The sequence below is a fragment of the Manduca sexta genome, chromosome 23 (assembly GCF_014839805.1).
Source record: "Manduca sexta isolate Smith_Timp_Sample1 chromosome 23, JHU_Msex_v1.0, whole genome shotgun sequence".
Taxonomy (NCBI): domain Eukaryota; kingdom Metazoa; phylum Arthropoda; class Insecta; order Lepidoptera; family Sphingidae; genus Manduca; species Manduca sexta.
The window spans coordinates 5,018,516-5,162,694 of NC_051137.1; the positions used below are offsets into that span (position 1 = coordinate 5,018,516).

The 144,179-nt window shown below is 33.4% G+C and overlaps 3 protein-coding genes, 2 non-coding genes and 1 pseudogene across 5 annotated transcripts; 4 read left to right on the forward strand and 2 right to left on the reverse strand.

Moving 5' to 3' along the window:
- Window positions 1–22,392: 22,392 nt before the first annotated feature.
- On the forward strand, window positions 22,393–27,255 carry LOC115452318 (microvitellogenin-like). Its single transcript, XM_037442108.1, has 3 exons — window positions 22,393–22,427; window positions 22,758–24,096; window positions 24,372–27,255. The coding sequence occupies exon 2, from the start codon at window positions 22,804–22,806 to the stop codon at window positions 24,073–24,075; it is 1,272 nt and encodes a 423-aa protein (XP_037298005.1). The 5' UTR covers window positions 22,393–22,427; window positions 22,758–22,803; the 3' UTR covers window positions 24,076–24,096; window positions 24,372–27,255.
- Window positions 27,256–38,182: 10,927 nt separating this feature from the next.
- On the forward strand, window positions 38,183–38,254 carry Trnap-ugg. The gene has a single exon. It is a non-coding gene; the product is annotated as a tRNA-Pro (tRNA).
- A 660-nt stretch (window positions 38,255–38,914) lies between these two features.
- Trnap-agg lies at window positions 38,915–38,986 on the forward strand. Its single transcript has one exon. It is a non-coding gene; the product is annotated as a tRNA-Pro (tRNA).
- A 30,025-nt stretch (window positions 38,987–69,011) lies between these two features.
- Window positions 69,012–115,103, reverse strand: LOC115452152. Its single transcript, XM_030180612.2, has 6 exons — window positions 114,962–115,103; window positions 111,567–111,696; window positions 72,959–73,073; window positions 72,431–72,588; window positions 71,772–71,920; window positions 69,012–71,703 (listed from the first exon to the last, which is right to left on the reverse strand). The coding sequence occupies exons 1-6, from the start codon at window positions 115,013–115,015 to the stop codon at window positions 69,883–69,885; spliced, it is 2,427 nt and encodes an 808-aa protein (XP_030036472.2). The 5' UTR covers window positions 115,016–115,103; the 3' UTR covers window positions 69,012–69,882.
- Window positions 115,104–122,752: 7,649 nt separating this feature from the next.
- LOC115452150 (vitellin-degrading protease) lies at window positions 122,753–128,418 on the forward strand. Its single transcript, XM_030180608.2, has 7 exons — window positions 122,753–122,931; window positions 124,455–124,721; window positions 125,856–125,946; window positions 126,312–126,416; window positions 126,647–126,772; window positions 126,931–127,061; window positions 128,285–128,418. The coding sequence occupies exons 1-7, from the start codon at window positions 122,924–122,926 to the stop codon at window positions 128,391–128,393; spliced, it is 837 nt and encodes a 278-aa protein (XP_030036468.2). The 5' UTR covers window positions 122,753–122,923; the 3' UTR covers window positions 128,394–128,418.
- On the reverse strand, window positions 128,415–135,180 carry LOC119190250 (annotated as a pseudogene).
- Window positions 135,181–144,179: the final 8,999 nt, after the last annotated feature.

Sequence of the window (144,179 nt, forward strand, 5' to 3'; positions counted from 1 at the left end):
CTGGTTTGTAATTAACATCTTCAGTACGCATTTTGTCATGATAGAAAAAACTATGTTACGCTAACTTTAATGAAGCATTACCTAAAAATGAAACTATTCTGACGAATGTGCACAAAATAACATCAACTACTCCCTGTCAAGCAAGAAACTTACGGAAGCCAGAGGCAGCACTGGGCAAAATGGATATTTGTCGAGTCAGAAAGCCGCTGAATCTTCAGCGAGGACGCTCGAGACGTGACCGCACTGTTAACTTATGGCGCTTCACGTCTTTACAGCAAAATTAAAACTTTCAGAAAAAAGGTTTATAACAACTTTACGCATTATTTCCTTTATTTATTGTGGATTTCGAAGGGCGCATATACATTTACTGAATTGGAATCCCAAGTATATATATTTAAATTTTTAATTAATTCCATTTATATTCAATAGTTAAACTTATTTGATTATCCGAGTTTATCAGATACCAAAGGCCGAATTCTAGGTAAACCTTAGAATTTCTCTCTAAATTTCAAACAGACTCGGTTACCGTCCCACGAGGCACTCAGACATTCACTAAACGCTACTGGCATCAAAGTGTCAGTTCAACCGAACAGCCACAAGCTCGTTTAGTGAGAGCCAAGTTAGTGCCGACCAGACATGCGTTACTGCTAGTTTTAGAACTTGATCATCTGCCAGGTTCGATGCGCATTTCTAGCATTGTTTGTTGAACTAAAGAGCCAGTTCGCCGTGAGCAGGCGATGAATATCGAACAATAGTTTTTGTCTAGACAATAGGAATATTGAACTTCAAGTGCCGACCGCGCACGTCAGCTGACGCTGCAATGCTTCTGCCAACAACAGTATGCCGCTGCAAACTTAGGCGATTTTCGTCAGTGATTTATTTTCGAAACTCAATATAAGTAAAATATTTGGTAATGGTCTGTCATTACTTTTGGAATGTAACATGCATGAAATATAAAATTGACTAAATATTAATGATATTTATAATTTATCATTATAATGATTGTAATAATATAAAGGTACTTAATTTAAACTAACTTCATTGTTGAATTCAATCAGACAGTCACTCACAACTAAAGTGCGTTGCTATGAATCCAACCGTTTGACAAGCTTATTATTCTTGCTTATTTACAATTTATTTACGATACAGATCTTTTCAAATACTCAGATGTAATATTTTCAATCCAAAGGTGTCAAAAGTGCAAACATAAAGAAAGAGATTGGTCAAAGGTGAAAGGAATTTGGAATAAGCGGCACCTTATACGAAAGATCAAAGAACTAGAGCACAAAGGGATCGAAGGACACGCGCCGACGATCGGGATATTTTCGTCATTCCAACTCGTATTTACTTCGAAAACCCAACATTGCAGGCGCTAGTATAATTCAACATTTATTTTATTGTTAATTACACACAGTAATATCGTGTGCATAAAAACCATTTTTTCTAACACAAAAAACGCAAAATTGCGTCGAAAAAAGTTGGATGACATAACAGCTTTTGTTTTTCGCGTGACATTGCGACGCGAAAATTTGGCAAGCATCAGAAGGGTCGAATAGGCCATCAATCATATTTTGGCGTTCGATTTTTCGTCCGCTCCTTGTTGCCAGCTAGATAATGGGAGCAAAGTTTAAAGTAAGAACGACGCTTTGATTTTCAAGGCGGGTTGTTTCCAAACCTTTAATTGACGCGGTCTTTATAAAATTACACTAATTTAGTTACTTATATTTGTGGCGCAAAATGAATTAATAAAGCCTTCGAGTATTTTGGGTTATAGACAAATAAGTAAAGTTATTCTTGAAATAATTGCAACATATATTTAAAATAAAATTCAAGTTTATCGTACGCATGTGAAATTCATTTAAGACTTGAGAGAACCTTTTGACTGCAAAAAAAGGTTATAGGTAGCTTTATTTTACTTATTGTTAGACTATATCGACTGTCGGATACATCATAGACGAGATAGTACCGAATAAGTTACCTCTGATCTAAAATGTATGCGCCATGTGCTTATTGGCGCGAACAACGATTTTTACACTTTTACTGTAAATACTGCATAGAAAGTGCAACACACTTACCTACTATACCGTTTGTTATGAACACAAATATAAAGAAATCTTAAACACTTGTCTGTTATACGCATACTACAACAGTTTTGCTCTTATACTTTGGTAGAATGAAAGATCATACGAGGCAATTGTCAAGAGATTGCTCAATTAAAGGTCATAAAAACCATGTCATTTTTTTAGTAAAATGAATACATATTTATACTTATATCTTATTATAATATGTTACGAGTATGTACGACGCACGAAGTAGATTGATAATTCGAAAATTATTATACCATTTCATTATAGTGTAAATACAAATCTAACAGGGAATTCTAAATACATAGATCGAAGCAAAGGTTCCCACTTAATTAACAAACGAATTTGTAATTCCGAAACACGAATACACAAGATTGTGGAAGGGTAATGTGGTCGGGGCGGCGCGGCGCTCGGCGGACAGCGCGAAATCCCGAACCGACTCGACGCGCCATGAATCACGCTGCGAGGACCAAATTTATCGTTCGGCTACGCATTCACGCATATACTGTTTTTATATCACACTTCACAGATATTTATGCTTTGTGATATTTGCAGAGGATGCAACCCGACAGTAGTTTAATTCAGGCCTTACATAAAAATTGCTGTTATCTATACTATTATATTTATAAAGCTTAAGAGTTTGTTTGTTTGAACGCGCTCATATCGGGAACTTCTGTTCGAATGACAAAATTCTTTTTGAATTGCATAGCCCATTTATCGAGGAAGGCTATAGGCTATATCACATCGCGCTATGACCATCAGGAGTGAAGCACAAATGAAATATGTTGTCAAAACGGGGAAAATGTAGTCCTTTTGAGCGCTTCCGTTGCGTATGCTGCGTAGTCAGATTTACGCAACAATAATGTATGACAGAATTGTTCTACTTAAAAAGTTCTAAAAATATACTAGAAAAACCAAACACCTTCGTCGCATCTGTCTGTCTTTCTGAATGCTATAACCTCAAAAACCACCTAACGGATAACGGATTTCAATGTAATTTTGTATGAAGATCATTTGAGACCCTGGCAAGGACATAAGGTTTCTATTCATATCTATCTATCTTTTATCTCGGAAAACTTTTTCACGCGGGCAAAGCCGCGAGCAAAAGCTAGTTTTGATAAATATCTATACTTGTTTTTATTTTGAAGCAGTTCCCTTATATGACATAGAATTTATAAGAATTTCTGTCGTATTTATTATTCGAAATAGAATCGAACGAGAACGTGGGTTTAGAATTACGAGTATTGAGCGCAATCGAGTTTAGGTTTTATTTCTAGCCAGCTCTGAATTATTTCAGCTCGGTTTGGAAGACAACTTTAAGTTACCACTAGATTATTTATTTTATGACGATAGGATTGTCGAATCTATCCAATGTGTTGCTTTTCTTCAACATAAATAAAAAACTACAAAAAGAGTTCGTAAACAAAAATGTAAATGTTAAGGTTATATGCGAAACGTCATAGTCATCATCGAAATAAAGTATTTTACACGTTTTATACCTGTTTCCTATATATTAATTAGGAAGAAAATTATAACATATAAAAACGCGATATAAACCGTAAAATAGTTTTATTTCAATGCCTAACGTTCGCGTAAACATAAGAAATCGTCATACTCATCAATTTATTCACAATTCATTAAGTACACACTCTCCGAAGAAAATAATTTAGTGAATATCAAAAAGAAGAGAGAAAGATAATTAACATCAGACATAAAATACACATCATATACACGCGCTACAAAAAGTTATGATTACGATTGCATGGCGAATGTTTTTATTTTATTACTACAGTGCTGGAATTTTTCTTCGCGTTGGATTTACACATTTTATGAGAAATATCCGGATGTATTTCAACGTTGCTATATTTGAAATGAAATAACGGCCTTTGGCTTTACGAACAAAAATAATAAGTAATTTAAATGTGTCGGAATTTATTTCTTAATTTTCGGAAGGAATATTTATATTATTAGATTGTTTTTAGACATATTTAGAACACAGTAGGATACGTGCGATACCTTTACTATAAGTACTTAAAGGGATTCTTATTGATAAACGTACCAGCAACGTACATATTCGAATAATCAAATGATGCGTATAACCGAATTACGAATCGTATCCTAAGATGATTTTTACATAAGTACATTTTTGGTCTCAACGGGTCGCAGTATGCATAAACAAATACCTAAAGTAGAATTTACGAGCAGAACTGCCCGTGGGATTTGTCATGCGCTGAGTTAGTAACCGGCTTCCGGCGTTTCACACATTTCTCTAATCGAATGATATGTGTTTGCTGAACATTTGTAATGGCCGTTTTAAGTTAACAACTTTATAGTATCAAAGTTTGGTGTCACGATTTAACTCTAATAACAGAGTAATGACGTTGATGAAAAGTTACTTTTAACACTACATTATACTCGGTGAGTGGTTTAATTTGACCTAACACGCAATACTGTTTAACTCAGCATCTACACATTAGTGCTAACTAATCTGTGAACAAATTATTTAGTCCATTGAAAAGTTACATTTGGGGTTGCGTTTTTTAGAGGACGCAATTTTATTTTTTAGAAGTGTAGGGGGGGTCAGTGTAAAGCTAAAACCAAGTTTGTGGGGTCGCCACCCTTGTCCCACGGCCGCCATCTTGAAAATAGGGGTTGAAATGGTTTTTACGATGTATCTCTTAAACTATTTATCTGACAAAAAAAAATTTAAAACATTTTTTGTTGCAAATTAAATTCTCTACAACTTTGGTCCAGTAACTTTTGTCGTAGAACTATAAATAAAAAGTTATAAGCGAAAATGTTAAGAAATTCAATGTTAAGCAATGTCCATTGCAACGTCATTCGAACGTGTGTTTATAAGGTTCATAATACTTTTTTTTTTACTCTCATTACGTACAACACAAATCCGCGGTTGTCGGCTTGTACGCGAATTACTGGTGATCCTGAATCGCTTTGGCACAGATGAAGCAATAGTTCACAAAATCAAAGTCTGGCTCTGGAGCTTCTGAAACTGACGATAAACTACTGGAGCTGCTGCTGCGATGACGAACAACATTATCGGTTCGATTGTCCACGTAATAATAATAACACGCAATATGTACAGTAACTTCCGAAACATTTCGTAAAAATTTGTTTTTGTTTTTTATTTATAGTTTTACGACAAAAAGTTACTGGACCAAAGTTGTAGAGAATTTAAATTGCAACAAAAAATGTTTATAATTTTTTTTTGTCTGATAAATAGTTTAAGAGATACATCGTAAAAACTATTTCAACCCAAGATGGCGGCCGTGGGACAAGGGTGGCGACCCCACAAACTTGGTTTTAGCTTTACACTGACCCCCCTACACTTCAAAAAAATAAAATTGCGTCCTCTAAAAAACGCAAGGTAAGGCCTAAAAAATGTTACATTTCAATGGACTAATTGTAATGGTGTTGTAACATAGAAAAATTATGTATACTTACCCTATAATTTACTAACAAAGTAGTTATGTACAATATACAATATATAATACATACCTTCATGAGAGCCTATGCACGACAAATTGTATATGAGCTAACAAAGCGTTTCTAAACCTCCTAAAACGTGGATTAAACGCGATTCTGTCGCAAAAATGCGTTTTGCGGCAATATATGAATGAATCCCTCCCAACCAAATTTCATCCACGGCGGCCAATCTCAACGGAGATCAGCCAGGTACGCAAGGGGTATTATAATGTACAAGTGTGTACGCAATACACAGGTGCACTTGCTGTTCCTTCTCACTCATAGTCCGGTGAAACAGCAATCCTGAGAGAAATCCAACTGCTTTACGTGCCTTCCGAGGCACGGTATCCCACCGCAAACATTTTTTTTTGCTTTTAATGACGAGACGACCTTGTCATTCGCCTGATGGTAAGCGATACGACCGCTAATAAACAGTAGAGACACCATCCGACACCTTGAATTACAAAGTATTGTTTGGTATTCCACTGCACTCGCCATCCTGAGACGTGAGATGTTAAGTCTTATTATATGACCAGTACTTACACTGGCTACAATGTCCTTCAAACCGGAACACAACAGTGACTACATACTGCTGCTTGGTGGCAGAAATAGACATTGCGGTAGTACCTACCCGGGCGGATTGTCACATATGAGAGCCCTACCACCAGTAAAACTTAACTTCCGACCCCCAGTTGCGACGGAGTAATTTTGAAAATCTAAAAACCCAGGCTCAATTAAATTTTGTACAAAATATATCGTGTGTATAGACCCTAACGTAGGTGCACACGACTCATTGTTTCTTTTAGTGTATACCGTCACGTCCTTCATCTCGGGTAATGGAAGAAAAAGGTGGCCCGAATAAAAGTCATCTGCGAAGAGCGCACTTTTCGCAGTGATATTGTTGGACACAACAGGGTTATACAAAGACGAGCAGAAAATATATTAAAACATATGTTTTGTGACTATCTTAGCATTTGTATTTTAAGTACTCTATATTTTTAAGATATTTTAAATTTTAAGTTGTTAGGCATTTTGTTCCGTCTCTTTTAGGATCTAAAACCAGTGTCGACAAAAACTTTTAGGTTTCAAAGGCTTTCGTGTAATCAACAATTGTGTTTCTCCTGTATCGAAAGGATCTTTTAAGTTACTAAAGTTTGAACGTATTTTGCTTCTCATGATATTTCCTTCTCTCGAAATATGTTCTCATATGAAGTTTGCATGGTTTTATAGAGGTTTTAAATAAAAGTCTCGCAACAATAATACACCTATTTCTATGTCAGTTCCATTAATTTTAATTACCTTTATAACACGTCAGGATGAAGAATGGCGCAGTGTATAAGTGGTTTTTGTTGCATGTGGTTGCACTAATGTGTGTTGACAGCGCATAATGAACGAGCGACTCTAAGTTTACCGAAGTTGGTATGCGATAGTGCACCCCGGACTTGAATTATGAATACCGCAGTTATATGTTATGGTTTTGTGTATAGCAGGTGTAATGGCTTTGTACAAGTATACTGTAATGGGATATTAGATATGATATATTCAAGTAATTATAAACAAGCTCTAATGTTATTTCCGAACCATCACAATTAAATTTTTGTTGTAGGTACATAATGTACCTATACAATATTTTTTAGATGGAATTATTAAAATATTATTTTATCATAACAGCACAGGTGCAAATGTTTCAGTAAAAACCCTTGATTTTAACATTTCATTTGCAATTCCACGTTATTCACCTTCGCGAGTTCGCCAATTTCATATAACTTCCATCAGATTCCAAATGTCTACCATTTCGGGAATCTTATTACAGATTCCTTTATAAGTTATCAATGCTATTTGTGGTTAAGACGCGACTTCATTTTCCTTCGTTCGATAGAAGCGTGGGAAACTTTTTATAGACTTCATGACGGTGCCATTTCTTTTTATTGTTCCATCGAATACAATCTAATGTTATAGAGAAAAATATAGTCAGAAATAGGAGGGCTAGTAGGTTTAGCCTTTTAAAACACTAACGTTGAATACTTGTAGTTAGGTATAGGCGGGTCTAACAAGTTGTTTGAACAAGCTGAAGCGACTGAAGCGCGGCCGTTCTCATTCAAAATTTTGTAATTGCTCACCGTGCCGGAAACAAAAAGTGGGCCAACTCAAGCACTCCGAATGAATGTCGCGAAAAAATATTTTAATTTATGTACATCTTAGACGCGACCCTTATTACAATATTCTTTTTCCTCTTTATTGTATTCTTAATTTTATTCGCGCCAACTTCATCCGAAGTGAAAGCGAATAATGAAAATATAAAACGTATAAAAAGTTATTACATAATTAAAGAAGAGATACTTATTTATTAATATGATAGAATTTGTAAAATATTGGCAGACATGTAGAATATTGAACCGTTCACGCAACTGTGGGTGTATTCCTTATTTTTTATTTATGTAAATACATAATCGTTTTTAATCACTGCTTTTTTATTGCATGTAATGACGAGCATGTTTTTCGCCTGATGGTAAACCGTATTAATAAGTACATCATTCGAATTTCATAATAATGCATTGCGCTCCACTGCGCTCGTCACTCTGAGACATAAGATATTTAATCTCATAATGACCAGTAATTACCCGAGCAACAACGGTCTTTAAACCAGAACGGTGCATGCCCACTTCTGCTTTATGGTAGAAATAGACATGGCGGTAGTACCTAGCCAGACGGCCCTTCGCAACGTGAGGCATACCACCAGTAAAATACTACATAATATTAGAAATGGATAGAAAACAGTCGCAGAAAGTTCAACATTCTGGAAGTATGGAAATTAGTTTAAAAAGTTAGTTATTAAAAAAGTGAAACGTTTTCTTTCTTAACTTTAAACAAAGAAGATATTTTAAAGTTTAATATTCAAGATACAGTGATAATAATTTTTTTTGACAATAATCATATTTTTTTATAACATTTGTTATGTAATTGTAGAGATAATATTTGATTAACAAAAAGCATCTAAAGTATTGGAACGAAGTTTAGACCATTAGCAAACTATCGTCAGATACCAGCCAAACTTCTTACACGGTCGAAGATCGATGTCTAGAGTCTAACGTAACTTAAGAAGTTAAGTAAAAACTTAAACGACAGAAAACGAGTCGTAATAGACTACTTTATAGTTAAGTAAACTTCTCATCACGTCATAGTAAAATTAAAAGAAGTTATATAATTTTATGCATTAATTAGCAACTACTTACTTACTTACTTACTAATGTTACAAATGCGAATGTGTGTAAAATGTTTGGGTGTTTAGATGTTTGTATGTTTGTTAGAAATAAACACGGCAAACGCTGAACGGATTTGGACGAAATTTGGCAAACGGACAGACCATGTTCTAGATTAACATATAGGCTACTTTAAAGTTTTAACTTTTTATTCCGGCGATCTGCTCTCGTAAAAAATATTTTTATTTTTAATTTACATAGATGGCAGTGGCATCGTATAGATGACGCCACTTGCTGTTGCAGTGATTTTGTAGCGGGAAAGCGTTTTCAAACGTGCGAAGCCGCTAGTAATTATTATTTACTAGTTTCATAAACAAAAGCATCGCGGGTCCTTCTCCGAAATCATATTATTTTTTAAATTCCTTTTTCAACTTATGAATTTAAGCACCTTTTATTTAAAAGTTAGAAGCAATAAATGATGAATGATGAATGATGAGAATGCATAACACAAGATATGTCTTCCTACTGTGTTATAGTGTATTATTCAGTTGGCTAATCTTCTTAATATTACATTACAAGTTGATTAATACCATCCAATTCTCCTCAATAAAGATAAAATTGTAAATTGATTTAAAACGTAAAGCACTTCCTCCAGGCTTCAACTTACTTCAATGCTGGTTCAGAGAAACACTTTATGCAAGTTGCATAAACAATTGCTTGAAACAGGCTGCATCATGTCGATCGATTTTGGAATGTCGTTTCCAGGGTAATTTGTTACAGATAAACCCACAAAAAGTGTTGTTCGGTCTAGGGAGTATCGAATCTAGAACCTCGCAGTTCACAGCAGTCTTTGTTAGATAAGACCCGAGGAAACGACAAAGACATAAACAAAAAAAAAACATTCTTATATTAAATAAATTTTGAAGAAAACATTATAGGTATTATTACATTATATCAATGGGAATTCAAGTGGGGTTCTTCTTATGTCTTGTTGAATATTATAAATATAAGTAATGTTTTTATTAGAAAGCAATGGTACCAATGTTGATAGATGTAAAAAAAATATTGATGAACGACACACGAATCTGACAAAACTAACATTTGCTCTGCTCTTGAATTGCATGCAGTGTGACGAAATATTTTCGATACCGCATGATACGTTATGTAGTTCCATGATTTTTTTTGTTAGGACAACCCCATGAAGTACATTCAGATTTGAGGGGCAACAGGATGACATGATTGATTTTTTTTGTGTAAGTATGTTACAATAAGTATGAAATTTCCTTTTAAAGTTATCTTTATCAATGAACGAATGAGCCACTGTCCTGGCCATTACACGTTTTCCGATACTCTAACCCAACAAAGATTCAGAAGTATAGTTTAAAAGTATATCACATATTATTTAAATACGTATATATTATAATTGGTTGTTAATGCAAACAATGTCAACCATATACAGCAGAAAGCGATTGGAAATAAAAGTATAAAGACTAAACTTTAATTACGGCTGATAAAATACCTACTATCTTTATAAAGGAAAAAATCATTCTAAAACTTTCTCTCGGATGCATAATTACGCGGTTCAAATAGGGGAAATCAGAATGTCATTTATGTTTTAATTGCAGCAGAGAAAATTTATTTGCTCCAATTTAAATGTGTGTTTGCCGCTGCTGCAGTATTTTTATAAATAGGAATGAAATATACCAGCCTTTTAAACATTGCGCGGGCTGTCGGGCTCCACGGAATGATTACACCAAACTGCACTTTAGTTAACGCTACCCACAGAAGAAAATTTAAATTTAAACTGTTTGGTTTAATGTCATTCAGAAAATGAAGAGTTTGTTTGTTTGCACGCGCTAATCACAGGAACAACTAAACGAGTTTGAAATTTTTTCACTATTAAAAAGCTACATTACGCCTAAGTGCTATGGGATATTTTTATCCCGGGAAATTATAAAGCGGGAATATTATCCTGGAAAAACTTTATTCACGGGGGCAGAGCCGCGAGCGACGTTACATAAAAATGCAAGTTTTAGTTTCATAGCACTGTTTATTTATAAGCTTAGTTCTACCTATATATTGCAGGATATTTGCTCGATCTCAAACACACAATTAGACGTTACACAGTTAGATCATACTGACTGCTGATACTGTCACATATTGTAATACAACTTGAGTAAAATGAGACACTTCAGTTCCGATTTTTTAATCTACGAAAACAAAAAGAATAAAGGTGAATTAAATTAGGAATGTTGAACGTTCGTAGGAAAGTTCCAATACTTATAAATGTTGGAATTAATGGATTTAAATTTAAATCCATTTAAATTTAATGTCCTATACCCTATGTCTTATCAAATTGAAATAAATTATAATATGTATTTGTGTACGTCTAATTTCGTATTAATTTGATTTGAACAGACTAGGCCAGACTAATGAGAGAGTTTGATTGGGAATGTCATTGTTTCAAACAGATGTGGTGTAATTAGTGTTACGGGCTTGTTAGTTTCAACTATTTTCGTGACCTCGGAATACCAAATCAGATCTGGTAATTGAATTTATTATTCTGGTATCTAGTAAACTAGTCGTTTTTGGTGGTTAATTTTATATTAAAATACAGATTTATTTTATAATTTTTGATTGGTAATTAGGAATATTAGAAACAAGAACTGCTTACATCAATATTTTTCAGTTTAGAATTGTGTGGAAAAATAGCAATTACTTTGCCATCCTTTTAAGTGACATAAATATCTAGCGAAAAGTAGATAATACTTTACACTTCTAAAAAGGGAAAATGAGATGACGTTTATATGTATTACAACATAAATACCTATATTTAATCTCTGTCTGTTTGTCAGTTCCCGTAATAGGAAACCAGCTTATGGCTCAGACGCTCATCTAATTCGACGATTCGAATTTGGAATGTCACATAGCGGATTGCCGGAATTCGTAATGGAATCTAGACTTATATAGTACTCAGAAGTTGTACCTTTCCATTAGTTTAAGAAGATTGAAGATGGAAACAATACACATGTATATTAGAATAAATATTTGAACAAATATCTATTTCTCGACAAATGATTAATATTAATTTACTGAATCATAGTCATACTAAAGTACAGTACCCCTTGAAAGCCCACTTAATTTAAAAACTTCATAATCTCATCTTGAAACAATCAAAAGAAAACCAACATCAAATCGCAACATATCACTATATAATATTATAAATTTTAATGATAAAAAACAAAAAAATAATAGTATGTTGTTGTACTAAAACGCAAAAATATATCAATGCCATGAAAGGTGGGCCTTGTTAGGTTCCAGGCTTTCTTGGGTGACACTACTATACAAACGAGAAAAGTGTTCTGTTTTTTTCACGTAAACCGATTACCATGATTTATTGCGCAGAGATAGTTTACGAGTTGCAGGGTGACTTTAGTTTTCTAGTACTATGCTATAAAACATAGTTTTGCAGAATTATTATTCTATCAAAAATAAATCACGAGGACAGAATCGCGAGCAAGAGTTAGTAAGTAATAAACGCACTAATCTCTGGAATCCGCTGTGGTTTTTAAATCCTCGCCGACCACTTTCATTAGTATTTAAATCCGTTTATCTCATTATGTTTATTTGGATCGTTTAATATGCATTTCGGTTTATTGTGCCGATTTAGAATCTGTTTGAATTCTAATTTGTACAAACTAAGTATAATATTATGTGTACCATTTCACAAAGATAAAATTCGTAACAATCAAGGTAACATAACAATAGGTCTATGAATTTGTTATAAGTAAATTATGTCTGTGACTACCTTGGTGGCGTGGGTAGGTGGTGTGGTACGACTGCTCTCTGAGGTCCTGGGTTTGAATTGGGACGGGCAAAGTGATATTGGGTTTTTTGCTCAGTATCAGCCTGGAGTTTGGAGTGCTCGATATGGCGATAGGCTCGTCCCCTATCATCATGGGGTGGAACACAATTGGCACAAAATGGGTGCCTTAGTTGCACCTCTAAATAACAACCCTTAGGGTATAAAAACATGATGTGTGTGTTTTTACGTCTGTAAAAAACAGTTCGAGATTGGACTTTGATTACTAATAGTCAAAGTCCAAAAATCACAGTTTACGTCTCCTCCCATTGGAAACATGTTTCATTTACATTATTCAGTAAATGAGCAGATAAGCCACTCGAAGATAAGTGTTTTGCGTCACCTAAAACACTAACAATTGCAAAAAAATTATGCATGCCTGCCAAAATGACACCTTGCATACCCTAAATAAATGGAGTAGGGATTACAGAGAAAGTTATTGGGGCTTTGAGATATCAAAATATAATCGCATTGTTCAATGCTCATAAACACTGGTAGAAAAAAAACCTCACCTCAAGGGGCAGCAAATTGTGCTGTGTAGTTTCCCTATTGGCGAGAAAAACAACTTATTGTGTTACTTCCCAAACAGATTTACTAGTCTACAATAAAAACCGACCAAAAGAGATTATGTGGTTAATTGCGGCAATTTGTCTTCGTGAAAGTTCAAAGAGTAAACACTAGCGGATAGTATGAAGGTAATTTATATGCATAATAGGACTGTGCCATAAAAAAGGAAATCATTTCAAATTATTCATATGAGAAGTGGCTAATTGTATTCCTCTTTGGTAAACATCGAGGTTTGATAGGATTTATGCAGCTAAGATAAGCCGCTTACCTGAATTTCAATAGCGCATCAATAATAAACAATTAGGTGTACTTGGTTTGGGATCTACCATTATTTTGTCTCTAAAATACATACATACATACATAACATCACGCATTTTATCCCCGAAGGGGTATGCAGAGGCGCAACTAGGGCACCCACTTTTCGCCAAGTATGTTCCGTCCCATGATGTGATAGGGGGCGAGCCTATCGCCATATCGGGCACAAATTCCAGACTCCGGGCTGATACTGAGCAGAAAAACCCAAATATCACTTTGCCCGACCCGGGATTCGAACCCAGGACCTCAGAGCGCTATTGTACCGGACATGCAATACAACTACGCCACCGAGGCAGTCTCTAAAATGAATACAAGATTTGTGAATAGGGCATTAAAAAACCAAAAACAATATATTGAAATAATTAATTTTTGATGATATAAAATTGTCACTCTGATTCATAGTTGTTTATTAATGTTACATATAGAAATATTTTAATCTCTATGAAAATAGATTATGCCAAAGCACATTTTAGCGTAGATAGATATTTTTCTTTGTAGTTTTATAAGTGTTGAATTGTTTTGTTTGTTTTATTACTATATCCTAAATACATAATAATACTTCAAGCCCTTTACTACGTATAGGTAAATTATAATCTTTTTCATAAACTCCATGATAATATCGTGGAAAGAGGTTACCTTAAATAGGTACTCTATAAAGGGAAATGCGTAACCTCAATCTAGATTCACCCTCATCTTACTTCACATATAAAGGTGAAAAAGCATCTTACGCTTTTAGGTCACATAACCTTCGCCAAGTTTATTTTTTACAAGAACGACTATGTATACATCTGATGCACATCTAATTGATAGGTTTGTAATTTTACATGAAATAAGTTGGGTATTTCAACTAAATTCTAAGTTTGCTTCATTTTCACATATTCTTCTATTGTTGGTAGAAATGAGATCAGGTAGTCAGCGTAAGTAGAGGTTTGGCTTTCAAAACAAATTATGTGAGGAAGAAAGTGACACAAAAAGAAACAGCGAATAATTATCATATCATTTGTTGAACTCGGTCGTAAATTACTACAAGTTATTTTAGGTATCCTATATATCCTCAACTTCAAGTGCAGTTTTCTTTAGATTTAATATACTTACATCATTTTTAAAAAACATAGTCTGAACCGACAGGCTGGCTAGAATATGGACTATATTTCAAACTATTCAGCTGTAAAACATTACAAATACAAGTACATATGTATATCCAAAACTACTTTGGTCCTAATAACCTAATACACTAAGTACTGATGACCCCATAATGTAAACCATCTGTACTCCAGAGTAGAATTTGAGTAGCAGGTAAGCTTGGAGACATTGTTGCAGTAATTCCTCACTCTAATTCCTTCATAACCCAGCAGAATCTATAACTGGTACAAAGCCTAGAGGGAATATCAATGAACGCTCTAATAATATTTTGCGTTCGGTTTGTGGGCTGATGAGCGATGAACCGGCGATTCATACGCTCGGATTCATTTCACGCTCTGTGTACCTGCACGCTTATACCTTATTATAACCATGGTAAAATGTCGAGCAATATCGAAGGGTTGTGAGGGGAATGCGAGCAATAATCATAATTAAGGCAACCCATTTGATAGGTTATTATTAAATATAACCAAACTTATTTTCTGCTAAGTAAAAAATATATTTCCGCCTATTATATTTTTTGTAGCAAATAGCTGGCAAAATGACTTTGATTATAAGTGACTATTAATCATAAATCACTACTAAATTGTGGCTATGTTCCTGATTATTAAAGGTCGGAATATTTGTAATAAGGGATTAGTGTCTCCTAAAATTCTAGTTTAGGTCACGAATGTAGCAATAAACCAGTAATGTAGTGAAGTTATCGGTATATTCGTGTTCTAGAGGCAAAATTGAATACAGCAAGGCTCTGTCGACGATACGTTATTATTTACCAATTTGTGTTAAGTAGGTTTGTAAAGTATGCATGTTGGCAAAAGAAAAACGCAGATAATTTCTAAAATTTTGTATTTAAAATAAAGAACTGAAATGGCAATAACATTCCTTTTAATTGTTCTGTACAGAAAACTTAAACCTCTACAGCGTAGTCAGCAACGTTGAACATTAATTTTTACGTTCATTAACAAATTAAAAATGGAACACTATTTAATAGCCGTCCCCAATTAAACACGTAATTACTTTTTCCATACAAATTCAAGTTTTAAAAGTGCAGTTTTTTTTTACAAAAAATCAAATGTACCACTTGGCATTAAAGCGGCAATTGCATCTCTTTACTCCCTTGGCAAGAAAATGTGGAACAGCTGTTAAATGAGGTCAATAGTGTCTTGAAAAATATATTGCTAACTCGTTATAGCCACGAAAGTACATATAATTTTCGACATGTAATTTTGCACAAGGCCAGTAAATCAGCAGGTGGGTCTTGATGCTACGAAATTATTTTCAATGATCATGTAGAATGCCACAGAAATAATGGGACGAGCTTTCTGAAAATATTTTTCGAGTATGAAAGGAGATTTTGTAGACATCTGGAATCTCAGTAATAACTGATCGGTAAAAGTCAAAGTTGTCTTCTAAGGTTTTCTATTAAACCATAATACCACTACGGTCGATCAGGTCTACTCATGCTTCAACAAACTTCGATGTTAATTTCACTAGATTTAAAAACCAATACTGTTACGCTTAATGTGACCCTCATGGATTGTAAAAAATACAGTGTCTATTACAGAAAAAACAGATTGATTCCGAGCTTGGTTTACTTGGGCCATGGATAATGATCGCTACTCGGACGGATTCCACAATGATACAAAGAAAATTAAGTCTAAAAACTCTCATTAGCTCTGGTAACTACTTTGACATAAATAATTCTGCTAAAACGTTGAAGTTGATTTTATTTTAAGAACTTTATTTTTTAAGTAAGTATTGAATAATGTCCCCTGAAGTATTAAAATGATTTCCGAGTAAAAGCGAAGGACTACAGCAAAAAAAGATAATATAATGTAGCTTTCAATTAAGAGCCCGGACAGGAAAAATTATGTAACTGAAATTGTTTTTAAGTATCAGCTATGGCCTGCGACTGTCGATTTTGTGATATTACTTTATCAATTTTGAATCGCCGATAAAATTTTCATATGTGAAGTGAATAACCTTCATCTAAGCATTCCTTAATGGATTTTAATAAAGTTCGAACCAATTCCAAATACCTTTCAGTGTTTTTGAATCTCGAACTGCAGGTCATATGAATTCTTCAATTAGAAACATTGGATCGAACATCACAATTTAATAAATGACGTCAACCGACGAATGTTTCCAACCACATCCAATTAACAACATTTAACACTATTTAATCCATGAAAAACAACATGGATAGTTAGATAAGTAAAACGGCACGGGTCGCGGGGTCCGCATTAATCTGTTTAAATTCCGTTCCTACTCAAATAAATCCTGTTTAAACAACCGTAAAACTGTTCGTGTGCGAATCCCCTTAATCCGCCTGATGTGGATCGACTTTCACTTATTTGCTTTTGACGTCATTACACTTATATCGAGTACAAATTTGGATATTGGTGCGAATTATAATTGCATTTTATACTCATGAGTATTTTCATAATTATAAAAGTGAAGGTAAATAGCTTCATTCATTATTTTATCTCTCTATAAAAATGCTTGTTACATTAAAATTTAAAGACACAAAAACCAAAAGGCCAAATCGTCTTAGCGCTAGCAGGCATAAAACGGAGTAGGTCTCGATTTCGATATCCAGGTATATTAACCAAAGTTAGAACAAGTTATTCAATTGGAAAATGGGCATGAGTCGAGTTTCTTGTTTTGTTAGTATCAGAAACTAGGCGCCCCCATGAGTTGGCACTTGCGTTGTTAGTATTAGTTGCCTTCCCTTACCATTCAGTCCCAAAACCAATATACGCGTATCGCGCAAATATTTGTCTCTGTGCGGTCTCTAGTTTCACGGAAGCAGTAACTAGCTTAAATGTATGAGATATCATTCTGTTTGGTATGAAAACAATTCCCGGAATTTGAATAATTTACAAGCAGGATAGCTTCTTGAATATGTCTATGTAAGGAAAACGTCTTAAGACGGCTTAGGTTCTAATTTAGAATTTACTCGCTTTTGCTCGCGACTTCGCCGTGTTTTTCCGTGAAAGAAGCTATATATACCCGGAATTAAAAGTAGCATTTATCTTATCCAGGGTCTCAAACTATTACTACGTCAAATTTGATCTAAATCCGTTTGGTATATTTTGAGTTTGTTACGTACAGACACACCGGCGAGGCGGGGAACTTTGATAATATGTAGTGAAGGATAATTGTTTTGAAGAATAATAATTTTCATTATTTATGTTTCGTCGTGTGCGTAACGTCCCGTTATTATTATAGTGATAATAATGACGGGACGTTACGTTAGTGAAAATATTTCAGAGCTAGAATTAAACAATTCGTGAATTAATTACCTTATTATTAGTTTTGGATTTAACCTAGCCTCAAATTATTAGTACGTGGAAAATTATGAACGAGGGCACTCTTAAAAGATGTAACGGAAACGTAAAATAAACCCGTGTAATTTGTGAATAGATGAGATAGAATGACAGATCCTAAAGCTAAAATAAAATTCGAAAGCATCATATTGTGCCCAAATTTGCTAACCTTTGAACAAAATATACAATTTACTTATAGGTTCAAAATCTTATCAAAAGGATATGGATATTGTATTTACCACGTGCGTATAATGCGATAACAAAATGTTCATAGTAGGTACCATAAAATATTATTATAAAATGTTTAGAAAAGAAAAAACTACTTTATTAAACGTTGCCATTCGTGCAAATAACTAAAATGTCAATTTATTTCTGCAAACAGGTAATTTTTTTTTTTTTAAATCTTTATTTAAGGAGCTTGGTCGTTATTTCACGACTATGTCGCTCCGTACGTCCAGGTAATTGTGATATCCCAAAATTGTTAATAAAAGTCGAGTTCATAACTGCCCAAATTAAAAATTAATTTCCAAGGCAATATTGCGCAATGCAGAGGTTTAAAACATTTTGGACGCTGGTGACCTACGGCATACTTCCAAAACATTTTTCGCAAATACCCAAAAACATTTGATGGGCAGATACAAAGGGGTTTTATTATAAACATCGGTCTACGTTGACATGAGTTTGCGTCGGGAATATCTCTCGTATTTTGTCAACGCGAGATGCCTAACAGTGTATTTGAATTTCCTAAGAAAATAAACCCACATGTGCGAGAGTGGTGTCGAATAACAAAATTACCCTTATTTTGTTTTGCGTCCCCATTCTTTATCAGCTTTTTTCTGCTGAATGTTCCATTTTATGTTTTTCAACATAAACTAGTATTTTATGTTCTCTTAACGTAGCGCTGGCCGTAGCGAACCTGATACTGTAAAAATAAATTATTAAGGAAAAGGAAAAATGTTTAATATTTTTTCAACATTCGTATTTTTCAGTTACGAATCGGTTCGTAGTGCCGTTTTTATTGAATCGTAGGCAATTAAATTAATGAGATTCGCGTTTCCATGTTTTGGTTTCATTATGCAATATCGATTGCGGTTTCTGCGACAGGGTACAGAGGAATTCCTGCAGGATTTTTTATTTTTCCATAAAAAAGACTCATACAAAGTATGTTTGATTATTCTAAGCGACTGTTTCACAAGTTTTAAGCAATTTTATTTGTCAGTAATCGCATTAAATAGCTAATGTTGATAGATAGCAATAAAGTTTATGATTTGTTAAAGAAAATTGATTATTTAATTTGGACCACAGGGTAAAAAGTGGTTGTAGAGCAAACATAAAAAAAAACAACGAATAGTTAAGTTAACCTTTCATCTCTGGCATAGTTTTTACATGATATATTTTTTCATTTCCCTCAATTTCGTAACAATATGTGAAGACGTGTTTTATTGTCAGTGAGCTCACGAGTTAGGAACATTCGAATAAATTGTACAAAATTATATTTTGTAATTGTATATTATTACAACTTTAGTCTGACGTCTTTGTTGACGATTTATTTTTACTATTATTATACAATGATGAGTTGTTATTTACGAAAATATTTATATTATGCGAGAGTCTGTATGTCGTCAGTATGCAAAAATTGTGTTCAAGATTAGATTAGCTACCGAAATTACTAAGCTTATCCATGTAGCCGTTAATTATTTTATTCGAAATTCTAAGCGACGTTTAGAAATTCTCTTGTCATTTACTTTTATAAAAACAGTCTGTCTTTTAGTGCAAACAGTACTAAATTCGACGATACGATGTTCTAAAATAAACTCTACTATGATAAGTTTTATTTTTATATGACGCGTATAAAATTCTTATGGTTGTGTTATACGACCCAAATTAGATAAGAGTTCATATCGGTGGGGTTTCATATCGCTGCGGGTCAAACTGACAACGAATTTAATAGTCTACATAGTTGTTAAAAAACGTAAAAAGTGCAGTACAGTTTCATTGCCACGTAATGAAAAAAAATATAGAAATAATATGCAAACTAAATGTTGTATAAAATTAAATTAATTAAGTTTAAAAAGAACTCTTCACTGTTTCATTTACTATGGTCAACCCCTAACGATACTACGGGAGTGAGTATGTGTCTTGGCTACATACATACTAAATATGCCTGAACTATTGCATGCACTAGATTTTTTAGAATCATAAACATAGGAAGGAGCGATGACTGGTGTGACAACCTGTGCTAATAGAATTAGTAGGGAATAAGATTATACTACAAATAAAATGCCTCGGTGACGTAGTTGTTTTACGGTACGACTGCAGTGCTGAGATCGAGGGTTCGATCCCTCGATCGGACAAAATGATATTGAGTTTTTCTACATAGTATCAGTCCGGAGTGTAGACGTTATGCCCGATATGGCGATAGACTCGCCTCCTATCACATTATGGGACTGAACACGAAAAAAATGGGTTCACTAGTTGCCTCTGCCTACACCTCTGGTGGCAAAAGGCGTGTGCAGCCACGTGCGCGTGTGTTTGTGCGTAAACAAAGTGTAGTAATGTTTGGCGTTATCAAATCAAATTATGTTGAAATTAAAAGTTAATATCGAGTTTTGTTTCTATAACAAAGTTGTTAAAGGATTTAAAGATAATTCTAGTCGGTTCAAGAACTTAGTGAGGGATTCTGGTTATATTAGTACGACAAATTAAATCAATTTCAATTCAATTCAAAAATAAACGAATAACTATAAACAAATATTACTTAGTTTTCTCTGTTGTTACTATTGACATTAGTTAACTTCCTAGAATCAATAGGTAAGGTTAGCGAGCCCGATTCCATTTTTGCAATCACGATGTTTCTAATCGAAGGACAGCTTTGGTAGCTGTATAGATAAATAGGATTTTTTACTTACTCTTTTACCTATACGACTGTGAAAAAATAGGGTCCCCTGATTTTACGCAAATTGTGTAATTCAACGATGGAAAGTCCATAACTTTTTGTGAATAAATATGCACATAGATACACTTTAAAGTTACCAGCACCAATATTGACACCCAGTAGCAGGAGCTACTGCCCAGAACTTTAGCACTTATTATGCAAAACAAGACAATGCGGGCGACCGCATTAATACTAACTAATGAATACTCAGATTATTTATTGTGCTATATTTAAACTTAAGTATCATTTCAATAGCGCAATATGTCCTCGCAATAACTAAAATCCGATTCTAACACTCAACCAAAACTCTTTGAATTCAAAGCAATAAAACGAATGTGGCGTCAACCGTCACAGTAATAACTGGTGACTGAGTCAGCAAAGCTGGTTTAAGTACATGGTGGCGCGAAAGTGTTCGTCATCGGAAAAATTGCGGGCGAGTATTGCTGACTCGGTGGCGGCTGGCGCTATGATGAAGCGAACACGTGTTGCTGTCTCAGCACCCGTTGTTCATTAGACGCGGAATCGCGGTGTCAAATGCGAATCATTTACGAGCCGTTCTTACCAACTTTTTAAATTGAGAATTTGGTTTAAATGAGACTGGAGGTGTTTTCAAATATGTTTGGTGATTACAAGTGTATACGGTCGTATGTGTACGGTCATAACGCGGTTTTACGAATAAGGGCTATGGAAGAATATTTAAGGTAAGTAAATGCGTGCTCAGAGCGATATCCTAGCTTTTATGACGGACTTTTAACTTACCTCTTTCTGCCTCAGTATCTTAGTTGTAGTTAGCGTAGTTATATTGCGTGCACAGTACGCCTATTGCTCTGAAGTCCCAGGCTCGAATCCCAAGTCGGGCAATTTTTTTTTCTGCTTAGTAATCGATAACGGCTTTTTCTTGTAGCCCTGTGGCTATGGCTCGCTATTGAGCGAATTTTAAATCGTAAAACGCTTGCGCCCTGAACAACTCACTCTACTAACATATATTTAAACTATTTTATGTCAATCAACAAGTAAAGTATTTGTTTGTTTAAATATTATTTATTTTAATAGTTTGCATACCGGAATTAAAAATGGAAAGCCGGTAAGAATAAGTTTATATGGAATTTTTGCCACTGATCGCTATAGAGATTTAGTGACTTATTTATTATTTTTTATAAAAATAAAAAAATAATAAATAAAAATAAAAAAATAATAAATAAGTTATATATGTTTTCTTTTTTTTATTTCGGGAAAGTACGCAATAGAACTATTATATCGGTAAAGATATTTCAAGCGCGCGAAGCAAAACCTAGTTAACAAATAGGTACATTTTAGTTTTTACGTTGCGGTAGTTGTTTTTAGTTGATATCATTTTATCTATTTTTATTTATTGTCTTTGTTAAAGTGGTTTTGTCTAAAACCACATTCAAATGATAATTGATAACAGTATGTATATTATAAAACATTTGCATTTATATATAATGAGAACATAGCACACTGAATATTTGGTTGATTGACATTGGGTGCTTGGTATGTGTGCTATACAATTTTAATTGCTTTTGAAAAGGAATTTGATGAAGATTCGTACCATTGTACATTAGACATCTTCATTTTTTTTTCCAAAGTATTATTAGACATCTTCATTTTTTTTCCAAAGTAATGAATGATTGATTGCTTCATTTATTTATGATGTATTTCATTGACCTGACTCCCAAAATTTGCGTTTATTATGGTATTAATTTTAATTGATAATTTTTGTATTATAGCGAGGTCAAAATATTTTCAAGCTTTTTAAGATAGGTATTAAATTAAAATTTGAAAAAATGTGTTATGCAAACTAATTTACTGTTTTTATTACAGACACGTCAAGGTTTACTATACGACGAAATTTATACAAATTAAGGCAATGGAATCTGCAAAGTGGAGAATCGCTGTACGTCCAAACTATGACGTCAATACAGATTTAAATTATCCATATTCAGAACTGCCATACGTCGGCGAATACCACCTTGTGAGAATACCTACCGATAACCAGCTCGTGGAGCACGTGGACTACTGGGGAGAGGGCAGGATCGAGACTAGTTCAGGAAACAGCGGCTTTCGCAACTGTTACAATGTCAACCGCCAGTACCAACTAGTCAGTAACGGGACTGACAGAAATAAGAAGATTCCCAACCGAATACCGGTGTTTGACGAGAATATGTGCGACACTTCCAGCTATATCAAAAGCAACTCCGTCAAGTTAGTAACTCTGATGGGAGCACCCATCATCGAGCGCTGCGCTAGAGATATAGCTCGTATTGTAAACTCTGAAGTGGGAATCGTTGTCGTCTTCGGATTTGACAATGACTCCGCAGACATTCGACGGCTAAGTACAGCTTTGAGTGATTTAAATATGTACTACTGTCCAGGATATGAATTATCGGATCATTTACTAGGCTTGACGTTATTCGATAAATATAGAGCATACGTGAATGCAAAAGAAATGGAGAACCAGCTCTATGAGGCAGTCACCGGTTGGAGCTTCGATACCGCGGTAAAGATTAGTCAATCTTTGAAGGAGAGTGGTGGCGGCTCAACAATAGTTGATGTAGTTAACAAGCTCCTTCAGCAAGGTATACGAGCCACAACGCCATTTGCTTACAAACTTTGGAACTCTGGCGAGAAAGAGATAGTCAACAACTACTTCCCCGATGCTTTTAAATTGATCTTTAATGGAGATAATATAAAAATTGTAAGTAATTATTACAACATGGCGTTGAAATTGGATGCTAATGTTGACTACTACAATGATAGATTAGGATGGGGTGATAAAAGCGACCATTCAAGTAATAGAGTCAGTTGGACACTGCTCCCAATTTGGGAAAACAATAACGTAATCTTCAAAATAAGAAACAACGAACACAGTATGTTTCTAAAACTGGACGTTAATGTTGACTCTTATGGAGATAGGAAATGCTGGGGCTCCAACTCCTCGAACGAACTCAGGCACACCTGGAAACTGGAGCCGGTGAAGCTGCAGGGTAATGTAGTGTTCTTTATAGTGAACTGTGAATATGACCAGGCTCTGAAACTGGATGCTAATGTAGACTCGTATGGAGATCGGCTGCTGTGGGGCAATAATGGAAACGTTGTTAATAACCCTCGGTACTTCGGGTGGCTTGTGCAGAGTTGGTAGATATATCATACACAAATTAAGGTGGTAGCTCCATTTTACATTGTTTCGCAGTTGAAAGAAAATGTAAAAATAATTAATAATCATGGATATTTCTGCCTTTAAAATTTCGTCATATTAAATTTTAAAGGCCGAAATATCCATGATTATTAATTATTTTTACATTTTTCTTTCAACTGCGAGAACTAATCACTAACTAGACGTGAATTTAAATTCTTTACTTGCCAATACTTGTTTAGTTACCCAGATTAAAGCCGAAACAAAATGTATGAAAATGGACCTTGAGCTACCACCTTAAGAAGAATATTTTACTACGTTCACAAAAAATGATAATTTTTGTCTGAAGTTGTCTGGTAAAGGTCGCAAATATTCGATTAGTCAATATTAATAGAAGTAAAAAGTTAATATTTTATAATTAAAGAATAAAAATAGCATTAATTCCTAGGTTAATACCAATTTCACATACACAAACAATAAAGTAGATATTAAATAAATATTTGAATTATTTGATTGAGTGGTTTTCATTCATGATTAGTTTTTGTTATGTTTCTGTGAGAATATCTTTTCTAGTAGGAGTTAGTCCATGACAGAATAGCATTTTATGATTGAAATGATGTTTAACTAGCGATCCACTTCGTCGTCGTCGGCTTCGTACTAGTAGCAAAATGTATATTATGTTTAAATTTTTTGACATTTTCTTTGTCTCCGCGCACTTCATCTATAGGCTTATATTGGCTTATAGTTCCACGATCAGGTAGGAATTTGCACCCAATATAGTGAAAACCTCGCCGTCTATTACATCAGAAGATGAAATATACAAAGCGAAATGTGGGCGCTTTGGTTGAGGTAAAAGGTGTCTGGCTCCACTTTCGGAGAAAAGGCGTAATATATGGTTTTGTTTTTTCTTATATCATTAAACTTGAACAAATGTAATAAAACGAGCTAATGCGATAAATAATTATCGCTTATTCTTCAATGCACAATTTCCTAAATATAAGAGACTAAAACGTTAGCTAATACAGTAGTATTAGCATACCGGTACGCTTCACCTAAATAACGTCGTTAATCCAAAAAGTACCGGCGACTGCGAGTTTTACCAGTACAAACGACGTAATCATTCTGTTTTATGATATGGACACAATTTTAGTTTGTTCTTTCCTTATCTCCATAAAGTTCCAGAACATAAAGTTTACGGAAGTCTCAATTGATTCTATCTACATCACTCTTTACTGCGTCGCTTTGATGAACTTCATTTGTGTCGTTGTCATGAAACTGCTAAATAAACTGTATTTAATATAAACGAATTCGACAAATGTACATAAATCTCAGTCTCTACTAAGATTGGAGTTTCTATTGTACATATTAAGAGGAGAGGAGAGAGGAGACTTTACGTCGAACAAAATCCAAACCCGAAAATATGATTTTCGGATTATAAAAGCTTTTGTTAAAGAATCCATAATTAAGTTCCTTTGTTTTTTAATGAAAGTTTAAGTCAGACAAGTTACATGTAACTATAGCGAAGTACTTTAACCTCAAAATAGAGTTTCGACTAAATATTAAAATATTCATTATGATAATACTTTAGATTGCTTTTAAAAATATTTGTAAGGCACCGCTTAATGTTAATTGTATAAAAAACTCGTCTTTTTAAAACGAACACTCTTATCTTAAATGTGTGGCCTTTAAAAATAAAGGGCCGTTTTACGGGAGTTAATGCGTGTACTATCAAAATGTTTGTAAAGCGCGAACAAGGCGAGGAAAGTCCTCACAAAAATTGGAATAACCAGAGCGGATTTCGCGGCAATTATCTGTGTCTACGGTCGTAATTAGCGGCGACTCGCGCGGGATACGCTTTGATAAGAAGCCTAAGAATATAATAATGGCTTGAGACTACACCATTCGCATAATTAGCGCGAGAATACGCTCGAGATATCTCTTTGTGTCGCCAAGAATTCTCTAGAAATTCTTGATATATCCAAGTATAATTAATGGTAGAGCAACATTATGTTGCAGACACTGTAGATCCACCTATATTATCTTTTATATTAAAATATCTGTGGCACTCAAATAGTAGACCGTTTGAATTAATGAGGACCTTTTGTCATTTCTATCTTTAAGTGGATCGAAATTTATTAGGCGCTTATTGGATTTCAGTTCAGAATAAAATAACGTAAAGATTGGAACATATTTTTTGTAGTTTTGAAGTACAATTTATGGATTCGATTATAAGTTATGATTATATTATTATGTTGTTGTATGAGATTACGATTACAATGATTGGTAATTCAGAAAATATAAATTCAATTGACATTAACACAACAGTAACAAAAAAAAAATGCTTTTCCATTTTAGAAAACACATGTGAGTTAACAATTTGTGACCATCTTATCATGGGACAGATACAAAAACCAGTACAATAAATTTCTCACATATATATATGTTCTATTGTTTAATATCCGAGTTATTCATAACAAAATTGTAATATTAGAAATATCAATACAGATTGTAAAGGACCATAACCATTTGAAGATATATCCAGTGTATTTATCCACTTACCACAATAACTAATTGAATTACAGAATATACAACTCGAAGACATCAAATTTACTTTGGCTCATGATTTCAATCCATTAAATAATTACATTAAGGACTGCTGAAGAGTTTATTTGTGTTGGAAATGTCAGTGAAACTGAGTAAAAAGTTTATACTCAACAAACAGTAACATCGGCACATGGATCGCTAGTAGGAGTTTTGCGGGGAATGATGAGACGACCCTTCCTTGTTTCTGCAAATACTATTTCCACCTGCTTCAACCGCAATGGGACGTAGACACAATTTATTTCATTGAAATCCGAAAAACAATTTCGAGTACAAAGTTTAAAACAAAAATACAATGCAGTATTTTATTTTATTTTGCGTTCGTATATTTCGGGTTCGTTTAGAAATATGTTGTTTTATTTTCTAAATGAGCCTAGTAGTCGGTTGGATATGTGTTCGATGTAAAATGGAGAATCCTCTAAACAGATTTTGAAGAAATTTGTCCTACATGTAGACCATGTCCTTAAATGATAAAGTAGTTTTATTCTGAGAAAGAAGATACGGAGAGGAACTTTTGTTTCATAAAATGATTTTCAGCCAGAAAAATCCCGGAGCAATCTAGTGTTATTATAAATTTCTTGGAGAGTTAAACATGGGTTCATATTCACTAACTTCACTTAGTTAAGTACGGAGCAATGTCGTGACAATAAGCCTGTTTCTCAGTGCTTTCGGCATGACAGCCTTTGTAGTTGCTCCGATATTATCGAAACTAGGCCTCCTGTGACCTCATAGTGTTGTTTGTGAATGTTAGTGTAAGTTTATATATAGCTTACTTTAATACGCATTTGTCAACATTTCCAAGAAACTGAGTTACTTGCAACCGCAACAGACTTAATCAGTAAGAAAAATAGCGCAATATTTTCTAGCTTCCTTTTCCATCGCTGCGGTGGGAGGTAAAAACTAAGCCGGATTATTCCAGATCCGTGTCGGCTACAATTAGGTAAAGCTTTAGTGCAAATTGAGGAAATGTGATGTTTCTCAAACGCTAAATTTATTCACAGAAATGTATAAATGCTTCTCGAAATCGTTGTGAGTGTTTTGATAAATTCAAGAAAAACTCAGCCTACTTAAGTCAGTTCTTTTTGAGATTTAATTTAATTTGGCTAATGAAGTCGGCATCCTTCATTATTCTTTATTTTTATCGACATTTACAAAGATACTTTTACAAATAACGTCGTTACGTTTTCTTAAATGACTAAACTGGAAGTAGAAAAGATTCTCTAATGCGAGTAATATTCTCTAATTGGCTACGCGCCCAATCTTATTAAAATTAAACTTAAACCTGAATACAATAAAATTCGTGCTCTAAAGTTTTCCTTGGAGAACAAACGACGTGATTAGCGACTACCTGATGAGCATTCTCTTGGGAATATGAAATGAAATCAAGTATTTCATGCAAATATTACTTTATTTTTATTTTACGCAAGATAAAAATAAAGCTATATTTTAGAAATCTAATAAAGAGTCATTTTGACATTGCGTTACTTAATGAAACCACATACTTATCTTCTTGAAATATGTATTGAATAAGTTACTCGAACAGTAGACGTAAAAAAATATAGAGTTTCGAAAAAATAAACATCAATAAGAAGTATTTTTAACTTTAAACACATTATTGCCACTACTACTACTCTAAGAGAATTCGGTGCAGTAACAACATTACACTTTCAGTCACAACTATACTTACACAAACGCTATTCGTGTACTTAACTACAAAATCAAAGAATCAGAAGAATAAAACTTGGAACTTTGGTGAAATCTTTCGGTACTCATTGATTATTATTAGCATAATATAAACAGAGGTCAAGACGAGCAGTTTCATTTATTAACGCAATCCTAAAATAACTCTATATAAACGAGTTTTAAAATGCCACTAAGTAAGAATAAAGAGCGAAATAAAAATATTGTTTAATTACATAAACACATTCATATACATCGTATATAGCATAATTATCATTCCTGTCGTCGTGTAACGAGCACCATAATGCTGGTACCAATTCTTCAAAAACCTATCGAACGTAAATACGTCGAATCAAAAAACTCACTTATAGATGATTCGATCTGACTCGAACTATTAAGAACATACCATAGACGAAAGGAAAGATATTATAATATGCTGAATTGATAAGGGAAGGTTGGTATCGCGTAAAATCTCATCGGCATTGACGTATAGGGGTGTAGTGTGCTCAATGTTCGTCTCGAGTCGCGACCCACTTCCTAACCCCGACAGGCGGGTCCGTTTTTCTCCGACCGGAAATGAGATTTCCCGACAGATATAATGGCTTTTCGCGGATAACGTCATGCGAGCTTTGAGTTTTTAGAAATATCGTTTGAATAATTCAATCCCTAAAGTTTTGGGTTACCTTGAAAATTTGGTTTCGTGTCGCCTTGGGCTTACACGTTTTTAAATTAGTTTGTAAAGTGTGTTTTAATTTTGTTGATTGCTTGCCCTGGATGCAAAGATGTACAATAAGAATTAATATTACTAAAATAAAACATTTATCACCTTAAATGGGAACATTATTCAATCTCTATTTGGTTTGTTTTTCTATAGCCAAATAAAGTCCATTCCTGACATAGGTCTATAATGATGTCGTAAGCGAAATATAATTAACGATGCATAACATTATGACAGTGGTGGTAGGTATATGTGAGAGTTTGTGTAGATACCACAGTTATGTCTATTTCTGCCACCAAGCAGGAGTGTGTAGTCACTGTTGTGTTCCGGTTTGAAGGACATTGTAGCCAATGTAACTACTGGGCATAATAAGACTTAACATCTCATGTTTTAGGATGGTGCGCGCAGTGGAATACTAAACAATATTTTGTAATTCAAGGTGTTGGATGGTGTTTCTAATGTTCATGGGCGGTCGTATCGCTTACCATCAGGCGAACGGCAAGCTTGTCTTGTTATTCAAGCAGCAATAAAAAAAAAATTGGCCATTGCGACACCGTCAAGTTAAAAAGTTTATCGGTTATCCTTTGGGGCTGAAATTTTTCCGGGATCAATACTATCCTATTTCCTTCCCCAGGTTTCAACTTATAGAAACAACAAAGTTGGCATGGCTTGCAATATTAGTATGAATAATGCTTATATATTGTTGTTCTTAGGGTTCACTTTTGAACTTAACGGTAGTGATCGCAAAGTATAAATCGGTATTACCGGCACGTGCATTTAGTGGGTTTGTGGGTTTATTTCATTTGCGAGCCGTGAAGAGCTCCCAAAGCGCAAGGCACTCGACAATTTACAGCTGAAAATTATTCTAGATAAATGCAAGGGTTATTAAATTTCGCTCTACTCATGTACTTATTTCTCGACGGATTAATGTGCGTTAATAATATTTATGGTATTTCGCAGCGGATCCAATGTTGGTGTAGTTTTAATGAATGGAAAGGAATAATATTATTCAACGTTCGTGAAATGAATAAGCGATGTACAGCAGAGGCAGAAGTGCTCTCGTTTCAAGTGTTTGTTCGTATGAATTTTCTATAGCAGGCTAAATGCGTAGGTATTAGTCAATGGATAGCTATAGCGATTGTTGGACTTTGTTTTAATTTATTTCATTAATTTTGCTGTTCAGATAACAAATGTTAGACGCGCGTAAATAATACACCTGTTTGTATGTATTTTGATTGGGATATCAACATGCTAACGTGCGCTAGTGCATGTAGTTGTTAATGCGTTTTGCTAGCGGGTCTCACGCTTGTTACCTGAACGGCCTTTTATAATAATATCAGCTTTGTATGAGGCTTTGTCCCACTGGTAGGCACAGGCTTCCTCTACCAAGGTTTAGGTCTAAGAATAATACGTTTAATAATAGATTGAATTCATTATGCTTCTTACTATATGAAAGACGTATTAATAGCTAAGTAAAAATAATCTAGCAAGTATTTTACATGATACGTAAATCTAAAGTGCCAATTCTTTAAACATGAAATTGTGAAGGCTCCTGCTAAAGAAGTTGAGACACACTTTAATTTATTTGCTACTAAATACTATTTATACATTATATTTCGTGTCTATTTAATTCGCTGAATGAAAATGTTTTAGTTAATCTTGTCTTTTAGCTGTATCAAGCGCGCAGTCCTATCCCTAGTGTCACCAGATAAAGCAAGATTTACAGTTATTCTAGAAAATTCGTACACAAACACTAAACAGTCTCTTGGGTTATTTTCATATAATTGTGTTTTTGAATTATTGTCTGTAAAATCTATAGTTTAAAATTAAATAGCAACAAATTCAAAGAACTAATAAGGAGTCTATTTAATTCAAATTAATTAAAATTGCACAATTTTAGAAGCAAATACCTTCGCGAGTATTTTTTTAATATAAGCGTAGCGAATATGGACTTGATTCATTTGATAATATGGTTTAAATATTTTTCATGAACACACACAATAACAGAAGGCAAAGAAAAGGGATTCCATATTGGAATTGGGACGGAGGAAAGGGTTATACAATATTTTTGGGGCTTTGATAATTCCTAGGCGTTAACTTTATGTCAATTTATGTTTCTAACAAATTTATCTCTTAACTTATAAGTGATGTTTTTCCGAGGACAGTCTTAAACGGTAAAAACCAGGAGCAAAACCTAGGACTTTATAAAATTATAACTTTCAGGTAAGGGTAAGTACTGGTGCGTTTCATTTACATAAGTATATTACGCAGATGAGCACTGCGAACTACATTCTATATTTTTACAATCCTTTGTTTCGCGTGGGAAGGTAAACATGTCCCAACGCGATGCATTACAATTGTTGGCTACATAGACTCAGAGCAAGTCATATTTTATTCTAATACCTACCTGTACGTCATAATGTGAAAAAACTAAGGTTTATTTTGTACTTGACTGTATATTCAATATAGAAATTTTCCTATATTTCGTGTCCAGACATAATACATGTGTTAAGTCGTAGGGGATATTGTTAACGCTTAATTATTCTGTCCAAATTATATATTAACTTCGTTATTAACCTCAGCAGGTCACTATCTGACACTCTTCTCAATCTATTCGATATAATAATGAGAACAATAACAATTTGACATTTGATAAATTCTCCACCCATGAAATATTACACACATACCAACGTATGCATGTCCTGGCAGTAACTATGTACAACACAAATTGAGAGTATATGTATTGTTTTGTGATCAAAATAACCATTGTCAAGTTAAAAGTTCGTAACATGAAATGAAAAACATTTCATATTCATGATGAAATGAATATGCATACATTACTAGAAGCAATAAATACCGCTCAATCTAAACACATTTTAAATCTTTTATCATTCATTGGCAAGCTCGAAAGGGGATAGGAAGAAATAAAATTAGCCCTCTACAGGGAAGTAAAGTGAGTTGTCAAGAGCTGGGTCATTAGACGCGGTGACTCTGCGACAAATGGGTTGAATAATGACCATTGCCGTTTTAAACGTTTGACTAAGTGCCGTCTGCGGTTTCAACATAATATTATAAATGTTCTTCTAATTGCCTGAATCCTTAAAACAACTCAATTCGAATGAATTCTGTTAAATTTAAAACGTTGCCATGTTTTCGTACATTTGAGTTTTGTGTCAGTTTAAGCGCTTTAATATTTGTTAGTTAATATGAAAGCAAAGCGTGATGGCGATAAAATAATTGAAATTCCGAATAAATAATTATTGAAACTATGAATAATACTACCTCTATAATATGACACCACAAATTTGGCCAAAAATCTGAGCCCAAAAACGACGTCAATATCATTTCAGTTATCCTAACAGACACAGTGCAGAGTTTAGCAGCATAATGGTTCCGGACTTCCAAATATATAGCTTTATTAGCATCATGGGCCTTACCCGAGATGCATTTGTGCGATCGTTAATGCTTTTGCTAGTAGTTAAGATATATTCTATATCCGCCCGGATAGCGACTACCGTACATAATAGGTGTTAAAACCCGCCATAGTGGCCCATGTGAGTGTATCACGTTCCGGGATCAGCCTGCATATGTCCGGGTCCAACAGGCCGGCATAGTTATTTTAAGTGTCGAGAAGTAATCATATCTCGTCAGTCGACATTTTATTGGGCGACTTTAGCGTGTATGTATAAAAAAAATGACTTATTTTTCGGTAAGAAAAATAAGTCATTGTATTGGAGTGCAATATCCGAATTATCTCTCTCTAGGATATGTCAATATTATACAATACTATATATGATGGTAAACAAAAAAAGAATATAGGAATTTCATATCCTAGCAATAAGTCACTTAAAAAAATCTAAAGCATAGATAATAAACAGAAAAACGTAGAAAGAGAGTAGAATACTAAAGTTTTTGCATCATGTCCTTGGCCTCTGTAAGTTTAATGATGCGAGCAAGATGATATTCGACGAGTTTTAATTTGTGCGTGGTAGTTACGACTTCAAAAACATATTATACCTTCTATATTGATCAAAATAAGTTAACTGCTCTAAACAACAATAAAAAAAAAACAATTTGCTTTTTTCTTCTTCTCTGTATCATGTACTGTAGTAGTTTATACCTTAAACTGATTTTAAAAAGAGCATCACCAGAGTTTCTTGCCCGTTCTTCTCTGGTGAGAACTGTTTCCGAACTGGTGGCAAAGTTAATATTGACGGAATCTTAGTAATATATCGTCGTTGTAGGTGGAGAACTAAACAACTCGGATTTTGGCCATTTTGGACTTTCATCACTTTTGTGTTGCCCAAAACATGGCGCATATTTTGGCGTAACAAGCATTTCATTATCTTATCCCGTTTCGAAATTATAGCGTTTTTTATGTTAAAAGTGGAGAAATAAATATATTCAAATATATATATTTTGTTGTAGAAAAAGTAAATAATTAAATAATAAAATCAATAAACTGCGACTTATAATCTGTTCAATGGTAAAGAAATTAAATAAAATGAGTTGTTTAATTCTTTCTCGAGTCTATTGTTTGTAAACAAAATTAATCAAGTGTGTAGAAGAACTAAACAACTTGATTTGTTTAATTTAGACATTGAAAATCCTAATGGTATTCACTTTAATAAACTCTATAATTGTAATTATTTAACCTTATAATTACTTTACCATATGGTTTCTAGTGTGGCAAAACTAAATAACTATACGAGTTATTTAGTTTATTTCAGCAAACTTACAAAGTTTTTATTTTTTTATATTTTTATTCTGCAGGTCGGAGTTTTTTTTGTTAATGCATAATATAATAGATAATAATACCTAAGATATATAAAAATACCGACATTAAAATTATTTATAGTTTTTTAGTAATGCTTAAAAATAACGAAAAAAAACAGTTAATCGCGTTTATCTCGAAACTAGAAATTTTGAGTTATTTAGTTCTCCACCTACAACGACGATATAATATTTTGCGGATTCAAATAAATCATTTCATTTAAAAACGACGTGTATTATAAGCGCCCTCCCTGGAATTTCTGTCTTGTAGTGGATACAGAAAAATAAACAAATAGATTGTGATATTTTTTTTTATCTATTATAACAAGTTGCCATTTGAACACTTGATTCTCAAAGGATATTTTTTATTTTCAAAGAACCTTTGTCTGCTAATGGGAATATTTTTTCTTTGTAGAGTAGTAGGACTGGAGTGACAACCTTTGAACTTAACGCCTCAGACGACCAACTAGGATGGCCTCATTTGGATGTCTGTATATAAAAATAACATTGTTCGAACGTGATATCTATTTTGACTGTTATTTTTACCAACCAGAAGTACTTAATGGTTTACAATTTTAAGTTCTACACGATATCTGTTTTATTTTAGACAGAGATTACAACTTTTCACCAACCTTCCACCACCATGAATGCTGTTAAGCATCATCTTATTGCTGCGATATAATGTAATGAAAAATAAGTTTTTTAGGTTTTTATTGCCTTTGTATCTAGGTAGTTAGGAGTTTTGTTTCTGAATTCCAATGCACGTTTAAAATAAACATAAAAGATATAATATGAAATTATAATAAAATACAAAATCAAATTCAAAACCATAAATAAACTATCAAGTTAGAAACCAAAATGCTTATCTAAACTCAAGAGTCAGCAAATAAGCTTTGTTTCGAACTAATTCAACATTCTGTATGTAATTTAACCCCTCGGAGGAGTTATCTTGAACGCCAATACAAAGCAAGAGGGATTCTGCCTCCAGAGTGCGTTCCGAATACCAACCTATTACACAAATCCTTCTCAGCACGAAGTCGTACAAGTGCACACCTAACAAAGTTTGAAGCGCTTCATATCAGAAATATCTCACGTAATTTACATAGCAGGTTTCGAATATTCCAGCTTTACTTTCTTAATCGGACTCTTGCTACACCAAGATTGTTTCTTGGCTTTTGTATCACGTAGTAAAGTATGAACTTTGAATTAAAGTCGTAATTCAGTTTTAAAAATATTTTTATGATATCGTAGCGTTCGTTTACTTGGAAACGTGCTTTTTATGTCAGACTCTTTAGTTGAATAGCTCTTTTTAAGTCATAATTATGATTTTGCAGGAGCAATTTTTAATGGTTCTTTTATGTCTCGACGTAGTTGAAGATGGGTCAGCTTGTGACGAACAAAAATATAAACTTTATGAGGCGAATCGTAATAAGACAGTGCAATAAATAATGAACATGAAAATGAATTTAAATCGACCTGTTTAATTTTCTTTACATTTTTGTGATTTTTTATACTAATTAATGACCAAAAGAACAAGTCACTCACTTCTGTCAATATCAGGACTGCCCATAAGCAGTAGCAATACCACACGAAGATGAACACTGTATTACACGAAAAAATATTAATTAAATTGAATGCTACTATAAAAACGAGCATGAGGCTGGTTTGATATTCAAAAATATACACTTGTAGAAAGGCCCATTAGACTCTGCAATCTAGATTCGATCTCACTGCGTTCGGTTACTAGACAACATAAATACCGCGGTAGAGGCGGGCGTGGTGCAGTCAAAGCATACAAACTTTACGGGCCATTACTAAAAGCGTTCGATATAAGACGGATATTAGTTAAGTGATATTTTATTTGAAAATAGCCGTCATAGAGTTGTAACTAATTGAGTTCTACTTTGATATAATATTATGTGAAGGAAATTTGACAAAAATAAAACTACGTAAGATGCTAAAGGATCATAATTGAGATTTCCAAGAAAGTGTCAGACGTTAACCATTATTATAATTTAAATAACTTTAATGGTCTGTCCAGATTTGCTGAGTAGGTTTAGATTTTGAAATGCTTCTTTTCGTATTGAACTGGTGAAAATAATACATTTTGTTTGTTTATGACATGAATCGAGAATGTTATAGATGAAACATACATACGTGTTGTGTACGTTGGATGATTTATGTTAAATTGTAATTCATAATATACTCGTTGTTCAATGCAATGTCAAAGTAAAATTAAACCCGATATCAATATGTACATATTGAAAAATTCCAATTCAAAATGCAGGCGACTTTTAATTCTCGTCACGTTGTGACAGGAATTTAAAATAACGCATGAGCAGATAATAAGAGCGCGCCAGCCGATTTTTATGGTGCTCGTTGTTTGACGTACAATATTGAAGAGTGCACCAAATTTGGTATTCCATGCATGTCTGCGATTTAGAGATTGCACGATGATTGATGCATGAGAACTTGAAAATTATTACGTTCCAACAGGTGCAAAGCTGTACGTAGTAAGAATGCAAAGGGGATTCTGATAACTAGGGACAGAGTTCCGTAGCCATGCTAATAGTATAAAGGAATTAATATATCCCTTCTAGCCGACTTGAAACTACGGCGGTCAATCTCAACGGAGATCAACCAGATACGCAGATATTGTAATACAAAAGTGTGTACGCAATACACAGGTTCATTCTCTTCCTTCACTCTCATAGTCCGGTGTGATGGTAATCGGACATGACTGGAGAGAGAACAGGCGCAAGACCAACGCTTTCACATGCTTTCTGAAGCAGTCAATAGTATAAGTACTTACCTATTGAGTACAAAATTTAGCTGGTCCATAATATACTAGAGAACTCTCACTCACGTACGTCATTCATGTGAGTTTTTCGCGTTCCGGGACCAGCCCGGGTTATCATAATATCCGGTTTAAACAGGCCGATATTATCTCTGGTCAGACGACAGTCTATCTGGAGTTCATACTCTACTTATCATCAGGTGCAGTAGGACCTGTTCGACGAGCCCGTATTGAAAAATACGTACTTATTTTAAACAGATCCAATCATACACATACAATACGTAAATATCACGCAAAGATGAAATGTGAAATTTTCGACTGCCTGTTGAAAACTCAGATTAATGCGAACAATGCGTTAAAATATGTACGTTCCGTATACCTATATATTTTGTTATAGCTGTGTCTATGAGTATACAATCCTTAGGTATATATTTAATTACCTCTAATTAGGATGGTATTGATATCGAATGTAGGCGATTGTATATTAGTATATAGTAGGTACGTAATATCGACAAATTATATTAGTAGACATACATAGCAAATCGTGTAGATTTCCTTACATACTCCTCAATAGTTGTTACGTTTAGAGCCGTACGTAATACGTAACCCTGAAACCGCCTTTGGCAGATGACATCTGGAGAAGAATATTTCACAATATATTGTACAGATATATTTCGTCTGCAGACAGTTTAAAATGTCGACTGAGCTCTCATAAAGTATATTTGATATTCAAAACATGAAACTCTGTAAAAAGTGAATTTTACCTTTTATGTTCACATGAGTTGATAAATAAACATCACCAATGCTATTATTTGGATTGAAAAAATAATGTATTATTACGTTTTCTGTTATGTGTCATGAATGCCCGTTTAAATGTTTGACCACATTTTTTCGGCATCTTCTGAGTGTAAGAATGAAATTATATCATATTTCAAATTCCCAATACTTTTGAACAGGTTGAAGGTAATACGATTGGCGTTACAACTATTGTTTTTAGTAAAGAGTATCCGTAGAGAACGGGTGAAGTAACTGACATTAGTCCAGCCAAAAGTATTGAGGACTGTCAGCAACTACCAGTTCTTGTTTGCAAGAGTTCTTTTGTAATGCAGACTTGTGGGTGGTTAGCTATCGTTTATGGGGAAGTGCGTTGTTCAGGCCTTAAGTCGAGCGATTACCACCAATGCTCATTCGTAAAGGTAATAAAAAAAAAATTTGAAGGCATACAGATTTCTTTTGGTTTGAAGTATATTATTTTTTACAGTAAGCGCCTGTTGTAGAACATTTAGCTTACATTAATTTTAAAATACTTAAATGAAATGATTAATCTATGAGATATACATCTATTATTATAATGGTTATCAATATCATACTTGATAATTTCTAGGCAGCGATTTTTATAGTCAAAACATTTGTATACATAACATTATAATCAATTTTAACCATAAAAGATCTTGACGTAATTTAATGACACATAAACGTATAATTTAAAAATGTTATAGAACATTCTTCGATTATAAATCGATATTTTATCATATTGGCCAAGCGGCTCGTTGGTCTAGGGGTATGATTCTCGCTTTGGGTGCGAGAGGTCCCGGGTTCAAATCCCGGACGAGCCCAAGGTTTCTTTTTATATTTTATGCCTATAACTTATAAATTGCGTATATATTATTATTAACTGTAACATGGAGATAACTCAAGATAAATATTAAATTTGGTTTTTGTCACAGTAACGCACCATTTTAGTACTTCAAATATTCATATCAATATCATTAAGGGCGGAATTATGTTATAACCATTCTTATTGACATATTATCTTATTAAAAAAATAATTGACCGGGATTTCAATTGGAAAATTTAATAAAAAAATGTAATAGAAATCTCAACGGACTTGGTGTCCGTAATTCATAACTTTTTGCGTTGGATACAAAAACAAGTTTGCCGAGTACATAGGACAAGTTAGTTGCGATAATGAATTTAGGGAAATTGATGCTTTTTAGTCTCCTTGATTTAATAATATTCTACAAAATTAAATAAATAATTCAATCATATTGAAATATATAAATTGACGTAACTAATATATTCGTTATAAAGGTACTTATATTATTTTTATTAGAACGCTAGTGTTAGAAGTGTATGTGTTCTTTCTAACGGTAATATCACAGTTTAGAATATTTATATGGAAGTGGTCGTTCAACATTCACTTTAGATACTGTTATGTTATACAATATAGTGTGTGTATAGCTAACTTATCGAATATTTTGAGAAGTTTAACAACCGGCTCGTTGGTCTAGGGGTATGATTTTCGCTTAGGGTGCGAGAGGTCCCGGGTTCAAATCCCGGACGAGCCCAATCCCTTTTTTGAGTTAACTGATATTGCGCTGATGTAACGATCATTAACGAAACTGAAATTTATATATTTATAAAATTTTATTGCACATATTTTTTAATGGATTTATTTTTATCTTTCTTTTATATGCATCGACGTTAATAGATTCCACAGTGACCTAATTCAGAATGTTGAATGTTTCTCATATACATGTAAGTATAGTAAGTAAGTAGTAATTTAAGCGTAGGTTAAAATTTCATAAATATTTTATATTATTGTGAATTTTAAACGATGTTATTTACGGCGCAGCGTACCAACATTTTTATTAGCATCATATATTATAGGTATATGTATAGACACGTTTCGATAACACTTTACATCACCAGTTCGTGTGACTGATTAGCGACAGATGAGTTTATTTTGTCTCTTTATGCTGAAAACCTGTTGTATTTTTTTTTCGTACACATGGTGTACTTGATGACCAATAATTATCTACTCAAGTCTATTTAAACTAATCCTAGTCTCTGCGGATAATAGTTATACTTTGCATGCTTGTATACATTTTAGTTAACATCAAATACAATACATTTATTAACTAGGTTATAAAGGTACTACAGGACAAGATCTATACATGATAATATTTCTGTATTTAAAATTATAATTTTGATACTATAATCATATCACACACCTACCGAAATTCTACGGTTTCTATAAGTACCTTTTATTGTTACTGTTTGATAATAATTCAATCAACATACATAAGTCTTCCCAACATGACAAAATATTTTGACTCTTTAAAATGTATTTACAACAAAATATGATATCCGTTCCGGACGCACTTTTCCCGAAATCTCAATTTTCTACCGCGATGGCTTATTCCATCAAAATACAATAATATCTGTGTCCCTACTCAGAATATAGATGGGCGACGTCGGGTGACGTCGTGGGTGTCAGACATTGATTTATTACATAAAATAAAGGTTCAGTGGCGGGCTTGTGCTTAGGCTTTGGGTAATTAAGTTCCAAGATTCTTTGGCAGTATTCGTTTTGATTATTTTCTAATATTATACCTAGATTCTCAATGTATCTTATTGTATGGAACCTAAAGGCAACATGTACTTTAGTCGAGTTTATTTTTGTGACCTTCCTTATCTCGGTTGTGGAGTTAATCCTCCATCTAAGATAGGTCAAGCTAATCTAAGATAAGAATTTTAAGTTGTAGACTGAAATCTGACGCTATATTTTATAAATCCAGAACGACGAATACAAAAACACCTGCAAACCTGACGTGAAACAACGTCAAAACAAACCCATATTTTCTAGTAAATTAATAACGCACCTGTTATGTAGTTGACGTGGTTCCGATATTTGAGTAAGGCCGTGAAAGGCACATGTCAATTTGTCCGTGTCAGGTCAGTCAAGGGCCGGGACGGATGATAGTGTCACTCGCCGCGAGGACACAATCCTGCAAACAAACCTAATAACAGAGAAACTGACGGACTTTCCGACATATTTGTTTTTATTGATGTATTTGCAAGAGCTGTTGTTAACATACTGAATACGTTTATCATTATTGAAACTAAAGGGTAATTTTCAGGCAATATAAATTTCCAGAACGAGCTCGTTATATAGGGTGATTTTGATATTTCGTTACTAAATGAAACTACATACTTATTTATCTTCATGAAAATAACACTTTACATAAACTTACTTGAACCGTAGATGTAAGATAATAAGGTTTAAATTCCGAACAAAATAAATATCAATATAAAATAATTTTAATTTTACATAATGTAATTATATCTACTCTAAGAGAATTCGTTGCAGCGGTAAAATCACAGTTTCAGAGAGATATATAGTCATGTACACGCCATATTCGCACTAAACTACAAAAATATACAAAATAATAAAAGTAAAACCGGGTGATTTGTTGAAATTATATTCATTATTCAAGGATGATTTTTGGTACAATTTTAGTAGAGGTAAATACCAGTATGTGGTTTCACTTATTAATTCAATGTCAAAATGAGTCTGTATAATTATTATAGTAATATGTTAGATTATATAGAGATATATATGAAGTAGTAGTAGTAGTCTATATATGAAGTAGATAATATAGAGATAGATAGAAATTAAATATTTGGGAGCTAAATATAGATACCATTGGGCTGTTTAAAATAAGTTGTCAGAAAACTCTTCCCTGGAGAAGAGAAGACTGTGGAGTAAGTATTTAATTATGTATAAAATGTCTGTAGTTTGACATGTCAGACAAGTTAGAGGGCGCATGATTTGCTAAAGAGGCTAAAATATATTAGTTGCAACTCGTTATGCTCTTAGTTATTTGTGTTATCTACATAATTTCTCTTGAAAAGTATTGATGAACAATTTTAATTTCTAACACAAAGACTCTTTGAAGTGATTATTTAATAACCCAAGAATTTGTTAAGAATTCTGTTATCTTCCGATATTACAATAATTATAGCCAAAACATACTTTGGGAAATACTTAAATAAATATTTTCTAAACTCTATACAACTATAAAATATAATGAATTAGAAACTAGGTACAGATCCACCTAAAATGAATACTGCCTTCCTCTATGAGAAAAAGGAAGCTTAAATTCTAAGAAGATAACATCATTACTATCCTTTGAAGCTATAAGATTAAGAAGATAGATCGGGGAATATCATGATGCCATGCGTGAAAGGTGCTGTTATATGAATTAATTATATTTGTTTTAAATATTGAATGAGATTGCAATAGATATTTTATTCGCAATTTAATGCACACGCCTTTCATTCCCGAAGAATTGGGCAAAGGTGCGACTGTTGCGCCCACTTTCCACCGTGCGTATTCAGTCCCATGATAGGAGGAAATCTATCGCTACATTGGGCACAAATTGTAGACTCCGGGTTGATATTATGTAGAAAAACCAATATCGCTTTGCCCGGCCCGGGAATTGAATGTGAGACCTCATCATTTCAGCCGTACTAATACAACTACGCCAAATAATAACTGAGCGACATTATGTTTCCCTAGTAAATTATATAGCTGGGCCAAAATAAGCAAACATAGTACGCCTATCAAACCTGACTCTATTTAATAATTTATATCTTTATTTAATATATTAAATAATAAATCTATTTAATAGTTCACAGGCACGAAATTCTTTATTGAAACGATGGAAGTAATGCGTATTCCGGGACATGTTCGAAATCCCAAATGCGCGTGTGTTTTCCAAGCAAACATTCAGGAAGTGTTATTTTTCCACAGTGCATTCCGATAGTTTACTTACCAAAAAAATACGTCCAGTTTTGTTAACACAATCTTTTGCAAACAATTGTGAAACACAGTGGTCGGCAAATTGCATTTCTTAAATTAAATCGGAATTCGTTCCGAACACAATCTAGTGTTTTTTCCAGAGGTTCCGATTTTTCAGAGGTTAAAACCAATGTAAAACTGCAATGCACACGTATTTTAAATCCATTTAGTAATCTAACCGCCCAAGGGTTTCACACTTAAAAGTAAAAAGCTGAAAATTATAACAAGTTATACATAAATTATTTATAATATGGTTCATAGTTTTTTTTAGAATATTCGCATTTTATTCCATCATCTAACTTCATTCATTTATTCTGGGAAGAAAAATAATCTACAGCTAAATAGAAAGTCGTATGTAAATACCGTGCGTTCGTAGCACGCATCCGTAAATTACACCTTTTGTTCCATAACACAGTTGCCTCACGAATAACAATGCATCGACATGAACACACTGGTACTAGTGTTTTTAATTTCAACTAAAGGAATAGATAGAACAACTTGTATATTCTTATTAAATATATTTTTACGGTTACTTTGTAATATTAATAAATAATTACTAAATGGATTCAGGATAATTATTTTCTTTATGCTTGTGTAATTTTGTTGTCTCTAATATATAATTCAAAAAACTACAATGTAGAAAGCAGAAATATTAATTTTGATTGAAGTTCACAACAATATCAAATAACGTCTAAAGAATAAATTGACTTAAATAAAAATGTAAGTGGCGATAGCCTAGTTGGGTGTGGAACGGACAGCCAAGACGAATGTCCTCAGGTTCAAATCCGAAGGGCACACACCTCTGATTTTTCTAAAAAATCATGTGTGTATTCTTTGTGAATTTATCGTTCGCTTTAACGGTGAAGGAAAACATCGTGAGGAAACCTGCACATCTGAGAAGTTCTCTATAGGAATTTCGAAGGTGTGTGAAGTCTACCAATCCGCACTAGGCCAGCGTGGTGGACTAAGGCCTAATCCCTCTCAGCAGTAGAAGAGGCCCGTGCTTGGCAGTGGGCAAGTATCTAATACAGGGCTGATATTATTATTATTAATATTATTAAAAATGGAAATATTAAGGAAAGGAAATTTGAAAATTAAAATGATGTTTCCCCTTTAACTTAATGAGAAACCACCTACCGTAGGCGGAAGCTGTATAGGTACGATATCATTTTAATTTATGCTCGTTTCGCCTCGGCGCAGCCAAATCGAATGCGGCCTTACGTCCCGTCGAATTACTTCGAAATATTCGTTTGCTTTTAATCGAAACGCAACATCATTTAAGAAACAAAATATTTAAAGTTTCATAACAAACTAAAATTATTCGAAATATTTGTTATATGTATGAAAAATATAACTTTTCCTTAGTTTTAATTTTAAATTTTGTGTTTTCCTGTATCCCAGGTGTTGTGTGTTTTACCGACAAACTTCAAATGTGACCTACATAAACGTGTTCAAAAATGAGATAAAAGTTTGCAAAAGTCACCCCTAGTTAGTTAATCCGAGGTTTTGTAAAACATTTTGAATATATTGTACGTTGGAAGTACATTTTAGTTGTTATTATAAAAAGAAGATTTAATATTTAACTTATACCAATTATTAAACTTAAAAAATATCGAATCCATTATTGCAATTAATGAAATAAATTGTAGTATACATAATAAGAATTTAATATGGTAATAATTACGAGAATTCTCCATAGAGAAATTCTAGTTAAACACAAGACAAAATTATTTAACATTACTATAGTCCATGAAGAACAACGGCTTTTATTCTAATTTATTCATAACTATGTCTGACTGAGGCCACACCTCGTCTCACAACTTGACCGATTTTTAGTAAGATTTATTGAAGAGTCAGGCAGAAATAAATGCGTTCGGGGGCTTTTGGTAATTTCTCACGTAAAGCCCCGACGAGCTCGACTAAGTAATAAATGAGGTCACATAATTTTATAGGTTTGAAGCGGCTGATAGACGCGAAGGTGGCACCGACCTTCTTTCATTTGCGATTAAATGTTTCTTGAATCGAGTAATAAACATTGTACTTAAATTATGAGTTCAAAAACAATTAAGACTATATAAAATCTGGTCCTAATTGGAATACGTTACGTAGGGAAGAAATAAGTTAAATGCCAATATTTTGTGTTCTTCCATGCTTCTATATCAACAATTATACGAACATCAAATAAAATCCATTTGATATTGTTATTCAATGATTTGGGGAAACTATAATTATAATTAATTAATGATATTTTATGTTTACGCGGATGTTAGACATCGAAATTAAATTACAATAGTTTTCGGATTTGATCGGGGTTCTTGTATTTTAACTTTCTACCGAATAGTTTCGATATCTTTTACTTCGAAGACCCAGTGACTATGAAGGATGCAAAGTTTCCTAAACGTCGGGAAAAAACAATATACAGCAATAAAATCCCAAATCTAGTTTTATTTCGATTAATAAATATAATAATATGTTTAAGCAGTTCTTGTATTTCTATTTTTGCCTTTACTGATTTTTAAATAAACACTACTTTGTTACATAAAGTATTAATCATTTATAATATATCTGGAATAAATATCCAGAAAAATAATACCGCATAAATATGAAACAAATCATTTCATTATTCAGCAGTCAATCTACGCGGAGCTGACGTTTCAATTTGTTGCTGTCAAGTCCTGACGGCCGCCGGAGAGGCGACACAGCGGGGCAAAGAGGTAATGATAAAGAGCAAAGACAATGGAAGGGCCTTTAATTGAAGACATTCATAATTGGATTAAATCTCAGACTGTAATTCAATTAAAATGATGTAAGGAAATATTGCGGATGATCAAATTCTCCACGTTCATTCACATCCTTCAATCGTAGGTGTTCATTGGCGGTAGATAATTTTGTCTTTACGGGCACTGCAAAGTGACTTCACTGTACCTAATAGAGTAGCGTCCTTAAAGACTGAAAGATGATTATCCCTCACCAGTCAACACAGGTTTCAAAACATTATTAACATTACCTTCTTACTTGATTACGAGTTTTCCCTAAAAAAATTACGGTCGCTTTAAAACAAACTACTGAAAGCATTCGGTAACTTTACTTATAGTGCGGTAATGAATTATGATTAATTTAATTAGGTCATAAAACTTAGGCAGTCGCGTTATGTTAATAATATTACGTCGGTATCAGTATTACTCGTACAATATATGAACCAGAAAGCTTACAAGCTTAAAACTTTGTGACCGTGGTGCAAAGAGAAGTTTGCGCTAAGTCTGCGAACTTGGAACTCTAACCATACAATTTAAAATTTATTTAACATAATATCTACAATCTACATATATTATTTATTCGGTTCCGTTGTAAGTATTCGAAACAGTATTTAAAATTTTGGTGAAATTTAAATCAATTTTATAGGTTTTAGATTGAGTTTATTCAAACTGATTGTTTCTGCTTTTTTACTTATATGATAAAATTGTATTAAGTGTATATCGTACAAAATCAGCTTAAACACGAAGTTGCTTTAGCATTGTTATTTAAATTACTAGAGGCCCAGCCATCCTTAGTCGCTGCACTTAACACCTATTGCTGCTACAGTTTCACGTATCTTGCAGTCAATTACGAAGTTACTAAAAAGTTACTCATGTCTTGTTACAAACAGTGTCCTTTGAGTACGTAGTCAACCCACATTTCTTATACAATACGTACATACATAAACTTCTAGTTAGTGTCATTCTGTGTCATTAGCGCCGAGTCGGCTGACGTCGGCGATGTGAGACTTCTATTTATGGCAGGCGGGTCGAGCGCATAAAGAATGCCTTATAACAATGCTCAAGCTGTTATAGAAGCAAAGCTCAATTGTCTTTCTGTACTATTATGTTAAGATTTTAGTCTTAATGGTTGTCGGATTTCTAGTTTAGGTCTAATGTTTTGTTTTCGTTTTGGTTTATGACCTGTGCAAATTTTAAGAAATGGTTTGCATTTCTAAAAGATTAGTGTCCTTGTCCTTTGGACTAAATTTATTTAGGATTTTAGTTTTGATTAACCGGTAACGTGTTAATCTAAACTTAATCAGATATTAAATACTAGAGTTGAATGGATAGATTGTATTGTGTGTGTCACACATTTTATTAACATATTAAGTACAGGTATGTAAATTGGTCTTATAATAATATAACATAGCTGCGTAATTTTAAAAGTGCCTATATATATTATTCTATATAAACTAAAAGGCACTTATATAAAATAGTTATAGTTGGTACAAAACCATCGCAATAAGAAGTGTTATTGTAAGTCGAAACAAAAAGACCTAATTGCTATTTACACAGCTGTTACATCGCATAACGATTCTACTACACAAATATTATCGAAAGAAACATTATTATTGGCAATTGCGTGCAAGGTGGTACTAATGTGGATAGTTTATATTTGTCCATTGAACATATTATTATATGATCGCAATAAATATTTTATTTTTAATTTAAAGTTACAATGAACACTCACACCTTTTATTCCCGTAGAGATAGGGAGAGGTGCAACTGGAGTACCCATTTTCCGCTGTGTACATGCCGCCCCATAATGTAATATGGGGCTAGCTAATCGTTATATGGGGTGTAAATTCTGGACACCGGGCTGATACTGAGTAGAAAAACCCAGTATCACATAGCCCGACCCGGGAATCGAATCCAAGACCTTGCCACTGCGGTCGTACCGTAATAGAACTATGCCACCGAGCCTGTCACTACGCCACCGAGGCAATCATTTAGAGTTAAACATGTTTAAAAAAGCGATTTGCGGTACTGCATTTGTTGAATTGTATACAATTCTAAAAATAGTTTCAAGAATAATATTTCCCTCGTACGTAAAGCACATTTACGCGAAACGTAAGTTTTCCAAAGCAGACATCTTGGAGACAGATTGTTTTAAAACTTGGGAGCTACCCGCCGATTTACATGCTGAGGGAAATGCGGGCGTTTTACAATTTTATAGTAAACAAGCTTTTGCCTGAGGCTCTGCTTGCATAAAAAAAAATCTGGGATAAATATTTTACCAGATTAAAAAGTAGCCTAAAGCATTCAAGAACATTAGTAAAAAAAAACAAATCTGTAAATCAAATGTGTAAATTCTGTTTATTTTTTTATGTAGGTAGTTAAATGTTGAGACGGGCAGATCGTTCGCATCATGATCAGTCCTTAAATCTCCTATAACTATTATCAATTTCATTTAGAGCATAATATCGTTTGAACTATTTACGACACTGCACTGTATTCACTGCAATTTAGCAAGACACCAAGAGTTTCATTTTCAATGTCACATAAAAAATTTATCCGTTACAAAACTAAAAAAAATACCTGCATTAACGATAACAATCAACTAATACAAATTAATAAACCACATAAAACATATAAAATATACAAAAAATAAAAATAATGCGTATTTATTAAAATCAAGAATACTTGAACCGTACGGTATTCCGCATAAAATCGCGTCGAGGATTTATGATCACAATAATGATTTTATTGTGGTGTGACAAAGTGGGCCGCCATTGTAATTTTCCAGGAAAATTTTGTAGCCAAATGATCGCCATTGTTACGAGACCATTTGTATTATGTTTTAGATGTTCGTTATTGAATTTTATTCATTCATACATTTTATAATGTTTTTATGTGTATCGTGTTAACACTGGTTACTAGTTGGCGACAAATACTACAATGTTACAATTTATACTGTCACATGCGGTCACATCGTCTGCGCATCGCCTCATTAATATAGTTGTTATTACGTTCGTACTCATCATCATCATCATAATTTCAGCCGGGAACCGTCCACTGCTGGACACGGGCTTTTCCCATTGAGCGCCATAGGGACCAGTTCTGGGCCGCTCTAATCCATCGGACTCCAGCGACCCTCACCAGGTCGTCGGTCTATCTTGTGGAGAGCCTGCCTACGCTGCGTCTTCCGGTTCGTGGTCGCCACTCCAGAACTTTTCCGCCCCAACGGCCATCAGTTCTACGAGCTATGTGTCCTCGTCCTGTTCGATCGCGTATAAAAATATAGACGTTTCTTTCATAACCTATACTTTGGATATTTATTACTTTCTTCACTTAGTTTGATGAGTCGTTACTGGTGGCGTGAAAATAAAGGTAATAAGTCCTTTTTATGATTTTTTTGTAGAAAGCATAAACAAGCATTTGGGTCAGATAATATCGAGGGCTTTATTACGAATAAGCGAATTGACAAAAGTACAGTTTTACAGAAAGAACAAAAATACGAAGAAAACAAAACTGATTGTATTATGTCAACCCGCCTGCTTGTTATTTAACTCACGATATTAAGTAATTATTCCGTCCAAGGACCACCTATAAAACCATAAGAATCATTGATAGGCTGCAAGATATAATCTAAACAGAAGCAAGGGCTTTGCCGCGCGTTGGGTCTTCCACCAATCTAATTCACTTCATGAAACGCAATAGCAAACTCTTACTTTACGTTAGCTTTATGCAAGAGAGTGGTGGTCGATCGGTATATTAATTCTGTTGATAAATTTAAACACGTTTACGGCGCCGCTATTCCACTTAAAATCTTTAAGGACTCCTCTATGTTTTGAGCCGTGATAGGTAGGTTAAAATGTTTGCATAATTTAAGGCGGATATACGGCATTCCAATCTTAGGGAAGAGGAAATATTGGTAGATTATTTAAAGCGGATAAGTTCTATTTTATTACAAATATAGAACCCTGAAAATATTTTTTTTTTTTACTCTATTTAAGAAAAGCTTACAAAATATTAACGAATAACAAAGTGACTAACATTTATAAGTAAAATTAAGTTTCTAATTACAAGCTTCCAGAAATAAATAAACAGTGAAAATATGCATTACAATAATTGAGAACATTCACAATCACAATTTACACAAACCCTCGAAAATGATGATGCCAATTATATACACTAATGAGTAAGGATAATAAAAGCAAAGTCACGAAAAAATCTAGCGCACAGTGTTATTAAAGTATTCCTCATTTAGGTTTTTTTTAATGTCCTTTGTACTTGTACAGAACAGGTCAATGTGCAAATTTTACATTCACTTGTTCTGTACAAATTATACTGCCTAATCTACCGCACATCTAATGACGTGATGAATTTAAATCTGGATCTACCATAGTCTTATATGTATAGTTTCGTAAGGCGTGTAATCAAATTTTGATCTCATTAAGGGATGATAATGGAAACTAGAGACCAGCCTTCGCGCTTGTGCTAGGCGTGTGAGTATTTTCATAAATATTTAATACATTGGAGAATATCTGGTAGATAAAAACTACCTTTAATACATTTAAACTAAACGAAATCAAATCAAAGAGGCTTATTTAAAAGGCCAGAGTGTTACGCCGAATGGTCACGTACAAAGCGAAAAAATATCGCTTTGCAAAGAAGGAAAAATTTTTTCATTCGTTTTACAGATGAGAAAATAGAATGCATTTAGAGCGTGTGAAAAGGCGAGAATTTTTCCGTGTTACTGCTCGCCGTGCCGTCCTGAGACCTAACACTCGTGTCCGTGCAGAATGAACTAAATATGTATTTTAAACGCGTTCATTACGAAATCTTGAGGATTCAAAATCTTTCAACTTTGAATCCTCAAGATTATCTTGATCAAGAAACTTGTTTATCTGTGGGTGAGCTAAGCTTGCGAATGGAAAACTATAAATTATTGTAGAAAGTAGGAAGTCCTAAAAACAAATCTAAAATATAAATATGTAAAATCAGTATCAATACAACGCATAACTCTAAAAAAATATTACCTCTTAATAAACTGTCTGTAATTCACTTGGCAATATCTATAAATTATGAATTAAAAAAGAGCAAATTATTTTTATTTTCATTCAAATTTCTGATAATTAATTACACCGACTTAAAAAGAGCTAATAAAGCCGAATTTGGAACGTTCGGCATCATTAGCAAAATTTGAATAATGAGAGTGATTTTCGAGTTTTTTACATTATTTTCTTAAAAAGAAAATGCGCCTTAGCGCGGACGTAAGTTTTTGTAACAAAGTCTGTTCAGAGTGCAAGCACACGTGCACCCGAGGCGGTGGAACTGTGTTTACACTGTGAAATGGCTGAACTTGAGCTGCAAACACCACGTACGTGCATACTTCGCTCTGCAAATATATAAAAAACTAATGGGCACCAGGAAAACGTGCTCTGATAATTAAAATTCACTTTTAGACTGCATTAATTGTTTTCGAGCAGAATTTCCTTTTATGAAACCAACAGTTAGTTGAAAATATATGTAAAATATGAATTGAGCGATAACGTTTGAAATAAATGTTAAGCAATACGTATTTTTTATTCTAAAATATGTTTTTTTTATACGTATAATAAAATCGTAACGGTCCGATATCTGTAAATATGGTAGATATTGAAAAAAAACTAATAAACGAAACTAACGGGGTCTTTATTAGAGAAAAAGGAAGCTAAAACAGTTTTACAATTTTTGCCTGTCTGTCTGTATGTTTGTACACGCATCACGCAAAAACTAGTAGTTTTTGCCTGATGCGTGCTGTACGATGTATAGGTAAAGGTCGACCTAAAAATATAGGCCTCACCGGGAAAATATAAAGCGGGACTTTTATCCCGGAGAAACTCTTTCACGCGGGCAGAGTCGAAACCAAAAGCTATCTTTAATAAATTACATGGCTACGTCATGCACCAGTGTTTGCAACTGAAGTTGGATGAGGTCACTATGAATATTAGTTTCTTTTTCCGATATATAAATAACATTTCTATTGTTTTTTTGTACCTTTTGTATTTCATTGCGTAAAATATATATATATATATATATATTTTACGCAATGAAATACAAAATACTACATATATATATATATATTCATCCCTTTTAAGCAATTTATACTATAAATGCCTGGAAACTTGTGACGAACAGCCATTACGAACTAAAAACAAGTTTCGTAAACGATTAGAAAAAAAAACTTACGATTGGATAATCGAATTTATCGTTCTCTTAAATAAACGTTTATCTAAAAAAAGTCCAGTTATTCTCTTTTTGAAGTAATTTGAATTTAATTCTAATTTTGCGTTCATAGCCTCTGGATCTATAAAAAAATACAGTATCATTCCACTAGCGGCAATTATTGTAATATTGATAAACTTATTTGATGTTTTTAACTTTTCACTTCATAATATAAACTGTTTAGCCTCATGGTAACACGTCAGTGCTAAATCCGTAAAAGTCAGTACTTAATTGCATTTTTACCCGTCAACATTCCTGACCCGTCAAAATTGAAAAAGCTACGACATTTGACGTGAAGTAAACAAGTAATAATAAATTTAATTCGCGCGGCAAATCGATGGGGACGCAAGTGGGTGTTTGCGTAAATATTTGTGGCTACGAGGCAAACACGCGGGCCCGGCCGGCAAACACGCTCCTAACGCCCGGCTTATGGATTGACTCAATTACGTAATGCGTGACACGTCACGACACTCCGCCTAATACATCCTTATTATGTCATAATTCATAAAGGTTCATTATTTTGATTAAAAATATGTATTCAATTGTAATCGGTATAGTCTAGTTCCAAAGATTAATTTGATTTAAGGTTTTAAATGTGATGTAGAATACTATGAGATAAACAAATAATAAAGGAAACTTTTTTACATTAATTAAAACGCTGATCATATTTTTTATCGTAATATCAACTTAGTATTTCTGCTACTTTACCAAAATATAATAGAAACTCAAGAATCGCGCATAAGTATCGACTCTAATTCACTATTCTCATCAGAGTATCTATTATGCAGGAAGAAGATAATAAATATAGCATACAAAAAGACATAAAAACGAAGTATCAGTTTACGCTCGACTGTGGGTGATATACGAAATACATAAATACGATAATAACTGAGGCACCAAGTTTTTACATTACATTGTGAAATAAAAACAGATAACTTACAATATATTTTACCGCAACTGCTTCCGGAACTCGCAACTAAGTTGACGGTTCGGTAAATGTATATATGACCCTTCTGTCTTACATTATTTAATATTACTATTCTTATCAGCTTATTACTTATTGTTCATTAAGAAACGACGGAGACACTGTCAACTTGTGGACGAGAATCACTACTCAAAAGAAACTAACCTAACTAACTAACTAGCCTAAGATATTTAGAATGTAACGCCATTGATAGTTTCTGAAGTCGGTGGGCCAACACTCAATTGGCTGACAATGTCTACTCAACATCTAATAGCCATCTTACCTATTCGCAATTCAGATAATAATAATTATTGTAGAATTTAATTAAAGACCCCAAAATGGCGATCTGATTTTATAGTTTCTTTTTGTTTTGAATCTGCTATTATTACTCGACATTGGCAAAATCACCGACAAATAAACGGTGGCAAGTATAATATTAAATAAGAAGAAGATAATTATTGGAGAGCGATAAATTGTTATAGACTTCTACGCTCTAGATCGATACGACGTCAATGGAAACTTGCTCAATTTTCAATGAACCAAAGCAATGTGATATGGATGGATAATAATAGCCATGTCTGTATAGGAGAATAGATTTGATATTCACGTTCACGGTAGACAGGGCATCAGGCGGCGCAAACGCGGCGTGACGTAGTAGCACGGGCTAAGTGCTCCGCTAAATTGCTCGCGACGACTAAACACGTCTGAAGCTGTCGAGGCTCTGTGGCCGCGAGACTAGCGGTCTGGATGTACGTTACATACCTACTTTTTATTAAAAACGTTAAAGAGAAAATTGGTCAGTTATTATGACAGTTTCTTTTATACAGTTAATGTCTTTCCATTACTTTTGACGTAATGGAAAGGAATGTTGGATCGAGATTATAGTAGACTGACAATGTTTATCCCACGCCATTCGATACAATTATGCCGGTCTGTTTGAAATCTGTTTGAAATTTTGCATTAGATGTACCAATGGAATATAGTTAAAAATTTATCTCTGTAGTTAGTTTTACTCTGGTGAATTTTGGCAGTTTTGTATTAAAAATCAGTGCTTGAACAAAAAAATTAAGATAAAAGTAACAATTTAGTAGGAATCTTCCACTTCGATGACATGGTCTGTTTATCTTAAACTTAAAACGCGTCTCAGTTAACCATCGTTATTAAATGCGAAGTTATAAAATCCCTACCAAATTATTCTATATTCAGATTGAAAGCTACTTTAGTGGCCCTAATTGTCCGACGTCTAAAAAGCAGATGAAGTTTAATTCATATACTGCCTACACATATCAATTTGAAAAGGCTCATTCAGCGCTATAGAGAGGGGATTATTAGGGATCTGAGTTTCTCCGCTGAATACAGTATTTCATTTAATAAAGATAATGAAAGCTTTTGTAGGGGCTTTTTGGAATTAACACGTTTTCTTAGTTGTGCCGAAATGGATCACATCAATGTATTTTTGGTTCCTATACATTTATTTAGATATTAATGAAAAACATTTCTGGTGCATATTTATTTATAAGACTAAAATGTACCAGACGGCAACTGCCAGAGGAACTTTTTGCTTCAGGCAAAGCTCGCTTAACTAGGAACTTAATTATGAGATGGACGAGCTCGTCCCAGTAATTATGGCTTGATATGTAAGCATGATGCTTCTAGTCCTCAATTAAGCACGAAAATTACTGTCACAGCTAAAATACTACCATATAATATCTAAATTATTCTACGGCCCATTTTGACATTGCATTATTAAGTGAAACCACATAGTTATTTTACAAAATTGCATTTTACAATGAGTTACTGGAACTGTATATGTAAAATAAAAAAGTGTATGTATCGAACAATATTATCAATAAAATTTATTATATTTTTACACGCTCTAAAGCCATTACCAACTCAGAGCAGACGTCGCAGCGGTAATGTCACACTTCAATCAAAAATACACTCACGCACACACCATATTCGGACCAAATTAAAAAATGATCAAAAAATCAGAAAGTAAAACTAAAGATTTTTTGGTGAAAATATTCGTTATTTACGGAAGATTTTTGGCACATGTTAGCAGAGATAATAACGAGTCAGTGGTTTCATTTATCTAACTGTCAAAAAAATCTCGAATAAATCATGTCTTTAGTTAATTTGTTTTTTTTTAATCCAGAGGTCGTCTATAAAGATGTTCATGTATTGTCTTTTTCTGCTACTAAGCTTCAAAAGAAAATTTGTTTTTTGGAAAAATAAAATAATTGGAATGTAAAACTGTTCTTTAAATAGTAATTGATGAGAAACAAGGGTCACAATGAATAAACGTTTAATATGTTACTGCTGAAATTCTACTTCCTTGCCTACCAGTAAAAAGAATTTTAAAAGGAATAAAATACGAGAGCGAGGTTCAACAATTCTTGCACTAGACTAGTAAATAATATATATTTATCAAGTTTTATTATAAAACAAATCCCACCTATTATAGAAGTTAAATCCGGATATATCTTTCTCAATCTCAAAGACATTGCGCGACATTATGCAAATCAATGACTTGTTTGACTATGCACATACATATTCAATTAGTGTGTAAGTCAAATTAATTATCCACGTAATTCAATCAAGTTGTTAGAGGATTTCAGAGAGGTGCGCGTCAGAACCGAAGCACCGGTAACGAAGACGAATGCCTATTTATTTAAGTAGATCTCAAAATCATTAGTCTTCGCACACACTTTCTGCGGAAGCCCCTAATCAAGTTTTTTATGTTTACAAAGAGATGTATTTTCAAAATTTGTGAAATGAAAAGAGCCGTCTATTTGGAGGGAAAATAAATTTTCCTCCTATTGCGGGTGGGTAGGCGCGAAAGGTAAAATGGTGCCGCTTTGAACTTTAATAAGACATCAAATATTTATTATTGTGTCCTTGAAATTATTGTATATTAGTGCTCATTTACATTTCATTCGTGTGATTTATATATATATTCATTTATTTCTTTTATTTTTGAAAAACAGATACAATTATATTTATTATATTAATCGCAGTACGATTAATACATAGACCAGTTAACTTTCACTGGTAAATATTAATAATACCCTAGCTAATGCTAATATCTTAAATCTGAATTTAATAATTGAGATAGTATTAAGATTAAGATTTATATAGTTAATCTATATAGATAATATATAAAGTAGAAGACTTTGTATATTTGGACGCGGTAGTCTTAGGAACTATAAAATCGATTTTATTTTATAATAAAAAACTACATTACTCATGAGTGCTTTACGCTACTTATTATCTCGGACAAACTTATTCAGGCGGCCGGAGCCGCGGGAAAAACTAGTAACGTTGTAATCTATATTGGACTGAAATTTGATGAGATCGACATAGCTGGTTGATTGGTGGTTGATGTATGTATGTATGTACATTGTACGTGCTATAGAAGAGACGGTCTAGTGTTCTAAAGAACTTAAGAAAACTCAATATTAAGATGTTGGTTTGATGTAACATTAACTAAGGTGAACAGTCAGTCACAAAAGTAGCTGAATAAATTCAAAACATAAAATCACCTATGCATGTAAAGTTAATTTAAAACATCTTTTTTTCTATAAAAAATAAAGTAAATGGCTAATATTCTTTTATTATGAAGAAAAATAAGTGTATAGGGTAGTTTTGTATTTATTCAGCTACTTATGTGGGTACCGATACATAATTCAAAATACAACACATAGATCGATCGAACATTAGAATATCCTTTATTTTCCAACGGATACTACAACTCTCGTTTCGAAACAGTGACTCATATTTATATATAAACCAAGTACTGTATATTGTGATAACTTTATCTACAAATATTAATTCAAAGAAATCTTGTTAGCACCACCGGTATCCGAGCTAATGGTAATATAACAGTATTCCAGCAATATTGGAAATTTAACGAATCAATCAATTTAGGAACAAATTGTCAAACTTTAACTTTGTATTGATTTTAATTGTATGAAGAGTTAGTGAAATTATTTTATTCGGTAGGATAATATTTTCTCGGCTTTGTAAATAGTGCGTTTTATTCAATTTATATAAAATATAGTAAAAAACATTTTATATTTTGATCGCTAATTATGGCGAGATTAATATTTTCCCGGGACATCATCATTATCATTTCAGCCGGGAATCGTCCACTGCTGGACGTAGGCCTTCCCCATTGAACGCCATAGGGACCGGTTATGGGCCGTCCTCATCCTTCATCAGACTCCGGCGACCCTCACCAGGTCATCGGTTCATCTCGTAGGGGGCCTGCCTACGCTGCGTCTTCCGTTTCGTGGTCGCCACTCCAGAATTTGTAAGCATGACATATATAGTAATAATATTCTTTGACACTCAGAAGTAAAGTAGCTTCCTGCTAGTGAAAGAATGTCCAAAATCCATTCAGTAGTTCCAGAGATCCGCCTCTACAAACCTACAAACAAACCTACTCACAAATTTTCTGTATATTAGTATAGATTATATACCCATAGTCTAATGACTACCTAGTCAGACTTAAGTTTATGTTAATGTTGTTGATAAAATTAGATACAAGTCCGAGAAGATCGTCGTTTATCTTAAAGCAAAGTTGGTAATTTCATGCATCAGTTAATCGTTTGGCTGGTTAGCCTGTGTCTAGATAGTCCGGTTTCGGAGCGACCGCTTATCATGTTAAACAGGAATAATTACATTCCCGACGCTGCTGAACTATGTGAATTTACCGATTTCATACTTTGCTGCTACATTTTATGAGTAACTGCTGCAGTAACTGCAACATACGTGTCTGCATGCATGATGCATATTGCTTGAGTTAACCTAAGGTTAATATAAGGTATTTTTATGTTAATTTTAAGGGTAATAAACATCAAATAAAGAGAAATACATAATATTTGAATAAAAGTTGAATCTTTAATTTCGGCATATGTCCTTACGTGGTGTAAGTCTGTAGGATGAGGTCGATTTTCAGTATTAATAAATAATATTATGTTATTTAAAATGAATGAATCGGAATTTCGGCTATGGCGGCCAATCTCAATGGAGATCAGGCAGGTACGCAGGGAATATTATAATGCATAAGTATGTACGCAATACACTCTCCGTTCCCCCACCCTCAGTCCGTGAGACGGCAATTCGACATGGCCGAAGAGAGATCAGGCGCAGAAAGTAATTACTGAATTACTCTCCCTGTAATGAATTACGTACTTTCGGATATGAGAAATAATTGTTATCTCCGTGAAATTAAAGATCTTGACCTTGTGTATCCCCTTCTATAGACGCGTATAGCGATGACTAATTACAGGCAAAATTCTTTTTTCTACCGAGCACCAAGCCCCGTTAATAAGTTTATCAGGAAACAACACGCAGATGTCTTCTATAATCTTCTATAAGTATGAAACAACGATTACTCTATTTTTTTTTTATTTTGATTCCTAAATGACTGGTTTTGGGTACTCGTTAACTCTTTTGCAATATTGTATTAACTTAAAGGTGAAAACTTGATGGCTTTGGTATACATTTATAATACTTTAGACTGTATATATTAGACTGTAAATTTTCCAAGTATTAATAAATAAATATGTTAGACGTTTTCTCACTATTACACTAACTCGATGCAACATAAACCTGCAACCATGTTTCAACTAGTTTTTCCTAAGGGTCTCATTATGCACAAACGGTTCGTGAATTTATGTACAACTTTTCAGACAGACTTGGTTTAGCTCATTAAACCATCTTTAGATGCAGGACTTGTGTACCAAGTCTCTGAGGTATTATGGATTTATTAGACCGCGTAAATGTTATGTTAATAAGTATTATTTTTATAATTTCTGTATGGCAAAGAGCATCATATACTATTGAGAAAAAAAGCCATTGACTAGGATATTCTTTTATATTGTATATTAGCTTATAAATTAGGTGTGAGGATAAATCAATAAATATACGTTGTACATAAATATTAGATACTTGTTAGTATAATGTAGGTATTTGCAAAAGAGTACTAAAACATTCCTATAAATACGTTAACCACCACTGCGGCCGTCAAGTCGTCAAGAGTTCCAGTGCAAAGTATAAGTTATAGTAGGTACAACAGTAATAAAGAATGCAAGATGTCTCGCAGTATTTTATTGACTTGAGATTTTATAGGTGTTCATTTCGTTTATTCCCTTTCTGTAGTACAGTGATGATTAACATTAATATACTCTACAAGGCCATAATTCCCCAAGGTAAAAGTAACGACATTTGTAGACAATTTTAAAAGGAATTTGATCTAGTTATATTTATGTTAAAACTGACCGTGCCCGAACCCCCGACTTGGGGAACCAGCCAGAAGGACATGAAAGGTGGTTGGCAGTAATTGGATGATACGAACCGAAAATCCGATTCAATGGCCCGACCAACGAACAGCCTTTGCCCTGCACTGAAATGGGTAATTCGCACAATAAATATATACCAAAATTACAGAATGTAAATTTACGAGTTCAAAAAAACTAGATCAGGGATGGCGAATCAGTGGCACGCATGCACGTGACAAAATAATTCGGGCACGTTAGTAATATGCTAAACATTGTATATCTTTGGCTTCACCTCGATTTACATCAGGTGCCGGGAAATCACTTTGCCCGAGACCCAAAAAAAACTATAGTTGGCATTCGGATGGATAACACCGATGGATGGCACGTTACAGGTCATATTTTTTAATAAATTATGACACGTTAATCATTAGCTAAAGGTTCGTCATCCCTGAACTAAATGGTAGATTTTGATTGCAAAAATGTATGTAAATGTATTACAAATAAATGAGACAAGTAGGCAGTTCGATAATAAGCTCCCAGAACTACCCTAAAACAATTAGTAGTTTTAGATAGTCCACTCTCAGCAGAATAACTTAATATTATTAACAAATAGTACGCCCTTTCTGGTTATGAACCATATTAATAAATTGATGTGGGCTCATCATAATATCAAATAATATAATGCGTGCGTTTGGTCCATCACGCTCCATCGAACAAAATGTAATTGGAAATTTTCAGGTGTTCTGAAATTAGCAAGTTAATATGATTTTGCAGTTACACGGAGCAGTTCATTTGCGTAACAGCTTGTAAAATCGTGGTCACATTTGTACTAAAAGGTAATAACATTTGCATACTATTAAACGAATGCAAATACGTTACGTGTGGCTTAATTTTACGTGCTCTCGATAATGTTTGGAGCATTCGTGACTTTGTAATTAAAATGTTGGCATTGTGGACGTAAGTCTACAAAGCTTAAGTGTTTGGATTTTTCTTCTGCAAAAGCAACACGTTTTGTCTAGTTACACGTTTTGTGTAGGTACACGTTATATCTGTAGAATATATCTGTTAATGGATTATAAGCTAATAATTTTATGCCGCGAAACGATAATATTGATACCAAAACTTTGACTCCTTCAAGAAAACTATGTGCTTCGAATATACTTGAAATGACGTAAAAATATTGTTGTTCCATAAAACACCTAATCCATCTATAAATTAGATAGCATTAACGAATATTAATCTTGATTTAATGAAATGTGATTTACTTGAACTTAAGTTTCCCAGGAACCAAATAGTCTATTAATTCTTATTTTCTCTCTTTGGAAACTTTAGTCTCATTTACTGAATCCAAACCTGTCGGCTGTAATTAAGTTACAGATAAAACTGCTCCCTACCCAAAATTAAGTCTGAGCAACTTAATTTGAAAATCCATTCCTCTTTAGAATTTAAAAACTAGAGAAAATAAATTGAAAGCATCATACTTAGGACCTGTAATCACTCTACAAGTATGTAAGTTTCAAGATATGCAAACATAAAATGCATATTGCTTGTAGAAGTAGAGTGCAATGACCTGAAGAACTGTAAGAATTCCAGGGAACAATGACATGTGCTTTCGTCTTGGTCTTCAACAATTCAGATAAATTAGGGTTTATTAAGACATACATTGTAGTTACATTAACTATGAATATTAAATTAAACAGTGAGTTGTGTGAACGTTAAAGGAAAAATCAATATAATTGTGTAAATTTGCATGCCGGAAAGTCCTTAATAAGCATTTCGAAAACTTTGAAATCTTAACGAAAATCCAACTCCATATGATTTATACAGTGATAGGGAATTTAATAATACTTTCCAAGGTTCATTTCATTATTTATAATTCTACATATAACTGTATCAATCTATTCACTGTGTTGTAATGTAGTATTATTATAGAGCAATTAATGTTTTAGTCTGTTCAGTTTTATGAAGAAATAAATAAGTTTGAGTTTATCATTCTATGCTAGTTTTAATATGTTGCAAATATTTGATTATTGTGTTTTAAGATCTAACAGAACCTAAAATCCAGTATTTAAAGTTGTGCATCTAAGATCTAAATTCCATGTCAGGTTAAAAGACATCAAAGTTACATTTTTGCCAAATAATACACTACTAAAATAACCTTTCAAGCGAGTATTCTCGAAAGGGAGATTTATTATTTCTGCCGATATACCTAATTCGATATTTTAACATCAGAATTTCTATATATTTTCAAGGTAACAATTCAATCAATATTAAATCTTAAACGTTTTATCATCTTATGAAGTTTAGAAGTAAATCCTCTTCTGCTGACGGAATATTGATTCAGTAATGGGTTGTTATTATTCATGAATCGTTCCAAATGCCAACAAAGTTCATGGAATCGTAAATAATTATCTAAATCTTACAGTTCGTGGACCAACCTCGCCTGTATACCTGTGTCCTTGCAACGGACAAAGGTCCTGGTGAGGGTTTTATGAAGGTTGATTTTAATCTTTAATTACGTCGATGAATTTAATTTTGTTGAATTTTATTCGTAAAGAAATTTAATGAAATATAGCATTATGTAGTACTTTTTTAATATCTTTCTTTAGTATCAAAGTTGGAAGTACGATTTTGCAATCATATGAAGTGGCAATCGGAAATATTTTATAACGAAAACGAAGTTGTTAAACAAATAATGGATTTTTATTAACACCTATTAGTACTTATTTTATTTAAAGCCTTAATCGAATCAGGGCACATTATATTTCGTACAATATCCATAATAATTTACTATTTAAATCCCCATTATCACATTCCGACCCGCAAATGTTTATGATAACTATATCGGGGTATATTTTGGAAATGATCCAATATTACATTTTTATTTTTGGTCATTAGTCCGAAATATGTAGCATCATTAATAACTAGGTTTAGTTATCGGCGCCGACGGCAAAACGGAATAAAAAGAATAAAAACAGGTTATGTTTTAGTAATTTCAAAGCATTTGTGAAAATAAAAATAGTTTATGAATTATTCATTTCAATGCATTTGTAAAGCATAACTTTAAACCGAAGCAAGGCGTTATGTTATAAACTAAACGAGCTGATTTGAAAATTTGAATCCTAGAAACCGTTTGAGGTGGATGCCCTCCACCAGACGATCCGCAGACACTATAGACAATACGTATGAGAATATTCGATAGAATATTACCGTTTTGTTATTGTCCTAGATTATAAATCTTCGTTGCTCGTACGTATCATCTGAAGTCATAATATATGAACAAAATAAGTCTAAATATAATGTATCTATAAAACAGTATAAACTGATTCTTAATATGACGATGAATGTTCGTAGTTGGATATCTATTCTATTTAGAGCTCTTTCATAACAAGTAGAAATATACATTCACAAAATACTTTATGAGAATCATCTCATAAGGTCCTTACTAAATATTCATGTTCATTTTTATCAAAAAATGAACATGAATATTTAGTAAGGACCAATTACAAAAGATGTAAATTGTAATGTAATACGAAGCATTTGCGTAAATTCATAACTCAGGCGGCGAGATGTAAATATTATTTACATTCATGCAAAGAAAACTGAGGACACGAGTCTGCGAAGCGGAAATAATATCATTACTTCTTTTTATTTGGAATATCAATAATGGTTTTTGTGCTTTCCATTTTGTATATTACAATGTAAATATGTAATGTAAGTACAGGATTGTTGATTTTAGATAAGGATATTAAGTAAACAATTTAGATGAAAAATCAACGATTTTAAATGAAGTAGTATTTTTTACTGTCATTTCAGACCGCTACACTTATATGCAAATAGTTCCAATTTATGGACTAATTTGCCATTCGTTTCTTCAAAGCAAAAAATATATTCCCGATCGCGCCTTTGCGGGACTGAAAAATAAAATATTTTCCTCCGTATACGAGCATCTTTTCAATAGTTCCGTTAAATGCATTTAGACGCCATTTCCTCCCAACGATTGACATCCGCTTTGCAGATATTTCCCAAATGCTTATTTGCGGAAATATCGTGATGCTTATTGATGGAATGGTTTCAATCTGTATACTTATTGGTTTATATTGAACTTTATCTCACTGACTCCAACACTATATACACTATATCTTTAGTTTTTTTATTATCTTTTTGTATACTTTATGATTTGTATGCTTATTAACCTTCGTGCTGTAATTAGAGAGGGAACGATCATTTACCGATCAACTTAACTGATCGACATTTGCAATAATTATGCAAATTAGTATAATTATCAATCGAGAAATAGCCCATTATTTTCATATCATCACTTCAGAACTATCAACATTTACTATAACTTTTGGCTTGTTATTAGCTCATGAAATCTCTCTAATGATATTTTTGCAATAGAAGTTTCAGAGCTCGCGTCTAATTAAATCTCTGTTTGAGTATTTTTTGTTTTTAATTTTCATTCCAAGATTTATTAGAATTCCAGCATTGGAATGCAGGATAACTTAAAGAAAAGAGAATGTAGCTTATTTTAATTAAGAACGAACACTGGCAATATAATCTATTCCAACGTGATTTTTATTTTATCACGGGATACTAAGGCATTTAATAGTTTTAATCCATCAATAAACTAAATGTGCTATGTCTACTACAACTGAATTTTTGTATTTGTTTGTTCCGTTCTTTAACTCATTATTCCTATTATTGAAAAATACAGACTATTAAAATATATAAACATTAAATTTTGTCAAAAAAGTCTTTTAAATACATTTTTGCGTACTATATAACTACAACAGCCAGTTCCTAAAGCTGCGTTTGAGTTAGTTGCTTCCATTTTATAGCGAGCAGAGCGCCTTAAGCACTCGTCCATCTGTGCGGCATTCAAAAGCGTCTAAGGAATTTTTTGCTTCGTACAGACAGACAACAGTCCCACATTATCGCTTTGGTACATTATCTTTTTGTATACGTTATGATTTGTATGCTTACTAACCTCCATGCTATAATTAGACAGAGAGAACCATCATTTACCGATCAACTTAACAGGTCGACAGTTGCAATAATTATGCAAATACGTATAATTATTGTAATAATCGAGAAGTAACCCAATATTTAAATAACATCACTTCTATCAGATGCAATCAAAATAACTTATCTTAGTGGATTGAAGAACATCTCTTAAGTAATACAAGAGCCTTCAGAATTTTTCTAGAGATTAATTTCACTACTATGCGACGGGCTTTATTACTTCATATTAGTCTGTGATGCACAACAAATAGAGATTAATTTGTCATGTAAACCTACTAAGCAACCACTTTACTACATCAAATATAGACTTAGGCTTCTTTAAGATTACACTATGTCTTTGATACTTGATGTCTTTATAAAGGAAAAAGTCTCGCAGTATCTAGATAGACCTGTAATACCGTCTTGGGATCCTCAATCTTATTCGAGGCACTCAGCCGTTGTCTAACCCTGTCGGTATCGATGTCGATATACGGCGAGGCACGAACGAAGCGCCAACCCAATTATTGGCCCACTTACTCTGCATTCCACAACTCGATAAATTCTCGAGTGTGGCTCACTGCGGCATTCGTGTTCAATCTGATTCTACCTCTCTATTTCGAATATTAACGGATGTCTCTAATAAACTTTATTTGTTTATTATAATAGCTGATGATTGCAGCGTTACCGTGTGATAGAAATGAATAATAAAAGTAGATTGTATTATTTCGGAATATAGGTACCTCAACTTATTACAAAGTACAAAATTTAATTGTAATTTTTTTGACGATATTTTTACTATCCCACTGAAGCGAAGGGTTCGTATAACTCGATTCCCGCCGGCTTCCCTTTATATAGAATTTATTTAGAATCGTTTTTGTACCTATGTGTTGTGTCGGGTTCCCCGCCGCCACTGCTATCCAATCCAATCAAACAAAATATCTAAACATATTCACAAATTTTCGAAAATTTATAATAGTAAGATTCGCAATAGTATCGCATTTACATGAGCACTACAACAATACGACAACAATTTGATTACCATTTATAAATGGTCGCATATTTGATAGCGTCGTTGCACTATTAGATCGTCTTATGATTATTGGGCATTTATTTGGAAGACATAAAATAGTTGCTAAACGTAATTCGTTCAACAATCGTATGTTTAAATTTTGGAAGGTTACAAGATTATTGTAATAAGAAATTAAGATTTAATTGTCTAAATTATTAGGATGTTAAAATATTCGGCATGTAGTTATAATATTTATAAACAAAACAAACTAAAATTCAACAAAACAGTCTGTTTAAAATATGAGAGAGTTTTTGTGTATTCACTATATTAATGCTGGCAGTCCATCTGTTTTCATTAAAACATTTTATTAAAGCTTTTAGAATTCCACTTCGTTTGTAAAACTTGGATTAATAATACGTAGTACAAAACCCGACTGCAGAGTGAGATTCCGAGAACTTTATTCATAGAATTTTGATATAGAACACAGACAACTTTGCAGCGGGGTGAAATTCCCGGAAATTAAATTAAATTTGAATTCTGCGATGTTATCCTTTGATCGGACTGTTTGCCTTAACAATTCGTCTCTGGTATTTAGATATTTGAGTTTGGATTATTCCGGTAACAAGGTTGCCTGTAGGTAATCCCGAGAGGTAACGCAAAGTGATTTGTGCTTAACACGACCGGGCTTGGCAAAGGTAGGCCGGCATCAGGTAATCGCAGCAATTTACATAATGCGCGCTCCGAACGCGGCTTCCAGCCGTGACTCTATCAACCTGGAATATCATCACACTATATTGTAATCACAATTTGTACAGATTCGTACGGTTACTGCAAATTGCGATATAACTGTTATTTGTTCCGTGTCGATGTTGAGATGCAAATGGTGTTCGTTGCGTTATCAACCAACGCTCAGTGAAGTAACATTTTACGATCTCGCCCCAATGAGAATTGTATACGCTATTCCATTAAATATAATAATTATAAGTTTAGTGTCAGACATAATGTTTTTTATGCATAAAGTTATGATTCTCTTTCAAGAGAATTTTGACAACTTTGCCCTTGTTGCTTCTGGCATAAGAAACATAATTCTGTAGATACATAAAAGCTATCTCTTTTAATAGATCGGTCAACATAACTGGTTTTCTACCCGAATTACAGGCCTTCGTATAGTAGGTACTAAAAAATATATTTAGAATATTACAGCAGTCATGGAATTTCATTATAAATATTTTTTAGATACTTTGTGTTGTACAGAGCTTTCAAAATAAAAATAAATCCTGCAACGCTGCTTTGAGACATACTTTATGAATTAAGAGCCTTGTAAAATATAATTTCAAATGGTCAACCAGAACCAGATTTATATACAAAGAGAAAACTTAGATGTGGGTAACGTATTATGCGTAACAACATTGTCCTTTGAACAGAACATGAGAACAATAGACATGTCTCTTTTTACAAAATCTTTAAACCAAGATTTATGTTATCGTAGCTGCTTTTAATAATTTATTTTTCAACAATTTTTTCATGATTAATCCCCTAATATTTACTTAGATCATTAGAAACAATTATATAAACATAATCTTGGAACAATATTTCTTGTATCGTGAATACAAAGAAAAATCGACTGTAAAAACATTGCAAAAGTTGAGGAAGCACCAAATGTCAATAAACACTTAATCTCCATTAAGAAAATCGAGTTACACACCAATGGTTCCACGAGCAATAAGTCTGAATAATGGATGAGACGGGCCCGAGACGTGTGCGCTCATCTCCAATATTTTGGAAGTCAACCGAGTGTCCACTGCCAACAAAATAAATATGGGAATGCTCGGAAAAATTGCTTCTGTAAAATATCGTGCATATTTTTGGATAACTCGTTTTGGTTGTAATATTTTTCGATATTAGAGCTGTGGGATTTGAAGTTATTATATAGAAGCAATATTTTGTAAATGATAATAATAAAGTACCTATCGTTAGTACCTAAGAAAAGGTTAACAAAAAATCCACACCTGGAAGAAAGATACGTAAATAAATTAAAAAAAACATAGAAAGCTGATTTAGAAGAAATACTTTTTTCATATCATAGGGGTGGCAAGCATGTAATTGTATCTTCTTATGCTACGTACTCAGTCCGACCCATAAATCCACAATTTTCTAGATACTATGCCTGCGGTAGGTACCGTGTTTCAAGAAAATCAGGTTAATAAGTAACGAAAGTTCGAAGACAAGTCTAAAGCGATCTTACCAGCCATCAGAGTGGTTGCTATTTCGTTTCGGTTTTATGTTAGATAGTGGTTACTACGATAAAACGTACTCTAGATAAAACCGGATAGCTTTGTCTTTGAGATTGTGTTGGTCAGTAACAACCTGGCGACCAGGGCCTGAGGTAAGGACAATAGTGAATAATATTACTATGACAGAATACAACCATTAGTTATACGGGGAAGAGGTCGGTTATTCTCTTTGAGGCAGCACTCTATTTTTATAGAGCGCTGGCCGCTTTGAAAACATAATTAAGTAATCAAAATAATTTTTCAAAGTGAATCCTTTAGCGAATCGAAAATTGTTATTGTTTTAAGCATTATTTTAACATTCATATTTTTATTCATTATATTTTGTGCAATTGTGTACAACGTTTTGTTTAATGTAGGGAATATATCCTCACAATTATGATAATTATTTAATTATCAGAATACAAACGATATAGAAACCATGTTAGAAATTACTGTGTTAAATTTACTAGAAAATGTGTCAGAAAGAGACAGGCCCTTATACGTTTTTAGTTTGAGTTGTTGATCAATGAAAATATTCGTAGATCAGAATGAAATCTTGAGACATCCGTTATATAGGATATGATCACCTAAATGATTTGTGTTATAACAAATCATCACCTTTATCATACGGTAAAACGTAGTATTTGTTACATTACTAATCTAAAAGTCAATCCCGAAATGTCAGATTACTATCAACTCCCAAATAAATACTGGCGTTGACACAAAGCCGAGCAATATCCGTACTCATTTGCCGCCCTTCAGTTTGGTTGGCGGGCATGGAATTTTATCCGGGACCATCCGCGCCATTAACCTTATGGGTTTTCCATGTAAAAGCACATTTAATCAGGTTCACACATATCCCCTTTTACGAGTATTGATATATATGGTTGTCAATAATTATTTAGCTTTCATTGTTGCCTCGTAGCTTTTTTATATTTAGCATATTAAGGCATGTTAATGAAATAGTTTCTTTATTTGAGTAATTATAATTGCATTGAATTATGGATAATAAAATGTTATTTTTTATGGCGACAAATGATTCCCTTTATCAACTCTAGAAACTATTACATATTTTGGAAGTTTGAAAGATTTAAAAATCAGTTCCTAACCTGTTACACGCTTGGTGTTATTTTTAAATTAACAGTATAATCATTAAAGTTACAAAGTAGTCTGCATCATGTTATGTTTCGAAATAAAAAAAACTTTTTAGTCGTAACAACCAACAGTTTATTTTGCTGGAGCTCTAAGAAAGTGCAAATTTCACGAAAGTTGATATAAGTAATGATAAGCGGTGTTGCGGCGAAAATTGAGTTGGGGTTAGCACCGTGCGAGCAAGTTGAGTGAGGTGGCTAGGAAGTGCTTCACAAATATTGGCTGCGGTTGAGTGTCTTCAAACTTACGAATTTTCCTTCGCCTTAAAAGCAGGGCTGTAGCAAGCGGGGACTAAGGGGCCCATGCTCCAACGCTTGGAACCACACGCTAGTTCAAAGTCCAGTTCAAATTAGATTTAATTGAGACACAATGACTCCTAAATCAAAAGGGTGGTTACAGGGTTTTTTGTGTAACTTCTGCCCAGAGACGTAGCCCTGCTACATCGATTCATTACTTTCATATGAATGGCAAAGAAAATAACAACTTTTATTTGACTAGCCCTTAGCCACATGGTTTTCCGAACTTAACGTGGTCTTTTAACTCTCTGGACGATTCGGAACTTACAAACTTGGAACTCAAAGGTCAGCGTATATAATAAATAAATTATTAGCTACACTCACTCTAGGATTGGGTTGAATATTTATGCTCTATGGGTTGGATAACGCAAATCGGTATATATATATATATATATATATATATATATATATATATATATATATATATATATATACACACAAATAGGATTTCTATGATAAAGTATGAATAAATATAATTTGCATTATATTCTTGTTATAGAACACCACCTTCCGACTGACAATGTTGAATAATAGCAATAATTTGGCATTTTTGATTTAGATACATGTGAAAATAATGTATTTTTCGGTAGCACTAATAAAACCTTTTGGTTTTGTTATAAATAAAAAACAGTAAAATGATTTTTATTATTATTATTTTTTAAAAATCTTACATAAGTATGCTAAGATAACTAGATATCTACATAAGTATATTATGTATTCACTATAATGTTAATAATTCTGGCAAAAAATTTAACTTAAATACGTCTTCAATTTTTCATCTATAGTTGATTAGCTGTCGTAGATTTAGTACTAGAACTTAACATATAAATAAAAGATATATGATATTATATTGTGACAATTTTGTTGTGCATAACGAACTTATAATTCAAATGTAATATACCATAAAATACATTAGACTAAATGTTATTTCTTATCCTAAAATGATATGGTTTGATAATTTCGTTAAACGCACACACTTGTATATTATATTCTCAATCAGTTTTAATGTGTTTTGATTTAAACGAAAACTGTTTTCCTGGATTTCATTAACGAAGAAATAATATTTTTAAGGGATATCAAACCAAAACCCGTACAATTTTGGCCGAATACAATAGTGTCTTGGCGAATTACCAAAGATTTAAGTTATTTCAGGTGGCACACTATGTACTCATAGGAATAAACTTAAAATAAATTTATTCTAAGTATTGTGAAATATATTATATATTAATAATTATTTTCCGGTAAAATGTTTTGGCGAATGTGACTAAACAATCTAGATTTCATGGTAGCTTACCACTAAGGATATAGCTATGCTATTAGAAATACGTGAATTGACTAGGTCACCACTATTCTATGATACGTGAAGCTCAATAAAAATGAAGCATAAAAATTGCGTTGATAAAATTATTGTTCATGAAGCAGCTGTCTAAAATTCCTAACACGTATGCTAACAATGATAACGTAATTATTAAATGTCAACTAAGTGCACCGTGCCATCACATAGTAATGTGATCGTGTTCACTAGAACTAATAGAAGTTGTAGATATTCTTCAGTCGTCACTAAAATTCATAATGTGGCAGTCGAATCAATACGCTCATTGTTATATTTAGCCTAATATACGAAACGGGTTAAATTTATTCCGATTGGGTGTCTGCGGTCTTCTCGACCTAGTTGGTCGGGCAATGGGTTCATTAGCTCCGGATAGTAGAGGTGATTGAAAGTCGTCTATACCGTCGGTATCTGTTGTGTTGTTCTTGAAATCGTGGTCGTCCGCGACATTAATTTCATACACCGCATCTTTGGTTGAATATATAACATCCGGTATAATACCATCATGAGAGACATTAGCTATTTCATTTACATTGTATACTGCTGTAGTAGAAATAAGTGGAGGAATAGTGGGAGATGTTAATTCACTCTGGTTAGATGTGGATTGTTTCAGCTCGGGAACAACATGATAGCTGCTATAGTTTGCATTTACTGTGGTACTTGACAAGTCCGTAGATTGCGCTGTATCGAAAATATCTTTGTGCAATTCAGAGTCTACAATAGTTGATATTTTTTGTAGTGGTTTGTCTATTTCATCGCCTGTATTATTGACTTTAAGTGTACTACGGTCTACAGCGGTGACCATATTATTGGTATCATTATGGAATATCGGAACCATGGTTGCGATTTCAAACACCGTTGGCGTAACTGTAGATTTTTCGTCTGTAATTATGGTTATTTTTACTGTTTCATGATTCAATGTTATATTTTGGATATCTGTCGTATTCACCGGCAAAGATTCTGTCACAGCAGATTGTGTTGGATTTGGTTTTTCTGATGTTGTACTGTCCTTATCATTGCTGTATATTAATGTGTTGTTCCGAAAGTTTTCTAGTTTAGGAACGTCTCCAGTAAAGTTCGCATAAAATGTTTTTTCATCTTCTTTTTCTTCATCATCCTTAATTATTACAGTAAGATCGATGGAAGGTCTTTCATCGGCTTGCTTCTCTTTATCTTCTTGCAGAGTACTAACAATGGTAGTGGATGTTTCGTGTGCTTTGATTGTACTTTGAGTTTGGGTGGATGTTTCAGTAATTTTATGACTTGTTGCCAATTTCAAATCCATAGCTTTAAGTGACTTTGTTTTTAGTTCATTATATTTATCGTGATATTTTTTAGGTACTGTATGTTTATTTATGTCCTTCTTTTCATTATCTTTAAATATAGCTGAAGCTGTAGACGTTGTAAGCAATTCAAGAGAAAATTCTCGGTTGAGACCATTTGTAGTTAACTTTAAGAAATCAGCGTTTTCTAAACCTGATTCTTTCTGGCTACTATGTTTTATAAACTGTTGCTCAGCAAGTTGTTGAGCATGTTTTTCTGCAAGCGATAACACAGTCATGTCGTCACTTATTTTTGCTTTTGCCATTACGAGGGGCGGTACGAAATGGTCCGTAGGCTGCGTAAATATATTGTCTAAGTTCCCAAGTCGTGCAATCTCTTCATGTAACATTTTATGTTGCATGTGTTTTTCGTCTTCTAGTTTGTCCAACTCACTGCTACTAAGCATATTGTCTTCACTGGCTATTTTGGGAATATAATTACTTTGTGAATTATTTGGGTTTATATTTAGATTAATATTTTTCTCTAAAATAACCCTATTAAATTTGTTACGGTCTGCTAATTTCATTGGTAAGTTATAGAATGTCGCAATTTCTGGTGATGTAGAAGTTTTTGTCATCACGTTTGGTTGATTGATATCATCTTCGTGTTCAGTTGTGATGGTCTCTTCAGTACTACCTTCTTTATTGGAATCTTCGTCGGTAAATATAGCATCTGTGGTCACAGGCCAGTTGGTACTAGTGGACAACAAGTTCGGAGTCGTAGAAGAGTCTTCATCTTGGGAACATGATAAATCACGTAGCAGTTCTTCGCGTTTCTGAAAATAAAACTTCAAATTAGAAACCGTATTTGGCTCATAGTTTGGAAGATTAAATAATTACATACCACGTTTCCGGTGCATTGAACTCGTTTGACGCCAGCCAGTCCGCAATCCGCCGTAAGTTGCACAGCAGCGCTTTCGGGCAGGTACAAGATAGTCAGGGCCGGCAGAGCTCGCACCATACATCCTTCATTGCCTAACGCCCATTGCGGTACTAAGAGTAAGATAAAAATGAGTATGTAAAATATTCTATTACGAAAATGTATGAAAGGTAAATCATGTTCTTGAGTATAAAGTAGCCACTAGGTGTCGCTAACGGCTCCGCCCGCGTTGAAAGCATTTTTCAGGACAAGAGACTCATTGTGTACTCTTCAGGGATAGAAGCTTATTGTGCATCCAAGACATGGTCTGTCTGTGTGTCAGTATTTAAAATTGTTAAGCGGTTTTTATTAAGAAAGGTCCAAACATTGTCATAAACTTTCGCATCTATAATAAACTAACTTTGGGTAGCGGCTACGCTTGCGTAAAAGAGATTTCCTGGTGAAAATTCCCAACATATATTTTCCTGGGACAAGAACTAGCCTATATCCATTTCCAAGGTGTCAAATTATGTCCAAAACCAAATTCATCGAAATCCATTTTGTACTTTTTGAGTTTATCGCATTCTGACAAACAGACGGACGCAGCGAAGCAATTTTGTTTTATAATAAGTAAAGCTATTTACCAGGTAGTTCACATATAAACGAAGCCACGGTGGGCCCACCACAGGCCCTGGCCTCCCAGCGGTAGTCGGCGGCAGGGTCGGCAGCAGCACACAAAGGAGCCGCGCCTCCGTCCGGTGCTGAACTCCAATATCCGTCGCCGCTCAGTCCACGATAATCACTGAAAATAAAATACTTATTAAAGTTCATTTTAATTGCCTGTTAAAATATAAAGGAATTTGGTGTGTTTTTTATTGTCATACGGTCACGGCAACGTGATTCCACTTTATCCAATGGTGAGTGGATAGCATGTTTGAACACGATATACAAAGGTTGATCGGAACGCGACACACTTAAAAGCCGTTATAGTGGCCCACGTAATACCTTGTGTACGGTGGTGGCTATCTCGGCGGTAACAAAATAATATATCCTAGCACCAGAAATTTATATAATCGTCTTTTGATAGATTTGATTTTAAATTGATTTCCTGATAATAATTTAACGGTTATTTCATTTTAATCTCCCTAAAGAAAAGATTTATAAATACTCACGTCCAAGTGAAGTCTCCGTCGGGATTGCTGCGAATGAGGCCGACCCAAACAGCGCTCGAGATGTCCAATTCTTTCAGATAGGCTCGTACTGCGTCATACTGTGCCGTAGTATCCACTAAAACAACAATTTTATGCATATAAAAACAGATAGGTGCTATAAAATTATAGAAACCTATAGTACCAAAAGGATAGTAAATAAAAAGACTATATTTTGTTCCAATTAAACCTCATCTACTTCGCATTATTACGGAAAACGAAACTGCTAATCTAACACGCCTGTCACATTAACGAACAAAACAATTACCATAATGTAGTGTTATTAAATTTGGAACGACCTCCGCTTCATACTAATCTCATAAATTGAGCGATCTACCCAAGCAACAGTAAATTGGTATGCACTCTACTGATCTTAGTAATATGGCCGCATAAATTACGACATCGTCCATAATGTTCCATTTAAACGACATCATAAATTAATGCCTGGGAAGACGCAGTAAGAAGACGTGCTCTGGTTCATAAGAGAAGCATTTACACAATAAATTTTGATCTCACTGATACGGCAAGGAACTTGTTAAGATGCGAACTTGAACGTCCGCGAATGGAGACGTTATGGGATCCTAAATATATTGTCCTGAAAAAGATGAAGTCGTTTTCGTTGTATTAGACGAAGGATTGTGTAACTTACTACAATTTATTAAAATAATAATTAGTATACTAACTATAAAAATCGTCGTAAAAATTTAATTTAAAAATGGTGTTAAGTACCGAAATATGTGTTAAAATCCTTTTGGTCACCATTAAATTCTATAAAAATAATACATAAATAAAACTGAGATACGCCTGTAGTGAATTATATAAATTCCAATATAAATTTCCTCTTAATATAACATTTAACCTCGCAACTTTGCCATAAAAGTTGTAGCTAGATTTATAGCATATCGCACGCGGTTGAACGAAAATTGTTGGACGTTTCTTGGCAATTTCCTCAAACAGCAAGAAAGAAATTCCATAAAGAGCAAATGGAAAAACGTAATTCATGTCCAGCGAATGCTCACGTAGTTGCTACCTGCAGGTATGATACGATTATATTGCTTTGTGCCGTTCCGTTGGAAGCGACTGCTTTATTTCCACAAATCCTTAGATTCATTCGTTTTTGTTGTTTATACTAACCTAAACAAGGCATTGAAAAATCTAGTTATAAAAGTCAAATTTATGTTCTTGTAAAATAAGATATTAAAATGTTTTAAAATTGAATTTCTAATAAAAGGGACAAAAAGTTTCGGGTTTGAAAATTTCAATTAAACAGAAGTTTTTAATTCAACAATATTATCTTGGGATATAGGCCTCTGAAGATAAATAAGTTTCCAACTTTTTCTAATTGTTTAATGTTCAGGGATGTATTTTTAAAAGTTTGAAGCAGTTATAATTTCGCAAGAAATTAGGGTGTGTTGACGCAATTGCGAGTTTATTTTGTTAGTGCATATTCTTAAAGAATTGCACATACATAATCAGTGCTCAAAGTCTGTTTGATAAATGTATAAAAAATTACATAAAACACTTATTTCTACGACAAAATGAAAGTCTATTTGTACATACATACATACAACAACCAAATCATTAGTCCATTTATAGTATTTCATTAAACAAAGTTGAGTCATTGAAATGTGCAACGTTCGATGTCGCTTCGCTCATAAAACCACAACCGCTATTGACATTCGCACACCTAATCGCTAAATTACTCATTCGCCGTTCGATACAATCGGTACTGATTGACAGCCTGTTTCAAGTGTCAAATAACATTGAGGAACTATGCCGTTAGTGCTGGCACAAGCGGGAAATTTACATTACCGTGGAGAGGCGTGAAACCGACAAGTCGGTCGTATTCAAATTGACATCATTAAGTCAGGCACACGACGCTAACGCTTTCATAAATAAAATTTACTTAACTGAACCTTAGTAAGGAAATCTTGCGAACTCTAAGAACGTCGGTTTGCTATCTTGTTAGTTCTAATTAGTGATTAATTACGGCTTTACGAGAAGGTAAGGTATTTTTGACATAGAAATAAAATGTAAAATAATAAAAGGTAGTTCTGAGTATCGAGAATAATAGACTTATAATAGGTCAAATAATTAGTGGTTACTGGATAGATTGCACGAGAGACTCAAATTGAAATGACCGCAGTAATAAACCGAAACCCAGACACCCTTCACAAAGAAGTGAAGAGCACCATAAACTGAGGAGACTGCATGATGAGGAGAAGTGGATGCGGAACGAGTTATGTCAGGATTGTGTTAAGTAGAAATCAATAGTCATCTTTCCCCTATGGATAACAAATGTATCATTAACTATTATTATATATTACACCTTTTTGCCATAAGGGGTAGCCAGACGCGTTATGGTATCCACATTTTGCAAGAAATGTTAGGACTCATATTATAGAAACCGAATTGCCAATTTTTTTTATTCCTTTGAAAGACGAGACGAGCTTGCCCTTCGCCTGAGGGTAAGCGATACGACCAACCATCAACAATAGAAACACCATCCAACATCTTGAATTACAAAGTATTTTTTGGTATTTCACTGCGCTCACTATCCTGAGACATGAGATCTTAAATCTTATTATGTCCAGTAGTTACACTTGCTACAATGTTGTTCAAACCGGAACACAACAGTGACTACACATTGCTGCTTGGCGGCAAAAATAGACATTGCGGTGATACGTCACATATGAGAGACCACCAGTGCATAATTCCAGATTACGAGATACTCAACACTAAAACCCAATTATAATATTTATTAATCTATGAAGCTCTTGATAAATCAATATAAGTATGACGTAACGTCAGCTCCGTGTAACATAAATCTCAGTTCTGAACAGATTTATATAATCTTTAGTCATTGTCAGATTGATTGGCTGCCGGTAATAACGCTATTGAGACGACGTATGAAAGAAAAGAAATAAAACCCGATAAATCCTTTCAAAACTCATAACAAAAGCGGATTAACTCTGTCTGTAATAACACATTGTGGCATTATAGGTTGCGGAACCTCTTTTTGCTTAGAAGTAATTTCTCATGGCGTATATCAAACGCAACTTTTAATTAATGGTTATTCTTGTCATATTCACCGTCTTGGAACTGTTTCTACATAATGGAACGCTAGCGTTTTGAGTGATGTTTATATATTAATCAATTTAGGTTAGACGATAAAATCCACCTAAATTATACCACACCATAACAAAATTATCATACATATTATAAAACAAAGTCCCCCTTTATGCCTGTCTGTTATCGATTACATCTCAAAATCTACTGAACGGATTTGCATGAAATTTGGTATGGTGATAGTTTAAGACTTGGGGGAAATTATAGACATTCTACCCCGGGAAAATATATAACGGGACTTTGTTCCCGGAACACTCTGTTACACGGGAGAAGCCGCCAGCAAAAGCCTGTTGGGAATAAACGTAACAAATTAAACCCAATACGTCTTTTGTTCAGTTTTAACAAAATAAGATTTTCTACACAGTAAAACGCCTTGTTTAAAGTTTCACCATTTTCTTTTTCATTGACATGTAATTAGAGTTAAGGGAAACTTGTTAACTCGAAGCCAGATGCAATTGCTTAGAAACAATAAAATCTCAGCTGTTATCTGACTGCGCGAAAGCAAAGATAGGTTTCTGCCATTCGCACATTTATATCTTTGCGGATAGTCGTTTTATTCGTTTAGAACGTTCGAAATAAGATATTCGAAGTTATCTGTAACGTAAACAATTCAAGCTCACAACACGAGGAGCTTGTATTGGTAGAAAACAAACAAAACAATTTGAACAATTTGACCGCAACTCGGAAGGCAAACATTGAAACAAGTGTCATTTACGTTGTCGAAACTTAAGTTTGAAAACGTATCTATATCAGTGTTGGTTTAAAAAATCCATAACACGTAAGTGTTGTGTCGGTACACGGCGAGGCTGGCGCGGCGCCAGGCGGGCGTCGCGAGCCGCGCCGGGAAAGCTCCGGGGAACCGCCAAGTCAATATTTGTGATGCCATTTAACTGTTCCACCGCCCGCTACTTACTATATTTTATTGCCTGCTTATCTCATAAGTTTAGAATCGATTAAACTTCAATCAAATTAGGAAATTGTAACAGTTTATATGCTCCAACTTTGCGCGATTGCGGCGTCGATAAGTGTAGCATGGGAGTTGAGAAGTTCGGGGTTAGAATGTAATTTTATGCCATAACTTACTTGAATAAATATTAAAATGCGGGCGCTAACATTGTTTACAAAATCATTTTATTATAATCCCTGTGCCTAATATACAAGATTCCTTCATGTAATCGTATTTTAAAGCTAATATTTATGTTGTAATGTCACATAATATCTACTCATCCTAAAAACTGATTGCTTAATGCCTAGCATAATATAGACACCATACTGAAACATTAACGTTTAAAATAAATCCGATATGAAAACGCAAAATCAGGAAATTTATAGTAAATAGTAAAATAGTAAAATCCTTTATTTGCAAAAAAGTTGGTACAGTATAGAATCTTAACTAGTCATTTCTGATCAATCAACTTTTGTCAAATTTATTGACATGCAAATTTTTTTATATTAAACTGTGAAGCACCGCCAGGCGCAATTTAGCCCGCGGGATCTCAATAACTACGTTTGACGCCATTTGTAGGTTACTCATATCTGGCTGGATATGCGTATGTCGGATTCACGAACAGGGTTACTACCAATAACTTCTATTTTAGCGAACGTGATTCGGAAACGTGACTCGCGCGAATTCTCGACATCCATCTACGCAGGCAACGTGAAAATTTTATCGCCACGCCTGATGTAAGCGGATATGTAAATAGCCTTTATCTAAATCCAGTTGGGCCTCGGGTAACAAATCGACGTATGCTATATCTGTTTTGGGTATTCCTGGGAGGGAATTGAAGTCATATTTAGGGTTCCGTACCTCAAAAAGAGACCCTGATAGGATTAACTGTTGTTTGTCTGTCAAGATCCCTTTTATCAGGAACTCGTAGCACGTTGAAATTTACATCAAATACTGGGGTGTGCAGTCTCTTTCAGCAGTGAAATCAAATTTTGTAAGTCAACGCGTTCAAAAGATGCCCGTTTATGTCGCATACTTTCGCATATCTTACGAATTCACACGGGAATCGAAATCTAAAGGGTACTTCCCGTGGGTATAGGATCATGAAATTTGGCACGAATCAAAGTAAAAATCTCAAAACCGTAAATGTGCATTGCTATTACAAACTTATTATTTGCTGTTGGTGCAATAGCCGTGTCTAAGAATCGAACGGCAAAGTGAAGCTTGTCAAGTTTAAACTTATATACTTAGATACCTTCAAGTTTGTTCGGAACTCTCCGTGCACGAGTCCTATTCGCACTTGTCCGGTTTTTAGTTGTACCGTTGTTAATGGTCTATGCAGATGGAATATTTCAAAAGCGCCGAGAACGCAGTTTTGTGATACATGTACTCACACTACGCGTTTTTTGCGCGCACGATTTGTTGTAAACGTACCCGAGTGTTTCTGTACCTTTCCCCGGAAGGCGAATAGTTTAATCGGTATTAAAGTAATGATAAACTAAACAGAATTTTAGCTGGAAAAACTTCCTCGGGTTTATATTAATTATTATTACTTTGATGAAATCCATGTAAGAATTAATATTGATACAGCACTATTTAAATATAACTCTATCAGTAGATTATGTTATATCATATTAGAGAGAAGCCGATAAGTTTTAAATAAAATTTGCTGCGCCTCTATCATTTTGGGTAAGATGTAATAGACAATGAATCTTTTGATCTCTGTGGCCAATGTAATCAAAGAGCTATTATTACCACGGATCCGGGACTCGTTATTCAATTTTAAATCCGGGTTGTTGTTTAAAAGTCAAGTATAAGAATATGTTTTCAATGTTATGACAACTCTACATAGATTTTGTTCGAAAAATAGAATAAAATGTATTCTTTTTGATTTGCTCTGTTTGTAATCTTAACATGATCTGACGGAATAGGTTTTATTATGATAAACAATGGAAGAAATAAAATCGACGTGTTTATTTTCAATCTAATTTGATCGAAGAAATAAATCCCTCAATTATTTTATACAAAAAATATATGTGAAAGCCGAGATTAATTTCAGTGTTTGTTAGAGATAGAAAATATGTCAACAATACAACTCGTACTATTTTTGTTGGCAAATACAAAATGTTCGGAATCTAGTCCAGTCCAATTATAATAGGAGAGGAGACTTAGAATCACAGTATGCAATATTCATTTAATACTTAATTGGGATTGTGTTGGATTTGTGCTATTGAATCAAGTTAGTTAAACGTAACAATTTGTAAATATTTGTGGCAGTCGAGTTAAGGTGATACGAAGCCACTTTTTACCTTTATTTAAATTCTTATAATAACTATTTAATAAATATAATTTACTTTCATATTACTAATTTAATGCAGATTCATTCTCTAGCCGGTTTAAGAGAAAATGATAAATGTAGAATACATAAGAATTATAACACAATAACAACTAAACAAAATCACCTCTACCTTTTTTATATAATTGAAATAAACTTCCAATAAGATACGACTCAAAAACGACACAATAATTATCATCGGTTATTCATCTAATAAGACAATCGCGGTTCCAAATTCAAACATGTATATCATTCCTATCTATAACCGATTCCCCCGAACCTACGCTCTGTATGCATAAGTAAGCGACAGATTAAGTCTGGGACATAGATTGTACTCAGCAACATCTACCGATACAAGGGCTTGATGCATCTACGTAACGCTCTAGAGATTTATCCCTAGATCAGCAACCCCCTATGAACCTCACGTACGCTTTCTATATGCGTCGATTGGATATTTATAGGGAAAGAATGCCAGAGATACCTTTTAAAGTTCTTTGTACTGTGAACAGCACTTTGGCACGTACGTGTTTATAGCAGTTGTATGCTTTATCTCGCTTTGTTCCGCTTGAATATGCTAACTCCTTGAGCGTACTTTTTTTGTGTAGACAATGTACTTTATAGTGAGTCATTTGTTCGTTTTTAGGTTTGTATTGAGATAGATGATGGCTTTGATATAGTTGGAGTACTCTGCGATATTAAATTCTTGTGTATTAGGTTTTATTAGGTGAAGTATGTTCAATAAATAAGGAATATTTACTTCATTACAAATATTGAAACAAAACCGAAACATCACCGTAACAACTTCTTATTATCTGTACTATTGAATAAGGCTGAAGAGATTATCTGGTTGTTTGAACGCGCATATCTCAGGAACTAGTATACCGTATTGAGTCCTACGGTATCCTCCTAATAAAGTATAGGTCATTCTCCTACGCAATAATGAAATGATTCCTTTAATCGAAGTTCTGGGGATCGTGTTGCAGCCGTAGGCGGTCGAAGCGGAGTGAAATTAGCAGTAACACAGGCGTGACTGGCCATTGAATTTAATTAAGTGACGACTCAAACAACACGCAATACGAAGCTACATTGATACTGGATATTGACCGTAGGAAAATACCCGGTATTCATTACATTATCAATACTATTTACAGAATGAACTGAAGGAGTAACTACTAAGGCATTTTAAATATCGGGTAAAGTACATAGATCTTATTTTTTACCAAATCTTAGTTTTTTTTTATGCGAATATTATAAATGCGAATTTGTGAAAATGTTTGTACATTTGTTAGAAGTAATTACAGAAACAGTTGAATGTATATAGAAATTTGGCATACTTTGGAATAACACGTACGATTCTTTATATCCCAGTAATTTGCCTCCATGGAATATAATGGAATATTTAATCTGATAATTATTAAACAGATGGCGCTGGCATCGTATATGTGGCGTTATGCATGTAGAGACTTAGGAAATTTAGAAGCGTTAAAGGCTTTTCATGCGAGCGAAGCCGCGAACGACACCTAGTTAGTATATATATTTACGTAAACCTTGAGGAGTATTAAGATATTTTTGCGATCATGTTGAAAATCCAAATATAGGAGAGCTTTATGAAATAACGTAGAATATTCTGATCCAATAATCCGAGTCACGATAAACTTGGCTGATAAATTGAGATACATTACCAGAGTAAATATTTACTAAGTTTGTTTTAGACAAAAATTCGATTATATATTTATATAAACATGTCTTATAATAAGAAAAGCGAGGTAACATCATTCAGGTAAATAAACACATTAAGGTTTGAAGACAGACCTGTGATAAGTAGATGAATTCCCAAACAAAGTAGAATGACAAATTGTTTCGCGTCAACCTAAGCAACAGAGTCATTAATAATACTAAAAAATAAAGACGACAAAATATTTCATAAGAAAAATGGCTGCCATTATTTCCCTTGCAAAGCTTATTCATATTTACATAAGAAACTAGGTGTTTTAATTTCGCAAATTTCTATCATTATATTATATGTAAAATGAAATCCGAATAGAAAAAAGAGCAATACGCAAAAGAAGGCATTAACCATGAAGACGACAAACTCGTAACGAAATTGCGAACTTTGCTTTCTAAACGTCTTGAAGTTAGGTAATACGGAAAACGCGGAGTTTCATGACATCTACCAATCTACTATACGGATACCGGTAAACTCTTTAAAGATTGAGACGTGCCTGTTTGTATATGATATTAAGCTTCGTCATTATGTGTTATCGCTATAGATAATACAAGTTAATCCAGAAGATTGGAGATGTGAGGAGCCCTCTCACCTCCCACCCCGTGAAATACGTATTATGTAAATTGGTAGGATTACCTTTATCGCGATACATCCTTAAAGCCGAGATCGGTCTCTAGGCTATATTGTTAAGGGGTTATTGTATATATTTGTATATAAAATAAACTTGTTCTTTGTATAGGGCATATTTTTTGCGATCTCCGAGGATATCCCTTTTCAGATAAAATCTGATATTGCTCCATCCAATCTTAGTTTCAATTCGGATGGAATGATGTATGACGTTTTATTATGATCCTGCTTGATGAGCGTTTGCTATTTCTTTTTTATTTTAGAGAATATCGAGAAATAATTTGGCTTTGATATAATTCAAGGCAAGTCAAACGTGCCAGCCATTTTAAAATAGAGCATTTTAATCTTTAATTTTAAAAAGTGGTTTTGCTAGGATTAAAAGAATTGCTAATCTAAATCAAATTGCTCCGCAAAAATGTTTAATGAATAAACTTAAGGTTATAGCTCAAGGTCCATTTTTCATACATTTTGTTTCACCTTTAATCTGGGTAACTAAACAAGTATTGACAAGTAAAGAATTTAAATTCACGTCTAGTTAGTGATTAGTTCTCGCAGTTGAAAGAAAAACGTAAAAATAATTAATATGCATGGATATTTCGGCCTTTAAAATTTCGTCATATTAAATTTTAAAGGCCGAAATATCCATGCATATTAATTATTTTTACGTTTTTCTTCAACTGCGAGAATTAATCACTAACTGTTTATTACAGTTAAGGTGAAACAAAATGTATGAAAATGGACCCTGAGGTATCGCCTTAACTAACCATTTTTTGTGAACTTAAATAAATGTAAAGCATTCAAATAGAAGAAAATGAAAGAAGATAAATATTATTTGTTTCGAAGATCTTTATTTTCCAGTTATTGCACATACAATACACTAACATTAAAACATCTTTGCTTTTAATCAAATAATTACTTTCATTTTAATTTGAAATTCGAACGTAATAAATCAATATTCATGTGTGTGTATAAGTTGACAGCAATTAAGGGGCGCATGTTGTTTGCGTCCGGCAGGGCGTCCGGTGTCAGATGTCCGGTGTCCGGCGTCTGGCATCAAGTGTCCGACATCACAGGACATGTCACGGGCGGATTGACCTGAGCCATTTATTGCTTGTCGAACAATTTACCGCTCGCATTCAAATTATACGTTTATTTCAAAGTATAAAACTCTTTGTGAGCTATATTTTGAGTTCTGATTGCGTATTCATTGTAGTTATAAACAGTTTAAGTAATCATAATTTGTTCCTGCTACAAACATTATCAAATTTTGTTTGACAAATTTACTTAAATTTACTTAGTTTACTTTTACCTTATAAGGTAAGACAAAGAAATATAATAGGTCATTATTACTGCAAACAACAACAACTACAATAACACTATGCAAATCATACTAGACTAATATAATAATATTTGAAACAAAAAGTAAAATGATATAACATTTAGATTGGAAGCGATAGGTTGAAGCCGGGTGCGAACTTTTCGTTTGAGTTTTCCTAAAACCTTTTTAAAGTTTCCACGATAAAGTTATATTCATTCTCTACACTTCAAATGATTATCCGAGATTATTTTCCCGAAAATACTTAACGCAATGCATTGCTCAATTGCCTTGCCTAATATTTTTACGGTTCTTATAAATACAATTGAAGTAAAAATACTCTCTTAGGCTGTTTTTTTTTTTTAATCTTTATTTAAGGAGCTCGGTCGTTATTTCACGACTATGTCGCTCCGTACGTCCACTTTTATCCATGCCTACTATTTTTTTATAAAATCAAAATATTTTTTTAATAAGTCTTTTATGTAAAAAATATATTTTTTATGTCAACATACCTTTAGGTTTAACTGGTTTGGTAGCGTAGTTAGATTATGGTATTACTGTAGTGCTGAGATCCTGGATTCGATCCCCAGGTCGGGCAAAGTGATATTGGGTTTTTTCAGTATCAGCCCGGAGCCTGGAAGGCTTGACCCCCATTACATTCTTATATACACACAACGGAAAATGATGCACTTGTTACGCCTCTGTCTACCTCTTCGTGGATAAAGGCATGTGTGTGTATAAATAGTTTAAGCATCATCATCATCCACAACGTGTAGAGTACCAATGCTGGGCATAGGCCTCTCTCACATTATGTCACCTTTTTCGGTCCTGAGCCAATCGCATCCAGGTTCGACCTGCGATCCTTACAATGTCGTTCACTCATCTTGCCGCTGAACGACCCACGCTACGCTTGCCTCGTCTTGGCCACCACTCAGCGCTTTAATCCAACTGACATCGCTGCGTCTATCTGGCCTGCCTAACTCCAGTTGAGTCCCATAACGAATCGTCCGATATCACGAACTTTTATTCGTCGTCGGATTTAGGCATAGTTTTTCGTATTCAGTAGCAATACAAACTAATTATAAATACATCGAGAGGAAACTAACAGCTTATATCCGTCGTAGATTCTATACGTGCAGTTACATAGCTCTAATTAGTAACTATTTACATTACCGTAATAACATTGTTAGCTGGCACGTGACCAGTCGCCCGTAGAGTGTCCGCAAGCGAGCAGAAATTGTGATAAATAACCACTGATTTCTAGCTTTACTTCATTTTACATTATATAACAGGGATAATGTGTAATTAGTGAGATTTGGAACATATAAATTTAGGCGAGAAAGATGCCCAGATATTTTTGGTAATTTTTTAGAACTATCAGCTTTTATTCTTTAGAATTCCGGATAAACAAAATATCATTAATTTAGTAATTAAATTATAAAGATAACTTAAATTAATTATTTTTTGAAGTTTAAAAATGTAGTATTTATTATGGTGGCAAGCAATCCACTTCCCAGCACTTACGTCATAGCCCTCAAGTCTTACTTAACTGTTGTCATAAAATATTAAATTAGCAATATAAAGCTCGTCTACAGCCTTAAGGGGTACTTAAATAAAATGTTAGCAGAAATGAGACTTATAGATTATCCTACATTTCTATTTTATGAAAATGGGTATTAAGGTCAACTATTTCTTTTATTGTCTACATTTATAAAAATAAGAATGGCAATTTTTTAAGTTTATTTATATAAACTAAAAGCTTATATGATTATGTAAAGACGTCTCTCTTATACGAACTTTCATCGAGTATTTTCGTAGTACATATATATCGATGGTATTTTATTTTAAATTAATTCACTTGATTACTGATATCGATATGAGATTGGAGAGTATTTGATAACGATATTTTTTTTAAATAAAAAGGAAGCTGAACACTTTAAAAAAAAACCTTTATATTATATTATATGTGTCATCCAAAATGTAACGGTAAATATTTTTCAAAATGTAAATTTGTTGAAAGTGGTAATTAACAGTAATAGCAAACTGTGACATCGACTGTTAACGCTACGTGCGTGAGAAAGAGATAGCGCGTTAACGCAACGCCCCCACTTATACACACAACAATATTTCAAAAATGAATAACTGCTTTATTTTTAAACTAATTTGATGCTTATCACACAGGAGAATTTATTTTTCGTAGTTTTATGTATTATATATAAATTAATTAATAAAATCAAACAAAGGAAACTACCCTATCGCCTTATCTATTTCTATCACAAAGCAGTAGCTTGCCACTGTTCTGTTTGACTGTCGGTCTAGTATAATTACTGGGCAATACGAGGCTCAACATGTAATGTCTGAGGATGACGACTGATGAGCGCGTACAGTGCAACCCAACGCTTTGTAATCCATAGCTCTAACAATGTTGCTATAACTTGTAGGTAGTAATTATTATGTTTATATATGCATCGTGCTACCATTAGTGGATTACCTTGTTCGTCTTGTTTAAATTGTATAAACTTTGAGAAACCAACGAGTAACTATAAATTGGGTAATATATTCATAATATAACTCCTTAATTCAATTTATTTAAGTAAACAAACTTTCAATCTACTTATGTAAACAAAAATGTGTCGACGTAAAACTTTAATAAGAACGAGTTTGTGTGTTTTACATTGTGGAACAAATACAAAGGGCCCATAAATAACTTGCGCTCGGTTTATTTTCTAACCGATGTGTACAGGCATGATGGATGAGTGAATTTATGTATTCCATCCCATATTATTCTCTTTAGCGAACTATAAACACTACACAAGTCGTGTGTGATGGATTGCCGGTCGACAAAACCAACACACTTTGTAACTTCCCCGTGCAATATGTCAAATCGTATATCTGGATTTATTTCGTTTGATAGATGATAATAATTGAATGGAATGGATTAAAGATAGTACGTACTAGATAGCATTTAAAAATTTGATATGGCAACTCATACGAGTAAAGGTAACTCAACATATTGCTCTACTGAATAAAAATGTATACTCTCTTCACATAACAATAAGCTCCATTTGATGTTGATTTAATTACTTTTATTCCAGGAAAAACGTTTATTTGAGATGACCCGTGAACAAAAGAGAGTATAATAAAATAACACAATTGATATTGTATCAGATTTTTGCTATTCAATTTCGGCAAAATAAAAAACCTGTTTTCAATATCGAAAATATTACAATAATTTTGACGAAAAACTGCTGAGAATTTGCAACACAACAAATATTTTTTTGTCTCTCGATTATTATGGAGGCACAAAATACTACTACGTAGTAACCGGTCCAGTTTTATAAATAAATCAATATAAAAATATCAAAATAATTCACCAGATTAAAGGCTTGTTCAAGGAAGTAGACATTTATGAAGAATTTTTCCTTTGCGAGGCATTAGAGATTACATTGTACAAATTATTCAGAACATCTAGTTTTCCCAATCCACAGAAGTGACAAATAATATTTTATAATTTAACTAAACAGGCCTTTAGTTCTCGATGTGTAGGTATTTGTGGTTAAGAATTTGTATAAAATGTTAGAAGACAAGTGCTTACTCCACAATCTCGAGTCAAGTGTGTTATAAATTAATATGCAAGGAAAATAATTAGAAAGTGTTAACGCTACGAAATATCGTACAAACTCTTTTGTTATGAGGAATAAATTATGCATTAAAGTTATTTTAATAACTATTCTGTTACTATGTTACCCCAGTATAGAATATAATAATTTCCCGTAAATATAAAACGCGAAATAAACATGTTATAGTAGTTTTTATTTGTTTTGTAGTATTTTAGCACGCTAGTGTTATAACGAATTTCAGTGCATGTAGGCCGCTTTAGTTAAGATTTTACGAGCGAAATTCTGCCTCTACTGTTAATTTCGTACAGCCAATGAAACACCCGTGTCAAATAGTTCCACATAGCTTTTGGAGCGAAACATATTTTACACGTGGACAAATGAGTTTGCAGCTATATAAAATTCTTTTCAAACACGTTGCTGAGATGTTGTGACATTTTCGCTTTTATTCGAACACCATTTATGTTAAATGTGTGTGGAATGTAAGCGCGTATTATGAAAAGTTAAAATAGTAACTCATATTAGATAGTTTTGGGTGTGTAGTTCTATTTACAGACAAAGAACCGCAAAGAGAACTTTGATGTCTTTACTGGAAAGATGGCAATTCGCTTATAAAATCTACCCTAATATGTACAAATCCTACAAGCAAAAATATATAATTACATCATTCTGCTGCGGTTGTAAGATGAATTCGGAAAATCAGATTTAATTTGTTAATTATCAGAAATTGCAATTTCACAGACAATCAAATGACCACATCACTGTGGATGCAATGCAGAGATTTTACGATAACATTACAGGCCCAGCCAATAATGAAATATAACTTTGCCCAACGTAACTGTTGGTAGGCAGAAAAATATAATAAAAATGCTGTAATATAATCGTTATCTTATACTACCATCGATTATGTTTTATATGCTCATATACCTAAGCATCAATGCGCAGTTAGACGCCTTTAGAAGGCTCTTAGTATAAAAAAGTGTTTAAATCGTCATCAGCGGCTCAATTCGGGTCGATTTTCTAAATCTCATTTGACTTCAAATTGCTTTTTAATCTGGAAGCGTATCTTTTAAGTATCTATCTCACTTTGAGGTAATGCAGTACGATAATGAAGGTTTTATGTTATAAACAAAGATTATAAGAGATGATAACTCAAATTATTTGAAATTTAAAAAGGCATGTAAGGATATATCGCGGCATGGTGGCCTTATTAACAGGACTTTTATTAATATTTTTATTATCTAATTCATTTAGTTTATTTATGAGAAGCCATAAAACGTCATGTGATTTGCTGGCGAGGACACTTATTATACTAAACTGGATGCTCATTGCTCACCACTGCATTTGCAAACCAAATGCACAACGATTTCCTGAGACTGGTGGCACTGCTGTCGTGCTTGACTGCCTACAACGCTTAATATATAACTGTTATAGTAGGTGTGTATACATACTTTGCGAGATAACGTGCATGATTTTCTTGATCCTTTATGGGCTGACTGAACAAACCATCAAGTTGAGGTGTAGTCATTTCGTCGAGGGATAAAATATATTCGGGTTTTATTTACACAGAGCTCGGTAACTGAAGATCACCAAGATTTATACACCGAGATGTAATTCATGTTTCTTACATTTCCCGTTGATCCATACAAATTACTTACATTTGCGATGGTTCTTATGTGATGTTCGTTTAATTATAAAATTAAGATGAAAATATTGTCATTTTAACGATATCAATTAATTGTATTAAGTGACAAGACTGTTTGTTTCTTTTATTACTACTTTTATCATTTTTTAACTTATGAAACAGCCACCAATTTCCTAATAAAATATATGTTTTCTGGATGTTTCTTAAGGAAATGAGCAGGTTACGAAAATATGATAATAGCGTTAATTGGATTTGACTTAATACGGAAGAGGTCACATCAAAAAGTTACTTACACATAACAAGTCTAATTATATATAATTTATATGTAATTACATCGAAAACACCGTTATATACGAACAAAATTGTTAGGTTAATTGGAATTTCCCATTCTACACTAATTTGGAACGACGTCAAAACACCAGCATGGCGCACTTGTTCAGTGCTATTTGCCTTAATGAAAGAAGCAGACAAAAATAGAGCGGCCAGCGATCAATAACGGACACACCTTCCAACCGAGTGGACAGCCCATACATAACCTTAATAAAGCCCCACCTCTACTTATATCCGCTAATAAACCAGATTACCGCCGGCTGAGTGCTCGTATACACTGGTTAAATAGACACGCTTTCAAATATCTAGTTAAACAGAAATTTCATGTTGCACTATGACCTAAATAGCAAGGCTATGTCAGTTCGTGTTAGGTGAAAAGGTCTATCCCAAAGGTAATAAAAGTCCATTACCAAAACCGGCGTCTGAAGTTTTGGCAAGTAAAAGTGTAAGAACGATGTTTCAAATATTTTTACTGCTTCCTGTACCAGAATTGAAATAAAAAAATAATACAGTAATAATTAATAAGTATTTTTATATCAAAAAACAATCTTGAATAAAGATGAGATACACGATTTGATTACAAAATATATTTTTAATATCAACACATAATTCAATTTTATGTAAACAACAGTTATATTTTATTCAATTATCCAAGTACTGTTTTATTTTAAAAAAGGTTCCATTAACTGAAAGTCGAGCCCCGCATGATATTTACTTTTCTCGGCTTCCTTTGCGCATGAATACAAAAAGGACAATACGTGTGGAGACTGCAATTTGTTACAAAAACCAAAATATGACAGAATTTTATGACGCGACCCCTCTCACTAAAATGAAGGCGTAACGTGCACAATACACATGAGCTCTTTAATAAAAATATCTCCATTAGCTTGACCATTAGGAAGAGTAGTATAATAAAAAAATATCCATAATGGGTTCTTATAACAAACGGGAAAACATCAACATGCAACGCGGCTCGCGGGACTAAATTGAAAGAGCTTTTGAACGGCTATCGGGGAAACCTGTTTTCGCATCGGCACTGATCAATGAAATGATTTTGCAGCCTGTTCAAATATTTCGCTCGCATAGATTTTGACACGTGAATGAATGCGAAAAATATTTCAAAACTCATCGGTGTTGTAAATTTTTTATCAAGAATGTTTCAACCAAAATGTATTCAAAAAAATTACGCAGCGTAAATTGTGTCGTGTGATATCACGTTCTCAGAGCTAACCCTTTCAAATATTTAGAGGTAAGTGAATTTCCTTCGAGAAAAAAGGTATATTCTTTTATGGGTCGTAAAAAGCCATGCATCCTAAATTTCTAGAGTGTTCATGTCTGCGTTGAATCTACAATCTATAATAAGAATACTTTATACATATATACTGAATATCAACAGCTAGGGTATTTTAAAAGATTGATGTAAAGCTATCTCGTCGATGATTTTTCTGTATTATATTAATATATTTAATATAGTTTACCACATAAGAAGGTATATGTATATGTATGGTTTCTATATGCCGAGCTATCGTAATGACAGAGACGACCAAAAATATTAGATTACTCAATTCAGTTCACGCTTTCAAGTTGCTCTAGTAATTATTGTTTGCGACTCTTACAAACCTTTGATCTCCTTGATCTTGCCCCAAATTAACCTCATTACCACAAAACTTCGCGTCGTCTTTTAGATGATTAACACGTTCAATGTAATATTAGATTAATTTAAAATATAATATTGTGTTTTCTTTACGATTATGTTCAACGAAACATTTTTAATTAATAAAATACCTAAATAATTTAATACATACCTATTTAAAATCCGAATTATAATAATTATAAAAGTATCAAAATTCACACACAAAATATATTATTTTAACATAGAAAAGTCAGTAAGTTCGGTAAATAACATCGTGCGAAATCGTGAAAAGGTTCGAGTGTGAACTGTCGACTACAAAGAGAATTAGCATCGATTTACATAAACGGATTACAGTTCTTAGTCCACTAGGATTTAAATAATAAATGAATGCGTTTCGTACCGCTGTGGTGAACCCTCAAGTTTACGCATCAGATGCGAAATTATTCTATTAATCATTCGATATCTTTGATAATATTCCGAAACAAGCAATTGAAAAATACAATCATTCGATGATAAGAGATTTATCCGTTGAAAAATCCGTTTCTTTCTGTGAAAGACTGCCTCGGTGGCGCAGTTGTATTGCGTGTATGGTACGACACGACTCTGAGGTTCCAGATTCGATACTCTTGTCAGACAGCAATATTGGGGTTTTTTACTCTACAACAGCCCGGAGTCAAAATTTGTGTCCCATGTAGCGATAGGCTTGCTCCTATCACATCGTGGGACCGGACACATAGGCGAAAAGTGTCATGCTACTCTGCCTACCCCTTCGGGAATATAATCGTGATGTGTGTGTTTTCTTGAAGACAGTTGTACGATTCCTTTACTATTGTAGCGAACATATAAGGTCACAATATAATCAACCATATTTGATAAATATAGATCTATACAATTATATAATAAATTATAAGATGTTTTCGCTTGATACAAGTAGTGTCAAATGTGAATATCTAATGACTATCGATTTTAAGCATAATTAGATTTAGATACTCGATACTCTCTTCTCGAAACCGTTCTTCAAAGTCTAGTATAATTATTATATTTGAAACTCTGAGCCTAGAAAATGGATACTTTTCAATGCAATTATTAGAGATTTGCAAAGTCCGAAGTAGTTTACGAAGTATTAAGTTCTTTACAAATTTATGTTTAAAGTACTTACCGATAATTATTAGGTATCGATTACATACGTTAACTCGGATACTAATGAGTATGCAGTATCGATAACCGCATCCGAGGCTTTATACCCTACAATCGACTATTTATAGATTGTGCCATTTCGCATTTGATTTTGCATGATCATTATTCATTAGCTTGTTATAGTCTAATCCATCGTCCTAATTGGCAATCATTCGCATGAATTGTCGCTTTGATCGTACGAACTATAGACGAAGGTGATTATAAATACGAACCTACATTGCATATAACATGTACATATTTTGAGATTTGTTTTCAGCTTTCCTACAAGATTCTTTTCAGCTTCTTAAGCGATAAATGTAGTGTTTTGTTTTACAAAAACAAAATATTATAAGTTAGCTATATCAGACTTATAATATAATATTAGCTAAACAGTCTCACTGAGACCTTTTAGTCAACTCCAAAATCTTAAAGGAAAAGTGTTGGCGTGTCAATTAAACTAAATGATAGAAACCAAACGCAACAAAGTCGACGGGGTGTGAAAATAGGGTCCCTTAAGAATCATTTATTAAATCCAGCCGCTTATGGACTCCTGGTCCTTTTATGTGGTGATTAATAGATTATGACCGCTATCAAGTACGTTGTGCCGTGTCAATGATAGCTAATAAACGACTTGGCAAGTACGCACTGTGACAGTATTATCGGGCTGGGGCATGATTCTCTACGACAATGTCGAACTTGTAACACGGCGTGTTTCGTTAACTTCATGTTATGACTGTGTAAGAGTATTCTGGATGCTAATTTGACATTTCATAAACACGATGAGGTGTGACACATCCGCCTTATGGGCATGTTACGAATTGTCAAAATAACGTGCGGCAATCCAGCGCGTCTATGCGCGTTTAGACAAATTAATTATTTAGATACAACGACTGTATAATTTCTATTGACGATAGTATCCTCTTTACATCGTGAAAACTCAAATATAATATTCTACCTTATCAGAAACAAAACAAACATAAATCCTAAATGATCGAATTAATATTCAAACCTATGTTTTTGTATCTTGATAGTCAAATTTGTGTTATGGGCTCAGCGGTGAAAAATAAGCTACTTTACTACTGGCAACCCGACTTTTGACAACAATTGAGGTCAATCAAGTTTATTTTTATTACTTCGATGTAATATTTCTATTAGTAAATAGATAGGCCAAACAAATATAAAACACTAATGAAGGTATCTTTTTAAACAATGTTTTCTTAATTATGTACATTACAATTAATACTATGTAGTTTCTTTGTGGTGAAAGTTTTGTACCTATAAAGTTTGATAACAATAAAGATTATTGAAGAAATTTTTACTAGTTATACATTATTGTTGTTATAAGTAATTGGTAGAGGTCTTAATCAAGGGCTTAGCCAGCTTTAAATTAAATATCAAAATCTTCTAAATGTGAATATCGATCCAGGGAACAAAGCAAAAATTTCATGTAGGTAATCCCAATAATTTTACACAATTACAAACAAAAGTATGTAATCATGTTAAATCTAAAATTGTTTGTACAAACACTTTCTTTTTATTTTAGGAGACCAAAGGCATCTTACATTGAATACTAATGTTAACAAAACTGATAATATCAAATGTAATAATAAAATAATTTCTTTTACAGGATAGTGAATGTAATGCAAGATATTCCAAATAAATAATAGTAAAATATACTCAGTTTTAACAACATATTATTTTTGTTTTATTTTTTATTTGTTGTTCAGTCTTAGATAACATAATATACTTAAGTAAAATTTCTATACATGAGTTTGAATGTTTGTTAATTAATCAGTTTCACCTTAATAACTAAATGAATGTGTATGAAATATGGTACTCAGACAGTGAGCTGTGGATTGAATAGAGTACTTTTTATTCCAAAAAGAATAATGCCGGTTGAGCGGCAAATAGAAGATACTAGCTAATAGAGTTATAAATTATTAAAAATAACGTTTAATAGGCAATATACACTTATTTTAATTATTGTTGGTAAGTCTGTTATATGTGAGTGTCTGTCTTAATAGTTATAAGGTGTCTACGGCAATGTCTATTTCTATAGCCAAGTTAAACTGTGTCCATGCACTGATGTGTACCAGTTTAGAGGAAATTGTAACTAGCGTAATTACTTTATAAGACCTAAAATCTTTGTCTCATTCTGAAAACCTACTGTGGAACGTCACATAGTGCTTTACAATTCAAAGTTCCGGATGGCATTGTAACTGTTTATGGGCGGTCGTATCGCTTATCATCAGGTAAACGGCATCCTCGTCACATTATTTAACTAAAAAAAAAAAGAATTTGAGTTAATGCCTTGTCGATTTTGCAACAAATTTTATAATGGAAGGTCCGTAGAATTCCTATTAATATACGTCGTTAGCGCTAATTTAACATAAACTGCATAAGCACAACAGCATTTACTATTATTCATATAACAGCATTCGTGTAAAATCTTCAGTAGCATTCAATATATCAATTCAATTCAATTTTTAAAATGTGGCTTTAGTAAACAAATTAAGTAAATAAGTCAATGACATTGACATTTGACAATAATTTTGAAGTTATATTTTTCGTTTGAAAACAATCACAATCTACAGAAAGTTCTTTAAATTATTTTTATAGTCCTTTCCTGTTTCTTACATTTAAGTATATACAAAAATGGGATTAAATAAAGTTTGGCAGTGATTTATTCGAGTTACATCATTTAATATCACGAATACAAACAAAAAAGCCTTTTCAAAAACCGATACTTGCCGATTCGAGGGGATGAAAGATTTCTGAACGCATTAACACATCGTAATATAAAAATATTAAGCATAGACAACCTATCGTATGGCATACACAATACCTATTTATCAATTACACATCGTGGCGCGTGTATGAAACGCGTTTGTGTTTAGAGCTTGTTTTGACAACACGCGTTTACGGTGTGTTATCGCGAGTAGCATAGGGAATCAACCTACTGTTTTGCTTTAGTGGTAAACTAGGCGAAAATGATTTTCTTTTTTGTTGCAAACTAGTAAACGGGCAAGTACGATACCTGATAATTTATCAATTATTTCTGTATTACAATATATATCACGTAAACATTTGATAAAAGTAAAGAATAAGCCAAACACCTTATTGTTAGGTATCATCGTTTCCTGTCCTATTTATTCTCTATTCACTTCATAAAGTGTGGGCATCATGTCTTTTTTTATATTAGTTATTTATAAATAACAAGCCATACGCAGATGAAACTTTATCTTCTTAATTTAGTTTACTTGAAAATATTTCCACGCGACACCCCTTAAATAATGTCCAGCAGGTGGGTGCTCCTTAATGTGGATACAAGTACAGTTTTCTCTTCTCAGTTTACGAGACAATAATCATTTTATATTTCATCATGGTAAGGTACTACATAGGAGTGGTTGTAAAATATAGTTTTACTTGCTCTTCTGATATCACGCATTACATATATTTAAGATCGTAATAGCGTTTATTTATTTATAAGAATTTCATCTACAACATTGTAATGGTAAATGAATACTATTTGATTACTTGGTTTTGGCTAGCCAAGCTGTAAGTACCTGTAGAGTCCTTCACCATTTTACGTAACTCCAATCACCATAAAATTAAGTATATCTGTATCAAACAAAATAAATTGCCTGATTAAAAATCCATTGATCATTTTGAACCTATAGTACACAATCTGGTTGATTGTGTACGTGTGACTTTATAACACTCCAAAATAATTATTCAAAATTCACTGATCACTAATATTTTAACAATGCGGTGAGCTTTTTCCAACGAATAAATGCGATCACATTTGAATTCCAGTAGCAACTGGGATGTTTCTTTTCAAAACAAGAATACGTTCCATGCCTTACGGGGGTTTCTCCTCACCACTAAATGTAAATACCCTTATCCAACAGCCAATGTAGTCAACCGCGGCAACCGCACATGAACCGAGTAACAAGCCCCATATACATATAGTATTATGATACGAATGGCCTTGGATTTTTTAGTGTTGTTTAATTTTTATTCTCAGAAAACAATATAAAGGACGATCTGAGCTTTCCTTTCTGCCAAAGTATAAGATGAAATGCTCATGCACACGTTTATAATAGCTTTTGTCATTGGTAGGTTAGTGTGCATACACAAGAAAAGTGTTTAAGATTTATTTATGCGTGCGTTCCTAACCACACAATACGGTATAAGTATTATTTATTTAAAACTTTATTGTACACCGTAAGTATTAAAAAACAAAAAACAAATATATATACATATGATGGAAACAATTTAAACATCGGTGCTACAAATGGCGGTCTTATTTCTCGAAGTGATCTCTACCAAAGAACAAATAAGTTTGTGTTTTGCACTTTTTATGTAGCAGTTACATTGAAAGTGACAGTTTTTTCTTGTTCACAGCAATAAGCGCAATTTCACGTACTTTCTAGATAGTCTTAATTTTATATAAGGGTGCCTATAATTGTGCACGCGGCTGGGTCACCGTAGCAGTGTAGCGAACGCGTGCGAATTTGAAGACGCCATAAGTCGGAATGAAAATCTTTATTCCTTAACTAGCATTTCAGTCCACGTAAAAATCTTTTACCTTGATTATTATTTTTAAATGGGAGCTCTATTTATCACAGGAAGTGCCATGAAAATTAGTTCGTAACAACAAAAAAATCCATCCGTGTTTATCCTTTTCTAAAATTTAATATGACGAAATTTTAAAGGCCGAAATATCCATGATTATTAATTATTTTTACGTTTTTCTTTCAACTGCGAGAACTAATCACTAACTAGACGTGAATTTAAATTCTTTACTTGCCAATACTTGTTTAGTTACCCAGATTAAAGGTGAAACAAAATGTATGAAAATGGACCTTGAGCTATAACCTTAAGAAGAATTTCTTGGTAATAATCATAAATAAAATATCATAAGACGCAAAAACATTCTAAAGAAAATATTCTCTTACTTTCCTTTTAGATACATAGATATTTGTTAATTCCATTACTTAGAATTATATTTCTCTGTACTTGCCTTTGTATTAGTACTTTTCGAAGGCTATTTTTAACATAACGAAATAACATTTATTAGGAATTGAAAAAATGCTGTCTATAGTCACGTAATAGTGTCATCGAATATACCCCGGTTTCTAACATGGTCCACCATTCATTTTATTGCTTTTTTTGTGTTGTAATGCAAAAATGAATTACGATTTTTTTTTAGTTTTTTTTTTCTATAGTATCTTATAATATACAGTAATATGTTGCAATTAAATGAAAGATTTTCTTTATATATCTCAATTAATAGATTTTATAAAATTTAAGAATGAATTGGGCCGTCTATGGTTTGGGTAATAAAATTCCTTCTAATATTTTTATCAAAGCATCAATCACTTTGTAGAGTTACATTTACTTCTACAAATATAGATAATTTATTTCCCCATCCATTAAACTTGCCAAAACACGGAAGTCTCTGGCTCGGGAAAAATCCTTTTTTAAATTGAAAAGCATTAGGGATATTATCTACCCTTCCCAAAATAATTGAGAGGGTTAAATTATTGCGGATTTTTTACCAAAACACCACGAATTTTAATACTATTACGCAGTTTTTACATACTTTTACGCAATTTACATACATTAGCTGATACGAGTAACTCAACTTATTGTGTGAATTTACTAAAACTTGTAGTTTCAAAAATAAAAAAGTATAACAGCCGTTTTAATAAACGATCCCAATCTCAATCTTCAATCCGATTCCGAGAATGGACCAATCAAAACGACTCATTTGTAAGCGTGTCAAAATATACTTTGTTCTGATTGGTCCATTTTTGTGATAGTTCGACAAAGCGTTTGGGGTTGTTTATTGAAAATGGCGGTAAATCGATCGCATCCAATTTTTAATCTCGAGCGTCATCTGACCTAGTTTTTTACGATTATATTTATAATAGTAAATGTTACGTTAAGCGTGTATGCAAAGTAGTTCTGTATGTAGATGACAATTGTGTTACCCTATATTTCGTTTGATATAAAAAATCATGTAAGTTCTATTCTTTATAGTACTGTGGTTAAGACTTGTGGCTAAGACTACTAAACCTGTGGTTAAGACTGTCTATTTATTATTTTTTAAATTCAATAAACACTTCAAGCCTGAATAAGTAGTATAAAAGTAGTTCTTGTAGAATGTGATATTTGCCTTTATTTGATTTTGTAAACTTAATATATTCCTATATGTAACACCAAATAGTACGAAACCTTAACCTTCTTTAAAAACTGCATATAATTGCTTAAGAAATGACGTAGTAATTTATATTTCAGATATTGTAATATACATGATTGTGCGCGTAGTGCGGATATCGCTCAATCTTATTCCTTCGCACGCAACGTCATTTTCGATGACGTCACGTGCGCGTATTGCGCCTCTTTTCTAATTTCTTGTCATTTTCCCCTTCTTCTGAAATTCTTATATTATCTTGTTGATTTCTTACCGGATTTCAATCAATCTTGTCGTGTTACAATTTATATGAGGTAAATATTTGATAAACATTTAAGACAAAATCCAGGCCAATACTCTAACCTCTGTTGTTTCGAAAAAATCTAGTTTCTAGTCTTATTATTAAATATCTTTGAGTTAAATTGTAGTTGGTCACTTATGGCAGTGTTCCTTTATATCTTTATAAAGAAATATCCTTATAAAATTATAGCTTGCAATACCGTTCATGATTTAATAAAAATATAGACGTGGTTCTAGAGTTTATATTGCAGAGTAATGTACACATATATTTATCAATGTCAACCTTACACGAAACGGCGTGGAAGGCGCTGCGAATAGCAAACGTTTTGCGATTTTATAGAAACTAAGTTGCTAATATATTATATAATATAATTTACCGATACACAGAAATTATTATATATATACTATAGTAACCAATAGAAATTACAAACTGGAAGAAAATATGTACATCCTCATACAATACAATAAAACAACCCATTAACTATACATGCTTAAATTGAGTATAATTTGAAATGACTGGTTTTAATAATGTTATTAATTACTACGATGTAATATTATAATATATTTTCACATGTATCAAAACCTTTTTTCCTGTGGGTTACGGACCGGTGTATTTATTACTTCTCGATTCAGGTCGAGAAGATCAGTAGTTCAACAAATGAAACTAATTTTACAGTATAAAAATCAATTACACGATATAAAAGGTGTTCAAATTTGGTACTTTGCTACAGAAGCAAGAAAGTGAACGATCCAAAGTCCTAATTAAATTTTGACCCAAAACGAAACAAAATTACACCCTTTAACCCAAATCTCGCGAATCAAACTCCAAATTATATCTATCAAAAACAAAGCTTCTGTTAATGAAACGAAATGCACCACAACGGTGTAATAGAATATCTCTGAGCTTATATTTCATCTTAAATGTCAATTATAACGGAAAATTGGCCAAAGAAATATAATTTTAAAAATTTTCCGGGTAGAGAAATGGTTCTTTGCAACTCCGCGAGTTTTGCTTGCGATTTAATGTGTGGGGCGGCTACAACTCCAAACTTCCAAGGTCGGGAATAACAGATGTAATTTGCTGGAGTCAAATATTAATCATGCCTTCGAAACTTCATAATTGATGCTAAGTGTAGTTCTGTAACTAGGGCCGGTTGGGGCTTTGGTCCAATTCCCGCTGGACCATCTAATTTATCTGCTTTTTTGTACTGATTATAACGAAACTCGACAATAATTATCTAATTGTCAGTTCTAATGCCTAGTCATAAGACCTATAAGTTATATAACTAGTATTGTTTCTATATTTAAAGTATCGAATATGACTGATCACTGATGCATCAGAGATATTTGATGTACATTTACGTCTCGCAGAAAATAGATCAAGACACATCTAGTATGCAGATATGCTGATGCCGACGGTAACCTATTTCCAAATGTGAATTATGCTGAACCTATCGCACGCTACCGAGCCGTATACAATACAATATACACTATAATAAGCTCTACCTCAAGATTAGGTTTAATATTCGGCTTTATTGCTTTCTGGTTCGTGCCAGTGTACTTAAGCTGTGAATTATGAGGTTCTGAGTTTGATCGCCTTGTAGGATACATAATGATTACGATTTTTCAATTTTGAAATACACAATTAATTCAGATGAGTTTTCAATTTGAATGTTGTGAGGCTATAAGCTCATCCCCTGTCACATTAATAATAGCCAAGAGTAGGTTGCACTAGTTGCACGTCTGTCTACTCCTTGGGGTAAACATTCTGAGTGTATATTTATTCCGCGTTCATAAGATTGAGCTTCACTCTCCAGCATAACATGCTTCCAGAAACTGGAACGCTTGTCTCTTATTTATGTTCTAGTTTTTAAAATGTTCCACTACAAACGTGTTTACATTTTAAATTGCCTGGCTCTAGTATACTTCCGAGTAATCTATTTTTCTACGTACTTCCTGCTGCTTCACTCATTGCTCGTTGTGACTGAATTTACCCAACTATTGCAGGCACTGATCTGAGCATACCAATACATTCTAAGCTTTAATCTCATTACGTTTAAGAAATTACAAAATGAAAATAAATGTTGATTGCTGAAGTAGGTATAAACAAAAATTAGATGGAATTATGTTTCAGAAAAGTCAAGTCCTCCACTCAATGCAAATTGGCAGGCATTCTATTGTTATTACAAATGATAAAGACAATAGAGAAGCTCGATCCATGTCAGTGCTATTTTCAATTATGACTTAATTAAGAAACCTACACAATCGAGCCTATTGAATTTCCTGTATAAAGTAACGTGGTATTTAATTGTGTAAAATACTATTGTAAACGTCAGCTTCACCGGTTTAGCATGGAAACCACTAATTGGGGTAAAATTTATTCATTATTTTACAACGAATTATTATCAAATGATATTTTTTCATCGATAGTAACTTTGGTCCTTCAAGCAAGATGTAAATTGTTCACAACGTTCCGAATTCAAACTGTAAATCCTATATAAAATTGGACTGGCAAAACGTCAAAAACAATAGACCTTTCTGTGTCAGTGTTCCCGTTATTTATCAAAGTGTTTCTATTCGAGTCACATAGGGCGCAGTCCCGACTGAACATGATCGTAGGCCGGGCAACGGACGTGATGCGCCTCGGGCCCTACTTTGTAACACTAGGTGAGTGTTGTACACAATAATAACAATACTATTAGGTAGTTGTGAGTAGTTTTGGTAGGAAGACGTTTTAAATGTAAGTGGATTTTAAATATTAATATTGTAGAGAAAGGTAATAAAGAGAATTACGTAATTGTCAGTCATAAAAAGCTAATGCATCTCATTACAGGTTGATCATTGAAATCACCTAACAGACTATATATCTTATAGGAATTGATTGAATTAAGTATATAATCATATTAGGTGATCAATACACTATCAATCATTCTAATAATTATTATTAAAGTCCAAATCCTTATCTATAAATCAACATAGGCACTTAGTAACAACATAGGCAACATAGTTAGGAAACTTGTTGCTAATTATACCATAAACTTACTCGTCGACGAAGTAAATGCAACGAATCCGTGTCTCTTGTATCTGTGGTCGGCGTAAAGAAATAATTAATTTAAACTGTGCTAGCCGCACTCTGTAAAGAGACGGAGAAATATTCTCGCCTCTCATTGCCCGGAGCTTTCGCACGTATTTTTATAAAGGTAGGGCAAAAAAACGCTGCATCTAATAGTACTGTAGCATATAAACCCATGTGAACAAATCTGAACACTACAATTGTATCAGTTTCCTTTAATTAATTCTAAAAGGATTCAATAATGCGAAACAAGAGAAAATGTACCGCAAACGAGCTGTTTTATGTACTATGAGGTAATTACGTCAGATGCAGTGTAAAATAATTTATTTAACTATTGTAATACTTACGATCGTTTTCAGTAACTGATTCCCTTGGTGGCGTAGTTATATTGATAGCGAAATTAATATTGGGTTTCTCTGCTCAATATCAAACCACAACCGGAAATTGTACCTGGTAAATAAGGCAGTAGGATCCCGTACTATGTGAGACCTAAAGAAGCTTTGAAATGTTGGTGTGGCCCTGACTATCCCTGAAAAGGGGAAAAGCCGTGACGCTATTAATATAAGATAATACTTATAATAATGCCATAATATAAAACTTCAATGTACATGGATAGTGAAAGAAAAAATATTACAGAGCAGAACGGAAATAAAGCCAATAAAAACGAAATATGGGACGGTTAAAAAGGCTGAAATCTTCACTTGTCGACATAGTTTCGTGATATACGCCCAAGGGTCAGCTGTGGCGACCGGCTGACGCTTACACTATAAAACATGCGGTATTACGTTTCAGTTTTATGTTTTGCTCATCTTCTACTTAATAAAATTTTTGACACAGACTGATGGGCTGACTTAGGGCGGGCAAAAAAAATATTTTTAAAAACTTGAACTTTGACTTATACGTCTGTAAGTTTTGCACCTTATATTCATCCAATCCAGATTTTGTTTATGCAAAAGTGAACTTTAAAACAACGTTGTGTTATCCTTTGAATGTCAGATTTAAAAATATTCGACACGATTGACCATCATGATTATTATCTTAACATCCGTTTGGAAACTATCGACGGCTGCAACACGATATCACCAAAATAAGTACATGATCTAGAATCAGATTGGTATGACTTCGAGTGACTTTTAAATCTTGTAAACACAAACGAAAGGTCATAGGTTTGTCAAATCTAAGTCATATTTCCTTTACACAAACTGCTTTGTATTTCACAGAATAATACATTCACTTTTTTAATTACCAAAACCCCTTCAACAGTTTCATTCTAAAAATATTTAAGCTACATTCATTACCGGTGTATATTTCCATGGTCTTCAAACTTCCACGAGGAACCTCATCGAACTGATTCCAAAAGTTCAAAGTTGGAGAGGCAATTTACACAGGGATTCCATCTGAAGCCCAACTGTTAACTAGGTGCTTGAATAATGTAAACGGACAAGTACTACGGCACTTCTTAGTATTATTAAAAGAATCGAGGGTGATAAATAAACAAGACAAAGAGAAGTAAATACTCGGCCCCTTTTTTCTCATTATGACTATAGCTTTGAGGAATCTTTTAAGGAAGCGTATTGTCAGGAATAATGCATATAAATGTCAGTTTATTTTTTCTTTTCTATAGGTTTTGGTTGATTAGTTTTACTTTTGTTGTTAATGTTAGTGTCGGTAGATACCCTTAGGGACCGCGCAGACGTCACAATGGCAAAAATTTAAAAATCATCCGCTATAAGAAAACTGGAAGCACATTACGCTTTTATTCTGCTCGTCAAATATGAGTTTACGCTACTGAGTGACTTAAAATTCCTTGGCAAATATTTTTACATCTTTGAAATATTTAAAAACGCGTTAACTTTATCAAAGCGAAAAACAAAAGGTAATTTTCTTTTTACTATTTAATTTCAGTATAATAGGACATACGTATTCATTGAAACTGAGGACCTAATTAGATTATCCGTGGCTTGTAGGTAGACAAAGAAAAATAAACCCAAGTACCGTATCCTTAGAAATAGAAAAACGTATTTATTCAAAAAATATATTTTCTTTATCATTAACCACATTGTATAAGTCAATAAAGGTATTTATGTTAAAGTTATAAAAGATGCAATTGTATTTCTGGAATAAAATCTTTATGTCAAACGTCAATAAATTCCAATGTTTGTGATAGATCGATTTAGGTACATAATATATATAGCTACTTGCGCTAAGTTATGGAACTCGGTAAAGTGTTTTTGGACGTGGCTGTCACTCAAGATTACCTACTTCCAGACAAATTCTGTTTTGGTTCGCGACAGAGTCGAATGACATTCTATTGAGCACTGTTCCGATGTACAAGTTTTAAAATATTTCATTGCATGAAAGTTCCGAGTTTCGGTACACTTCGAAGTCGTTTCACACGGGAAACACTTGGCCGTTGAAGTTATAAAATCTGTCATAACTTACATTTTGCCATTTTATGATACGTATATTATTATAGCATAAAATATTATATTCATACATGATAATGATAAAGTTTTAAAGCTGAAGAATTTGCTTGAACGCGCAATATACTTATTTCTTAGACTTACAATTGTTAATTGTTCATTTTTTTACGATTATCAGATATATTATTTCCGAATGGTATGTACTTTTACCTCGGTACAGACTTTTACGAGGGCAGAGTCGCGATCTAAAGCTTATATGAATGAGTGTAATTAAAATTTAAAATATATTTAATAACCATAAATACATTTTAAAACTATATTTTCACATACCTACAATCAAATGCTATGCGTAAAGAAAATTTCTAGGTAGAAGATGAATTATTATATACCTACCTACATAACATTTGCCGTATTGTAGCTTCATCAAAAACCTCTACGTATTGATTTAGTTAAACTCATCATTCGGGTTATATTTCATTTACAATTCAGTACGAATGTAATTAAAATGGTGTATTGTATAATTATTATGCAATTTACACACGTAGTTCTATTATACAATCATGTTCGACGCCTCTAGCGGTTACTTTATTTATAGGATAGATATAATTTATATTAAAATCGTATATTCATTAAAAGTATTACAACTAGGTGTTGCTTGCGGCTTCACGTGCGTGAGTAGTCTTTCCCGTTATAAAAATGGCTTAAATATTGTACAATACCAGCGCCATTTATTTAAAATGTTAGATTAAAGAATCCATTATTTTTTATGACTGCAAATTACCGAAATAAAAATCATATGTGTTAATGCATTTCATGGTCAAAACGTCTGCCGAATTTCATCCAAATTCGTTCAACTATTTCTGCGTTTACTTCCAACAAGCATACAAACATCCAAACATTTTCACAAACTTTCGCGTTTGTAATATTAGTAAGAATAAGGTTTTTCGTACACAGGGAATAACATAAATACTGAATCACCTCTTCCCTGAAGGTATCAGGGTGGTCAATAAACCCAAGCAAAAAATCTCGAGTTAGAGAAAACTCTGAAAGTTGAAGTAAAAATAAAAAAGATTATCACTATCCAATGCGAAAAGATTTATATTAAATTCAATTTATAAAATGTACCTTAAGGGTCGGGATTTAGCTATATGTCATGGATAAAACAGTTTCAGGCGCTACATTATCGGCTTCGTTATGCTATACATGTAATATATAAGATGGATCTGATCGGCTTATATATCATGAATTGTTGGGTTACGATCCTCCTTCTATATCAAAGCTTCCATACAGACGTGAAGATGTCGAGTCCGTGTGTAGAAAACGTTTTATTTATTTATTAAGTTGACTAGCCAACAATTGTTTACACCAATACAATTTTCAAACGGAAACAATCAACATGACTTATAACTAAGTGCAACAATTTCTTACTGGCTAGTTCCACACGCACAAAATAGGTAATACATTAAGATAAAATTATATTATTAACAATAATAGAATAAACATCATATATAAGGCCAACTAATTATAATAATAGTATCAGTGCATATACTCGGATGAATGTTATCATACAGACGCTACCAGATATATATAATAGGTTTTTTTGCGGCTTAATACTATATACCTATAAGAGAAATTGGGTTTTTGTATTAAATATTAGCTCGGAGTCTGGAATTAGTGCCCGATATGGCGATAAGCTTGCCCCCTATCACATCATGGGACGGGACACACTTGGCAAACAGTGGGTACCCTAGTTACACCTCTGCATACACTTTTTTTCATTGCTTTAAATGACGAGACAAGCTTGCCATTCGCCTTTCAAAATTTCGGCCCCCTCTCTACCTATGAAGGCTTAATAGACGAGGCCTTTGAATGTCAAACAGTCCGACTATGACGGCCTTATAATTATAGCGTTCCATGGCAACCAAAAAAATATAGGACATGTTACTAATGTGGAACCTGCATGTATGTGTGACAAGCTCCTATTACCCCTGATTCTATGCGGGTAAGTAAATTAGGCGCTCACCCATTGAATGCTCTCTTCATGTTGATGCTAAGGTAATGAACGCCACTTCTAAGTGTTTTCAATATCTAATTTGTGCAATACTTTGTGTGAGTTTTTATTGAAAAAATATTTCTAAATGTGATGCCATAGTATCGCTAAAATTAGAAATCTTCGATGCGTACTTTCGAGACAGTTCACTTATAATTCTTATCACTGTATATATGGAAAGTGCTGTTCATTAATCATGATTTGTTCTCTGTACTCGTCTGTATACGCTTCGCCATAAAAAAAAACAACAAACCACTTTTTCAAGCAAATTCTATCTAAAACACATTAAATTATCATTACTAAGACGTTAGAAACCTATACCCAATTTATACGAACATTAATGCTACAACTCGAGTAACAAAGATCGAAGTTGGTAATTTTATATCCGCCGGGGAATACCGATGTCAAGTTTGGTACAACTTTAAACAGAAAAGCGAAATTACAGAAGTAATTTCAGACCACATTCACTGTGGAATACGTTCACGAATAATAGTTTTTTTTATTGATTCCTTGAATGTCATTTGTGGCAAAGCTTTTTGTTCTAATCCACTTTGATTCTTTCACTTTGACGTTTCTATTGTAACTTTTGTGTGTTTTTTCTTAGAAACGTCTTTGCTTTCAACGGCCTACTTAAGTTTTCGTACTACGATAATGTAGCTTAGGTACTTTTATTTATATTCATAAACTAATATATAACATATGTATATTTTTGTAGACTTATTTATGTTTGATGTATAATGTGGAAGATAATATAAATATATTTTTTACTCATGACCCTAAAATACTAGGTGTTTAGTGTCATCATTGTACTGGCTATAAAATGATGACACTAAACACCTAGTCTTTCAAATCTGATCAGAATAATAACACAGTGTTGCGTGACGGTAACAATAGACAAGCCCATATTATCGATTAGATAATAAACAGGTACTATGTGTAATAAATATATTGCAACTAACTCGCAAATTTTAATTATACAAATAGTTTTATCATTGAAGGGATGTTATTAATCTTCGCGTAAAATATTAAAAATTTAATAAAAAATAGAGAGCAACATCGTTACCGTAAATCAAATTACGAGCTCATTTGATGAATAAAATTACGTGCTCATTTGATGAATAAAATTATTCAAGAGATATAGATTAAATATGGGTTTCAATAGGATGGGTATAATGCGCGAGATTAAATGAATCAAATTATTTATGTGCCTTTTCAATATTAATTTAAGTTTTCATTTAAAGGATGAAAGCGTTATGTTGCAAAGGATTTGTTCGACAAGATCTTTGGCGAGGCCTACAATGACGCCGGAGTTGTAGACAAAGACGAATAAGTAGGTATTGTTTTGGCTTCAACTGTGCCCTCCGAAATAAATGAGTTGCGAGACAAATAATGACAATCCCTTGTTGTGTGTTCACAACTAAAATTGTAGAATTTTGAGTGTATTTACGCCTTTAAACCCTACAAAATGGAGTGCTTGGATTTAGCAAGCAACTTCGTGAGATTCCTTTGTCCCTGTTAATGACACTTCTGTATATCTAGATACAATTTTAAGCCCTATTGGTATCATTAAGTGTCCTTTGTGTTTCAAGTTACTACCGTGATTAAAGCTTCCTGTTTGAAAAATGAGACGACGTATGTTTTTGTACAGCGTGAAAAATTTCCCTTTAAAATAAATATATAAAACGTTAACATAAACAAATTAAAGTCCAAAATAAACACGTTTATTAAATCGCGAATTGGCTTATAATCAAAAACAGCTTTAATTTCCATTTTCATTTGGGAAACTGATATCGGAGAATAAATTGACGGGTCGAAATGTGATCGAGGAATCAGTCCGAGTACCCATCCCCGCTGCCATTATGAGGAGACAGACCCTTTGCTTATGAAAACGTAATGACTACGTTTAGATAACGGACGGCGGTAGACGTGTAATTGAATATTTAACGTAATATTCAATTTTATGTACCTGCCATATGCTCAAGCTGACCATGGTAAGGTGGCTTAGTTGTATGTATCAGCATCTTACTTGCCCTTAAAGTTCCTATAAAGGTAAAAAAAAAAACGCGTTGACGCTGTCAATTTGCTGCCGTGATAAATTACTCTTGTTGTTTCAGCAATTTCTACATCTGTCAGTTTTATAATAGTGTAGTGTTTCTCGGCAACACTTTGACTACGTCTGTACAGCGCCTATTTGTGTACCTACGTTATGTTTCTATGTAGTCTCGGTGGAACGTCAGTCTTAAATGTGTAGAAAATAAGGAAGTTCAACTCGACTAACGCCGACCGTAATATATAATGGAAAACGGTAACATTGGACAAACTGTAATATTGGAAGAACTGCAAACTATTATTGCAGTCAGCATTTGCCGGCGTCAGATGTAAAACTCAGTTCAGGATGTATTCTAATTTCGGTACTATAAAAATATCTTTGTTTTAATACGCTCTTATCCAAAAAGGAAAAATCTGGTTTTTTAATATTTTTAAAGCTAAAGTCTTAATCTCTGTATCTTCGCTTGCTATTTTTTGGACCAACTACTCCGATTATAAAAATCATTTCACTAATAAGAAACCACATTACAAAAATTACATTACAAAAACGTGGTAACCTTTCAAGTCCCGACAGACGTATGATTTATAATTTATATATATTATTAAATTAAATAGATTATTCCATATTATCGTTTAATGTATGAGCCGTTGGCCACTCCAAAAAGTGCTTACTTTAAAGGCCTTCGGGTTTGTAAGCTGTCTGCACCGTCTATCGTCACTTCAACTCGCCAATTTTAAACATCGAGTTTGCAAGTTTAAAATCTCCTATACTATGTGTGTGTACTCATAGTGTAATAATACAAGTTGTGTAGAATATACTACCCAACTGCTAGAAACCAGCCTCTTCTAGCACAGAGAGTCCAGGTCTTAATCTACCAGGCTGGTCTTGTGCGGGTTGGCAGACTTCTTTTCTCAAAATACAAATAGGAAAGTCGTAATGATGATGTGATAATGAAACACAATATATACATTTGTTTCTTAGTTTTAATTATTTTATTATCTGTCTATACATATTATAAAACAAAGTCCCCAAAAGCTGTATGCCTATGATCGATTTTCTCAAAAAATATTTTAGCTGCTACTTTTTATCCTACATTTCCCGCAGAGTCAGGATTTATGCGGGACAAACTAAGTGACACACTGATTACCACGCAGGTGACGCCGCGTGCACTGCTAGGAAAACATATTTATACAACTGTTCAACCAACCTCCATACTGTTGATCCTTCATCTAGTCGTTATAATAATGTCATGTCTAAATGGCCTAAAATCAAAGATTTTCCAAAAAAATATTTGCAGAATGTTCGTTGATTCATAAAGATTTAGAACCAGTCACTTACCCAGGACTTCTTATTTCTCATTACTTTACATACAGCCCATAGGCGTATTCAGTTTCCATCTAAATAATATAGACGCTAATAATTTCATAAAACGGGCATATTGCAGACAAAGTTAGTCAACGTCTCACTGAAAGAAGTTAATTGGAGGGTTTTTTAATCCAGTCAATTCGTGCCGACATGAAGGAGTGTGCTTGAACTACTTTTTGCTTTGAAAAACTAAATATATGAGTTGTATAGAGGCATTAAAATTCTCTATATTTAACCCCGTTTGTCCGATATATAAATGAGTAACTTTTCCTTGCGGCTTTAAAGTACTTTCCCGAAATTTCTTTAGGAAACGTTATGTGCAATTTTTCGGGGTATAAATTAGCCTATATTTTAATATACCTAGTGTACAGTCACGCACAAAAGTAGCTGAACAAATTCTATATTTCAAATCACCTTTATATTTTTGTATTCTTATCACCAATCGTTTTTTCTTCGCTAAATAAACTTCAAAGGTTTTCTTTCTACTTCATTTAACATAAAGAATAAAAAAATCCATTGAAGTTAATGTGTAAAAACGTTTTACATTTCGAATTTGTTTAGCTACTTTTATAGGTGACTATACAATGTACATGTGTTTACACCTTAATCGATTTAGCAAGTTATTCGGTTACTTCTACCAACATTCAAGCATTAATAGGATAGAGGGATGGCGCACGAAAATACTCAAGATTACACACTGTCGCAATCTATCAGTTCCCACATAATAAGGCTTGTAATATTAGCACTCTATTCAAAAAAAAAATGTTTATACCATTCATTAGCAGAGAGAAAATGTTTTTATATTTTATAATTACAGCGGCTCAGGTAATCCTAACTGAGCCAACTTAATAGGACTTCGTTGTAATGTAACTAATGTATGCAAAGCCCTATTCACTCGGAGTTAAAGATCGCGAACAAGGTTATGGCACGTTCTCGTCTCCACTATAGTTTTATAAGCACTGTCAACGTAACTGTAAGGTCTAGCAGTAGCAAGTTTAAAGTCTATAGCGTTCGAAGATATTAATAAAGTTTAAAGTAAAAAAAACCTTTTTTCCGTGTTTATATATTTTTTTTCCAGCTAGGTGGAGTGCGACCTGTGAAAAGTCGTTGGCAAGAATTGGATACGACAGGCCGAAGACCTTGTAACTTGAATAATTTTAAGAAATTGTATTATATGGAAGACGGACTTGTTTCCAGAGCCGTAATAAATAAAAAAAAAATACAGGCCAAAGACGGGGTAAAATGGCGCATATTGGTGGAGGCCTATGTCCAGCAGTGAACAAAGATATAGGTTGATGATGATGACGATTTTTTCGACAAAAGCTTTATTCCTTCCAATGTCACCAGTCCCTCGCCTTTCCTAATTCACATGTCTCCAAATTTTTCCATCTCTTCCTTCCGAATATTAGATACAAAATGCCGATTTATAAATATAACCCCTTACGATACCTATTATCTTCTTCAAGATCAATAAAGCGATACAGAGTAATCCCCACAGTTCATGACACACGTCGGGTGTCGCGTGAAGAAAATGCAAACACGCGTATTTACATTTTGTTATATGCAGGTACATTTGTGATAGGCTGTCTGGGGTCGGAGGTGCTATCAGCGGTAATGGAGGTGTTTGGAGTGTACGATTACACTTAAACCGCGATGGAATATTGAAATCCTTATCTTTGTTGTTGATGGTGGTTATTTACGTTTACGAAGGCAGGATATTTATCGATTAGAATAATCGATTTTGCGTTGTTTGCTAATATTTTGTAATTTGAAATCGATTTAATATCTAGATTCAAAAAAACATACAACCGACCGACAAATTCAGTTTTATATATTAAAGTAATTCGTAGAACACGAGCTTTAGTCGCAGACTAAGTAAATCAAAGTTTTTTACGAAACCGTATAGTTAATTTAAAAACTCTCCAGACAATTACGTAGAGCCGAGCTAATTTATTAATATTTGTATACTCTCCAAAAGTTTGTTTTTTGTTTAAGACGAAAAATAATCACGGACCCCTGATTTAAGTAAGTAACTCAGTTTTGAAAGCCATTTAACTTTCCTTAACATCCTGGCTACTCTCCAGTAGAAAATTATGTCTAACGAATAGAGTTTTAAATAAAAATGGAAACGATTAACCCCGATCGTAGCTCATACAAAATGGATGCGGCACTTTCAGATAGATAAGGTTTTAATTAGATTGCTCGTGTCTAGGTTCATAACCTGCGACTCGGGGTGCTAGAATTGTTTATTAGCTATGATAATGAAGAGCGAATGTGAAATGGACTAATTCTCGTGCTCTGCATATGAAACTATCATTCTTTAATAAGCCTAATAAGGTCATTGCTAATAAAATATTAATTCACTAAATTATAAAAAAAACGCTCTAGATTTTGTTAACGTTTTTTATATCACTAAAATTTTCTATTATCGTGGCTTTTAAACGTTCTGATTATAATAAAAAAAAATCCAATTTCCCTTATGACGTGGCCCTGAAACATTTCTAAAATAATTACTTAAAATTCCACTCATCCTGTCTTGCACCATTTTTACACAATATGTGTCTATTCGAAAACTATTCGAAAAAAGAACTTTCTCAAAACAATAAAAGTATGTTACGAGTTTGACTAACCTGTAACTAGGTTAGCGTGATGGAACTGACAGACAGCATCTGCCTCGTACCACGAAATGCGGTCCCTGAAGTAGCGGTAGAACACAGGGAAACCTTCCTCGGGGAGCACCCATGTGTTGCTGATGTTCACCTGTACAAATAACGAGTTATTAACCAACTGACAAGGGTATTAAAACTATATTATCGTAAACAGGCAAAGTAATCTGTACCCTGTAATTATCATGATAAGAGTCCATTACTTTTGAAACACGAATGGGAACAAAGTAATTGAGGGTACACCCTATATTTATTGGAAGATAGTCCATTAAGTATTATTAAAACACGAATAATAAGAAGCGTAATCAATGAAAATAAAACAATCATTTTTAAATTAAGAATGAACCAAATAAATAAGAAGAGGCCGCTTTAAAAATTAGAATTATTAAAAAAAAATGTTTTATGGAACAAACGTTCCTATAATATGATTCGAAATAATACTTGTAAAAGCGTATCGCAGTAATCGCCTACCTACTTAACGGTGAATGAATAGTTTATACGAACAAACAATGGAAAACAACCAGTGAAATTGCGCCTTCATTTATTAATATTTCAATCCAGAGCTTCAATAAAACCACAGTAAAGCAAAATTATTCCAATAAAATTACACCCGATCGAAAAATTATTTCTCGAGAATATTAATGTATCGAATTTTTATCGATACTTAACGAAGTAGTGCAGTGGCGTCACGTAGTTTATTTTGATGAAAATTAGTGTAATTGGTATTCGCCTTTAGTCCGCCCCCGCAACGGACTCCCGACCAGTCCCTAACAAGCTGTTCTCCGATAACTTAATTAACATACTGAATTCTCAAGTCCTCCATTTGACTTTGTAACGTAAACAATCGCTCGCTTTTCAGTTTGTGCGTGCGAATTATTAATATTGGTTTCATCGACGTGTTACCTCTCATGTTTTCCAATAAAACTCGGGTTGAATCAGCAATGGAATAAATGTATATGGAAATATAAGATCCTATAAACAATATTGTGGAATGGTAATGGTAGTACGTTTCGAGAAATAGTAATGCGGCCACTTAGATACCTATCACCTTCTGGAGAAGCAAATATTTGAATTTCGTTCGTCGGTTGATATTTACTTATTAGTAGTCTGCTAAAGTTTTCTTTAATAAAATGGCTCTTCGCACGATTGTTTTTTTTTTAAATTACCGAAATATGCATATGCATAAATAATAAACTTCATATTAATTTATGTTTCTATACATTACGCGCCCTATTATTATTCTCATAATATACATTTTCCAATATAATGGATTTAAGTTATATGACATGGCCTTGTTACTTATTTTATAAAACTAATTCAGTAGACATAAAAGTCATATAAGTTATACCTAGACTAAAATAAAACATAAACAAATTAAAATTGACAGTTTAATGAATAATATAGTTCATCAGTCTCACTTTTATATTCAGTTTGGTTATAATAAATTTGATGAATAACTTTTATCTGACGATTTAAAAATCATCTGCCGAATGAAAAAGTAGAGGTCGCGTCCATAGAACTTTATAGTTGTAATATTTTCGATCCGTGTTGGGATCTTTTATTCTTATTAAGGGATGCGGGTTGTGTTTGCCGTCACGGGATGAACAAATCATAAAGATGTAATATATTTTTATCATACATCGCGTACATTTCTTTTATCCTTTACAGTATTTACCTACTTACGTTTATGGCTCGGTGACATTATGGTATTTCTGACTTTGTAATCTGTGTAAACTAGCCTTTAAACAATTGATGTACTTTAGAATAGTTACTGTAAGTAGGTACTAGAAAGAGAACAGAAATATTGTAATCATATAATCATTATACAAATTATAATTGAACAACTTGAAATTGACAAGTGTTTAGTTAGACAGGCGGGAATTTTGGTTCAAAGCTGAAAGGCCTGTCTTAGACCGTTAGGGTTTCCGAAACTATTTAACAACTTTTGCGGCTTGTCAGCAACCTGGGCCGTTAACTTAATGTGTCAAACACACAACCAGCTCAACTAAACTACCAACTTTTCCCGTCATAAAGTCAATAGTATTTAAATATCTTTCTCAAGTTATATCGCAACCGCTAACCATAAATCAACGTGTCTATTTGTTTCGCGAAGTCCCCAATACATAATAAGAGCATTAAACCTCAGAAAATTTACAAGAAAGAGCATCAATCACAATACGAATTTAGAATATTTAAAATCATATAATTTATTACTTTCACAAATTTCCATTCGTTGTTCAAGGTCTTTTAATATAAATTGCATTGTTTTAAATTTAATACCTATCAATGAACATCTCTTTATAACATTCCAAAATACCGTATAAGAAACATATTGGATATTAATGTATTACAACATATCTGTTTTAGAGCAAGTTAAACCTAAGTTTAAATTGCTGTGTCGGTAGTTCAAAGCATTAAAGTGGGCTATATTTGGACCCTTGGAACATAATGTAACAAGGAGTGTTAAAATTAACCCCAGGGGTTGAGTGCAACCCCAGAGCTAATAGCAGCGAGAGCACGCACGTAGTAATGTTATATTAATGTTGTTTAATTAATAATATTCCGGTGCGGCCGCCGCGGAATAGCGTGACGCGCATATTTTTAATATTCAACGAAATGTGTGACAGCATGTAATTATATTAAGATATGATGCGACATTTTATTTGTTTGAGTGAGAATTTTGTTTTGTTTCTTTTTTGAAGAATGTTTTGAAAAAATTACTTCCTATATTTGTTATATTTTTAAGGCGAATTATGCCCATACCAATTTATTCAGGTGATTGCTATTTTCTATTTCGGTGCATATAATATTCCAGAATATCGAATACAAACAATTCCGTTTTAGCTTTCAACTCATACAAAAATGGTTTCTAAAGAAACAAAAATATTCATTCTAAATAGACCATAATACGTTATACTACTTATAATTTATGAATTAATATATTTCTGCTTGTAATATCTGCGCCACAGTAACCTTGAGTATAATAAATGCCTAGAATTTTATATTCAGTTAGCAAAAATCTACATTGAATATTATTATCTTTATTGAAAGTAATAGCGTCGAATAACGTTTGGGCCTATGTTAAATAAACGTAAATCAAAAAATTTATGGAGCGGGAAAAACAATGTTACGTTGTGTATGAAATGGTCGAATAATCTCTCGTAAACACACTTCGTCGTATTTTAAAATTATTCTACAGTGAAAAGTTAACTTAGGTAAAGTTTTTGACTCATGCAACACGATAACCAATAATTAAATCAACATTACTGCACACAAATTAGCTAATACGTAATTATGTGATGTTAAAGAAAAATAAATAAAAAGCAATAATATTAATTATACGGAAAAGCTATTCTTACCGCTCGTCCTTGGACCAAGGCAAACATTGCCAAGAAAGCCACCGTACACAACATTACGTCGCGTAGCTGGTTCTGGTCGCGACGACGTAGCGACGACCGTAGCCGTCGGCCGCAGTAGCGTGACTGCCGCAAGCTACGAGGTTGCTACGGCTAGACCCGTCTACGACTCTAGTAGCGTACTGCGCGACCTCGATGCTCGGACCTAAGTCGTACATTATGTAAACAAAGTATCCGAAGGCATGGTATAACGATCGACCTTCTTGTTTACATAAAATTGTTTGTGGAGGTCAAGGCGGTTGGATGTAAACAATTGTAAAAATAAACGGTATCAGAAATAAAAGTATTGTTTTTATATATTTTTTCATGGGATATAGTATTTTATTAATTTAATTTAATTTTGTTCTTAAGACAAGTTTGAGATAAAGCAGTGTAGGCCGTAGAGTAATATATCAAAACTTTTGCGCGAGCACGGATTACTTTTTTTAATTTAAGAAAACTTCAAAGAAGTGATCTAAGAGAAAGCTTTGCGAAATATTCTTAATTTTTACTATGAATAATTGTACGTAATTTTTGTATGGTTTTGTTTGAATAATTAATTGATTCTCGTTAAAGCGGGAGCCTAAAAGCCTGCTGCTCAATATTTATAAATTAAACTATATAATACAGAGAATAATTTAAAAGATAACTATTATCATAATTGTACATATTATTTTGTTTTTTTTTTAGATACCAGAATCTGCAAAATAATATTTTTTAAAATCAAAAGTTAAAACAGTATCAAAACTGCGGTGGTATATATTATAATATGAGAAAGAATTCCAAAAGGATATTAACAAAACTGAACCATGGAAATCATTCCTTATTTCATACAAAGGAAGTAATACACCAATATTCATACGGATTCCGTTATTGAATATTATTAATAAAGGTCTCTGAATATCGATGCGTCCCTCGTATAAACTTCACTAGCGGTCCGAAAGCCTTGCATCAATGTCACGTCTGGCAGTGATAAAAGCGTAGGGTCACGTTTAGAATGACGGGCGAAGCCGGGCGGCGGTCTAGGCCATCGCTTATCAGGCACGTAGCCAGGGGGTGGCTTGACGTACCGCCCAAAATCCTTAAGCACTTTGATAAAAAAAATGATAAAAAAGTCTTCATTTTAAATATAATCTCTTTTACTTTTTTAAATAAGGTACGATTTTCTTTTAATTTTACATATCTCACATTCAATCTGAATACTTAGAGAAAACATGTAAGTAAAAAGAAAAGTAGTTTATAATATCATAACGATTTCTATTTCAAAGGCATTTGTTATTTTTCTTTGCGTCTCTTGTTTACTTGAAACGTAGACTAATATGTTTGAGGTCGTGGTTTTATATGGATAAAAAATATATGGATATTAGACCTCACGTAGTTTGGGTCTATGGTTATTCAATATTAAAATTCGTGTGCATTCTAGCTATTTCAATTTTCCATTTAGTTAAAATACACGATTTATCACTTCGCTTGCTGCCGATTCTACAACTTTATCACAAGACAGTAGCCTCTGGCTTAACATAACGCTCTGCACGACTATAAATCATAACTAGTCCACGACATTGCACTCTACCCTACTGAGACCTATTAAAACATAAGTCTTATAAATTTCATAAGGTACAGCCTAGCTATATATAGGTATAGGCTAGCGCTATGGTATACGTGTTTTGTATTAATTATTTATCACATTCACTCACCTACAATTATACAGAGTCATTTTGACATTGCGTTACTAAATGAAACCACATACTTATCAACTTGGAAAATAACACTTTACAATGAGTTACTGGAACCGTAGAATAAAAAAGTGTAAGTTTCGAACAAAATAAATATTAATAAAAAGTAATTTTAATTTTACGAGCCCTAAAGCCACTACTACTACTCTAAGAGAATTTGTTGCAGTGGCAACATCATATTTTCAGTCAGAAATACACCTACGCACACGCCATATTCGCATTAAACTACAAAATTATCAAAAAACTAAAACCAGGATTTTTCGTGAAAATATTAGTTATTAATGGATGATTTTTGGCACAATGTCAGCAGAGATGAAGACGAGTATGTGGTTTAATTTAGTAACGCAATATCAAAATGACCCTCTATACCACATATATACCGGAAAACTAGGGATGAATTTTATATCAAAAAGGTTTCGATATGTATGAAGATTTCACATTAATATTCTAATTGCGGTCCTGAGCGCTCTATCCATGATTTTACAGCGGTCGTAAAACTAACCAGTGACGCCTTCTCTTATAAGAGGTAAACTTGAAATAAGTAATGAGTAACCTCTATCCCAGACCTTGGTTATGGGCGGTAACACCCTCGGTAATTTGTCAAATTGACACTTCGTCGTGTGTCTCGTGATATTCACTCGCTCCTTTGTCGAGTTAACAAAATTCTTGGGAAATGTGTTGTGCTAAATCACTAAAACTTTGAAATGTGTTTGAATAGTGTTGACGATGAGCCAGTACTCAACCACGTAAAATTAAAAATAGACGTTATAAGAAAAATATTTATTCACATACGACGAAAAACTCTCAAATGACAAGTGAGTACATAAACAACGTTTTATAGAGGGATCGGAATTTAAATAATTAAAAAAAAAAACAAAACTAAATTCACCATAAAGTATTTGCTTAGCCAACAAATAGTTTGGGGCAGCAATATAAAAATTGTGGTAGCTATAAGAGGCTTGTTTTTTAATAGTGAAACGTGACTCTTCAAAAAAGTTATACTAAGTATAGAATTCATTGCCCTAAGTATAAGAATAAAGCATCATTCCAACATTTACCAATAATTTAACTCTGAAGTCTTATTGCTATTCAATCTTCTGGTATTGAATTAGTCTTCAATATGTCATGCCCACTCACACTAATGATATTAATTTATAGCAGTACGACGCTATTACCTATTTACCGGTAACATAATATAAGTGATGCTTTCTACTTTACCTGCATGAAAAACTATACCAATCTATACCTAATGGTAAATGAGGTTGGGTAAAATAGAATATCGACTGACGAGAGATGATTACCCCTCGACAGTCGACGCGATTATGCCGGCCTGTTGGAACCGGATATATACTGGCTGATCTCGGAACGCAACACACTTACATGGACCACTAGGGCGGGTTTTAACACCTTGTGTACGGTGGTCGCTATCCAGGTGGATATAAAATATATCCTAACAACAGCAAACAAGATAATATTAAGGCGATACCTCAAGGTCCATTTTCATACATTTTGTTTCACCTTTAATCTGGGTAACTAAACAAGTATTGGCAAGTAAAGAATTTAAATTCACGTCTAGTTAGTGATTAGTTCTCGCAGTTGAAGAAAAACGTAAAAATAATTAATAATCATGGATATTTCTGCCTTTAAAATTTCGTCATATTAAATTTTAAAGGCCGAAATATCCATGATTATTAATTATTTTACGTTTTTCTTCAACTGCGAGAACTAATCACTAACTAGACGTGAATTTAAATTCTTTACTTGCCAATACTTGTTTAGTTATCCAGATTAAAGGTGAAACAAAATGTATGAAAATGGACCTTGAGATATCGCCTTAATCAATAAAATAATTTCTTGGCAAAATTTTAAATAGTAAACTGTTCAGAATTGTATAATATTTTAAATTATGTTAAAATCTTTTTCATTAACAAGGCTAAACATTTTAATTAAATCAATACTTAACTGGCAACGAGAATCTTCGTAATGCGCCTTATGGACTAGATTATTTTATAGACCGTAAACACAATGTCTATAGTAAAATTTCAGTAGAATCAACATTTCATAGAATAATTTATATGTAATAACCGGTAAGACTCCGAGCCGGGGATCAAAAAAATACACTCAAAACGGATGCTGACGTTGTCGTAAAACTCTTTCAAACAATCCAAATTGTAAAATATGTATTCCATCTTCCTACACGTGAAACCATACAAACAGAGAGCTTTCACAGTATTTAATCATTTATGAAGTAAAAACTGTTGATTTACTCGTGCGTTAACTTTTGTTAATTGAAATAGGACCATACTTTTAGGGCTATGTTTGTTTATGTATAGATAGTTATGCGTATGTTGAATAGCGTTACGACCCACAAATATATTACAATAGTAATATATCATCGCACTGTATTCGTTCGCGACTTCGCCCGCTTGAAAATGATTTTCCAGGATAAAAATTTGCCTATGTCCTTTCCAGAGTAACAAAGTATCTCCATACCGAATTTCATCGAAATTAGTTCAGTGGTTCAGCCGTGAAAGCAAACAGACAAAGTTACTTTTGCCTTTAAAATATAAGTATGGAATATGGATTATATATTATGTTGTTGGGTTAATCAATACATATGTAACGTACTGTCTTACCATACATAAAACTTATATAATATAAACAGCTATTTATAGATAACAAACAATTCTGTCATTTATTCAAGCGAGTTTTATAAAGTAACAACAGATACAACAGGTCCTAATTAACACTCCGATATTTATTAGTATAATTTGCCAACAATTTAATAGAACTTTACAAGATTTCGAGCTTGTAACGACTAAATACTTCTAATATTATAAAAATGTATGTGAAAATGTTTGATGTTAGAAGTATACACAAAAACGTCTGAATTGATTTGGATGAATTTAATACACTGGATCATGTCCTGGATCAACGTGGACACTACTGTTGTCGTAGAAAATACATAATGGGACTTCTATCCCTGAATGTCTTTTATTCAAACAAATTCGCGACAGCACATAGTTTCCAGATAAATCCTTTTAAAGATATTTAGAAGTTTTAAATACGAGCGTAAAATTTTGGGTACTTCTCTACCCTCTTGCCCTCCGCGTCCCCCGCGAGTATACATTATGATAAAAGTTTTAAATGGAAACCTTAAAACGATCTTGGTGTCAGTTGCTACAAATCTATTAATTTAAGTGCACAGAATTAACATTAATTTCGGTTTCCGTTTGATACAAAGACTCCAGATAATTTATTAATAGGTTATTAAACTTTTAATTAAAACAACAAGAACGATTTCAATTCGAACATAATTTCGGTAATTGGCTGGGGTTTCGTGAGGTTATTTCGCCTGGAATATTTAGATGTCTGTGTTCGGTTTGTTTAATTATTTTTATGGAAACCCAATAAATTGTTTTAATTGCATTATTTTTTATCGTAAAGTATTTTATGATAATAAATATTATTGAGGATGTTATTTCGCCTGGAATATTTAGATGTCTGTGTTTGGGTTGTTTAATAATTTTTATGGACACCCAATAAATAGTTTTAATTACATTATTTTTTATGGTAAATTTTTATGATAATTTATGATTTTATGATAATAAGTATAATTCTGGGCCAAAATAAGATTAAACAAAGACATTTAAGCCTTGAGACACCAACTTAATTTATTTGTCCCGAAGGGGTAGTACGTGGTGGCCGAGATCTTGAGCCACTATTGTGCTTAGTATAAGCTTCTTTGTGCTTAGATAGCAACTACAAACCATAAGAGTATTAAATTATATATAGTTAGTATATTTCCTCATGTTTATAAGTGTAAAAAGAAATTCGAAATTGCATTTTAAAAATAAATGCACTCGGGTGGCTAGATAAATTTTTGAAACGGGCAGCCGTAGCGATCATTTGTAATTGTATTAACTTAATTTAGTAGTATCTAGTTTGCAACTTTACAAACATAAGCCCGTAGAATTCCTAATATTAATTTGAATATGAAACTAGCGGTAAAGAGGGTTTTACTGCCAAATGATTTTTGATACGATGACAGTGGCTAATAAAAACTAGCTTCCGCTAATTTTGATGGTTATTGATTTCTTCTTTTCGAAAAATTCGGAATAGTAGTTGAGTATCTGACATAAGCTTCGAGTCTAGCAAAAATATTTTCTTCGGCGTCTGTTACACAGTCTAGACTACTAAATGTATGTACATTATATGTTAGCTGACTTTCGTACGTTCGTATTTACGCCCGTCTGCTTCTAACTTTAGCAGTAATTTTGTACAATAAAAATATCTTCTTATAAATGCTTGTGCTAAGCCCACAACTCTACCTAATTTAGGCTACTGGATAAAATTACATTGGCTACTTTACGCCAGAGTTTTTAATCATCCCATAGAGATTACGGGGCTTTAGGTCCGCCCCTACCAACCGGGATTGTAAGACGGATTAACGTACTAGAGATTTCTGGCCACATTCTACCCTGGATCCTTAATTTATGCGTTAAAGTTGGTATACAAATTAATCTTGATCCTTTAATCGTATCTCGGAACTTGCGCTTTGTCTTGTCGCCTTCTTGGCCAAGTGATTTTGTTTGTGCACTGTTGACCAGGAGTCTTGAGTTCGATTCTCAAGTCGCGCAATAATTTGTGTAACTTCTTTAACAGAATATGCGCAATACCCGAGGCCCAGAGGTTGTATTAACTGCAAGCAGGCGTATAGTCGTAAAAAAATAAAAAAACTTTCTAGAACGTGCTTTAAAGAGTGTGAAGCGATAACCCTAGCTTAAATTAAGGTAAAAAAGGTAAACGTGTCATGTTATTTTTATTACGCAAGTTTTTTTATATACCAATAAATTTTAGGTAATATTATTTATTTAATTTACAGTTTTTTTTGTATAACTTTTATTCTATGATTGGTAAGTTCAATTTAAATTGAATAAAAAAATTACAAATGACTTTAATTGCCTCCATAAGGTAGTGAACTTTACAACACTTTTAAGGGAAATTAAAATTATTGTTAATTAAATTAAGAGTTAAATTAACAGTTATATAAAACTTTTAATTATAACGTCTTATAGAAGGATCTTTTATTCTTCGGGTGTTATGCTGAAAAACAATAAACAATGTTTTTAATTTATGTAAGGAACTTATTGAACTAAGTTACGGTTACACGCAACATTTTTGTAAAAAGGACTACACAAACATTTAATATCAAGTTAAAATTGACTTTAGCAAAAGCTTCCACGATACAGAAGCCTATGAATTAATCTTAGAATTTCCGTTGCTTTTACGCGAACGTTGGCAAATCCATCCCCGTGACTTTTCGATACGTGACAGCAATGTAAATCAACCAATGTGGATGGAATTCACCAAGTTTCCATTCATCATTCAGTAAATTCAGAGATTCAAAGTAGACGAACGCATTTTGTTCATTGATGAGAACGAATGGATCATTTGTCAACCGAAATTGATAGAGGCACGGTACATTTACCCAATTACCAGTAAAGCCGTGGCGCGTACTCGGAAGTAAATAAGCAACCTTTTTACACGCAGTAATACATGAAAACAAACTGTGCCACAACACAAACTACGGCTTTTTGTCTCGAGTTACCACTGCAGTTAATGCTGGAGTTTCAACGCGTTTTCATTTAGCTTGTGACACACCCCGACCCCTGTTATGTTCATTTCGTATTACAAATATGGCACAGTCAACGCTTGAAAGTTAGCAATAGGAATTCTAAAGTGGTGCAATAAAACTATGGAAACTGAACTATTGGTAGGATGCACGCTGTACGGAGACACAATACAGTTGTGGAGCGTCTATCATTTACACATGCGATAAACTAGTTTGTCAAAGAAATTTCTATTCTACACTCAACTGGGTAAGAACTATATTCATATTCACGATACCAAATGTTCTTTCCATACATAAATCTCGTATACTTTTACGAAAGCGGTAATAACTCGGTGTCGACGGTACGGCCCGACGAACTATGATTGCGAATTGTACTTACAAATACGAGGCTGCTTTATCGGTTTGTTACCATTCTCTCTTTGTTTATCGTTCGTCGGGTTTATTACTTGAGTTTCGACGAGGTCTGCGCACTAACAAGCGACGCTCTTGAAAATATTCTGAATAATGTAGAAGCCGCGGGCGAATCCGAATTAACTCTCGTGCCATCAGAGCGAGATGATTGTGTGAGTACATAAGGAATTTCCATCTCTTCTGATTTCATAGTTACGATTTTATGCGACAATTCTCAAAAGGCAATTCCGTTTATTACTTCATATATTTGTCAACTAGCGCTTAAATACGTACCAATGTGAAATATCCATTAGTAACTTGTGTTTAGTCGAATGGGAGTGCTATTGCTGGTGCGTAACAGGAATTGATATAAGCATTCGTTTTTGCTCCGTTTTATATTTAATTCTTTAATTTTATAATCATTATTTTTATTTTCCGTCAAAATTTCTTGTACTCTAAATACAGTAACTGCTTCTTTTGTATTTCGATCACTAACTAATATATCTATCTATGTACAAGTTTGTATTATAAAATAACACACCAACAAGCAATTCTTCTTCGCCAGATTGGTTTAGTGGCAATAAATAACTGTCGAGAGAGTAAACAACCCCTTATTAACTAACGTTTAGTTTAACCACATTTGTTTCAAATTCTAGTTTTTAGTGGATGAAATATACAATAAACAGAATGTATATTGCAAACCTTTTAAGTCTTCTATGATATTGGCAGTAACGTAACAAATTATATTCACAATACAATTCCATCCATACTTAAAATTAATAATATTTTTCTTATTTAGTTCACATATTATATTATGTCCTTCAAAAAACACTTAAGTGGAATTGTAGGTCTTAGAAAGTAACATAGGCATTTATAAAACCGTTGAAAGTAATTTACTAATTAAACAATGGCCGTACCTTTGTATTTGTGGTTCGGCCTTTGAATTAAGATAACTATTGTCATTTCTTAACATTTCTTAACAATCAGTGCCATACCACTTTACAGAAAAAGAACAGTTTCCTTATTCCTCCATATCATTTAAGTATTTATTTATTGTTGTGCGCTTGATTTTCAACAAACTTTTATAACCCAAGGGGTTTTAGCGTAACAATAGTTAGAACTTTGCTACAACTTACCAACAAATGGGGTCAATGCCTTGACTCTTAAAAGCATAAAGGGATTCAAAATTTTAACCATTAATCACAGTCGCTCTTCAAACGGCATTAAAGCGCTGGGAACCTACGAGAATATTCTAATAACTTAACGGATTTGGATAAAATATTCTTCCAATGTTTACGCGATTTAGAAATCGAAATAAAACTAGTCGGGAGAAAATTGAAATGCAAAAAACCGCAATAAATTCCGAAGAGTCTTCTATTTTAATAAAATAATCAAATCTCTTTATTAAAATATTCTTGCAGAATATTCTCTATATTCCAATAGAGCGAACTATTACAAATTGATACCAATATTTTTAGTGGTTCAATCACGCCAGAATGATAGTTATGAATATACAATTCCGGTACTAAACATATAGTAGAAATATTATAGACCTTCATAATACCAGCTCAGTAATATATACTGCTTACTGCTAAGCACGGGCCTCCTTTACTACGAAAAAGGTTTGTTACACCTATTCCGAAGTAAATTTGAAACAAATTCTGGAGTATTGTGGATAAGATTTTTTTTTTTATAGATTTTACACGTTGCTAGCTACGGTAACATCATACAGATTCCTGCCTCAGGAATCGCTGCAAGTCTCACTAACTACCGACGCATTACGCAAGTACATAAGCTCGTCTGCGGAGAGTCCTTACCACGTTTTAATAGTATACAGCAGTTTATACTGTTCGGGGGCGTTGGTGAGGAGTAAGGTGGTAGTCACCGTCGCCAGCTGTATGACCGTCAAGGAGCCTAAGAATGCGGTGGTCAAGATTGGCTCTGATACCATTGTGGGATACGGGTGGGTACCGCAGTGAGCTCACTTTACCGTGCAAATAAGGAAAACTACTAGTGCTCATAAGCAACAGCAATGCCACTTGAATTTCAATAAAACATCTTCTGGCACTATATTACGCTTGTCATCCTGAAATGCTTACCACATAATTTTTATCCGACTTGCGAATTAAACCGACAACACTTTAGCTAATATATTTTGCTAAAAGTCAAGTTCTTGGAACATCTAACTTTCGTGTTTCGGAGCTAGGTCTTTGCAACGCCAAACTTTCGTGTTAGCTTTTTACGTGAAACTACCGCAACCCAGGGCCAAATTAAGCCTCTCAGGGATACCTAGGCAATTTAGGTCAAGCGTTTACTTTTTTATCACCTTATAGTTTATTTATTATATATAGAACAAATACATTTAACTCACAAACATATGCCTTTATCTCCGAAGGGGTAAGCAAAGACGTAATAAGAGCATCCACATTTATTAGATAATAAATACCCCATTATATGACAGGAAAAATGGTTTTAAATAGAGTCACTTACACCTAACGTTACCCGATCAGGAAATCGAATCCATAACCTCACGGTTCAGCTCAATTACGCCACTACTAAACCAATGAGGTAATGGACAATACATTTTATTAAAATCACTATGTATGTTTTGTATATTATGAACTTTGTTCTTCACAATCACAATAATAAATATTTTTCACAATATCATAAGTAATAATTTATTATCATTCTTTCCTTAATGTATGTTGACGTTCCATATGAATATAGCTTTATACTTACTGGATAGTATTAATATAAAAATTGCGTGAATTCTTCATAAAAAATATTATCTTGCCCAATATAACCACTCCGGATATTGACATCCCCAAAAACACGTCAATAATAAAGGCAAAGGACAAGAATAATCTGCATGTGTCAATCAATTTATATTTTAGGATTTTTGTATCATTAATTAATCAATTTCTATCTCATGACTTGAATGAACATATTACAATTGAACTATATTATTTATTACTAAATTTGTTTTCTTATGTAATAAGTTAACTTGTGTTGTTAAGTTACATTGACACAAGTAATTAATACATATTAACAACCAAAATATAGAAATACTTTGAAATGTAAATTATTTCATTTTTAGCCAAATCATCCCAGTTGTAGAGGTGAAAATTCACGAATATTTCAAACACTTGAGCAGCATGGACAATGATATTGCAGTATTATGTTTAAAGGTGAGACAAGGTTCAAGGATAAAGGAGTGGGGTGCAGATTAGCTAAATATTAAACGACACTTTATAAAAGTGCAGTACTCGTCAATAACAGTGCAACCTCGCTTCTGCCTTGAAACATAACATTTCTTTTTATATAAACGGGCTGCTTTATTAGAGATAAGTAGTTCCCGCAAATTCGTCTCTACCTTTATATTAAAAGGCTTCAAAATATTAAATATTTTTATGACCATTAAAATTGAATAAAGTCTTTTTCTGATCCAAGAAGAAGCCTGTTAATTAAACTTCAATTATATTGCGCTAGACTCTATTATGTAAAAATCATTTATATTAAATATTAATAAATCACATTATTTTATACTCTACAGCACGACGTGAATTTGCTGCCAACAGCCAAGAAAGTAATCATTGTAGAGTCCGAGGTAGCGCTGCGAATTGGCACCACTCTTCAAGTTACTGGATGGGGTGGTCCGGTATGTAGTATTATTTCAGCTTAATTAATTTTTAATAATTATTCTATAATACTCTAAAAATAAATAAAACTTATCGTATTATAACGCCATCTAGTTACAGTGTGTCAAACAAAATCCTAAAAGATATAAGTATATAAGATTAGTTTAGAAGACCCTGGTTCTGGTTTATAAATTTACTACTAGATGGCGCTATTTTATTATTTTTATTTTTGATAAATTCTTATTTTTAGAAAATGCCGGGAAAATTCGCAAACGTACTTCTGCGCTCCGAAATGGTTGTCCTCAATAAAAGTCACTGCCAAAAACACTACAAACATTTGTTAACATCTTCAAACTTTTGTGTCAAATATCAGCCGGTGAGTAATAAATATGATATTAATTTGGTCATCCCGCCAAACACCTACGTATTTCCTTGAACCTGAATACAAAGATCGTAAATGACAAGACAAGAAATTATAAATTTATGTTTCCAAAAAGGGTGATTATCTTGTTATAAAGATTTCTTTGTTATTAGGAGCGACGATTGGGTGACAACGGAGGACCGGCGGTTTTAAATGAATTGCTTGTTGGTCTAGTTTCATTTGGAGCTACTAATATTAAGGAACCTCATGTAGCTGTCCTCACGAATGTGTCGTACTTTCATAGGTAAAAATTATTTTTCATAATAAGCGCTAGATATCAGCAAGTCGCAAAGTATCATTTTTTAATTTATTTAACAATTGTAACATATGTAGGTATATATAATAAAGTAGGCCAAATAAAAATAATTAAGCATTGCAATGCTAAGCAGCATGCGGCCTACCTTCCGCGCTGCTGTCCACCTCGGGGACTTGTGAAACTGATGCATTTTTATAGACTGCTCGCAACATGGCTATAACTTTTCTGTAAGTACCTACAGGTTTTTATACGGCGGGAAAACGAGCAACTAGTGAATGGATTTTTCATGCTCTTTAAAATGAAAAATAATGCTAAGTATTTTATTCTAGCTAAATCTATAAGAAGTTAAAAACAATTTTAATAAAACGAAATACTGAGAAAAAGGATCTTAATAGACGGATGACAAGATGATACTGGTGATAATGGCCTCTTATGAGGAACGAATGTCTAAAAAATAAAATACTAACTTATTTTTATAATACACTAAATACATATGGTTACGTTTCGACGAAAAGTCTTCGAAATTTTGTAAATCATACTGCGCTGATCAGTAGCTAATTTAAACAGGACTTGAGCCATTTATCTCGTCTTACGGAAGACAGGCAAGATAAATTTATTACCTGCTTGTCACTGAATATGTAGATATACTAGTATCTATACATTTCATCAGTTTTTTTAATTGTATGTAGGATAACAGCAGTCTAACTGAACAAAATTCTATTGTAATGAAAATATTATGTAGGTATTTAATTAATTATTAGTTATAAGGGCCATTGTGCAATGGCCCGACCTACTACTGAGTACGGAAAAAAGAGCCCTACAACATAGAGGGCGATTGTACTTACACATCTCTAACTATTTAGTATTATAATTGGATTAACTACGTCAATGTCAACTCAAGTAGTTTACGAATAGCAATTTAGAAATATAATTAACAGATAATTCTTTCGAAAGTAACAAACTTGAAATTAACGACCTACAAGCTTGTAAATCGAGTAATCAAATACAACTTATAACCACAATAATAACTAATTTTCACAAAGCCTTAGAACTTAGTTTGTGTGGTTTCTACATCTGTGAAAACTTTCACACTTACATAAGTAAACATATAAAATATACCAAATTCTACACGAACTAATAAAAAAAAAAACAAAATGTCTTCCGCGACCGATATTTTCGAATTAGAACTTTAATTTTAGCTCTGTTGCCAGATGGATATTACTGAACAGTTCGCGTTTGCTGAAGAAATATTGCATTCCGAAACACGACAAAGACGAGAAAGAGATTCAAGACATTCACCATCAGCAGGACGTCGCGTGATCGCTATTAAAAGAATTAAGAGTTCTGTTGTTTTACTTTTTTATTAGTCACCCAATTTTAATCTTTGTCGCCTACACATAATGTCGAAGAATCTGTACAAGTTGTGCTCTATCCACTTCCTGAAGTACCAAACATTGGCGTACACGCTTGGCTTTGTGCTTTTTTTGCGCATCCGTCACCATGCGACGTTATACCTACTATTAACCTGAAACAAAAAGGAATATTATAGTATAAACTACTTGACTTACTCTCGATTTTATACTAATAAATGACGAACGGACAACCTGCACGCCAGGTAGGCAACATGATTGCCCATTAACAGCCGCAAAACCAACATAACTTTGAATTATAATGCATTGCATGGCAAAGGCATTGCACTCTGCTCGTCACCATAAGACATTACCATACAATATTGAGTCTGTAATTGCACTGATTAGTATGTTCTTCAACCATCATCCCTGGAACTTTAATAAGGAATATCCAACAATAATACATAGTAAGGCTAAATTAGGCGAATCAACGAAGCTAGGTGGTCTTAACAAAAGATGATTGCTTTACAAAGAACATATCCGTCCTGTCATGGAGTACTACTTGCACCTTTGGGCTACGCTACCCACGTACCATTTACTTCCACTTGACTCCTTACAAAGACGTGCCGTTCAAATTGTAAACGATTTCCAAGGTCACGGGCGGTTTGGAACCGTTGAGCATGTGAAGAGACATTGGGCCTCTTTGCGTACTCTATCGGATCTCCCACGGGGAGTGTTCTAAGAAACTATTTGAGATGACACCGTCATCTCCGTTTTACTACCAGACTACCCGATCTTGGAGAGAAGTTCATCGATTCCACCTGGAAACGCCCTCCGTCTGCATTATACGTTTCCAGAGATATTTTTTTACCACGTCCGTGTTCACTCTGGAATGATCTAACTTCCACGGAGTTTCCTATGGCATTACTGACGTCCATGGCCGACGGTTACCACTTACCATCAGGTGGGCCGTTAACTCGTCTGTCTGGCGAAGGCAATAATAAAAAATAAAAAAAAACAAATAGCTAAATAAATGGAGTTGAAAATTCCCAGTCATAAGTAAAGATCCGTTTTATATCACTGCGTGGTGTAATCGGATTGTACCAACAACACGTGACAGCTTGTCACGCTGACCCATATTCCTTTCACCCTTCCGCAGCTGTCCACGAGTTCACAATCACGTGCCTTGCCTATAAATCGGTATATTTTCCGCATAAATCATAACTTTCTGTCACCATAGATCTTTTATAATGTAAAATAGTATGCCGTTTATCGTGTCACGTGATAAAAACGCTTATGTCTTATTGCAGTCTTAATCCTTTATAATTATCAATTTGATTGCAGTTAATCCAAGCCTAATTACTAAACCCCAATGCATATCTTGAATGCATTAATTTATAAATCACTGGATGATAACTGATTTTAACATTGGATAAAATAGTTTAGTGCAAACAATTCATTTGCAAAACTGTTGGCCTAAACACAGAAACGCCAATCTAAAGAGCAAGCATTCAATTTCCTTTCGAATGGTACACATCACAATCACTCGACAACTGTTGGAAATTACTAACAACTCTCATTTTGATTCCTGTTAAACTGTTTGCACTTTATTTTTGTTTGCATGGCGAAAGTGTAATTACAATAACTGTAGGTATAGCCTCAGGGGCGATTAAACGGCTATGTTGGGGGCACTGGTGGTAACCTACCACCACCCAGTGTTTAGCCCAGGTTGATAAAAAATATTAGGCAACAGTTGGACTCAGTCTCTAATCTTATATTAGGATTAATTGTATATTATAAGGTTAGAGACTGGGTGCAGCATGTATCCATGTATGTATAACTTATAGGTCTCCTAAATTGACATATTAGTATGTAATACAAATCCTGGAAGCCTTCTTCAGCGCATTAAGGAGATCTTTGAGTTCCTTTGACAACAAAATCCTGGTTAGCCTATGCAACCGACCCCACGAATCTATTTCCACCTGCCCCTACCCCATTGAAATGTTTGGTTGGCGCAAAACAATTTCTCACGCGTGTTCAAAGAGGTTTTTGCTGTTTTACAACCGGCTGCCTTAATTCCTATTTTTGCAAAAATATTAATTTACAGATAATCAATTTGTAAATAATCCCTGTATTTTATTTGCATAATACGTTACTATGCAGACAGAAAGCCGATGAATGTTTAATTCGCTTTTCATTCATGGTGAATGTGCAAAACATCATACAAAAGCTGGCAACCTTGTAATACATATGTACTGATTATACGCGTAATACAGAATATATATTAATATGATAAAGAGTTTGTTTGTTAGTACGCGCTTATCTCAGGAACTAATAAAACAAATTTGATTTTTTTCTCTAATAGGAAGCTACATTACTCCTGAATATTATAGGCTGCTTTTTATCCCGGGAAAATATTTATCCAAGAAAAGCATTTTCACGCGAGCTTAACCGCATGCAAGAAGTAGTGTAAATATAAAATTAAATAAAAATTCATTCGCTTTTTGGGTCCGCTATTTTCACTTTGACCATTGACATTAATATCGGTGCCTCTTTTTACCAGTCTCTAACATAACAAATTCTTTACGATTTTAATTACAAGCTCCTGAGCATACACTTCATACTGAATATATTATCATTGCCTCCTCACCCTTTCCAGAGGACTCCTCCTCCCGAGTCGCCTTTGCAAGTATCCCGTTTACCATCGCCATATAGACAGAACATATCCTTCCCTATCTTCAGGTTGTGAAGTCGGCTGCACTCCTTCGAAGGTACGAACTTCAAGTGCGTCATCATTAGACCTAGATCTGATATCGGCCCTCCGTACTAAAATAGAACAGATAAGTATAATAAAAACGTATGAGTCGGAGATAAGACGGATATTAATATTGCTAAAAATAAATAACAACCTTGGAGCGTATACTCGCAGCCATAAAGCTTTGTACGATGAAAAGTCGGAAGTATTAACTTTGAAAAGATTTATTTAAGATCGTGAATAATTATTAACAATAAGTCAGATGAAAGGAAAAAAGGATTTCTTCTTGTCACAAAAAAAAATTGAATTACTTTTTTGAATACGTACACAGCAATCTTGGAATATAATTTTGTTAGGATAAATAATTGTTGTGACGATTGTTTCTATAAAAACGCGTTTAGTTAAAACAAAAGGTAGACCGCGGTAATTGGTTACTGACAGTTCTACCGATCGGTTGATTGAAATCTTTGTGAAAGTATTTCTGTAGTCGATAACAATTCTTTTTATTTTAATTAAAATCGCTTCAGTTCCTAACAATATTGATTAGTTATGAATACTTTTGTTATATTATACTTTTGTTATGTTAATAGATGCCCCATTACCTGAGTCCAACCCCAACCAGTAACTTTGAAGTTCTTCTCTTTAGGCGACATCCATGCGTCGTTATTCACCAAGATCGCTTTCTTCGCCAGATTCCCCAACTGTATTGGCCCATCGACGAATAATAACGCTATGTCATTGGCAAACTGAGCAGTATTATTGTACTTTCTATGTACCACAAACGTTTTAACATCGTAGATTTTAGCATTGAAATCGTATACATATCTTGACCCTGGAATTAGTAAATATAAGGTGACAGTTGCCTCAGAGAAACATTTTCAGGAAAATAAACAGAGTGATAACTAGTTTCGTAAATCCTTAGGTGATTAACACAAGGCTTACGTTATACGTCGCACCGCCGCCGCAGTACGTGGACTGAAATTTTAATATAACTATGCAAACCGCGAAATAAATTGTTACTTCGCTCTATTTGTGTGTAATCTTTAGGTGTAACTGAAACGTTCTTACAATTTTATTATAAAAATATTATAAACTGGGTGTTGCTCTCAATTACGCCCGCTTTGAAAGCCTATCTTACTATGTAAATCCCTAAATGAATGTCGCGATCCACAGAGCTATCTCTACGACCCTAGCGCCATCTACTTAATTATCATATTAAAAATTCAAATATTTTTCAGGACAGAAAATTATCGGGATAAAAAGTAGCGTATGTGTTAATCAAAGGCATGGTCTTTCCGTATCTCCAAATCCGTTTAGGTGTTTACACGTTTACTTCTAACAAACATCCAAACATTTTTATAAACATGCACATTTATAATTTGAGTATAATTTTTTTTTATGTAGTTATATACATCGACGTGTATATAACTACATAAAAATATGTATTTTACATATTTTAATTTATAATTACTTTTTATTTAAGAAATAGGGATAGGAGCAAGCGTGTCTCATGATGGCAAAAGTGTACTCATTAACAATCAGATTATAGGTTGGCATAAATCACCCCATAACGGAATGTCTCTCGCTAGTCATATTTTGTACATAATAAAACCCATTTTTGGAATTTTAAGTCTACGAAATAAATTTTATTTTGGTGTATGAAACCTTGCTTAGACGTCTCTGACGAAAGCTGTGCAAATCTGCAGGTTGTTAGCTCCAGTAACCAATTTACGTCACGACGGAGAGATATTTAATATGTTGGAAGTGGAAATATGAACTGCTAATAAATCAAATCATAATATATATGGAGATAATACTGTTGCGTAAGATATTGCAATTTATGAGTTGAGACGTCAAATATTTATAATTTTATGTCCTGTATCGGGTACTTTAGAGGCATTTTACTCGTTTGCCCAAATAAGGATTTTCTAATTATTGATACAAAAACCCATCAAATTCAATGACAGTTAGTTCTACAAGCCATTACACACAGCTTTGATTATAAAAAGCAATTCCACGAGCGCTGTACACTTTGTATTAAAAAGAGGAAACTTTTTTGATTGAACAAGCGCTCAAGGGAAAATGTTGCGTAAATGTAAACGAACGAGGCTTCTCTGAAATAAATATTATATTCTAATTTTATATCTACTATCTTTTGTTTTTAAATTACTGGAACACATTTTGTATATAATATTTAATAGTATTCTTGTGATAAGCGATATAAATATAAATAAATAAATTAATTAACCATTGCATATCATAGAATCTGAGAATATACCTCAAATGCTACGCTAAATAAAAAAAAAGAGAAATGCCCACTCTCTCGACACCAATCGTCATCGGGAATTTCATTTCGACTTTGTTGTCTGTTCTATTTTGTGTTAACCTCGACGCGAATATTGGTTTAGCTGGTCGTTTTTTTAACAGCAGATTACTTGTATTCTAAAGCGGCAGTCCAACATAAATTGGTTAACGTTAGCAAAGTACAACACAATTTTAAAATATATAAGCAGAAAACCGTCACAGCTTAACTAATGCCACGATAACCGAGAACATAGAATTAATGTATTTTCAAAGGCATAGTTCGTGATTTTCTATATTTGGACCGTCTCAAGAATGTTGTCCTTCGTTGTTCCGTAATTCTTTCTACAGAAATATATCTCTACTAGCCTCAAGGCACCTCTTTATCATTTCTAAGGCTGGCAACGCTTTGATTTGACTGTTGAGATTTTACGCTTAGACTGTTTAGTTTATTGTTAATACAACAATGTAATATATAGTATTATTAAATTTGCGACTGAAGGACATGTATTTTTTTATATGAAATGACTCACTAATAAAATTTACGTCGGTAATTATTTGTTAAAAATAGGCTCACCAGCTTGTACCCGCATTTCATGAATATTTTTATTAACATCGAAACAATGTGCAGCCGTGAGCACCGTCCAGCTATTTATAATGCTGCCAGAACACATAGAGCCATAATTAAATATTTGAACTTGAAAAGGAAAACTTTCTAGTGACACCGGCTCACCGCCCACAATTTTTCCTTCAATGTCTTCTGTCCCTGTTTTTGTAATGTTCAGCACATAGTCGTGACCTTTTGCAACGTAATCGAAAAGAAAATATAAAAAGCTGAAAACATTTTAGTCGGCTCTTCATGGTGGTTTATACGAAATTAAAACACGTATAACATAAGCCACGGTCTGATATTGACCAATTAACTTTCAATCTGATTATTTTTATGTTTGCCGTAACTGGCTCATATTAGGACCAGATTAATTGTTTTTTATTCCGTCGAATTCAATTCAGTCGCAGTTGCTTATTGTGACGTAAATAGTATTTTTTTAAATATATTAAGAGGTAAACAATACCTCGAGCATTTCGTTTGATATTAATAAACAGCTTATCATTATTTATCCTATAATACCCTAGTATTCTATCTTATTTTTATAATCCATTCAAAACATCTACGGAAGTAAACAACTTATTTTAAATCTTAAATTATTGCTTATAAAAGTCAATTACAGTACAGATATTTACAAAGAGTATCGCGGATTCATGAAACGAAATTACTTGGCGACGGGTCGTGACGGTACGTCCGCCAAATAAAAATAAAAATGGCCGAATTAAAAACATAACAAAGCTTTACGTACGTAAATACGTTGATTGCATTAACATATTAAATAAATGACGTTGTTACACGTAAAACAGCTGTGTGTGTCGCGAGTTTCTTTATAAGAAAAAAATAATTACATAGAATGAAGTTATAGCATGACTTAATGATCTCGTTGTATCCTTAAGTGCGGATATAGTGGCTATGAGTATTAAACAAAATTTTAATACTTTGCCGCAGGATTGGTAAATAAATAAAATAAGTTTTTTTTTTAAATAAAATAAATCTAAAACTCTATTGGACGTTAGTGCGGTTACTGAGCGTTTTAATATTAAGTGATGCTGCGGCCGTTCTACGCATACAGTAAATAAATATTTACCTATTCATATTTTTAATAGCTTGTTTATAGTGGGCGACCATGAAATGATTCACGAGATCTCCCTTTCTGACTCAATTTTATTACCATCACGGGGGAATTGAATTGAAGCCATTGATGCTGAATTGACTTTTCTAATAAAGATTTCAAATGCTACAAAGCGAGTTGACTTAGCTTCTTTACACTCGTTAAGTTTGACAATAGGTCGCTAAGTCCACCGGACGACATTCCGAGTTAACAGTCTACTTGCAGCTCAAAGTTAGCCAGTATTAAGTCGTAAACTGTAAGCCGAGTGCGGCTGCGCCTTAAGTAAGCAATCGGCGGCTGAAATATTTGCCGCCCGCCTTCGCGCATCAGTTGCCTACCGCCTGCCGCGCTGTAAGCGCCGCGCGCGGCCTCTCATTGTACATAACCTAGCTCGTCGCTCTAGCAATAAACACTACCGACATGTATTATTAAACTGATAACGGCTATATACTGCAAACGCTGACGTCACGTACAGAACATATGATAGCGTTATTAAACATATTCGGAACTGAAACATCTAAAATTTTGGCAATCCGACTAGAGCGGCGATATCAAAACAAAGGTGTATATTGATTCGACGTTTGCAGTTGTCTTCGGTATGTATTAAAACATGTTTTTAATTTAGTTTTGTGTCGTATTTTAATGTTGGAAGCAAATTGTGGTAATCGTAAATTATTTTGTAAGTGTGATTTACGATTAAACGCACGTGACTGCAACTGCGCTCATTCCCTTCCAATATAGAGAAAGTTCGTTCATCACGTGTGCATTGTACACATAAATTTGTAAATTAAAAAATTATATTATAATTTACTAATATTATTAATAATACTCCCTTCACAATTTTTTTTCAAAGTGCATTTCCTAACACCTGTATCTTGCGTATATCCGTAAAGTGACAACATTAAATCCCGCTGTATCGTACCAATCACTTGTGAACGTGACAATGAGCTGTTTTGATAAGTGCCGCATTAGCTAGGTGCCGTGTGGCGTGTCAAAGAGGAAACTGAAACCCCTGCAACTTCACAACAGCACAACTGCAATATGACGACACGTGCTTCACTCGCAACTTCACTCGTGCACGTGGTTTCATTGTTTATTTCATATTTGACGTGGAATATGCGCGGTTAAAGAACTGCGAATACCGTGGTTTACTTACTGTAAAATACTAGTAGTAGTTATAATTATTGTAATCAATACTGAGTTAGTAACTGGCGTATGTTTAGAATAAAAAGAAATTATGACTCTATAATAACCACAGACTTTTAAACTGTCTATCAAATAACACAATGAATGAAGAAAAGTTTTATTATCATAATTTATTTATGGGGCGTGTTAGAAACACTGGCTACAATTTTCTTTTGTCTTTTTAAATATCTCCAACTTTAACCTATAATCATCGTATATACATACGTATGTATAGACAGCCAAATAAAAAATAATTCTTGATTAATATAAACAAAATTATAAAAGAATTTACCTTTGAAAGTTGACCTAATATATTTATAAAGCGCTAAATCTGTGGGTAATTTAGTCTACAGCGTGAATAGGTAAGCTCGAAAAAGGGTAGGACCTGAATCTCATAGTATACTGGCATGAGATGGCAGTTTAGCTGTAATTGCATTACGTACGATCGCTGAGATTTCCGACGTACGCAATTATGTCTATTTCTAAAGATTCCGCCAAGTAACAGTATGTGAGTATATCTCAAAATAAATGTGATATACTATATAACGGAATTGTTTTTACGAAATATTGTTACTAATTTTTTGTCTCATGTCTTTTTTTGTTTGTCAAATGAATGAAACTATTTCGTTACGTACATTTATTTTGAGAAATACTCATGTAACTTACATTAATAATTGTATTGCCGCGTTACTACTTGGCAGACATTGTAACAAGTGTAAGTTGTTACATGACATTATATCTTAAATAATGAATGAGAATGGTGAGCGCGCTACAAAGTAAGTGGCAACTATTTATGGGCTGTCAGAGAGTTGCTCAAGCGAGGGCTTGATTCCCCATTTCTTTATACAAAAATGGCCCAACAATTCCATCCATCTGTTAATCTCCATTCCTTTTTTAAATTCACACATGAGTTGAGTCTTTGGCACCGTCAGTGTTGACCATCTACTATCCGAGAAAGTGCTTACTTACCTTTAAATTCAATAGGATTAAGCAGAAACGCAAAAGTGATATTCATACTTATAAACGCCATAAATATGCTTTCGAAAGATACAATGTCTCTCGTTAGCCCATATTATACAACTACATTTAACTAAGGCCTTTGCATGCGACGTTTTTTAAAACGAGCTGGCTACCCTCGCTGACCGCGAATAGAACTCCCGGCAGACGCACGGCAATCGACAAGTTGAAACCTTTTCACAGAATCCTTGCGTTTGTATTAGTACGAATGGTCAGATACGTCGATATGGACGCGCCGCAACGCGACGCGCGTTTGGTGCGCGTTATATATATAAGCGCGCAATAAACACATACAATCTGCTAATAGGTACGTGCTGATGACGCGCAAGCAACGCGCTCATCAAAAATGCGCATCGTCAGCTTATTTAATAAACTTCGTGTGTAAAGAGCTTAACCCTCAGGTCCAGTGTTCTTTATTATGATAAAAATTATTTCTATTTCCAAGTTGAAAGAACTCAAGCCAGCGAATCATTTTCCTCGTTTGTTTATGTCTTATTACGTTCAGCGTACTTAATTTAATTTTGCGCATTAACGTTTGCAGAGCATGTTGATTGTGATTAATAACGCCTCGCCTTGACCAATGACATGTTTTCCACAACATCTGCGTGCTAATAACAGTTTTATTGCATCTGTATAATTGTTCGTTTTATCGTATAAGATATGAGCAACGTGAACTAGAATGATTTATTAGTCTCTATCGACTTTATCCATATTCGTTCAATGGCACTGTTATAAATATTTATAATAAACGTGTATATTATTGCTTATAGAGAACGCACAGATGGTTTGCTTTTAAAAGGCCATTGAAATAAAATGGATATTTCAGAAGACAACAGCTCAATATAACAATAAACATCACTAATTAATTATCTACGGCAATGTTTTGTCTGAGATTTAAATTTCTCGTAAGCTTTTGCTCGCAGCTTCGCCCGCGTGAAGGAGTTTTCCGGGATAAAATTCCCGCTATATATTTTCCCTGGATATAAAGTAGCCTATAACCTTCCCAGAGTCTTAAACTATCTCCATAAAAAAATTCATAAATATCTGTTTGATAGATTTTGAGAAAATCGATAACATAGGCACATACAGAAAAGGGCATTTTGTTTTATAATATTTAAAGATATTAATGCTTACAAATTTAAATGTAACATCAAAATTTCTTACTGATTTGTAAGATAGCCGTAATGTCGTTTCTACCAAAAATATTCCATGTTGTACTCTGTGATTCGTTTGACCTAGATACAAAATGAACACCCCTTAAAATTAACCACGTAATTATAACATTAATAATAAATAAATCGAACCTACTAAAGGCAACCAACTCTGGATAATCTCAGCTCATGTAACCAGTGATAAAATAACGCCTGTCACTTCAAGCTTCAGAGTGTTTTCGGCTAAATTATACACTTTGTACATTATAAAGTTTGTAGAATAAAAACACACGAGGATTTTGCACCGCCTTCTTTATACACGTTTTCCTACAATTTAGTATAACAAACCGAAAACCATAGCGTAAATTTCATATAATTTAAAAATGTTATTTTGTCGTTGTCTGTTCTGTGTAGCGACGCCCTAAATTTAGATATGTACATTGACAGACAAAGTATGCACGATGAACCAGAAGGAAGCTATCAAGCAGTTAATTGCGTGTTTTATGATGGCCACAGATATTTACTTGATAGATAAATTTCGTCAATATCAATGGACAAACAATAAACAGATTCAGTTCACATCTTTATTTACGCAACAGTATACTTTCTTAGTAGGAAAGTACAAGTGGTGGAAGGTAGACATGCTTGGCCACATGTTTAATTCCTTTTTTAAAAGATCCAAGACATTACAGAGGAGTCCGTGTTACTAATGATTTTTTTATGAACCTTTATTAATAAAAATTACATAGGTACATAGCTAAAGAATTAAATAAATTCATTTGTGTCTTAGGGTTTTTGTCTTTTTGCTTCTCTGTAGCTAAAGCCTCGTCAAATTGTTTATATGGAATACAAAATATGTTTACTATGCGACGCGGTAGTTAAGCAAAAAGTGTACAAGAATGTGAGACAAGTGTTGATAGCAATCTTCAGTTTAATGAGACATTATACCTTAAACATATAGACAGTTCCATAGACTTGCAAATCCAATAGAAGCAGACACGCGGACAATGTTGTTACACGGCGATAATACAGTAACACTGAGCGAGACTCAATCAGCCGCTTATAATCGCGTTACTTGCTACTGCGCGTCTGAACGGTTAGGGCTGCACACGCATCAGAATGTATGTTTTCTACATATATTATTATAGAACCTACGTAACCCTTGTCTACTTTAATTTAATTCAAGATCTACTTTTTGAATAGTGAAATACGTAGACATGTTTGTGCAGTGTGAAGAAGCATTATATATATATTTGCTGAACTTTTTTTTATATACACGCTTGTGCAATTGAAATCATAGGTACTTTACCTAGCATATGTTATTCGTGCACAACTAAGACAACAAAAAAAACATATTTTCCCTTGTACATGTGTATAATATGTAGCCGTTTGGGATGAGAACAGACAAATATATAATACGCAAATATAAATGATCTGAACGTGCCGTGTTCAGTGAATTTCAACATAATTATTCCATCGGCTTTCATAATAAAATGTGTCCGTTTAATTGCAGCTTTATAAAGTTACCGTAGATTCGACAGACAGCCCTATAAAATTGAGATATTGTGTTTAGTGGCAGCTGTTCAATTGCCTGAATATTGTTTGGATGAACATTGTGTTTTTGCATCAATTTCTACTGGATTGAAGTTAAATGGAAAAGATGTAAATATCTTTATTGAAAAGAATGCGCATGATGATCAATACCTTAACTTATTGTGCTGAGTTCGAAACGTGACACTGAGATACATTATAACCCAATTAAATTCCACGTAAATCAATCAAAAGAATAATGACTACAATCAAAGAAATATATAACATTTTCAAATACATAAGGTATGTTTTACAGTCGAAAATCACTTAGCTTTACTCACCTGGATATTGCATCGGCTGTGCATAGAAGCGTCGTTTTTACAACGTTTACAGTTCTCGCTTGAACGTTCTAGCCAACGGCATTTTAGCTTCAACGACAATAAAGCCGTGAATAAATTCGCTTCAGTGACGCTAGCAAGTGAGAAGTTAACAACAGAAGCAAAGTATGGTCGACTGACCAATCGCCGATCGATCGTTTGAAGTCTGTGAATTTCAATGTCAATTATTTATTTATTATTTATACGTATATTACTATAACAGATACAATACATATGCGATGTTATATAGACAAAGAAGTTAATTATTAATCTTAACAATTGATTTTAATACATCTATGGGCCATTTCTGTGAATTCCCGCAGGTTGCATATTCTATTTAAGTTCTGGGATATAATGTTACGACAATAAAAGTGTGAGTGAATAAATTCGCTTTAGTGACGCTAGCAGGTTAACATAGGAGAAGGCAAAGTACGGTCGACTGACCAATCACCGATCGAACGTTTGAAGTCTGTGAATTTCAGTGTCAATTATGTCTTGCAAACTATTGTTCGTCGAGAATTTGCTTCGAAAACCATCTTGTAGCAAAGTAGTGTGCGATAGATAGTCTTTTCGAAAATTGAAGCTTTACCCGTAAACTCTATTAATGCATTGCTCTGTGAAAATAAAATGCTGTTTATGTATAATTAATAAAATAATCTATATATTAATACGTAAAAAAAAAGTTTGAGCCCTGTTTAAGTACATTGAGCGAACAGAGGAGAGTGAGATTTAGTGTATTTATAGTTCAGAAAGAGAAAGAGTGTAAAAAAATATTATGTACTCATATAATATACGTTACAAATATATTGGATTGGACGAGTGAATATCGACCATTGGACTAGTATTTTATATTATAATAATATATTTAGCATTGGCTACTAATAATTATAAAAGTAATTGTAGCAATCAGCAATTCCAAGTTATATAACTAAGCAACTGGGTACTAACTAATAAACAAAATAATTATAACACATTCAAGATATAAATAACTAATTACCTGGGCGTCGGAGCTACACTCCAGTGACGCTGCTAACAAAGTTTTGTAGCGCTCGTGTTACTGCTAGATATCGTTAGTCGTGTCATTCCTTTTTATCAGTACGACTATAGTCTAATATATAACATGGAAAATAAAATATTACGTATAAATAAATAAAGTTCTATCTAAACCGTTTGAATCTAAATAGCAATTATTGCATACTAGCTGACCCGACAGACATTGTCCTGTCTTAACTATAGATTTGCAGCACGCATTCTGTCAATGGCTGACAGTTATTTCAAACAATTGACAGTTATATAAAATTAATATTTTTGTTAAGTTTTCTTAAATTTCCTAATTTTCCCCGCAGTTTTTTGATTTTTTTCTTTCATAAAAACCTTCTGCTGACAATAACAAATACAACAAAAAAAAAATAGTGAAATCGGTCCAGCCGTCCACGCGTGATGGCGTGACCAAGGGAAATAGGGATTAATTTTTATATATGTCGGAGAAGCATTATTCCCGTCGACATCATCATTAGTGGTTGCAGACTAGTGGGCGTCATCAGGGTAAAATGCGAGTACAAAACACAATGATCATAGATATTTTTATATTTGAATTTAAATTTAACAATATTTGTCACTTTACAATAATGACGATAGAAAAGTAGACAATTAAGACCGAGCAGCGGGTTCAGGGCTCCGATCTTACTTTAACCAACAAATATTCTCAACGATCCAACTCGATCAGTCACTATCATGAATCCTCCAACGAATGTAAAAAGCACTCATGGCCTACCTGAATAGTAAAGATGGCGCCTCGACCCCGCTCGAGGCACGTACCTTGCTCTGATTGGTCGTTTCGTAAAGTATAATTTTTAAATAAACTTTTATTACATTATGGCTAAGGCGTAAGGTTTTAAGTAATAGAAAATGTAACAAATCAAATAAAATTAGATTAACAATTATTGTGCTTTATGCACACAAACAACAATCAACATAGCTTCCTCCGACATATATATATAGATAAAATTAAAACAATGCAACTTTTTCCTAGTTGGTATTTCATATTGGAACTACTTTGATTTGCTTATTCACCATTAGGTTAAAGGTTAATTGAAGTAATACGATCGTAAATGTCAAGGTCTTTCGTATAAAACTTCTGAGAGGACTCCTTAATCCGCTTCTTCTAAGTATTTCATGTTTATCAACATAATGTTTTGGTCTATGCTTTTAACTAGGTACAACAAGACTTAATTAGAATGTAGACAACATTTAAAATTGAATAGATGACAAAAACAACAATATAATATTGACAAAAACTAATTTATAAACCAATTTTTCGTTATAATATTAGTCCCTAATAAATATTCATACCGTCCCGTCTGTCGGCTAGAGATTTCCTTATTCATCGTCGAAAATAAGGGCGTGGCATTACAATGCGTGACGAAATGTCTGCTCTAATGCGTAAAATCTGATTGATTATAATTCCTTAAATTCAAATATGATATTACTTACACTTAGATATAGAAAACGTTTTAATAAAGTAGTTTTTTAAATTCGGAATACATACTGACCAGGAGAATAAAAAACCACACCATGTTGAGGTAGAATATAAAAATAATTTCTTGTACTTAAACAACGTGAAAAATAAACGACTGTAAAACAAAAAAACGAAATTGGCGTCTCCGAAGCAAGTATTTATTTACTGCTCAAGCTATAATTAAACTCACACGGAACAGAATCGATAAACCCTTCAAAGCTCACATCCTGAAAGTAGAAAGATATTTGGTATTCGTTTTTTACACTACGCCCCGAGCCGCCTTTATGTCACCCGTGTCAAATAAAATACACAATACAATCAACATATTTGAATATTGTTGCATTTTTAGCCGTTGTATAAAATGTTCTATTATTTTATTCATAGGTACCTATGTAAGTTATACATAATATTATGAACTATATTGTAAAATGCTCAGGAGGATTCTGTAACAATAATCACAATCAATTGGAATTACTTTATTATAGCTCACTTCTAGTTTCTTCTTTGCCGAGAGTTCCTATTCGAATAGCCACCTCAGACCTGTATCACAGACTATCGATTTCGACATCGACAACTGTTGAAATCAACTAGTGATGCGTCAGACAAGTCATATCAATGATAAAATATCGACTGACGATGTGATATTAACACTTAAACGTAACATTATATATGAATGGGTATTTTTAACAGTAAGTACAAAAAACATATAAAATCTATTTAATGTATCCAAAAGTAACTTAATATCTATGGTAAAAAGGCATAAAATCTTTGTATTCTGATACAAAGCAGCCCATTAAAATCGTAACATAATATCATTATGTCCTGTTATATTAGTATGAGTATCAATTTATTTTATAACATTTGAAAATATTTTCGCTCTTCAATATGATGAGACGCTTTATGCCTGGCGTATGATATAAGATAACCATACAAATATATTTTATAAATATATTATCTTAAATCCTTTATTCAAGCTATCTAAAACCCTAAAACCCACGAGACAAAAACGTGTAGGTATGAAAACAAAACTGCTGTAAATTGCAGCTAATCACATCAGAATATTTTTTGTTACGTTTTTATAAAGAACAAAATTGAGCTGTACCTAATCAAGTGTTTAATTTGCTCTATTTAAATTGACTATACGAAACCTAATTTAGCTGTGGCCAAGCTCGTTTCTGGACCACGGCTGTATTTAAATGAAGTGT

Bases quoted from the DNA above. Each gene is read 5' to 3' on its own strand.
- LOC115452318 (XM_037442108.1), top strand. From the start codon at position 22,804: ATGGAATCTGCAAAGTGGAGAATCGCTGTACGTCCAAACTATGACGTC.
- LOC115452152 (XM_030180612.2), bottom strand. From the start codon at position 115,015: ATGTTGTGTACGGTGGCTTTCTTGGCAATGTTTGCCTTGGTCCAAGGA. The intron at 71,921-72,430 runs GTAAATAGCTTT...TCTTACTCTTAG, and splicing joins GTTTATATGTGAACTACCTG to TACCGCAATGGGCGTTAGGC. The intron at 71,704-71,771 runs GTATGTAATTAT...TTTTATTTTCAG, and splicing joins TTCAATGCACCGGAAACGTG to AAACGCGAAGAACTGCTACG.
- LOC115452150 (XM_030180608.2), top strand. The intron at 124,722-125,855 runs GTGGGTACCGCA...TTTCATTTTTAG, and splicing joins GATACCATTGTGGGATACGG to CCAAATCATCCCAGTTGTAG. The intron at 125,947-126,311 runs GTGAGACAAGGT...TATACTCTACAG, and splicing joins TTGCAGTATTATGTTTAAAG to CACGACGTGAATTTGCTGCC.